Source organism: Eleutherodactylus coqui, chromosome 10 (assembly GCF_035609145.1).
Source record: "Eleutherodactylus coqui strain aEleCoq1 chromosome 10, aEleCoq1.hap1, whole genome shotgun sequence".
In the NCBI taxonomy this organism is placed as follows: domain Eukaryota; kingdom Metazoa; phylum Chordata; class Amphibia; order Anura; family Eleutherodactylidae; genus Eleutherodactylus; species Eleutherodactylus coqui.
In genome coordinates, this window is record NC_089846.1 from 67,945,154 (window position 1) to 68,089,332 (window position 144,179).

Consider the following 144,179-nt stretch of genomic DNA (forward strand, 5'->3'; position numbering starts at 1 on the left):
TGGGTTTCACCTGCCCTCTTGGTTGGCCATGGCCAATTTTTTGGATGTACATTAGTACTGTTGATACAGCAATTTGTGGGCCCTCGCCTACAGTGTAATCAAATCAATTTTTAGCCCACCTGCATTACAGCTGACGTTACATCCGCTGTGTTGGGCACTGCAATGGGATATTTTTATGTACCGCCGGTGGCTTCCTGGCACCCACCCATGCTGTGGGTCCACAGAGAATTATAAATGCATTTGTTTCCACTTCTAAAGAACCCCAGTCTGACTGGGGCATGCAGTGTCGGCCGAAGCCCACCTGCATTAAGCACAACATTACTACCTCAGCTGTGTTGGGCAATGCAATGGGGTATTTTTATGTACCACCGGTGGCTTCCTGGCACCCACCCATGCTGTGGGTCAACAGAGAATTATAAATGCATCTGTTTCCACTTCTAAAGAACCCCAGTCTGACTGGGGCATGCAGTGTGGGCCGAAGCCCACCTGCATTAAGCACAACATTACTACCTCAGCTGTGTTGGGCAATGCAATGGGATATTTTTATGTACCGCCGGTAGGTTCCAGGGACCCACCCATGCTGTCGGTCCACAGGGACTTGTAAATGCATCTGTTTCCACTTCTAAAGAACCCCAGTCAGACTGGGGCATGCAGTGTGGGCCGAAGCCCACCTGAATTAAGCACAACATTACTACCTCAGCTGTGTTGGGCAATGCAATGGGATATTTTTATGTACCGCCGGTGGCTTCCTGGCACCCACCCATGCTGTGGGTCCACAGGGACTTCACAATAGGGAGTTGTACCTGCCTGTGTCTATGAATTAAAAACCGCGGTCTGACTGGGGCATGCAGACACCTTGACAGAATGAATAGTGTGTGGCACATAGGTTCCCCATTGCTATGCCCACGTGTGCAGCTCCTGATGGCGGTGGCACAGGATTATATTTCTCATTGCTTCTGTACAGCATTGTGGGCTATCGCCCCGCCCCTTTTAAAGAGGTTCGCTGCCTAGCCGTGCCAACCCTCTGCAGTGTGTGCCTGCGGTTCCTCGTCATGGCAGACGCACTTATAAATAGACATGAGAGTGGTGTGGCATGAGGGCAGCTGAAGGCTGCGCAGGGACACTTTTGTGCGCGCTGTGGACACTGGATCGTGCGGGGGGGTTGGGCAGCATGTAACCCAGGAGAAGTGGCAGCGGAGTGTCATGCAGGCAGTGATTGTGCTTTGTTGGAGGTAGTGTGGTGCTTAGCTAAGGTATCCATTGCTAATTAGGGCTTTTCAGAAGTAAAAGTTGTTGGGAGGGGGGGGGGCACTCTTGCCGCTATTGTGGCTTAATAGTGGGACCTGGGAACTTGAGATGCAGCCCAACATGTAGCCCCTCGCCTGCCCTATCCGTTGCTGTGTCGTTCCCATCACTTTCTTGAATTGCCCAGATTGTGTGCGCTGTGGACACTGGATCGTGCGGGGGGGGGGGGGGGTTGGGCAGCATGTAACCCAGGAGAAGTGGCAGCGGAGTGTCATGCAGGCAGTGATTGTGCTTTGTTGGAGGTAGTGTGGTGCTTAGCTAAGGTATGCATTGCTAATGAGGGCTTTTCAGAAGTAAAAGTTGTTGGGAGGGGGGGGGGGGGCCCACTCTTGCCGCTATTGTGGCTTAATAGTGGGACCTGGGAACTTGAGATGTAGCCCAACATGTAGCCCCTCGCCTGCCCTATCCGTTGCTGTGTCGTTCCCATCACTTTCTTGAATTGCCCAGATTTTCACAAATGGAAACCTTAGCGAGCATCGGCGATATACAAAAATGCTCGAGTCGCCCATTGACTTCAATGGGGTTCGTTACTTGAAACGAACCCTCGAGCATCGCGATAATTTCGTCCCGAGTAACAAGCACCCGAGCATTTTGGTGCTCGCTCATCTCTAGAAAGCAGTATTATAAACATATTTTGCCATGCGTGGCCGGACAACCCCTTTAATGCTATATGCTTTAATTCAGTTTTATGCAAATTACTTAATACAAATGATAAGGTAATGACTAGAGATGAGCGAGCATACTCGTCCGAGCTTGATGCTCGTTCGAGTATTAGGGTACTCGAGATGCTCGTTACTCGAGACGAGCACCACTTCCATTTTCTTCCCAGAAAAGTTTGCGCCGTTTTCTGGCCAATAGAAACACAGGGAAGGCATTACAACTTCCTCCTGTGAAGTTCCAGCCCTATCCCACCCCCCTGCAGTGAGTGGCTGGGGAGATCAGGTGCCACCCGAGTATATAAACTGGGGCCGCCCGCGGCTCGCCACTGATGCACGCTGAGAGACATTAGGGAAAGTGCCGTCCTGCTGTAGCTGCTATAGGGAGAGTGTTAGGGTGTTATGTTCGTCTTCAAGAACCCCAAAGGTCCTTCTTAGGGCCACATCTGACTGTGTGCAGTACTGTTGAGGCTGCTTTTAGCAGTTTTGCACATTTTTTTTTGTATATCGGGCGTGCAGACCATAGCGTCCTCAGTCTTTAGTCATTTTACTGAGTATAGGGGCAGTACTGGTGAGGTAGGGACAGTGGTACAGGGAAAGAGATATACTGGCTATATAGGCAGTGGGCTTTTTCAAAAAAATTGGAAAAAAAATCTTTGGGCTGCCTGTGACCGTGTACAGTTTACTGCGTGTCTGCTGGGGGTAGTAGTAGCTCATTATTACCCAGCTAAGTGTTACAGCAGGCTTGCGCATAATTGTTTCCTGGCTCTGCTGTGTCCGTTACATGATCACCGTCATCCCGCCAGAGGGAAAGAGTATACATATATATACGCTGCATACGGTGTCTGTCTGGTTTTTCACCTCACCATTTTAAAAAATTGAAGCAAAATACAAATGGAACTAATACTGTGCTCCCCCTATACTGCTGCTAGTGATATGTTACTGTGGCCTGTCTAGACTGCTACTATTACTGAAATGGAACTAATACTGTGCTCCCCCTATACTGCTGCTTTGGAATTATTACTGGGGCCTGTCTTGACTGCTGCTATTACTGAAATGGGCAGTTGGGCAGCATGTTACCCAGGAGAAGTGGCAGTGGAGTGTCATGCAGGCAGTGATTGTGCTTTGTTGGAGGTAGTGTGGTGCTTAGCTAAGGTATGCCTTGCTAATGCGGGTTTTTCAGAAGTAAAAATTGTTGGGGGGGGGGGGGGCACTCTTGCCGCTATTGTGGCTTAATAGTGGGACCTGGGAACCTGAAATGCAGCACAGCATGTTGCCCATCGCCTGCCCTATCTGTTTCTATGACGTTTCCAGCACTTTCTTGGGTTTTGCAGATTTTCACCAATGAAAACCTTAGAGAGCATCGGCGATATACAAAAATGCTCGAGTCACCCATTGACTTCAATGGGGTTCGTTACTCGAAACGAACCCTCGAGCATCGCGGAAAGTTCGACTCGAGCAACGAGCACCCGAGCATTTTGGTGCTCGCTCATCTCTAGTAATGACAATGTTTAGAGAACAATGTGAATGTTTGCAGAAGTGATGGTCCTTTTCACTATAGTAGTTATGGATGCATCAATACAATGTAACTGAAGAGCAGACGTTGGAGTACCACATTTAGTCAGTCCAGACCCTGCGAGTAATGCCCCTTTTGTTAACTGCTGCAGCTTTCTCCCTGTACAACAGGCCTGTTGTGTGTCTACAGTGTGCCCACTTATTGCCTGTACTGGAGATGATCTCACAGTTTGACGCTTGAGATGGAAAGAATCCCTGTCCCAATGGTTCGGTCTCCAATTGTAACACATGGGCCTTGTCGCGGCAAAAATATATGGCCGTCTAGGGAAAGCGGAGTGTACCTTGTGAATGACGTCATATGACCCATGCTACGGCGATAGCCTGATGAGGGACAGCAGAGTGTGCCCTGTGACTGAAGTCTAGGTGACCCGTGCAGTAGGGCTGCCCACACCTAGAGTTCAGTACGTCATATGACGGAGGAATTAAATGACAGAGCCCACACAGTTATGGATTCATCAAAGAATTCCCAACAAATCGATGTCGGGCATCTTTATTTATAGTCCCCTTACAATGGGGTGTCGCAACATCATTGGACAATTAACTATGCAGTTTATTGGTTAGTTTCCAATCCAACATTTGTCATAGGTCAACTTAACCCTTCATTTGCATACCTTCCAGAATCTTCCAAGTCAGCAGTGAATAACCTCTTGATGGAGTGCTGAGGGGCCCAAGTAGCTCGAAGTTCTTATCTTATCTCACCACATGTGTTCCTTGTACTTTAGCTAAGCATGTGGTCGGCCATTTTGTGTAGTCCTTTTCATATGACTGTGGCGTAATATTAAATATTACTTATATACCCACATTTACATACATATAGGCACACATACATACATGTGCACCTTCATACACATACATATGCACATATATACATATACACACGTGTGTGTGTGTATATATATATATATATATATACATACACATCCACATATTTGAACATTATTCTTTTATTCCTAGTGTGAGGAGTCAACCCCTCCCTTAGTATCTTGTTATTCCTAGGGCCCCTTCAGCTAACAAGTGGAAGCTTCTTGATATTCTTATCTCATCTAGACATATGTCCCTAGTTTGTGAAGTAACTTCTCCTGGTATATTTCAATGGTGACTCTCATTGCGCATTTTAAAATCATATAATTATTATAATACCTTACAATCAAATAATTTCCATTACATCTCCTCCTCTTATATGATTTGAAACGGGGCAATGCAATCTTCCTGCCGTGGCTTCTTAACGTCCTCCTCTTCACAGTTAGTAAAATATATATATTCACAGAACACATTATATTCTATGTTGCTATTATCTTATGCTTTTGTCAAGGATGACCCCTGTGATAACAGGTGTCTCATTACCAGTTCCTGATCTCGTAGGTAGTTATAGTGCTTTAATCACTTTTTAACATACCAGAGAGCATTACCTGGACCTTGGTTACTTGCTCCTTAAGAGAACAGCGACGCACATGATTTATTCTTACATCATGTATATACTCACCCAATATGTTACTTGATATGTCAACTCCTAGAGTTTAAATTTCTAAGAAACACAACACTTTATTATCTTCCCGATCAGCCCTATTACTGCTACTCTTAATATTTCAATATATGTTAACTCAAAGACACATATACAATTTTATTATCATGACACAAATATGTATTCTTCGTTGTTTCCACTGTTTTGGGATCATTTCTGCTGTCCTACTATGTTATACCACGCAAATATCTCATTCTCCTTCCTGACCCCAAACTAAACTATCCTACAGGGGCAGGTTGCCTTACCTAACACTGGGAGAAGGGCATAAACGCCTTGGGCTCTCTTCAGGAGTCCACACCCTTTACCCATACAAGGTAACACCCCGTAGGGCATCCCCTCGCTGGAACCTATGGCAGCTATGCTATCCCTGGGTAGGAGAAGGAGCGAGCGTGTGTCTTCATGAGACAAGCAGAAGCGGAACACAATATTGTAAAGAGGTGTTTAGGAAACATATTTCAAAGTACAGTCCATCTTTGTTCAGCTGTCCATAACTCATGCAGAATGCAGTCTTTGTAAGCGAACAGTACTTGCTGCTTTGCTCTATGGCTCAATAGCTTCATAGATTAGGTCAACCAGTATGATAGACATCATGGAGATTTCTCCTTAGAGGTGATACTGGAGGGACAACAATTCCACAATGTTAGAAGAACACATATAAATATTAGACTTTTTAAAGTTTATATTTGTCTGTTTCCCAGTCTCAATCTGTGATTCATAATTTGTGTTTTTCATCAATCTGATAATATTTCTTCAAAAATGCTCATTATTGGTCATTAAGTTAGACTGAGCATATTTATACATCTCTCAACCTACATTCTATACTTTAACACTCTAATTAGGCTGAGCAGCTAAGCTGGCATTTTAAAATTCTTAACACATTTTATCACAATCCAAACATTAAACACTGAGGAGAATAAATGGATGGCATCCACTGGGCCTGTAGATTTACTTCCTGAGCCTCATTTGCTCTGGCCTGAGATCATATCAGTAAAGTTCAGTACTCCCACTGCAATACCTATTGCTCCCAGTAGGGTGTCATACCATTACCCCTTCCCCATTATTATTATGAGAATAAGTATTACATTTATTTTACATAGGATACAATGATATATGATTACTCTCCTGCCATGGTCACTCTCTGGCAGTGACCAGCGTGAACCCAGTTTGTTTTCCCTTCAGGCTTCACTGAAGTGGCTGTTATCATCAGAACATGTTTCCAATATCCTGGGTCCAGAACATGTGTTGTATACACGGAGTCAGGATCTGGAAGGGAAGCAAACACTAGTTTATGCATCAAATATAAATGTTTCTACAGGGCCTGGACATATCCAGAGAAAGTACCATACTGTATCTGCAACTGCTGCTGAAAGTACCGCCTTGTACTGGAAGATAATCCAAAGGGGATACAATGCAGAAGGAAGGGTGGTAGGGAGTGTGAAAAGCCGTTATTTCTATTGTCTCTGGAATCCCATAACCACAGAATTACCTCGTTCAACAATTTGGTTGCTACCTCTGTAGTGGCAAAACGATACCTGATTGGACAGGCCTTAACGTATACAGATAAGCTGTCAACACAGATATGGCATAATATACAAATTTGCAACCTTTAGAAGTGGGTAGAGCGGCCCAGGTGTGTGCCTCTGTGCTCTTTTCACTGCTCTCCCTATCCTATGTAAAGCACAGGTCATATGCTCCTGGGTATACCTGGCTGCGACCGTGCTGAATCCAGGAACAATCCAATGTTGAGACACAAGGTTTCACATCAGTCTTTGACTGGTGTGTTTCTCTGTGTGCACAATGGGCCATCATTGAGTAGAGGGCATGAGAGAGACATAAGCAGTGGTCTCTTCACACAGACCGGCGTCCGTCTGGCTTGCCCCTGCCTTCGTCCAGCAGCTCAGTTATTAAGCTCACTGGAGGGGCCGGGGTTACAGGTTTGGACGTTGACCTAACCCTCTTACCCTAGGTCTTACCACAGCTGCCTTGGCAGCAGCGCCCACACGTGCATTTCCTTTTGCTTCTATTCAGTCCTCCTCTATTATCCCTAGCTATGTAAGCAACATAAGAGCCTGCATATTAGGCCATAATCTGTGTATATGTCTGCCTTACCCTCTGCCGCTCTACATGCTTCTGTCAGGGCCTTCACTTCCGCCTCCTGTGCTGACAGATGAGGTGGAAATGGTTCTGCTTGTTACCTCATTCTGTGTGACTACTGCACACCGCTGTACCTGCCATGTTCCTGGTATCCTCAGCCATCTACAAAACAAGACTTAAAATCTGAGTTAGCCATCAGTTCATCATTTTACATATTCAAACCCCTCAGTTTCTTGTGACATGAGGGTAATGCGGTCAGGTGACAGGAGTGCATCCTATTACTCTAACTAAAAAAAACTAAAATATTCTCAGTCTTTCTCCCCCCCCTTCTAAATCCAGCGGAAGACCGAAGTGCGGTATAGCGCCCAATCCAGCCACATGGCTTCTGCCGGATTTAGAAGTACACCACAAAACAAAATATGGGGGTAGAAGAAACTGTACACATGTTTTAAAATAAATACCACAATACCGCCCTGATACATATACTGGGCATGTCCCTGACATAAAAATGTGTTAATCCTATATATTTATTTATCTCTCCGCCAATTAGGAATGCCATACAAACCCAAGAGTCTGACTGTAATATACCTGTGAGGACTGTATAGCACTTGAAATAAGCAGAACTAATACATATATTCTCAATATATATCATACACAGCCTGAGCTGTACATTTTCTATGTATGTTATAATTATTTAGTACTCATGTTCACAATATTCTCTAGCACAGGTGAAATACTAATTTACCAAGGGCAGTTACAAGCATCAGCTAAAACTAAGTGTCTATATTGTAATGCTGACATTGTGTTCTTACCAAAACCGTCACTTCCCAGCAGTGGCCACCTACTGGTTGTGAGAGAGGCAGAAAACAAAATATATATAAACCATGTACAAATACTATAGAGATATGCAGTTATTAAATGTAAAGGGAAATTCTATCAACAGCTCAGATAACGACAAGACATATAATACTGCATTCTGAACACATTATGTGAGGGGGCAGCGGTTGGTGGTCTCCGTATGCAGATGTCTCACCAGTACAGCAGGGTAACAAGTCAGTAATATTAACCTGTTATGCTGGACCCTAAGTTGTCTATACAGCGTCCCATACCTCCGCCCAATCTCTCTCAGCTGTGTTATAGTCTTTCTCTTTTCCTGGATGTCTAGTATCTGAGCATAAAGTTGCTTGCGAAGATTGTCATTGTCAAAGTTAACTTGTATAAACTCTGTACACTGTCCCAGTCCAGTAACTGTGTGCGTATGTGAAGATGTTCTGTCATCTGTCACTACTGTGTCTGTATAGTCTAAGTTATGGACACTAATATAAGTCAATCTATTGCAATCAGCGCATCTGACAGGAGTGCTTACTGTCTCGTGGATTATCTGCCTAGTGGGCGTTTGAACACATACTTCCCCTTCCCCCTCATTTCCCAGTGAGCCTTCCATGATCCACCTGGTTATTACTAAGCCTCAGGTGTATCCTGCAAAATCACGTACAAATGTCATCACATAGGTGGATGCTTCCCCCCCTTTGTCTATGCACAGCCGTCTGGGGCTGATACCACCCCAGTGCCGTCACGATGGGTCACTAGGCGAAAAAATCCACCTCCGTCTTGTACCCTATGGGGCTGATACCACCCCAAAGTGACCAAGATGGGTGATGATATAAAGCTTAATATAATGGCTCACTGCATGGTCCTACCCAGGTTGCGCATACCCAGGTCACGGTGGTAAATAAGCTGAATCTCACCTACCTCAGTACCAAAAGAAAACTTTTATCACTCAGAGAAACAACAACATTTTAGCCGGCCGGCATCTATACATTGGCATCCATGCCATACATGTATATACTTATGGGAAATAGGGGCAACTCAACTGCTACTGCTGTTAATACATCAGTGACTTAAGGGCAATACAGTACATTGAGTCATTTTCCAATTCACGTCTCTGACACAGTGAAATTGGATTACACATATACACTTATAAGGCTGGGGAATTGTCAGCTGCAGAAGACCTACAGGCACCTCACAGCAATCTATCAAACATGTGTTGTTAACAAAAATCATAAAAACTCCACTAGGAATGCAATTAATTAATTAATAATGTAATATATATATATATTCTCCCCAAGTTGCGGTGACAGCAATAAACTCTTATCTATACATATTCTGTCTCTAAGAAGTCAATTGGCAGTCTGACAATATTAGTGTAATCTGCTACAGACGGGTTGCGGTAAGTTAACTCATTGCAACTGACAAGAACGCGCTCATCAACAGTAAGTTATTTGAATAACAGCGTCTTTAAACTAATTTAACTGCACTGTATCGTAAGTTGTGTCACATATAACGGTCAAGTCAGTCTTGTCATCTTGGTCATTATATAGCGTGCACGTGACATGTACATATATATCTGCAGGCTGTTCCCTTCTGTATTGTCAGTCTATGTAATGCGTAAAAGGTCTTATTCCCTCAGTCAAAGGGAATCTCTGTACACGCACAAAACTTTGTCATCACATATAGAATAGTCATTAACACATTTAGACATACCATAAAAGTGTCAGTCTAAGACCTTGCAGCCAGCGACAGTCAATACAGGAAAAGTTACACAAATAAATCTGACAGACTCAGGAGGAGCACAGAGGAGGGAACAGATAAGCACATTTAAAGCAGCAACATTCACTAGTACACTAAACAGCGCATCACGTCACACACCAAACCACAGAACAGGGAGCAGAGCTCAGGAGACAGGCAGTAACACAATGGGTTACTTACCGCGGTCTCTCCGTGTCCTGGTCTCCACCTCCGGAACGTCCGTGGCTAGGGGTGCTGTTGTGAGGCCCGCTTCATTCTCCACCAAAAATGTCGCGGCAAAAATATATGGCCGTCTAGGGAAAGCGGAGTGTACCTTGTGAATGACGTCATATGACCCATGCTACGGCGATAGCCTGATGAGGGACAGCAGAGTGTGCCCTGTGACTGAAGTCTAGGTGACCCGTGCAGTAGGGCTGCCCACACCTAGAGTTCAGTACGTCATATGACGGAGGAATTAAATGACAGAGCCCACACAGTTATGGATTCATCAAAGAATTCCCAACAAATCGATGTCGGGCATCTTTATTTATAGTCCCCTTACAATGGGGTGTCGCAACATCATTGGACAATTAACTATGCAGTTTATTGGTTAGTTTCCAATCCAACATTTGTCATAGGTCAACTTAACCCTTCATTTGCATACCTTCCAGAATCTTCCAAGTCAGCAGTGAATAACCTCTTGATGGAGTGCTGAGGGGCCCAAGTAGCTCGAAGTTCTTATCTTATCTCACCACATGTGTTCCTTGTACTTTAGCTAAGCATGTGGTCGGCCATTTTGTGTAGTCCTTTTCATATGACTGTGGCGTAATATTAAATATTACTTATATACCCACATTTACATACATATAGGCACACATACATACATGTGCACCTTCATACACATACATATGCACATATATACATATACACACGTGTGTGTGTGTGTATATATATATATATATATATATATACATACACATCCACATATTTGAACATTATTCTTTTATTCCTAGTGTGAGGAGTCAACCCCTCCCTTAGTATCTTGTTATTCCTAGGGCCCCTTCAGCTAACAAGTGGAAGCTTCTTGATATTCTTATCTCATCTAGACATATGTCCCTAGTTTGTGAAGTAACTTCTCCTGGTATATTTCAATGGTGACTCTCATTGCGCATTTTAAAATCATATAATTATTATAATACCTTACAATCAAATAATTTCCATTACAGGCCTGTTGGAGCAGACCTAGAAACTGTTATCTTGTCTGCAGATCATTGCGCTGTCACTTACAGCATTCTCAACAGATTCCAGGGATCCTGTTGCCTCTTTTCACAGATGTTGTGCTCCTCTTACACTCAGGGATGTGTCCCACATCGTGCATCGGCTACTCTGCAGAGCCCTGCACCCTCAGTCTGACTCACCAGCAACCATTCCTACAGGCCTGTATACATGGCCACAGAATCTTCCAAACATGTGACCCCTGACAGCTAATCTATAAACACCACACTGGAGGCAATATCTGGGTGCAGTTTTTCCAAACGCCCACTAGAGGTCATTACAACCTCAGGTTTCCCATTTCCAAGGCAAGTAAGGGCTCCTTCCCACGGATGGATTTCCTATTTCTATTGAACCTAATAGCTCAATGCTCATGGTGCGGAATTCCGCACTGTAAAATCACCCGTCCTCACCCGCGGCATGCTCAATTTGCCGCGGGTGTATGCGCGGACGTCTTCCATTGCAGTCAATGGAAGCCCATCTGTCACGCGATCTTCCGCTGTAGCACAGCGGAAGATAGCGTGAAACTGCTTCCCCGCCTACCGCCGCCGCGTCATATGACACGGCCGGCCGTGTCATGTGACGCTGTGGGCGTGTCACATGACGCTGCGGCGCGTCACGCCTAAGCGTTATGCGGGACGTAGGACGCCGGATCCGCAGGTAAGTATTGGGGTCTCTGGGGGGCGCTGTAACGGGCTCCGCCGCAGAATTCCACAGCGAAGCCCGTCACGGCCGGGTGCAGCCGGCCTAAGGAAATAGACTATAATTCACAAACATGTAATCCTCATTACAAGACCATCAGTAAGTTACATAGTGAACTTTTGTGACAGAACCCCTGCATTAGACTTAGCGGATGTGTGAAGGGTTGGGTATTCTCTTCCGGTTGGGAAGGGTTAGGCTGATCTACTGAAATGTGCATGGTACGATTTCAATCCTGATTCATGTCTTATGTGCAAGTGAAAGATTAGGGTTATATGCAGGGTGTTCTAAAACCAGGAAACATTGTGGAATCAAAGGAGGACTGCAGACAATATATTGGGCACTGAAATGGCACAAGTGAGGAAAATTTGTAATTTTCACTTTGCATCATCCACTGTGCAATGAAGGGTTATACCAGGATCACAAGTCATCTCCCATCCACAGAATAACTTGCTGATCGTGGGGGTCTCAAGGCTGAAACCTCCGCCGATATTAAGAAAGGGGCCCCTTTGCCCCCCTCTGCCTGTCACTGCAGGGTTGCTTCTCCTCCTGCAGTGACATCACAATGAATGGAGCACTGACCAATCGTGCGGTCGGCAGCCAATTCATTTTAATGCGGCTGCATATGCCGCTTGGCTAGCTTTACAGTCCAGTTGAAAGTGAATGAAGCATCAGTGTGCTTGCGCGAGCAGTAGTCCATTCAGCTAACACCCGCACTCAGCAGCTCTGATTAGCTGCGCTGCTCAGCAGAGCTGTTAACTGTTTAAATGCTTCCATCAATTCAGACAGCGGCATTTAAATGCCCCAACCGATGTTCAGGGGTCCCACACTGCCCCCTGCTATAAGATCGCAGGTTGCCGTGCAGTTGCCATGGCAGCCGAGGGCCTTCTGAAAAGCCCCATGGCTGTCATTGCAAATTGCCTATCAAGCCATGACTGTGGCGTGGCTTGATAGACTGCCTGTCAGATCGCAGTATGATGTAATGCTGTAGCATTACATCATACTGCAGGAGCATCACAAAAGTTAAAGTAAGTTTTAAAAAGTTATACTTTATCTTGTTTTACTAGTAATAAAGTAAAAAAAAAGCCTTTTTAGTCATATTTATAATAAAATCTAAATAATAAAACAAACACATATTTGGCATCGCTGTGTCCGTAAAATTCCGATCTATCAAAGTAATGCATTATCCACCCTGCATGGTGAACGTTGTTGCCATAAAAAAAAAACACCAGAATGGTGCTTTTTTGGTCACCCTGTCTCCAATAAAAAATGTAATAAAAGCGATCAAAAAGTCATATGTATTCCAAAATGGTACCAACAGAAACTACTGGACATCCTGAGCAAAATGAGTTGTGGCTGTCAGAAGATGGCGACAGAAAAATTAAAAATCTTTAAAAAAAAATAAAACTAGTACAACAAAAAAGAAACTATATACATTTTCTATCATAGTAATTGTACTGACCCATAGAATACAGTTATCATGTCATTTTTGTTGTAGTGTATACACTATAGAAACAAGATGCACTCAAAGATGGCGGAATTGTTTTTCTTTTTCTTCAATTTCACTCCACTTAGAATTCTTAAAAAGTTTTTCAGCACATACGGTACATTAGTACTGTTGAAAAATACAACTCGCCATGCAAAGAACCCCTTATACATCTACATCGATGGATAAATAAGAGCTATGATTTTTTTTTAAAGGGGGGAAGAAAAACTGAAAATGAAGAAAACAAAAAAAAAGGAGCCACGTTCTTAAGGGGTTAAAATTAATGAAAACTGCGTTGGGGTTAAAGTACTTACTGGACCCCCTATATGAATACCTTAAGTGATGTCGTTTCTAAAAAAGTGGTACTTCTCAAGGTTTTCAACTACTTGTACCTCAGGACCTCTGCAAATGTGACATGGAGCCCGAAAGCGATTCTAGCAATATCTGGCCTCAAAGTCAAATGGCGCTCTTTCCCGTCATCTGCAAAATTATTTGAAGATAAAGTAGACATATGGTAAATATTATAATGAATAATTAATTACCAATTTGTGTGCTATGACTATGGGCCCCTGCACACGGGCGGAAATTCCACAGTGGGATTTCCCGCAGAATGTCCACCCGTGGAAGCTGCCATAGGATTGCGTTAGGAAAGCAATCCTACGCAGATGGCTGCGATTTGTCTGTGCGAAATTACGTGCTGAAAACAAATCGCGGCATGCTCTATTTCCGTGCTGGGCTCGCAGAGGCCTGCACAGAAATGACACTCGCCGGCCGCCGACTCTGGTCTGTGCATGCGCCAGCAACCGGCACATGAAGATGCGGAGCTGCGGGAGCAGGTGAGTGCTGCGCTGGTCCCTGCAGGCGCTCGGGTTGGGTCCTGCTGCGAGAATTCTTTAGCCGGATCTGACCTGGCCGTCTGCAGGCGGCCTATGTGTCTTGCTAGCAGAGAGATTTACATTATGAGAATGGCAGATTTGTCTAAGGTCGCCTGCACACGGGCGGAAATCCCGCGGCGGGATTTCCCGCGGGAATTCCGCCGCTCAAAGCCTGCATAGGAGTGCATTACAATACGCACTCCTATGCAGACGACCGCGGTTTGGCCGCGCGAAATCTCGCGCGGCAAACAAACTGCGGCATGTCCTATTTTTGTGCAGGGCTCGCAGAGCCTCGCACAGAAACGTCACTCACCCGGCCACCGGCTCCGGTCTGCGCATGCGCCGGCTGCCCAGCAGCCGGCACATGAAAGAGCCGGGGCCGCCAGGCGCGGGTGAGTACGCGCTCGTCTCTGCAGGCGCTCGGGTCGGGTCTCGTGGCGAGAATTCTCGCCGCCGGATCCGACCCGCTCGTCTACAGGCGGCCTAAATTATCTGTAAATGGCAGGATTTTATATACATAAACACAAGATGTATCAACGAAAATTCATCACCAAAACAAAGTACAATGGGCAAATTAATGAATCTGACTAAGGCCCTGGGCCATTTCTTTTGCTGTGGTTTAAGTTTAGAGCATCTTACCTTTTTTCTTTATTGAGGAATTGACGCGGTTAGGCTTCTTTCCCACGATAATTATCCCTGGCTGGCTGATATATGCAGTGATCTGATGCATTGAATTCCAATGCATCAGATCACATGGCCGTATTCCTGGGACATAAAAGCTCCCGGCCGGCCAATATAGCGCCAGGCGTTTTCATGTCAGGCCCAAAAGATAGTGGTGGAATTATTGTTTAGGCAGGAATATGTTGGCCACTGCATGGGGTCCTATGGGAGCCAATGACAGCGGCCGGAGGTGGGAGGGAGTTTAGCAGCGTGGCTGCTAAACTCCCTCCCTCCTGCTCTCCTCCCTGCTCGCTCTTTGCAATGGAAGAGGGCGGGACAGGGACAGAGCTAAGCGCCGCCTTGTCCCGCCTCCTCCCATTGCTGGCTGTGGACAAGGGGCAGAATGGGGGTAGAGCTAGCCCCAACAGCCAGCAATGGGAGGAGGCGGGGCAATGCTTAGCTCCGCCCCACCCCTCCCATTGCAAAGAACAAGCAGAAAGGAGAGCAGAGGTAAACCTGGGAGGGGGAGGGGGAGGGGGAGGGAGGGGAAAGGGGCGACGGCATGGTGACCTTGGCGTGAATGTGCCGAGGCCCATCTGTGTGAACTTCTATGAGCTTCTACGCCCCAGATGGCAGCGTATATTGACTGGCCGTGGAAACGCCGGCCGATATACGCTCATGGGAAAGAAGCCTCAGGCTCACAGTGTGTGTCTGCTTACCATCTACTCTGGTGCACGACTTTGATCAGCCATTTTTCCATCTTTCAAATATCTTTATTGATGGTTATACATTCCTGACTGATGCCGCTCCCCTGTAGTCCTGTTTGGCTGTGTACTAGAGGTTCAGGAGTTGTCTCCATACCAATACCATGTCCAACTAGTGGTATCTTTCTATATTCTGTATTAATTTGGTATTTCATCAGCCCTAATTTGGAATTTTACATAGTTTATTAAAAGTTATATTTTAGGGGTGCTTCAGTGATATTTGTCATAACCTAGACATCCCCTTCTGCTACTCTGTGAATTCTGATGATGAAAATTGAGATAGACACTTTTCTTAGATTTGAGAATTTAGGATTGAATAACCTCTTCTTGTCCTGCTGACTTTACACTCCAGCTTTGCTTCTCTGGCATTGACTATTTACTAACTTGTTCCTTGCTTGCTTATTTGTACTAACTTATTGCTGCTGTTTCCTTCTTGCTGAACTTCTTTCCCTCTTATCTCTCCCACCCACCAAACACATTGCTTTGCTTCACTCGTTTCTCATAAAGCCGAATGTCTGTTTTTTCTTGTTTTTTTTTTCTTGAGATTACGAAATTAGTGAAGAGTGAGAAACTCAAATTACAAATGAGAACCAGTGCAGACAAGTCAGATGTCAAATCTTTGGCTAAATACTTTTCTATTGGGTGTTTCTGTCCCGGCCAAGTGTTTCTGGCTCTGAGCATGAATATATAAATTCAAGATCTGCAGATTAGTTAAATCTCACTCCTGTGTGCTGAGTCTTCTGACAGGAAAGGAATTGCACACTGCAGCCTAAAGTAAGTGATTTGTAATTATCCATGGATGGTTTCTGCATTTTTTATATATGTAGTGCGCAGAAAACCGATCGCAGGTGCTATGTGTCTGTGTATGGCATCCACCTCACCAGACTGTGCACATCTGCAGCCCCATTACGTACTGTATCACCCCACTATCTGTAGTATGCAAGCTCATTGGAGCAGGACCCTCACCCCTACTGTTTCCATCAATCGATTACTACATGTAACCATGGTCTTGTTTTTATTTTCCCTGTCTTGTAAGCGATGTGGAATAAGTTGGCGCTATATAAATAAATATAATGTTAATTGTTAATTATTGCCACAATATTTACATTTTTTGAGTATTACCATTATTTATACTAGATTGACCTGATGTTTGCTACTCGAACATAAAATGCTTCAAAAGATGGTTGTTGTGAACTTCTAAATCTGCTTGGTTAAGTGATTTTTTTTTAGTGTCACTTTGTATTTGAAGCAGATATCTAATATACAAAAGCCTACAGGTCTCTATCAGTCTCACTCTGCCTGTCCTTCTCTCTATCTCTATCTGTCTCTCTCTCTCTTTGTCTCTATTTGTCTCCGTCTTTCATTGTCTTTCTCTCTGTTTCTCTTTGTCTCTCTTTGTCTGTCTCTCCCGGTCTTTCTCTCTGACTCTTTTTGCATCGCGCAGTATCTGTATCACGCAATCTCGTCCTCTTTCGCTATAGTATGTGTGTTTGGTAAGATTTTATAGAAAATGGGCAACAAATAAAATTGGTCCCCCTGTTTGCCAGTTTAAACAGTTGTCCCTTTAACTGGTTTTCTGTGACCCTCCAAAAAAATCTATGGCTGTGGAGAGGTGTAAAAGGCATACTTGCCTCCTTCAGTTGACCCCCATCCTTTTTATTGTGCTTATGCATTTGTTTCTTTTTGCAATATTGACATTTTTACCTGCTTTCTCCATTTTCTGGTAGAGGCAGCCATTTACATGACCCCTTAATGTATTTTCCTTCATTTATTCACATGCAGGATATGAATTTTCTCATGTTTCACACCAGTCTTTTTCCACTTTGTGTTGATTCAGTTTTTATTACTACAATCACAGAGGTGATATGCAGTCACCCACTCAACCCAGCCCAGAATGGGGAGGAGTGACTGCATATACTAAAAGCCTGCACATGTGAACGATACCAAAGATGTCAGCCTGCCAGGAACAAGTTGCTCCTCCACACATTATTGTCTGGCTGACTACATATCCTCAGGGCTTAAGGCCATTGCGCCTGCCCTACGGAGATTGTGCCGGTGGCGATTGTGCCTGCCTTATGGCGATCGTGCCTATGGCAACCGTGTCTGCTTTGCAGACCTTCAGGTATTTTTGGCTTTTTCAGTGAATGTTTGTTTTTTTCTTTTTCCTCACCTCTGTGATTTTATGTAATTTATCGTGAGTTAGCGTAGGTACTGGCGGAAGCGGTGTGACCTCGACGCGGTCCGTCAGCCTATGCGTTTTGGCCAAAATGCAGTACTAACACCCGCATTTTATCAGTATGCATTAGTACTTTTGTATGTAGTTTGCTAGTTGGTGGGGGAGCCCAAGATGTCAGCCAGTGTGGCCCACCTTAGAGATACAGGGCAACCCGCTGTCATATCAGCCAGGGTTGATATCCTGTATGGTGGGTCACCACCTATCTATGGCTGACATCTTTGGTATCGTTCACATGTGCAGGCTTTTAGTATATGCAGTCACTCCTCCCCATTCTGGGCTGGGTTGAGTGGGTGACTGCATATTAGCTTGCCAGGAACAAGTTGCTCCTCCACACATTATTGTCTGGCTGACTACATATCCTCAGGGCTTAAGGCCATTGCGCCTGCCCTACGGCGATTGTGCCGGTGGCGATTGTGCCTGCCTTATGGCGATCGTGCCTATGGCGACCGTGTCTGCTTTGCAGACCTTCAGGTATTTTTGGCTTTTTCAGTGAATGTTTGTTTTTTTCTTTTTCCTCACCTCTGTGATTTTATGTAATTTATCGTGAGTTAGCGTAGGTACTGGCGGAAGCGGTGTGACCTCGACGCGGTCCGTCAGCCTATGCGTTTTGGCCAAAATGCAGTACTAACACCCGCATTTTATCAGTATGCATTAGTACTTTTGTATGTAGTTTGCTAGTTGGTGGGGGAGCCCAAGATGTCAGCCAGTGTGGCCCACCTTAGAGATACAGGGCAACCCGCTGTCATATCAGCCAGGGTTGATATCCTGTATGGTGGGTCACCACCTATCTATGGCTGACATCTTTGGTATCGTTCACATGTGCAGGCTTTTAGTATATGCAGTCACTCTTCCCCATTCTGGGCTGGGTTGAGTGGGTGACTGCATATTAGCTTGCCAGGAACAAGTTGCTCCTCCACACATTATTGTCTGGCTGACTACATATCCTCAGGGCTTAAGGCCATTGCGCCTGCCCTACGGCGATTGTGCCGGTGGCGATTGTGCCTGCCTTATGGCGATCGTGCCTATGGCGACCGTGTCTGCTTTGCAGACCTTCAGGTATTTTTGGCTTTTTCAGTGAATGTTTGTTTTTTTCTTTTTCCTCACCTCTGTGATTTTATGTAATTTATCGTGAGTTAGCGTAGGTACTGGCGGAAGCGGTGTGACCTCGACGCGGTCCGTCAGCCTATGCGTTTTGGCCAAAATGCAGTACTAACACCCGCATTTTATCAGTATGCATTAGTACTTTTGTATGTAGTTTGCTAGTTGGTGGGGGAGCCCAAGATGTCAGCCAGTGTGGCCCACCTTAGAGATACAGGGCAACCCGCTGTCATATCAGCCAGGGTTGATATCCTGTATGGTGGGTCACCACCTATCTATGGCTGACATCTTTGGTATCGTTCACATGTGCAGGCTTTTAGTATATGCAGTCACTCCTCCCCATTCTGGGCTGGGTTGAGTGGGTGACTGCATATTAGCTTGCCAGGAACAAGTTGCTCCTCCACACATTATTGTCTGGCTGACTACATATCCTCAGGGCTTAAGGCCATTGCGCCTGCCCTACGGCGATTGTGCCGGTGGCGATTGTGCCTGCCTTATGGCGATCGTGCCTATGGCGACCGTGTCTGCTTTGCAGACCTTCAGGTATTTTTGGCTTTTTCAGTGAATGTTAGTTTTTATTACTACGGTTACTTTTTATGATGAATTACTAAACTTTTTGAAATATTTTATATTTGAAATTGTGGTCCCAAGCTTTCTTTTTTATGTTTTGTGTCTATACATGTGTTGTGCTGCATGCTTTTGTTTTTACCTCAAAGGGAACCTTTCAGCAAGTTAATTAGCTGCCTGAACTACAGTTTAGCTCTAGAGTCAAAAAGATGAGCCATGTCTGTCCCTGCCTGCAGCATGTTGACTGATAGCCTTTTCTCTATACACAAGCAAGGAAAAAAGAGCTTTTACTCTTGATGATGTAGGCAGAGAGAACCCGATGCGTCCTACCTCTTTGACTTGAGAAGTCCAGGAGCTCAGCTTCAAGTCGTGTCTAAATATGTTTTGTCATTGGTTCAGGCAGCTTGAAGCTGGTAAGTGGTTCACTTTAAGCTTGGGTTCACATTGTTAATTCTTTGCTTGTCGCAGCCAATGACCTTAGATTAAGTTTCGCAGTTATCTAAACTTCACACTCCTGTTTCCAAGACTCTTCTTCCCCTATGTACACCTCAGAGAATATGGCAATTTAATTCCATACACCTGCAGTTGGAGCTGTTAAAAATTCTGCCCTCTATCCAGTTTCTCTTCTATGTAATAATACACATGAGTGTGTAGAAATAACGGGTAGCCTTATTATATAAACATCTGCATGTAACTTCTTGATTGCAGGATGGATTTCTACACCCTAGCTACAGTCCTCTTGGTGATTCTCATAACCAGCATCTTGGCGAAGTATAGAATGATGTTGATGCAGAGGTCGGAGCTTCCTCCTGGACCAACTCCTCTTCCCATCATTGGCACTCTACACAAGATGAACTTAAGTGATATGGTGAAGTCCTTTCAGAATGTGAGTAAGGCTAGAAGCACATAGTAACGATTCTTAAAAAAAAAAAATTGTGGATAAGTGGAAAAAATTTAAGGCAGCACTTATGTAATGTCAGAACTGAAGTGACTCATTCATTAATGTACTATTTCAGCTCTTTCAGTCTTTCTGAAGAAGACAATCGCACAGTCAGACTGTTACGGCACTCTGCCCCCCGAGCGCCAGGTGGGGTGCCCTGATCTCCCCGCACCCCACTGTTCCTGCCTACTTGCCTTGGACCTGGCTAACCCCAGGCGGACAACTGGGCGGCGGTCCCTGCGCTGGCTAGGGACCTGGCGACTACCTAGATGGAACTACTAACAGGGGACAGAGTGCCGACAGAACAGGCAGGTGGAACAGACCAACAGAACTTACAAGCAGAGTAAGGCTGGAGATGGAGCTCACAGGCAAACTGACAGGACACTGACGAGCAACTAGAGCAGACTGAGACAGACCTGACTAGAGGCTAGCAGAACCAATAACTGGCAGTGAGCTCAGGTCACTGCCAGCCTTTTAACTTAAAGCCTCCGCCCAGGGGCGGAGAGTGGGAGGAGCCAACTCTCCCACTGTTGCATATGGAAGGTGGAGGAGAGCGGGCGGCACCCTACGGGCGGACACGCCCACGCTGCTGCACGCTGGCTGCTCCACGCCGCCGGGAGAGCCCCGACGTGAAGACTGCCGGGATGCTGGAGCCGACATCGGAGCGGCGTGCGCCGGCCGCGGGACCCAGCGCCGCCCTGCATGGTAACACAGTCCTTGCCTTAAAAATTACTCGAGGGCCGCCTTAAAAATTACTCGAGGACCACCTTAAAGGGGTTTTCTGTGACTTTTTCTGTCCTATCCTGAGGATAACTATTTGCTAGAACTGCTGTGCATTCGATCTAGCACAGTTCTGTATATTGAGCAGTGGCCCGAAATAATACTGCAAGCTTATTCTCATTTACTGAATAGTTGTATGTTCATAGCTATAAAAATGCATATATGACAAAATGCCATTATAGTTTACTCAATAGAAATTCCCAGGGAAAATAATTCTCTGTGGTTATCTATGGAACAATATCAAAGTATCCAATCAGATCATAACTTGTCATGTAGAATTAATTCTGTTTTCTCTCCTAGTTGTCAAAAACATATGGTGACATATTTACAGTGTATGAGGGGAGTCAACCAGTTATCGTGTTATGTAGTTATAAAGCCATCAAAGAGACTTTCATTGACAAATCAGATGAATTCAGTGGCCGAGGCGATTATCCTACGTTCATGGACTTTACCAAAGGAGAGGGTGAGTATTGAGCAGGTATAGCTTACTTTTATTTGATCCTAGTATATTAGTTACTTCTTCTTTCATCACACTTGAAGGATGGTTTGACACTTACCTCTTATTAGGGTTCAGGCAGAATCAAACAAATAGGGATAGCGATTGACATAAACCAATGATCTGCATTTAAAGGGGTTGTCCATTTTGAATAATTCATTTTCTTGAAAGGTTCCACTAGCAAGTTGATCACAGGATGTTTCACTGCTTGAGCGCTCAGCCAGCAGCTGCAATCTTTGGGAAAACCTGATACCAAGTGTTCAGTTCCCCTGCAGCACCACCACAGAGGAAATGAAGCATTTTGCAATTGTCTTTCAAATCAATGAGCTGTACAGATGTGATAGATCTTCCAAAGCAAAAGACAATTGATGAGACTTCTTCTCTCTTAGCTAAGCATTCCTTAATTGGGTATTTGATTTTTTTTTCTTTAATTGCCATAGGAAGGTTTTAAGCAGGTAAACTGGACCACAGTGAATAGGTTTATATATAAATCTAAGTTAATAAGCATAGATGCTAAATCTCACATCTTGATTGACAAAATAATCATTAGTGGATGCAGCAGTTCATTTCAGTGATCTTGACTATCCCTTGATCACTGTGGGTTCATGAGGTCTATACTCGTACGTGTTATAATAAAGGACTATTAGTGACTTTCATATAACTTATTATAGAAAGGATATCCTTGTATATTGACTTTTTTATTGCATCACAGATTTTGCATTCAGTAATGGTGAAAAATGGAAGGAACTGAGACGCTTTTCCATGCAAATGCTGGGTAATTTTGGAGTTGGAAAACGTAGCTTTGAGGAGAGGATTCGGGAAGAGGTCCGACATCTGACTGATCTGCTGAGAAAAGCAAACGGTAAAGTCTAATAATTAATATACCTTATATACTGGGTTCCTCTGACCTTAGATATTCCAGATTTCAAGATAAGACTTATATTTTCAAATTGTTTACTTAGTATAAAATTTACTAACATTTACGTACCAAGATGATTGCTGATGATTTTTATTCCATTGAAAAAATGGATGTTAAACACAGGACCAGCCTGATACTAAATTGTTCCCTATGTGGTGCCTTTTGTTGGCCTCTATTATATACTGTAGTGTTGTCCTAGATCTATACAAATAACCATAGTAAATGGTGACAGGTCTACTGTACACAGCATGGTGTCAAATAATAGTGCAATACTCTGAACAACCACTACATTAGCAACATCTACTCAATAACGGGTTGGTGCACCTTTTAAGGCAATTAAGGCTTTCAGAACTTGGGGAAAAGATTTCAAAAGGTGGTGAACATCTTGCTTACTCAACTTGACCCATGCCCATTGCAGAAGCTCCACCAATTGGTGAACGTCATGCACATAAGTGGGAGCAGATCTCCCAGCACTTTTCAGCATATCCCAAAATGTTCAATGGGGTTGCAGATCGGTGAGTTTACCGGCCAAGGCAGTGTGGAGAATTAATTGCAGTGTTCCACTAACCACACCATAGTGATATGAGCTTGATGACCCAAAACTTTGTCCTGCTGAAACATGACACTGGTAGCCATGACTGCCAAATATTGCCTTCTGCTGTGCAGAGGAGACGTCAGCATATTATCTGAGAGCAGATAGTCATGCAGCCATCATGTGGTACCACGTTACTGATCACAATATGTACCTAATGCAGTGATTATTCAGTGTACATGGACCTTGTGGCATGCTGCTGCTATGCGGCCCATGGGGCAGGGGACTTTGCCATCTTTTCAACCTAATGACTCATTAAGCCCCCCTACTCACAATACTGCCAGATTATATGCAGCATGGCTCCATGTAGTACATAACCCAACTCCTTCTCATCTTCTGCTCTCAGCGTGGCAGTACTGTGAGTTATCAGAGTTCTGCTGCCAGATGGAGATAGGGGATACACAGAGGGGGCATTTTTAATTTATGGAACATACAGAGTGTACACTTTGTAGGGCCATAAAAGTGACAGTTCCATGTTTTCCCAGAAAATAAGACCTGCTCTTTTTGGGGGGCCCCAAAAGAGGCACTAGGTCTTATTTTTAGGTATGACTCAATATACTTAACTAGCTGGCTTGGTCCAGGTCCCTGCCACTGCTCTCCTGAACTCTAGCATGCTTCCTGCAGTCCTCGGCTGCCTACAAAAGATCACTTCCTGGTTATGGAATTCATAAATCCCACCTCCACAACATGATGGCTGTGATTTGGTTCTTCGAGTGCTGCATTGATTGGTTCTTCAAGCGCCAATGCAGCGCTCGAAGAACCAATCACAGCCACTGCTTCCTCTGAGGCGGAAACCATGAAGTGATCTTGTATGAGCTACTGAGGACTTAGGGGACCGCACAGAACTCTGAAGAGCAGCGGGAGGGATGTGCATGAAGCCTGCTAGGTAATATATTCCTTTTTTAATGTATTTTAACTAAGGCTTGTTTCCAGGGCAGGGATTATATTCCAAGCCTCTCCGAAATTTCTGAAAAAGCAGGCTAGTGCTTATTCTCAGAATAGGTCTTATTTTTGGGGAAACACAGTATTAATTTGTATGGCCACAAAAAAGGCACTATTACTATGGGGGTATGGAACACTGAGGAGCATTCGGTATGGCAGAAGGAGGGTGAGTGTGTAGATATGATTCATGACAGGAAGAAGTCTTCCTTGTCTGGGCTCAGAAAGAGGGGAAAGGCAAAATGGATGACTCAAATCACAGGAGACATCACTTGTGATAACTGCACTCCAATAACTGATGTAATTGTCTAGGGCTGGTATCTGACTATATTACTTGGTAACTGCATTATTTAGAGAGATCCTGGAGCTGAGCTGCTGTATGAGAGCCTGCTGTGTTGTAAATGTTTTCTAGGTATGCTGTCTCCAATATACATAATAGGACACACACTGTATATTTTATATCTGAGATTTGCTATCGGGTCCAAAGATTTCCACTGCATGTTCCCCTCTGCAAATCTTACCTCCATGTTGTTGAATAAATAACAATTCTATATTTAGCCGCCACCACCGTACGATAAAGAAATCTATTCAGTGCCTAAGAAACTGTGCCACACAAGTAGATACTACCATACAGTGTTTAGTACCAATATATAATGAGTAGAGATGAGCGAACGTATTCGTCCGAGCTTGATACTCATTCGAGTATTAGCGTGTTCGAGATGCTCGTTACTCGTAACGAGTACCACGCGATGTTCGGGTTACTTTAACTTTCCTCTCTGAGAGGTTAGCGCGCTTTTCTGGCCAATTGAAAGACAGGGAAGGCATTACAACTTCCCCCTGCGACGTTCAAGCCCTATACCACCCCCCTGCAGTGAGTGGCTGGGGAGATCGGGTGTCACCCGAGTATAAAAATCGGCCCCTCCCGCGGCTCGCCTCAGATGCGTTGTGAGACAGCTGAGGGACAGTGGTATTGTGTTGGAGCTGCTGTAGGGAGAGTGTTAGGAGTTAGTGTAGGCTTCAAGAACCCCAATGGTCCTTCTTAGGGCCACATCTAACCATGTGCAGTACTGTGGAGGCTGCTTTTAGCAGTGTTGCACATTTTTTTTTTTGGTATATCGGCCGTGCAGAGCATTGCGCCCTGCAGTAATAGTCCAGGGACAGAAGTGTGGAGGCAGGGAGAGCGTTAGGAGTTATTGTAGGCTTCAAGAACCCCAACGGTCCTTCTTAGGGCCACATCTAACTGTGTGCAGTACTGTGGAGGCTGCTTTTAGCAGTGTTGCCCTTTTTCTTTTTTGGTATATCGGCCGTGCAGAGCATTGCGCCCTGCAGTAATACTCCAGGGAGAGAATTGTGTAGGCAGGGCCAGAAGACATATATTATAGATTGAATATACGCAGTGGTCCTTTTGAAAAAAATATTTGGAAAAAATCTATTTGGCCTGCCTGTCACTCTGCTCAGTGTTCTGGGTCCGTGTCTGCTGGGGGTAGTAGTTCTCCAAATAAATACGCAGCCAGCTAAGTGTTACAGCAGGCTTGCGCCAAATTATTTCCTGGCTCTGAAATCACCGGTCTGTTGCAGTTAATAACAATGCGACACTGCAGTTCCGTGACACACACATCAGGGACAGAATTGTGTAGGCAGGGACAGAAGACATATATTATAGATTGAATATACGCAGTGGTCCTTTTGAAAAAAATATTTGAAAAAAATCTATTTGGCCTGCCTGTCACTCTGCTCAGTGTTCTGGGTCCGTGTCTGCTGGGGGTAGTAGTTCTCCAAATAAATACGCAGCCAGCTAAGTGTTACAGCAGGCTTGTGCCAAATTATTCCCTGGGGTTCTGTAAACGAAGTCAGCCTCCAACCACAGGCCAATAAGCCTGTTTCTGTTTCTGCACTACTGCTAATACACCATGCTGAGGGATAGGGGTAGGCCTATAGGACGTGGACGTGGGCGAGGACGCGGAGGCCCAAGTCAGGGTGTGGGCACAGGCCAAGCCACTGCGGTGGCCAGGGATAGAGGCAGGGCCAGACCGAATAATCCACCAACTGGTTCCCAAAGCGCCCCCTCGCGCCATGCCACCCTGCAGAGGTCAAGGTGCTCTACGGTGTGGCAGTTTTTCACAGAGACGCCTGACGACCGACGAACAGTGGTGTGCAACCTTTGTCGCGCCAAGATCAGCTGGGGAGGCACCACCACCAGCATGCGCAGGCATATGATGGCCAAGCACCCCACAAGGTGGGACGGTGCCCGTTCACCGCCTCCGGTTTGCACCACTGCCTCTCCCCCTGTGCCCCAACCTGCCACTGAGATCCAACCCCCCTCTGAGGACACAGGCAGTACCGTCTCCTGGCCTGCACCCACACCCTCACCTCCGCTGTCCTCGGCCCCATCCAGCAATGTCTCTCAGCGTAGCGTCCAGACGTCGCTAGCGCCACAGTTGGAGCGCAAGCGCAAGTACGACGCCACGCACCCGCACGCTCAAGCGTTAAACGTGCACATGGCAAAATTGATCAGCCTAGAGATGCTGCCGTATAGGCTTGTGGAAACGGAGGCTTTCAAAAGCATGATGGCGACGGCGGCCCCGCGCTACTCGGTTCCCAGTCGCCACTACTTTTCCCGATGTGCCGTCCCAGCCCTGCACGACCACGTCTCCCGCAACATTGTACGCGCCCTCACCAACGCGGTTACTGCCAAGGTCCACTTAACAACAGACACGTGGACAAACACAGGCGGGCAGGGCCACTATATCTCCCTGACGGCACATTGGGTGAATTTAGTGGAGGCTGGGACAGAGTCAGAGCCTGGGACCGCTCACGTCCTACCCACCCCCCGAATTGCGTGCCCCAGCTCGGTGGTGGTATCTGCGGGGGTGTATGCTTCCTCCACTAAACCACCCTCCTCCTCCTCCTACGCAACCTCTGTCTCGCAATCAAGATGTGTCAGCAGCAGCAGCACGTCGCCAGCAGTCGGTGTCACGCGGCGTGGCAGCACAGCGGTGGGCAAGCGTCAGCAGGCCATGCTGAAACTACTCAGCTTAGGTGAGAAGAGCCACATGGCCCACGAACTGCTGCAGGGTCTGACAGAGCAGACCGACCGCTGGCTTGCGCCGCTGAGCCTCCAACCGGGCATGGTCGTGTGTGACAACGGCCGTAACCTGGTGGCGGCTCTGCAGCTCGGCAGCCTCACGCACGAGCCATGCCTGGCCCATGTCTTTAATTTGGTGGTTCAGCGCTTTCTGAAAAGCTACCCCCACTTGTCATACCTGCTCGGAAAGGTGCGCCAGCTCTGCGCACATTTCCGCAAATCCCCCACGCACGCTGCCACCCTGCGGACCCTGCAACATCGGTTTAATCTGCCAGTGCACCGACTGCTGTGCGACGTGCCCACACAGTGGAACTCTACGCTCCACATGTTGGCCAGGCTCTATGAGCAGCGTAGAGCTATAGTGGAATACCAACTCCTACTTGCGCGGCGCAGTGGGAGTCAGCCTCCTCAATTATTTACAGAAGAGTGGGCCTGGTTGGCAGCCATCTGCCAGGTCCTTGGAAAATTTGAGGAGTCTACCCAGATGGTGAGCGGGGATGCTGTAATCATTAGCGTCACCATTCCTCTGCTATGCCTCTTGAGAAGTTCCCTGCAAAGCATAAAGGCAGACGCTTTGGAATCAGAAACGGAGGCGGGGGAAGACAGTATGTCGCTGGATAGTCAGAGCAACCTCATGTCTATATCTCAGCGCGTTGAGGAGGAGGGGGAGGAGCATGAGGAGGAGGGGGAAGAGACAGCTTGGCCCACTGCTGGGGGGACAGATGCTGCTTGCCTGTCATCCTTTCAGCGTGTATGGCCAGAGGAGGAGGAGGGGGAGGAGCATGAGGAGGAGGGGGAAGAGACAGCTTGGCCCACTGCTGAGGGTACAGATGCAGCTTGCCTGTCATCCTTTCTGCGTGTATGGCCAGAGGAGGAGGAGGAGGAGGAGGATCCTGAAAGTGATCTTCCGAGTGAGGACAGCCATGTGTTGCGTACAGGTACCCTGGCACACATGGCTGACTTCATGTTAGGATGCCTTTCTCGTGACCCTCGCGTTACACGCATTCTGGCCACTACGGATTACTGGGTGTACACACTGCTCGATCCACGGTATAAGGAGAGCCTTTGCACTCTCATTCCCGAAGAGGAAAGGGGTTCGAGAATGATGCTATACCACAGGGCGCTGGTGGACAAACTGATGGTAAACTTCCCATCCGACAGCGCTAGTGGCCGAAGGCGCATTTCCGCGGCCCAGGTAGCAGGGGAGGCGCATAGATCAGGCAGCATGTACAGCGCAGGCAGGGGAACACTCTCTAAGGCCTTTGACAACTTTATGGCTCCCCAGCAAGACTGTGTCACCGGTCCCCAGTCAAGGCTGAGTTGGCGGGAGCACTGTAAAAGGATGGTGAGGGAGTACGTAGCCGATTGCAGCACCATCCTCGGTGACGCCTCTGCCCCCTACAACTACTGGGTGCTGAAGCTGGACACGTGGCCTGAACTCGCGCTGTATGCCCTGGAGGTGCTTGCTTGTCCTGCGGCTAGCGTCTTGTCAGAGAGTGTGTTTAGTGTGGCTGGGGGAATCATCACAGATAAGCGTACCCACCTGTCAACCGACAGTGCTGACAGGCTTACACTCATCAAGATGAACAAAGCCTGGATTTCCCCAGACTTCTGTTCTCCACCAGCGGACAGCAGCGATACCTAAACAATACGTAGGCTGCACCCGCGGATGGAAGCATCGTTCTCTATCACCATCCAAAACGGGGACCTTTTTGCTTCATCTATCTGTGTATAATATTCCTCCTCCTCCTCCTGCTCCTCCTCCTGAAACCTCACATAATCACGCCGAACGGGCAATTTTTCTTAGGCCCACAAGGCTCAGTCATATAATTTTTCTAAACAATTTTTATACATTTCAATGCTCATTAAAGCGTTGAAACTTTCACCTGAACCAATTTTTATTTTAACTGGGCTGCCTCCAGGCCTAGTTACAAATTAAGCCACATTAACCAAAGCGATTAATAGGTTTCACCTGCCCTCTTGGTTGGGCATGGGCAATTTTTCAGAGGTACATTAGTACTGTTAATACAGCAATTTTTGTGGGCCCTCGCCTACACTGTAATCAAATTAATTTTTAGCCCACCTGCATTAAAGCTGACATTACCTCAGCTGTGCTGGGCACTCCAATGGGATATATTTATGTACCGCCAGTGGGTTCCAGGGAGCCACCCATGCTGTCGGTCCACACGGAGTTGTAACTGCATGTGTCCGCTTCTAAAGAACCCCAGTCTGACTGGGGCATGCAGTGTGGGCCGAAGCCCACCTGCATTAAGCACGACATTACTACCTCAGCTGTGTTGGGCAATGCAATGGGATATATTTATGTACCGCCGGTGGCTTCCTGGCACCCACCCATGCTGTGGGTCCACAGGGAGTTGTAAATGCATCTGTTTCCACTTCTAAAGAACCCCAGTCTGACTGGGGCATGCAGTGTGGGCCGAAACCCACCTGCATTAAACATGACAATACTACCTCAGCTGTGATGGGCAATGCAATGGGATATTTTTATGTACCGCCGGTGGGTTCCAGGGAGCCACCCATGCTGTGGGTGCACACGGAATTCCCATTGCGGAGTTGTACCTGCCTGTGACTATTTATAAAAAAACGTGGTCTGACTGGGGCATGCAGACACCTTGACAGAATGAATAGTGTGTGGCACATAGGTTCCCCATTGCTATGCCCACGTGTGCAGCTCCAGATGGAGGTGGCACAGGATTGGATTTCTCATTGCTTCTGTACAGCATTGTGGACTATCGCCCCGCCCCTTTTAAAGAGGGTCGCTGCCTAGCCGTGCCAACCCTCTGCAGTGTGTGCCTGCGGTTTCTCTGGCAGACGCACTTATAAATAGACATGAGGGTGGCGTGGCATGAGGGCAGCTGAAGGCTGGGCAGGGACAGTTTGGTGTGCGCTGTGGACACTGGGTCGTGGGGGGGGGGGGGATTTGGCAGCATGTAACCCAGGAGAAGTGGCAGCGGAGTGTCATGCAGGCAGTGATTGTGCTTTGTTGGAGGTAGTGTGGTGCTTAGCTAAGGTATGCATTGCTAATGAGGGCTTTTCAGATGTAAAAGTTGTTGGGGGGGGCACTCTTGCTGCTATTGTGGCTTAATAGTGGGACCTGTGAACTTGAGATGCAGCCCAACATGTAGCCCCTCGCCTGCCCTATCCGTTGCTGTGTCGTTCCCATCACTTTCTTGAATTGCCCCGATTTTCACAAATGAAAACCTTAGCGAGCATCGGCGATATACAAAAATGCTCGGGTCGCCCATTGACTTCAATGGGGTTCGTTACTCGAAACGAACCCTCGAGCATCGCGGAAAATTCGTCTCGAGTAACGAGCACCCGAGCATTTTGGTGCTCGCTCATCTCTAATAATGAGCGAATAACACCTTCATTAAGTATGTAAAGATATGCCCTGTGTAATCCTACAGCACTGACTGATGTCTGCTTCTCCCTCTGTATGGAATATATGGGAATGTTCATCTGGTTGGTCATAAAACTGGTAAATCTATGGCAAGTTTTGGAAAGGATACTGTACAACTAATGAGATATTCTGCTTATTTTAATCACCAGAACCCTACAGCAGTCTAAATCCCATATAGCGGTCCCTCAACATGCAATATTAATTGGTTATGGGACGGCCATCGTACAGTATATTGAGAAGATTGGGTCTCATGTATCAAAACTGTAAGACTGTCCTCATTGCCCACAGCAACTAATCAGAGTACAACTTTCATCTTTCCACGGCAGTTTAAGAAATGAAGGCTGTGATAGGCAACCAGTGCAGTTGTACAGTTAATTTTCATAAAGGAGGCCCGGGGACTAATAAAACTGCACAGCCTTTTAAATCAGTGTGAACAGTTCCCAACAGTGCAGCAATTACAACAAAATGTGCAGATATTAGAGATGAGCGAGCACCAAAATGCTCGAGTGCTCTTTACTCGAGTCGAACTTCCCGCGATGCTCGAGGGTTCGTTTCGAGTAACGAACCCCATTAAAGTCAATGGGCGACTCAAGCATTTTTGTATATCACCGATGCTCGCTAAGGTTTGCATTTGTGAAAATCTGGGAAATTCAAGAAAGTGATGGGAACGACACAGAAACTGATAGGGCAGGCGAGGGGCTACATGTTGGGCTGCATCTCAAGTTCCCAGGTCCCACTATTAAGCCACAATAGCGGCAAGAGTGCCCCCCCCCCCCCCGCACTGTCAGCATAAAAATCGTTCTCTTCTGCCACAGCTGAGAACTGCCCCTGATTGGTCCCTGCGCTGAGCCAATCAGAGGCAGCACTAACCCATTCATGAATGGGTGTGAGTGAGAGCTGCCTCTGATTGGTGAGGCTGTGACCAATCAGAGGCAGCTCATTCAGCAGGCGGGGATTTTAAATCCCCACCTGCTGAATACTACAGAGAGCAGTTCAGAGAATTGCCGGCCAGACGCGGCTGAAGTCCGGCTGCAGCGGAAAGGTGAGTATACATTTTTTTTTTTATTTTTTCACATTTCTGGATGATTTTTAGGTAAGGGCTTATATTTTTAAGCCCTTCCCGAAAATTCATCCCGCGCTCGCCGGCAGCCCATTGCTTTCAATGGAGCCGGCTGTATTGCCGGCTCCATTGAATTCAATGGTCAGTGATCGTTTAATCGAGACGAGTACCGTGTGGTGCTCGTTTGAGTAACGAGCATCTCGAGCACCCTAATACTCGAACGAGCATCAAGCTCGGACGAGTATGCTCGCTCATCTCTAGTAGATATGCGTGCAATGGTGGGAAGTTTTTGCGGTGTTAACATCTCGCTATCTAATGCGTATTTGCGCATACTCTTGTGTGAGGCCGCCCTTGTACATGGGCTTTACAGGTTAATGACCCTGCTGATTGTCTGGATTAAGTAATCCATGACATCATAGTGAAGTATGTGACCTGCTGGAGTGCAGAGCGCTCATGCTCTAGCAGATGCAGTGATGAACAAATGGAGCGCCAACAGCCGGATCACACATCATGTGACCAGAGACCTAGCTACTCTGCACAAAATACACCTTGTTACTGTACACAACTAAGTTCCCTATTTCACAAGACTCAGCTTCTGTGATCCTTGAGCTATTGATTTACTTATTCTGATTTGTGGTTTTAGGATCGCCAATAGATCCCAATTACCCTATACTACGTTCTGTGTCCAATGTAATCTGCTCCGTGGTTATTGGCAACCGGTTTGAATATGAAGATGAAAATTTCCAAAACGTTGTGAAATGTATTCAAGACAACTTCCGACTCATGAGCACACGCTGGGGAGTAGTAAGTATAACCTTAGATTTCAAAGAAATATCTAAATAACTACATTTCAGATTTCTGTCATGCACTCGCCATAGATCTGTGCGTGGAGCCTATGGTTTGCCATACGAAGCCTCCATAAGAACACTTACTTGTTACTCTTCTTAATTAACTGTTCCCAGAACTATATTGCAGAGTAAGCTGTATTTACTTGCAGAAAACAGTAGAAGAAAATTAATGTATTTGGAATCAAAATTAACATATTAACATACCGTATATACTCGAGTATAAGCCAAGTTTTTCAGCACAAAAATTGTGCTGAAAAAGCCCCCCTTGGCTTATACTCGAGTGAGGTACAAAAAGAAAAAAAACCCTCAATACTCACCTATCAGTCGGCATCTTTGTCCCCCGTGCGATGCTTTCCCTGGCGGTGCGGCCAGCTGTTGCAGTCTTCTCCCTGGCTTGCTTTTAAAATCCCCGCCGTCAGCGCTATGATTGGATCGAGCGCCGGCCAATCACAGCCAGCGCTCGATAAACCAATCACAGCGATTCAGTGATGTCATTCTGAATCGCTATGATTGGTTTATCGAGCGCCGGCTGTGATTGGCCGGCGCTCGATTCATCACAGCGCTGACGGCAGGGATTTCAAAAGCAAGCCAGGGAGAAGACAGCGGGGAGAAGACTGCAGCAGCTGGCCGCACCGCCAGGGAGAGCTTCGCGCTGGGGACACAGATGCCGGCGAATAGGTGAGTATTGCTTCTTTTTTTTTTTTTTTTTTTTTAAACCTGTATACTCGAGTATAGCTAGGCTTATACTCGAGTCAATAAGTTTTACCAATTTTTGTGGTAAAACTTATTGACTCAGCTTATACTCGGGTAGGGTAATACTCAAGTATATATGGTAATCAGTTTTTGAGCTTATTTACACTCATTTCAGTATTTTGCTATTTTCTCCTTTTCTGTTTGTTTTCTCCATTGTGTTTCCCTACTGTTTTGCTCGCAAGTATGTTTTTTTCCCATTTACCAGTCAGAAGTCTTGGGCTGGGTTTGCCCTGCTTTTGCTCATGTATGAACTCTCCTAGCATCACTGATTGCTGGTAAACAGTATTTCCTGGCTGCTGGTTTGCAGAAGAAGCAATGCAGCAACACGGGGGAAAATTTACTAAGCCCGATATTTTCTGTACCAGGTTTGGGCCATATGTACCCACCTGATATTCTCGTGTGCATTTTATGCATTGCGAGACACACAACTCTTGCAAAAATAGACCCCATTGTTTGCAATGGGTCTATTAACATATACGATTTTTCAGAAAAGTCACAGCATGTACTATTCAAGTGGGGCCCGAGAATGTACCACATCACATAGAACTCAGATAGTGTGTTTTATGCAGTGCAAGTGGTGCCAGAAAATATCAGGCGTGACTCGCTATTGGCCATGTAAATACAACCTAAGTAAGATTTCCCTCAGCGTGTGGTGCACCGAATACATGGAGACACACGACTCTTCATGCATTCAGTGCATCCCCGTTACCTCCGTGTACCTTCACAGAAATGTACACCTGCTCCTAACCAAGCATACCTTTCTGGCATAATATACATCAGTCTGTGGCATAAATGTATGCATATATCGGTCAGTCAAGGGCGGCCATGCCCCTCCCGACAAGCCACACCTACTTCTCAGAAATGTGTCGGGGCCAGTCGCAGATGTAACATAGTAACATAGTTCGTAAGGCTGAATGAAGACAATGTCCATCTAGTTCAACCTGTTTATCCTCCTGTGTTGTTGATCCAGAGGAAGCAAAAAACCCCAAGAGCAGAAGCCAATTAGCCCTTTTGGGGAAAAAATTCCATCCCGACTCCCTAATGGCAATCAGACTATTCCCTGGATCAATCCCTAATAGTTCCTACCTACCTGTATACCCGGATTAACAATTAACCTAAGATTTGTAACCTATAATATCCTTCCTCTCCAGAAAGACATCAAGTCCCCTTTTAAACTCCTCTATTGATTTTGCCATCACCACTTCCTCAGGCAGAGAGTTCCACAGTCTAACTGCTCTTACAGTAAAGAACCCTTTTCTATGTTGGTGATGAAATCTGTTTTCCTCTAAACGTAGCGGATGTCCTCTTGTTACCGTCGTAGTCCTGGGTATAAACAGATCATGGGAGAGATCCTTGTATTGTCCCCTCATGTATTTATACATAGCTTTTTGTCGCCCCTTAGCCTTCTTTTTTCTAGAGTAAATAATCCCAATTTGGATAGCCTCTCTGGGTATTCCATGTATTAGTTTAGTCGCTCTTCTTTGAACCCCCTCCAGTACTGTAACATCTTTCCTGAGTACCGGTGACCAGAACTGTGCGCAGTTTTCCATGTGGGGCCTGACTAGTGCCTTATATAATGGAAAGATAATGTTCTCGTCCTTCGCCCCTATACCTCTTTTAATGCACCCCAAGATTTTATTTGCCTTTGCAGCAGCTGACTGGCATTGGTTACTCCAGTTTAGTCTACAATCCACTAGTACCCCCAGGTCTTTTTCCATTGCTTTTCCCTAGCAGTACCCCATTTAGTGTATATTGGTAACATCCATGTTTGCTACCCATGTGCATAACCTTACATTTATCAACATTGAACTTCATTTGCCATTTTTCTGCCCAAGCCCCCAGCTTATCTTGGTCCGTTTGTAGCCGTGCATTGTCCTCCGTTGCATTAATTATATTGCATAATTTTGTGTCATCTGCAAATATTGATATTTTGCTGTGCAGCCCCTCTATCAGGTCGTTGATAAATATATTGAACAGAATGGGGCCTAATACTGAACCCTGTGGCACCCCGCTAGTGACTGCGGCCCAATCATAGTACAAACCATTTATTACCTCCCTCTGCTTTCTATCATTGAGCCAATTCTTTACCCAATTACACATTTTTTCACCCAATCCGAGCTGTCTCATTTTGTATATTAGCCTATTATGTGGCACGGTGTCAAATGCTTTAGAGAAGTCCAGATATGCGAGATCAATAGACTCTCCCAGGTCCAGTCTAGAGCTTACTTCATCATAGAAACTGATCAGATTTGTCTGACATGAGCGACCCTTCATGAATCCATGCTGGTGAGGAGTTATTCCCTTGTTCTCCTTGAGGTACTCATCAATGGCGTCTCTCAGGATCCCCTCGAAAAATTTTCCCGTTACTGAAGTGAGACTTACTGGCCTGTAGTTACCAGGCTCACTTTTGGTCCCCTTTTTGTAAATTGAAACCACGTTGGCAATGCGCCAATCCAGTGGTACAACACCGGTCTTGATAGTGTCTAGAAATATTAGATATAGCGGCCTAGCTATCTCATCACTTAGTTCCGTTAGTATCCTTGGGTGTATTCCATCTGGGCCTGGCGATTTATCGATTTTAATCTTCTTTAATCGGTTCCTCACTTCCTATTGTGTTAGGTATGACATATTTTGTGAGGGGTTCATTTTATTCCCCTGCATCTCGTGTGGCATTACCTTTTCGTTTGTGAATACGCTTGAAAAGAAACTATTTAATAGATTTGCCTTCCCTCCATCATCCTCAATGATTTCCCCTGCATTATTTGTTAAAGGGCCAGTGTTCTCCCTGTAAATCCTTTTGCTGTTAATATAATTGAAAAATAGCTTCAGGTTGTTTTTGCTCTTTGGCGATCAGTCTTTCTGCCTCCTCCTTGGCAATTTTGATCCTATCTTTGCATATTTTGTTTTTTCCCTGTACGATTTTAGCGCTTCTTTGCTGCCTTCTTGCTTTAGTAGTTTGAACGCTTTTTTTTCGTTTATTGCCCCTCTTACTGTCTTGTCAAGCCACTTTGGTTTCCTTTTAGTTGAGATTCTTTTATTTTTAAAGGCAATGAACTGCTCACATGAGGAGATTTGGATCCTTTTAAACTTTTCCCATTTGTCCTCTGTACTGTTATTTTTGAGGATGTTGTCTCATTTAGGGTGCAGGCAGACGAGCGCATAAACGGCGCGTTTTTGCGACCAAACGTATATACGTGACCATCTGAGGCAATGGTTTCGAATGTATTCGTTCACATGGGCGATTTTACGGCGCGTAAAAACGGCAATTCGAAAAAAAACGGAACATATGCGACCGAAATACGCGCCAACGCATATTCGATCGCCGAAAAGACCGTTTGCAAAGTAGGAACAAACGAAAATACGCTTTCTAGCTCTGGTCGTGATCGGTGAAAAACGATCGTTCGGGCGATTATACGTTGCGCTCGTGCGAACGTAAATATGCCTACGCTCGTCTGCCCGCACCCTTAATGTTACTGATAGTAGTTCTAAGCTGATCAAATCTTGCTTTACCAAAGTTTAGTTTGTTTGTCGCTCCCTGATAAGGCTTCTTATTGAATGACAGCTGGAAGTTGATTATATTGTGATCACTGTTCCCCAAGTGCCCCTCAACCTGTACCCCGTTTATTCGGTCCGGTTTGTTAGTTAGTACTAGGTCCAGAATGGCCCTCCCTCTCATTGGTTCCCGCACAAGTTGGTTCAGGTAATTATCTTTAATTACTCTCAAGCACTTATCACCCCTGTGAGATTTGCAGGTTTCGTTCTCCCATGTTATATCTGGATAATTAAAGTCCCCCATGATAATTACTTCATTGTGGTTTGACACCTCTTCTATCTGCCTTAATAGTAAGTTTTCAGTTTCTTCTGCTACTTTTGGTGGTCTATAGAAAACCCCTATCAAGATTTTGTTATTTTTTTTCTCCCTTTATTTCTACCCACAGAGATTCCACCTGTTGTTCTCCTACTCCTATATTCTCCCGTAGTATCGGCTTTAAGTACGATTTAACGTGCAGACATACCCCTCCCCCTTTCTGGTTCCTTCGGTCTCTTCTAAAGAGATTGTACCCCTGTAAATTCGCCGCCCAATCGCACTTATCATCAAGCCATGTTTCCGTTATTCCGACTATATCATAGTTTTCATCGGCCATTCTCGCTTCAAGCTCACCCACTTTACCAATCAGACTTCTTGCATTCGTGGTCATGCAATTTATATTGTTTTTTTTGTTCTTTAAATTCGTTTTGTTGCTAGTCATACTAATGGCTGATCTAACAGTTCTAACTGTATTAACCCCATCCCTGCTCGACCCCCCCCCCCCCCCATTCCCCTTGCTTAGACCCGGGTCGCTAGCTACACTGGCTACCCCACTATTTCTCATTTTGCCCTCACCCCAGTCCCTAGTTTAAACACTCCTCCAGCCTTCTAGCCATCTTCTCCCCCAGCACAGCTGCACCCTCCCATTAAGATGCAGCCCATCTCTACAGTAGAGCCTGTAGCCGACAGCAAAGTCAGCCCAGTTCTCCAGGAACCCAAAGCCCTCCTCCTTACACCAACTTCGATGCCACTTGTTTACCTCCCTAAGATCCTGCTGCCTTTCTAGTGTGGCTTTTGGTGCAGGTAGTATTTCCGAGAAAACTACCCTGGAGGTCCTCGCCCTAAGCTTGGACCCTAGGTCCCTGAAATCATTTTTGAGGGCCCTCCATCGACCTCTAATTTGTTCATTAGTGCCAAAGTGCACCATGACCGCCTAATCCTCATCAGCCCCTCCCAGTAATCTGTTAATCCGATCCGCGATGTGTCGAACTCGAGCGCCAGGAAGACAACACACTGTTCGATGATCCCGGTCTTTATGGTAGATTGCCCTATCTGTCCCCCTTATAATTGAGTCCCCCACCACTAGGACCTGTCTAGCCTGCCCTGCGCTCCCCGTCTCACTGGAGCAGTCATCTCCCTGGAGTTCAGAGGGCATGTCGTGCTGCAGTGGTGCTGGCTCTGTAATGACATCCCCCTCATCTGCCAACTTTGCAAACTTGTTGGGTTGTGCCAGTTCAGGACCAGCCTCCCTTGTTCTTTTCCCTCTACCCTCCTTCTTCCTTTCACCCAGCTAGCTGCCTGCTCCCCCTGCTCTTCTGTACTACCATCCGCCCCCGCCTCTACCCCAGCGAGTGTCTGCTCAGTGAGCAGCAAACTCCTTTCCATGATGTCAATGGCTCTCAGTGTTGCCAGTTGCCCATTTAGATCCAGGATGCATGACTGTATTCTGGAGTACAGCTTTTTGCAAACGTCCCCCATAGTATTTAACCATTCCATGTGACCTACCTCAATGTTTGCTGGTGTGAGAATTGCCAACACCCAGAAACTTTTTTTTTTTTTTTTTTAGTGTTGGACAGCGCTCATGAATATTTATATTCAATCACAGAAAAAAATGTATGCAGATAATAAATTAAAGTCTCTCAGAGCTTAATATTCCCTGCCTTACACTGATTTCTAGGCTTAATGCAGGGCAGGAAGAGAAAGCTGTATGGAATGATGACCCTAATCTTTTGAGTACCCTAAACCATGAGGGACCCTAGCATTAACCTTTCTACTACCATAGACCTCCAGGGATGCTTATATTAACCCATTCATGACCATAACACCTTCAATACACTTCACTAACCTAGACCAATAAGGATGCTGGCATTAATCAATTCATAAATACAACATCTTCAATACACTAGACCACCAGGAATCGTAGAATCATAGAATAGTAGAGTTGGAAGGGACCTCCAGGGTCATCGGGTCCAACACCCCTGCTCCGTGCAGGATCACTAAATCATCCCAGACAGATATTTGTCCAGCCTTTGTTTGATCACTTCCATTGAATGAGAACTCGCCACCTCCCGTGGTAACCTGTTCCACTCATTGATCACCCTCACTGTCAGAAAGTTTCTTCTAATATCTAATCTGTGTCTCCTCCCTTTCAGTTTGATCCCATTGCTTCTAGTCTTTCCTTGTGCAAATGAGAATAGGGGTGATCCCTCTGCACTGTGACAACCCTTCAGATATTTGTAGACCGCTATTAAGTCTCCTCTCAGCCTTCTTTTTTGAAAGCTAAACATTCCCAGATTCTTTAACCGCTCTTCATAGGACATGATTTGAAGACCGCTCACCATCTTGGTAACTCTTCTCTGAACTTGCTCTAGTTTGTCTGTCTCTTTTAAAGTGGGGTGCCCAGAACTAGACACAGTATTCCAGATGAGGTCTGACTAAGGAAGAGTAGAGGGGGATAATTACCTCATGTGATCTAGACTCTATGCTTCTCTTAATACATCCCAGAATTGTTGGCCTTTTTGGCTGCTGCATCACATTGTTGACTCATGTTCAGTCTATGATCTATTAGTATTGTTAGCGCAATTTTCACTATTTGATATACTGTGGGTGCCATATTAGATAGGAATAATGTACAGGCCTGGAGATCTTTTTGAGAAGACCACACGTCTACTGGTCATGTGTCCCAAAAAGATGGTCTTTATTTAGGTGGGTTAAAGTTTATATAAGGTTTCAAATCAGGAAGTTAGGTAATTTAGGATACAGTTACATAATTTTGTGTGCTGATGGGTCATTCTCATAGGGAGGTATTTGTGAGGAAGCTGTGAGATCATTCACCCGGGAGCAGCTTCTCTTGAGCATGCTCTATTCATTCTTGACTTGTTGTCTAAAGAAAATACTTCCTGTGTTTTCTCTTCAGCCAGCCATTTCCTGTCCCTTTACACAAAGACATTCCTAGATATGTTTTTAACTGGTTAGAACCGGTTTGTCCAGTTCATGGACACAATAGCACAGCTCCTTCAATTCTTGTGGAGGTGGGGGGCAATGTTCCCTTCCCCCAGAGGAGTAGATTAGAGACACAATATAGCATCTTCACAGCTGATAAAAATACAGAAAATACAGACAAGATGGTGAACCTCTCAGCCATCTACCACAGTATACTCAAGTCTTTTTCACATGTGCTACTGCTTAGCTCAATTCCTTCCATTCTGTATGTGCTTTCTTCATTTTTCTTGCCCAGACATAAGACTTAACATTTCTCCTTGTTAAATACTATTCTGTTAGTCGCTACCGACTGTGCAAGCTTTTCTAGATCTTTTTGAATACTCTCTCTCTTCCCTAGTGTTAGCTATCCTTCCTACCTGTGTCATCTGCAAATTTGATCAGTTTTCCATTAATTCCCTACTCCAGATCATTTGAAAAAATCATTTGTAAAAATGTGGGATGCTGACATTAGTCTGTTCACTAACCGAAATCTCTAAGTTTACTACCTTTTCACTGCTTCATCCATATATATATCGCCCGGATAGAATGTTTAAACCACTAAGCCATCATAGACCACCATGGATATTATTAATTCCTAAAGTTGTCTTTTCAGATGAAAAAAATGATAAATGTTTTCTATAGATTAAAGGGCTTAAGCCAAAATATAAAACTACTTTCCTGGGGTAAACAGCTGATCTGCACAGGACACGCTCGCGGGACACTTAACAGCTGATTCTGCCTGTGAAAGCCGTGGCCATCCAGAAATTTCCCCTACAACAGCCGGAGTGTGAGAAATTTGGTACTGCAAGATAACCATTCCTATGATTGGTTGCCCTGTGATAAAAGGACAGCAGAAGGTCTGCTCTGACTATAGACTAGTACTGATTGGGGGATCCCTTTCCATGACCTTTAGATGTTCTAATAGGGCATAAAAACGGGGGATTTTGTCACAACCCCTTTAAATGCATGAGTATTTGGTTAACTGCAGGAGGAGGATTTAAGCTGATTTGGTCAGTTCATTTTTTTTTTTCTTTCTTAAGCTATACAACATATACCCAAATTTCATGAAGTACTTACCTGGACCTCACCGTAAAATCATGGAAAACTTTGCTTCCATGGCTGACTTTATCAGGAAGAAGTTGGTGAACAACATGAAGACTTTGGACAGTAATAACCCAAGAGATTTTATAGACTGTTTCCTCATCAAAATGGAGAAGGTATGAAAAACTATCAAATATCCGTCTCTTACATTATGAAGCAGGACTTTCTATCTTTGTATATACTACCGGTATATCCTCTTACCTGCATCTTTTCTTCAAGGAAGGGAAGAATGAAGCAACGTTCTTCAATCCTGATACTTTGGTGATGTGTTCTTTGGTTTTGTTCTTTGGTGGAACAGAATCAGTGAGTGCTACCCTGAGATATACATTGTTACTTCTCATGAAATACCCAAATGTAGCAGGTATGTAACTAAAGTCAGAAAGTTCTGCAACAGTGTTTTTAAAAGCTTTTTCAAGAGCCAGAAAAAATATGGCCACTTTCTTCTAAAACCAACGCCACGCCAGTCCACAGGTTGTATGTGACTTCGCTGCTCAGCTCCATTCACTTCAGGACACCTGACCTGCAATACCCCAGCCTGTGGACCAGTACTGTGATGTTTCTGGAAGAAAGCCAGCAGGTTTTTCTAACCCTGGACAACTAATTTTAAAATTAGGAACAGCAACAAGATGAAATCCTGGGTCAGACGTGAGTTATACCTTCCAATTCCTTATTGCTTAGTCCATAAACTCACACAGCAGTGATGTAAAAACAAGTAGTATAAATAAAAGACCGGCTTATGGAGAATGTTGGTCAAGGTGTTTCAAATGTAAACCGTTTATCACGACTATAAACACTAACCTGACACAGGAAGTTTAAAAGGCAAAAAACTCCCCCCGTATCATGTGTGCAGTTGGAAACAAATCTATACGAATAGAGCAGGAAAACAGAATCTCCGCCGCAGATATGAAGGCAGCCTCATATAGGCGCATCAAATCAAAAAACAATACTAAAAAACGAAGATGTAAATAAAAAAAAATATATCAATATAGTAGAGAAGGAGAAAACAAAAAAAAATCTACTCTCTCTATATAAAATTGAATGTATGTGTGTGTGTCTGTTTGTCCTTTATGCGTTACTACACCATTCATCCGATCACCATGAAACTTTGGGAAGTTGTTGAGTACACTTCTGGGAAGATTATAGGCATAGTACATTTATGCTATGATAAATGGTGCGCGTGCGAGCGTTGTCGATAGTTATGCCCCCCCCCACGTAGATCGTTTGATTTTCATCATTGCCACTAATTCTCTCACTTCCTGATGTCATAGAAACATGAAATTTGGCACAAGCATTGATTATGTCATAAATAGGAAAAGTTAATGGGTCCCAACTCAATTACTCAATTCTAAGCGCCAAAGAATTAGCGTCTAAATTTTACATACGGAATCTAATTCTCTCACTTCCTGATGTCATATATATATATATATATATATATATATATATATATAAAATGAATGTATGTCTGTCTGTCTGTCCTTTATGCATTACTACACCATTCATCCAATCGCCATGAAACTTTGGGAAGTTGTTGAGTACACTCCTGGAAAGATTACTGGCATAGTACATCTTTCCTAAGATAGGTGGCACGCGTGCGAGCATCGTCGACAGTTATGCCCCCCAGACAAAGATCGTTTGATTTCCATCTCAAGCACGAAAGCAAAAAGGCATTACAAGCAAGCGTGTTCAACTACAAAATTATGCATCCGCCGAACGTTTCGCAAGACAATTGCTGCATATTGAGAATGCTGAGGTAAAATGAAAGCTGTGCTGTGATTGGTTGCTATTTCTTATACTGCTGAGGTAGCATGAAAGCTGCACAGTGCGCTGTGATTGGTTGTTATCTATATAAAAACGAATGCATGTATGTATGTCTGTCTTTGCATGCAACGCGCGACCGGTAAGCTAGTCTATATATATAAAATTGAATGTATGCGTGTCTGTCTGTATGTATGTCTGTCTGTTTGTCCTTTATGTGCATCCGATCGCCATGAAACTTTGGGAAGTTGTTGAGTACATTCCTGGGAAGATTACTGGCATAGTACATCTATCCTATGATAAACGGCGTGCGTGCGAGCGTCGTCGACAGTTATGCCCCCCCCACGTAGATTGTTCGATTTCCATCATTGCCACTAATTCTCTCACTTCCCGATGTCGTAAAAACTTGAAATTTGGCACGAGCATTGATTATGTCATAAGTAGGAAAAGCTAATGGGTCCCAACTCCATTTTTCAATTCTAAGTGCAAAAGAATTAGCGTCCAAATTTTACGTACGGAATCTAATTCACTTCTCGATGTCATAAAAACTTGAAATTTGGCACGAGCATTGATTATGTCATAAGTAGGAAAAGCTAATGGGTCCCAACTTGATTATTCAATTCTAAGCACAAAAGAATTAGCGTCCTAATTTTACGTGCGGAATCTACTTCTCTTACTTCTCGATGTCATAAAAACTTGAAATTTGGCACGAGCATTGATTATGTCATAAGTAGGAAAAGCTAATGGGTCCCAACTTGATTATTCAATTCTAAGCACAAAAGAATTAGCGTCCAAATTTTACGCACGGAATCTAATTTTCTCACTTTCCAATGTCATAGAAACTTGAAATTTGGCACGAGCATCGATTATGTCAAAAATAGGAAAAGCTAATGGTTCCCAACTCAATTATTCAATTCGAAGCACAAAAGAATTAGTGTCCAAATTTTACGCACGGAATCTATTTCTCTCACTTCCCAGTGTCATAGAAACTTGAAATTTGGCACGAGCATTGATTATTTCATAAATAGGAAAAGCTAATGGCTCTCAACTCAATTATTCAATACTAAGCGCAAAAGAATTAGCGTCCAAATTTTACGTATGGAATCTAATTCTCTCACTTCCTGATGTCATCTATATATATATATATATATAAATGAATGTATGTATGTCTGTCCTTTATGCATTACTACACCATTCATCCAATCGCCATGAAACTTTGGGAAGTTGTTGAGTACACTCCTGGGAAGATTACTGGCATAGTACAACTATCCTATGATAGGTGGCGTGCGTGCGAGTATCATCGACAGTTATGCCCCCCAGACAAAGATCGTTTGATTTCCATTTCAAGCACGAAAGCAAAAGGCATTACGAGCAAGCGTGTTCAACTACAAAATGATGCATCCGCCGAACGTTTCACAAGACAATTGCTGGATATTGAGAATGCTGAGGTAAAATGAATGCTGCGCTGTGATTGGTTGCTATTTTTTATATTGCTGAGGCAGAATAAAAGTTGCGCTGTGATCGGTTGTTATTTCTCTTTCTGCTGCGCTGTGATTGGTTATTATATATTATACCAATGAGGTAACATGAAAGCTGCGCAGTCATTGGTTGTTATCTAGATATATATTAAAAACGAATGTATGTATGTAAAATAACATCAGGAAGTGAGAGAATTAGATTACGTACATAAAATTTGGACGATAATTCTTTTGCACTTAGAATTGAATAATCGAGTTGGGACCCATTAACTTTTCCTATTTATGACATAATATTTGCCCATGCCAAATTTCAAGTTTCTATGACATCAGGAAGTGAGAGATTTAGATTCTGTACGTAAAACTTGGACGCTAAATTGTTTGCGCTTAGAATTGAATAATCGAGTTGGGACCCATTAGCTTTTCCTATTTATGACATAGTAATCAATGCTCGTGCCAAATTTCAAGTGAGAGAATTAGATTACGTACGTAAAATTTGGATGATAATTCTTTTGCGCTAGAATTGAATAATCGAGTTGGGACTCATAAACCTTTCCTATTTATGACCTAATCAATGCTTGTGCCAAATTTCATGTTTCTATGACATCGGGAAGTGAGAGAATTAGATTATGTACGTAAAATTTGGATGCTAATTCTTTTGCGCTTAGAATTGAATAATTAAGTTGGGACCCATTAGCTTTTCCTATTCATGACCTAATCAAAGGCCATGCAAATTTCAAATTTCTATGACATCGGGAAGTGAGAGAATTATATTACGTACGTAAAATTTTGACGCTTAATTGTTTGCGCTTAGAATAGAATAATCGAGTTGGGACCCATTAGCTTTTCCTATTTATGACATAGTAATGCTCATGCCAAATTTCAAGTGACAGAATTAGATTCTGTACGTAAAATTTGGACGCTAATTCTTTTGCGGTAGAATTGAATAATCGAGTTGAGACCCATTAACTTTTCCTATTTATGACATAATCAATGATCGGGCCAAATTTCAAGTTTCTATGACATTGGGAAGTGAGAGAATTAGATGAACGCTAGTTCTCTTGCGCTAGAATTGACTATCGAGTTGGGACTCATTAGCTTTTCCTATTTTGGAGATAATCCATGCTTGTGCCAAATTTTATGTTTCTACGGCATCGGGAACGGAGAGAATTAGATTACTTGCCTAAAATTTGGACGCTAGTTCTTTTGCGCGAGAATTGAATAATCGAGTTTGGACCCCTTTACTTTTCCTATTTTGGAGATAATCTATGCTTGTGCCAAATTTCATGTTTCTACGACATCGGAAAGTTGGAGAATTAGTGGTGAGTCAGTGAGTGAGTGAGTCAGTGAGTCAGTCAGTCAGTAAGTCAGTCAGTCAGTGAGTGAGTCAGTGTGTGAGTGAGTCGGTGAGTGAGTGAGTCAGTAAGTGAGTCAGTGATTGAGTGAGTGAGTGAGTGTGTCAGTGAGTGTGTCAGTGAGTGTGTCAGTGAGTGTGTCAGTGAGTGTGTCAGTGAGTGAGTGAGTCAGTGAGTGTGTCAGTGAGTGTGTCAGTGAGTGTGTCAGTGAGTGTGTCAGTGAGTGTGTCAGTGAGTGAGTGAGTCAGTGAGTGAGTGAGTCAGTGAGTGAGTCAGTGAGTGCGTCAGTGAGTGAGTCAGTGAGTGAGTCAGTGAGTGAGTCAGTGAGTCAGTGAGTCAGTGAGTGAGTGAGTCAGTCAATGAGTGAGTGAATGAGTGAGTGAGTGAGTGAGTGAGTCAGTGAGTGAGTCAGTGAGTGAGTCAGTGAGTGAGTCAGTGAGTCAGTGAGTCAGTGAGTGAGTGAGTGAGTGAGTGAGTCAGTGAGTGAGTGAGTGAGTCAGTGAGTGAGTGAGTCAGTGAGTGAGTGAGTGAGTCAGTCAGTGAGTCAGTCCTTTCATCTATAGATATATAGAGGTTTAGTATATTGTACTAACTACATTTTGGATTTACTATGTGCAATCTTCTTAGATCTATCATCCACAGAGGATATGCTCTAGCTGCTAACCTAGCTGACACAGCATTTGCTTCCTCACGACATAGCATTTCTGCTGTATATCATCTCTTAGCCAATACTAACTCTCCAACTGGCGCTCGTTTTAAAGTATCTATGCAATGGCAAGATGTTTCATTCAATAAAGTGTCACCCACTGGTGTACTGCTAATGATTGCAGGGGTCACAATTGCTCTCCTTAGCAAATGTGTACACATGGGCACCCACCATATACGGTCTCCCTGCCATGGTCCATGGGACACCAAGGGAGGTAAGGGCTGTTACCCAGGGAGTTGAAAGTCAATTACAGGTTGCTGGGCCCCCAGGCACGTGGTTCTCCCTTCCACTGAGAGACTGCAGTTGTGAGTGTTATAAATTATACCAGCTTTGCATACAAATTATTATATAGAGTAGATATCCAGGTTATACCAACATGCTCCATATAATTATATACAGGGGATGTATGTCTTTGGTAATTATGTGTTCAGCTGGCATAACTTGTACATCCTGAGTATAGCGATATGTGCCATGCTGGTTTAACCTGCGTATATACTGTATATAGATATACTGTATACGTACAGCTGGTATGTTATACATCTCCTGTATATAGTGATATTGACCTGGTATATACCCTTGACCATGTTATACTAGGATACATATGAAATTATATACAGGAGATACCCAGTTTATAGCAGTATGGTCTATATCACTATAGTCAGGAGATGTATAAGGTATAGCAGCTGTACATGGCTAGTTATATACAGTAGATACATATACAAAGATATGCAAACACATTCCATTGACTACAATGGCATCTGACCACATTCTGCTTGGCTGCCTGGCTTTTGGATGGAGGAATCGTTGCACTTTTTTTTCCAGTATTTTGAGACGGATTTGTGACGGAACCTCCGAATGGAGGTTCCAATGCATATCTGAAACCAGCTTTACACCAGCATGGTAAATGTATAGATCTCGTATATATAGTGACTAATAATGACAGCTGTGCTACATGATACATCCATTATGATCCCCACACATTACACACACAGCTCTACTACATCCATCCTGATTCCCACACATTACACACACAGCTCTACTACATCTATCGCGATTCCCACACATTACACACACAGCTCTACTACATCCATCCCGATTCCCACACATTACACACACAGCTCTACTACATCTATCGCGATTCCCACACATTACACACACAGCTCTACTACATCTATCGCGATTCCCACACATTACACACACAGCTCTACTACATCCATCCCGATTCCCACACATTACACACACAGCTCTACTACATCCATCCCGATTCCCACACATTACACACACAGCTCTACTACATCTATCCCGATTCCCACACATTACACACACAGCTCTTCTACAGCCATCCCGATTCCCACACATTACACACACAGCTCTACTACAGCCATCCCGATTCCCACACATTACACACACAGCTCTACTACAGCCATCCACACATTACACACACAGCTCTACTACAGCCATCCTGATTCCCACACATTACACACACAGCTCTACTACAGCCATCCTGATTCCCACACATTACACACACAGCTCTGCTACAGCCATCCTGATTTACACACAGCTCTGGGACTTTCTAATCTTAAAAACGCAACGCAACTTGCGTTTTTGGTGCGTTGCGTTTATAACATTAGAAAGTCTCATTGACAATCGCGTTAACAAAAAATGCAGCGTTACAAAAAAAACGCAAGTGTGTGGGTGCCCTCAGTGCAAATCCTTTTACTGTTAATAGAAAAATATTCATTAGTATTCATTAATATTAATTTAGGGTTGTTTTTGCTTTATTTGGCTATCAGTTTTCCTGCCTCCTCCTTAGCAATTTTGATTTTTTCTTTACATATTTTGTTTTTTCCCCCTCTATGATTTTAGCGCTTCTTTGCTGCCTTCTTGTTTTAGTAGTTTAAACACTTTCTTTTTTCACTTATTGCCCCCCTTACAGTGTTGTCGAGCCCCATTAGTTTCCTTCTACTTGTAGTTCTTTTACTTTTAAAGGGTATGAACTGCTCACATGAGGTCATTAGGATGTTTTTAAACTTCTCCCATTTGTCGTCTGTACTGTTATTTTGAGGAAGCTGTCCCAATTAATGTTACCAATAGTAGTACTGAGCTGATTAAATTTTGCCTTACTAAAGTTTAGTTTTTGTCGCTCCCTGATAAAGTTTCTTATTGAATGAAAGCTGGAAATTAATTATATTGTGGTCACTGTTCCCCGAGTGTCCCTCACCTGCACCCCCACTGCAGGTGAGGGACTGCGTGGGCCTGGGTCCAAGGACAGACTTTCTGGTTCCACCACGGCCGTCATCCAGGTGGCGGGCGCTGTCTCTGGGTCTCCCGGCCGAGCAGTAGCTTCAGCTCTCCGCGAGGGGGCCTGGCCTCGGAGCGCTTGTAGAGTGACGTCAGACGGTCCGCAAAGGGGCGTGGCCTCGGCGGAGCGCATGAAGAGGGCCTGGCTTGGCACCAGATTCAAAAGTTTAAAGCTCCCTGCACCAGGAGAAGACAACTGGTGCTTTCTACACGCGGGCAATTGATCTGAAGTACAAGAGATGATCCCACAAGTGCAGGATGTCTGCCAGAGAGGACCCAGAGAATCTCCAAACTGTAAGTGGTCCTGTGGGCCAATCTACAGACACCTGCACTACACTTCCTTACTAACAGAGTTCTCCCAGGGAGGCTAGGAGGAGAAGTAAAAAGTGTCCAGTATGCTTAGCAAAACTTGACGACTCCTACGCTAAAACATTATGCGCTTCCTCTTCATCAAAAATTCTGCAGGAAGAAAAATCTTCGCTAATGTCCGAAATTCAGTCGGTCGTCCGGGAAGAAGTACAGTCCTCCCTCTTGGACTTCCAACCAGGGCCCTCAGGGGTTACAAGAAAGTCTGCTCCGGCCGTGTCAGAGTCCGACTCTGACATGGCGGAGGGTTTTGAATATGAAGATCTTAGGGAAGTGTCACAGGGGGAGAAAAAATGTCCTTTTTCCGCCACTAACCTGGATCAACTACTAAAAGCAGTTTGCAGAACCATGCAAGTGGAGGAAGAAGTGCAGCAACCCCGCACAGCGCAAGACGACATGTTTGCAGGATTGCTTCCACAACAGAAATCTTCATTTCCCGTAAACGCCACACCGAAACAATTGATCCTGAACGAGTGTGTTTGTGTAGGTCAAGCTCCGCTAATTTCTAAAGAATTCAAGGACCATCTTTTATTTGCGGAAGATGAGGTGGCTATTGATGAAATGTCAAAAGTTGATGCAGCTATCTCCATGTTGTGTAAGAAATCTGGGCTACCATTTGAGAATATGTCCCACTTAAAGGACTCTATGGATAACAAAGTGGATATGACCATGCGTAAGGCTTGGTCCTCGTCCAGTCTTATTATAAAATGTAACATGGCAGCCACTTCCGTGGCTCGCTCCATGGCGGTCTGGCTGGATCAGCTTGCGTCCTAAATCGACCAGAAAGCTTCCAGGGAAGAGATTGCGGTCGGCATCCCTCTGCTCCAGATAGCAACGGGATTTTTGGCGGATGCCTCTATGGAGACAGTCCGCTTCAGAGCCCGTATGGCAATCCTATCCAACACGGCCAGAAGGGCATTTTGAGTAAAAGAGTCGTCGGGAGACATAACCTCCAAAAACAAGTTTTGTACCCTACCCTTTCGGGGTGCACGCATCTTTGGACCGGGCCTGGATCAATTGCTGGAAAAAGCAGCAGACAAGAACCAGGGACTACCAGCCATCAGACCACCCAAAAGACCCTTCACTTCATGTCCCTCATCTACAACCTACTTTGGGAAAGGAAAGACCTGAAGGTGGTCTTATCCGAAGGGAGGAAGGGGTAAGACTCTTATCGTTGTCCCTCAGCCCCCCATCTTCATGCTCGGTGGGCTGTAGACTGGCTCATTTCTCTACTAGTTGGTGAAACATAACGACTAATGAATGGGTCCTACACCTAGTGGCGGAGGGGTACACGATTGAACTAGAATCTTGCCCCCCTGATAGATATATTTTAACCTCGGTCCAGTCTCCAGCCCTAGAGCAGGCTCTACTGAAAGATGTGCAGAACCTGCTGGATCTCGGCGCGGTTGTCCCAGTCCCCAAAAGGGAACGGGGGAAGGGGTTTTATTCCACCCTTTTTCTGGTTCCCAAACCAGATGGCTCCCACCGCACCATAATTAATCTCAAGGAATTTAATCCATTTATTTAATATAGAAAATTTTAAATGGGAACTATCAGAAACGCAACTCCCCTGATTGCTAGGGATAATGTAATGGCTGCAATTGACTTAAAGGATACTTATTGTTCCTGAGATTTGCGCTGAGAGTGGAAGGGGAAATCCGTCACTTCCAATTTATCTGCCTCCCCTTTGGAATCTCCTCTGCTCCACGGGTCTTTTCCAAAGTGGTAATTGAAATGACAGCCTTTTTGCGCAATCGCGGGATTCTTATCGTCCCCTATCTGGATGATTTCCTGCTGGTGGCGAATTCCCCAACTATTCTGAGATCACACTTGGGTTCCACACTTCAGCTTTTTAAGGACCTGGGTAGGATCATTAATCTGAAATCCAGCATGGAACTGGAAGCCAGGAAACATCCCTGGGAGTCCTTTTGGATTCCTGTCTCCAATGTTCGTCCCTTCCTCCTCTAAGGAAATGGCTCATTTTAGAGGAATGTTCCACTCTATAAAAATTCAAGAGTAACAATAAGAGAGGCGATGCGGATCCTGGGGCTAATGACTTCGTATATTGGTGTGGTTCCCTGGGCCCAGTTCCACAGCTGTTGTCTCCAGGCACCTATCCTTCAGAATTGGGACAAGTTACAGTCCTCACCAGACAATCTCTATTTCTGCTAAGGCCAGATCTTCACTCTGCTGGTGGTTTTCCTCGACAACCTGTTGCTGGCATCTGAATGGAACTTGGACCCCGCAATAATAACGGATGCCAGCGCCAAAGGGTGGGGGGCCATGGAACCCTCATGAGAGATCCGGTTTATCTAACTTTAGAGAACTTAATGCGGTGTGGAAATCCCTAAGTAGCCTGCAATCACTTTTAGGGATGAAACATGTGAGGATCTTTTCTGATAATATGACGACAGGGTCACTCATTCGCCACCAGGGTACCATCAGGAATCCTCTACTGCAGCAGCTGGCGGGAAGGATCCTCCAGTGGGCGGAACTCACAACCAAGTCACTGTCGGCCTTCCACATAAAAGGAACCGAAAATTCAGCCGCAGACTTTCTAAGCAGGAAGAAAGTGGACCCAGGAGAGTGGGAACTCCATCCCGAGGTGTTTAAGTCTACTCATGACAAAATGGGGGGTACCCGAAATAGACCTGCTTGCGTCAAGCACAAATACCAAGTGCCGTTTTTTCTTTTCCTGAGGCTTGGAGAAACAAGCCTTATGCACAGACGCCCTCTCACCCCTGGGTTTGGGACTTAGCTTACGCTTTTACCTCTTTACCATTGATCCCGCTCCTCCTAAGGAAATTACTGCGGTCAAGCCTGTCAGTAATTTTGGTAGCACTTTATTGGCCCAAAAGACCTTGGTTTCCGCTCCTAAGATCTCTGTCAGTGGGAAAGCCTTTCCACCTTCTGCCAAGACCGGACCTATTGCTGCAGGGCCCTCTCCTTTACCCGGAGGTTCACAAGTTCAGGCTTATGACCTGGATCTTGAACGGGTAAAATTCTTAGGAAAGGGTCTTTCTCCTAATGTAATTTCCACTATTAGTGAGCCTTAAGCCCTCGATGAAAAAGATTTATTCCAAAATCTGGAAAAAAAATCTCGGAGTGGATGGGCTAGGACATCTAGCAGTTAGACCAGCCAGACACCCGTAAAGTCCTAGATTTTCTCCAGGCGGGCCTGGATAAAGGGTTGAGTCCAAATACCCTCAAAGTCCAAGTGGCGGCTTTGGGGGCATTATTTGATCTCGCGCTTGCTGAGCACAGGTGGATTAGGAGATTTCCTAGAGGGGCGAGTAGGTTACGCCCATTTATAAGGCTTACGGCATCCCCTTGGGATCTGCCCATAGTCCTTCAGGCATTCTGCGATTCCCCCGTTCAAACCTATTAGAGACCTATCCATCGCCTTGCTGACGTATAAGGTAGCCCTCCTTGTGGCAGTCACGTCACCTAGACGCGTGGGGGAAATCCAGGCCCTTACACAGAGGGCCCCATATATGACTTCATCCAGACAAGATTGCATTTTCTTTGGATCCTTCCTTCCAGCCTAAAGTCTTGTCAGATTTCCCCAGAGGCCAACCAATAGTCATTCCAGCCTTTTGTCAAAATTTCAAAAACGAAAAGGAGCAGAGGCTCCATAATCTTGACGTCAAAAGAACCGTACTAGCGTACCTCGAGGCAACGGAAAGTTTCAGAAAGACTGATAAACTTTTCATTAAATTTCAGGGGCAGGCTAAAGGAAGGGCTGCTTCTAAAGATACGATCGCCCAGTGGCTCAGGAGAGCCATCCAGGAGGAGTACAAGGCCAAGGGCATCCCTCCTCCAGAAGAATCGAAGGCCCACTCTGCACGAGCAGGGGCATCTTCCTGGGCAGAAAGAGCACATGCCTCAATCGAGCAGATTTTTAACGCAGCCACGTGGACTTCTGTCCATACCTTTATTAAACACTACAGGCTGGACATTAAATGTAGTCAGAAGGCAACCTTTCGGGAGGAAGGTGCTACAAGCAGTAATCCCTCCCTAAAAAGCCCATAAATTATTTGGTATTTCTCCAAGCGTATGCTGTCATGATATCGGAGGGAAAACGGGAATTTTTTCTTACCGATTAATTTCCTTTCTTGAAGGCATCATGACAGCATACAGGCTTCCCCCCTTCCCCCCACCGACATGGTTATCCTTGTTTTGTCTAACACATGAGGTAATGTGTATGCTTATGATTTCTTTGTCTGAGGTGTGTGATACCAATAAAAACACACCTTCTGGTTAAGTATTCTGTCACTGTGGTTATTTGGAACGCACTGGTGTTTGGTGGAGGGGAAGTTCCTTTTATGCTCTGCCTTTTCCTGTCCCTTCAGGTCAGCAGGTGAGCAACCTCCAAGCGTATGCTGTCATGATGCCTTCAAGAAAGGGAATTATCGGTAAGAAAAAGTTTTCGTTTTTTTCCCAATTGTGTTATTTTAAAAACAGTATTTTTTTCAGACATCATCCCGACGTCCCCATTTACATATGGAGGTTGCCCTCTGACCTCAGTAGGGACAGTTAGAGCCCTTAAAGCACCTCTCCTTCCACCATCTCCTCAGTGTCTTCCTGTCCCTATGGTGGCCAGGTGGGGCAAGCTCCGGGGGTTACTTACAAAGGGCACACTGTGCTGAAATCCCCTGGAGGGAAGAGGCCGGGTCTGCACAGCGCTCAGAGCACCCTGCATTCCCGGCCTGCGCCACCATGGAGCCGTCACCTTGTAGTGCAGGTCTCCATGCCCAAGTCTGCTTCAAAGACCTGCCACTGCTGCTGCCTGTGTCTCTGGTAGTTCTTCTTGGCAGCAGTGAGCAGCGACGTTCCTCCCAGTGCCGAGAGGCGTGAAGAGCAATGACGTTACGCGCACGACGTGGGGGTGTACCTACTGGGAGAATCATGGAACAGGCGCCAAATTCAAATTTCTGCCTTTAATGAGGCTCTACTCCTGGAGGTTATACTGCAAACACTGAGTGCTCCAGCATGTCAGCAGCGCGACAGCTCAGCACGGGAAGGAGAGGCAAACCCTCTGCAAACCGTGAGTGGCTATATGCCAAAAGGAATATGCAAAATGTCACTGTGGTTGATTTGAATGCATATATTTTCCCTTTATTTCTCCACCTCTCCACCCCCTTCCCCATCCTTTGCGTGGGGAAGGTCTGAAAAGCAAAACGGGGCTAGAAAATGCGTTATCTGCAATAAGAAATTGGAAGATAACTAAAAAAAATCTCTATGCGAGAATGTACAGGGAAAATTCTAGTGGAAGAGCGGATATTAGAGGAAGGGAGGAACTACAAGCTTCTATGTGCAAGCAGGGGTGTGGCTCTTCTCATGTTTTTTTTAAAAAAAGCATTCCTTCCACATCCGCAGCCTGGTCCGTCAAGGCCAGCAAAGTCGCTGAGTTCCATCTCCGGGGAGTCCTTGGAACTCCTGTCAGAAGGCGAATTAGAGGACCCATTGCCACAAGCTGAGGCTGAGAAGAAATATTATTCAGTCGATATGGAACACCTCATTAAAGCGGTGAGGGAGACCATGCAGGTCAAAGAGGACTGTCCACTCAGAACCGTCCAGGACTGTCCAGGATGAGATGTTCGGGGCACTCCGGTCCAGGACGAAAACTGTCTTCCCAATAAATCAGACCCTGCAGCAAGTCATCTCGAATGAATGGCAGGAGCCAGAAAAGAGACTTTTAGTCTCAAAGAGATCAAAAATGGACTGGCATTTGCACCGGTCTGGCATTAGCAGATGCCCGCATCTATAGAGAAACCCCAAAGGTGGATATGCAGATAGCCAAAGTGGCTAAAAAAAACCCTGCTACCCTTTGAAGATGCATTATAACTTTCAGACCCCTTGGACAAGAAGGTTGACGGACTGATGAAGAAAGTGTGGGAAGCGACTTCCTTCACTATTGAAGCCAGTATCGCGGCGACGTCAGTAGCCAGGTCTATGGTCCTGTGGCTGTACCAGATGGAGACCTTGATAGAGGAAGGGCTCCCAGAGAGGAGTTGGTTAGCTACCTCCCCCTTCTAAAGATGGCTACTGGATTCCTAGCAGACGTATCGGTAGAATCAGTCAGATATGGTGTGAAAACTGCAGTCCTGAGCAGTACTGCAAGGGCAGACATGACTTTGAAGAACAAGCACTGCACAGTTCCTTTCCAGGGAGAGTACATGTTCAGTCCTGTCCAGGATAAAATCCTCAAAGCGGGGGACAAAAATAAAAACCTTCCGGATAGGATCCTTCCCAAGAAGGACGCGGCAGCCACCTCCAGAGACTAGAGGGAAAACACGGAGGTGGTCATACCCCAAAGGAGGTCGGAGTTAGGAAATTTAGTAAATTTCTGACCCAACGGTTGGGGTAGACCGTCACGATATCTGGGCCAGTGGCGGCGGGTAACGTCCAACCCCTGGGTACTACAATTAATCGAAATCGGATATTAAATAGAGTTTAACTCTCTACCCCTCCCAAGAGATTCTTCCTAACCTCCCAGTGGTCCCCGCAAGAACAGGAAAATTTGATAAAGGGCATTCAGGAACTAAAAGACTTAGGAGTCATTATGCAAGTTCTAGAACAGGAAAGGGGCGAGGGCGTTTATTCCCCCCTTTTTCTTAATCAAAAAACCAAATGGCTCTATAAGAACCGTATTTAATCGCAAGGCCCTAAACAAATTTATTTCCTGCAGAAAATTTAAAATGCAAACTGTCAGATCCATCATACCTCTACTAGATCTCGACAGCGTCATGTGTACCATAGACCTTAAAGACACGTACTACCATGTCTCAATAACTGCCGCCCATTACAAATATCTAAGATTTGCTCTGCAAATGGGCAATGTAATTTATCACTACCAATTTGTGGCTCTGCCGTTTAGGATCTCTACTGCCCCTAAAGTCTTTATGGAAGTAGTGATAGAAATGATAGCCTACTTTAGGAGAAATCAAATCCTTATCTTCCCTTATCTGGATGATTTCCTGCTAGTGTCAAGATCAGTAGAAACCATACGTACAGACTTTTCCGTAGTCTTGTCTATATTAGATGACTTGGGGTGGGTAGTAAACAGACAAAAGTCAGACCTCACCCCGGGTACACAGAAGATATATCTAGGAGTACTCCTAGATTCCTGCCCCCAGGAATCACAGCTCCCCCGTCCAAGAGTAAGAACCTTATCCAATCTGGTTCGTCCCTATGTCAAGCAACAACAGTATCCATTAGGGATGTAATGAAACATTTTTGGGCCTATTAACCACTTGTATACAAATAGTCCCATAGGCCCAAGCCATACCTGACAGCTGCAACGGTTTATCCTTGGGAGTTGGGACAAATGGCAAACTTCCCTAGATAAAAAGGTGAGACTGACCGCTCAAGCCATACAGTCCCTGCGCTGGTGGCCTTCCCAGAGTAGAATCATAGAATGGTAGAGTCGGAAGGGACCTCTAGGGTAATCAGGTCCAACCCCCTGCTCAGTGCAGGATTTACTAAATCATTCCAGACAGATATTTGTCCAGCCTTTGTTTGAACACTTTTATTGAAGGAGAACTCGCCACCTTCCGTGGTAGCTTGTTTCACTCATTGATCATCCTCACTGTCAGAAAGTTTCTTCTAATATCTAGTCTGTGTCTCCTCCCTTTCAGGTCGATTCAATTGCTTCTAGTCTTTCCTTGTGCAAATGAGAATAGGGCTGATCTCTTTGCAGCGTGACAACCCTTCAGATATTTGTAGGCAGCTATTAAAGGGGTTGTCCCGCGAAAGCAAGTGGGTCTATACACTTCTGTATGGCCATATTAATGCACTTTGTAATGTACATTGTGCATTAATTATTAGCCATACAGAAGTTATCAGAAGTTTTTCACTTACCTGCTCCGTTGCTAGCGTCCTCGTTTCCATGGAGCAGTCTAATTTTCAGCGTCTAATCGCCAAATTAGACGCGCTTGCGCAGTCCGGGTCTTCTTCTTTTCTCAATGGGGCTCCGTGTAGCTCCGTGTAGCTCCGCCCCGTCACGTGCCGATTCCAGCCAATCAGGAGGCTGGAATCGGCAATGGACCACACAGAAGCCCTGCGGTCCACCGAGGGAGAAGATCCCGGCGGCCATCTTCAGCAGGTAAGTAAGAAGTCACCGGAGCGTGGGGATTAAGGTAAGAGCTGTGCGATGTTCTTTTTTAACCCCTGCATCGGGGTTGTCTCGCGCCGAACGGGGGGGTTGAAAAAAAAAAACAAAACGTTTCGGCGCGGGACAACCCCTTTAAGTCTCCTCTCAGCCTTCTTTTTTGCAAGCTAAACATTCCCAGATCCTTTAACCGTTCTTCATAGGACATGATTTGCAGACCGCTCACCATCTTGGTAACTCTTCTCTGAACTTGCTCTAGTTTGTCTGTATTTTTTAAAGTGGGGTGCCCAGAAATGGACACAGTATTCCAGATGAGGTCTGACTAAGGAAGAGTAGAGGGGGATAATGACCTCACGTGATCTAGACTCTATGCTTCTCTTAATACATCCCAGAATTGTTTGCCTTTTTGGCTGCTGCATCACATTGTTGACTCATGTTCAGTCTATGATCTATTATTATACCCAAGTCTTTCACATGTGCTGCTGTTTAGCTCAGTTCCTCCCATTCTGTATGTGCTTTTTTCACTTTTCAATATGCCAGGACTTTTATTCTTTCAATCCAATGGACAATCCATACGGAGTAGACACCTCGTCTCAGAGCTGGGATGTAGATCTGTCGTATGCGTTTCCCACCTTCCCACTGATCCCTCATATCCTCAAAAATGTTCAGCTCAGCCGAGCAGCGGTAATCCTAGTCGCCCCTATGTGGGACAAGAGACCTTGTATTCCCTACTGAAGACCCTAGCAATCCAGGGCCCACTCCAGCAACCAGTCAAGGAAGATCTCCTATTCCAGGGTCCACTATCGTACTCGGCAGTTAAGAAACTGAAGTTAGCAACCTGGAAGCTGAAGGCATAGTACTTCGGGGAAAAGCGCTCTCACAAAGTTATTACTACTTTGGGTAAAAGCCGCAAACCCATAACCACATCTATTTACAATAAAGTGTGGAGGAAATTCTCGGAATACCGTAATCTATAACCCGAGTGAGCCCCCAAACATAGATATACCCATAATCCTGGATTTTCTGCAAGCAGGCCTAGGAAAGGGCCTAAGTCCAAGTACTCTTAGAGTACAGGTGGCAGCATTAGGATCCTGTTTGGATTTTCCCTTAGCAGAGCATCGCTGGGTCCGCAGGTTCCTTAAAGGGGCTGTCAGACTCCGGCCCTTTATCAGGGAAACCTTTCCTATGTGGGACCTAAACTTGGTCCTAAACAGTTTTGTAAGCCACCCTTTAAACCCCTCTCCCAACTTTCCATAATGTTGCTCACGCTTAAAGTCTCTTTTCTGGTCGCCATAACCTTGGTGCAGAGAGTGGGGGATTTACAGGCATTATGTTGTGTGGAGCCACATATGATGGTACAAGATGATAGAATAATCATTAAGCTAGATCCCACCTTCCTTCCAAAAGTCGTGTCTAAATTTCGCAGAGAACGGGCAATTACCCTACCCTCTTTCTGCCAGAAACCCCGTAACGACAAAGAGAATTCCATAGCCTAGGAGGGCTATATCTAGAGTCAGGAGGGCTGTATCTAGAGGCTACCCAATCCTTTTGGAAGTATAATAACCTTTGTCCAATTTCAGGGGCTGGGCAGAGGAAATACAGCGTCTAAAAGTACCATTGCAAGATGGATCAGGAGGGCCATCCAGGGGGCATACAAAGCCCAGGGTCTCGACTCTTCGGAAAATATCAAAGCCCACTCTACAAGATCCCTCTCCTCCTCGTGGGCAGAAAAAGCACAGGCCTGCGCTGAGCAAATCTGTAAAGCGGCTACCTGGTCCAGTCTGCGCACATATATTAAGCAGTATAGGGTTAATGTGCAGTTTGACAAAGACCTGGGATATGGACGGAAAGTCCTCCAGGCAATAGTCCCGCCCTAAAATTCTTATAACTTGGTATTACTCCATATGTAAATCGGGGCCGTCGGGATGACGACCCAGAAATGAGCGGATTACTTACCGGTAGTCCTTTTTCCGGGAGTCAGCACGACGGCCCATAGTTCCTTCCCCTATAGAATATTTATGTTCTTTTACTAATGTAAAATATGACAGAATAAAATAATTTTTGGTTCAGTATTAGAGATGAGCGAGCACCAAAATGCTCGGGTGCTCGTTACTCGGGACGAAATTTTCGCGATTCTCGAGGGTTCGTTTCGAGTAACGAACCCCATTGAAGTCAATGGGCGACTCGAGCATTTTTGTATATCGCCGATGCTCGTTAAGGTTTTCATTTGTGAAAATCTGGGCAATTCAAGAAAGTGATGGGAACGACACAGCAATGGATAGGGCAGACGAGAGGCTACATGTTGGGCTGCATCTCAAGTTCCCAGGTCCCACTATTAAGCCACAATAGCGGCAAGAGTGCCCCCCCCCCAACAACTTTTACTTCTGAAAAGCCCTCATTAGCAATGCATACCTTAGCTAAGCACCACACTACCTCCAACAAAGCACAATCACTGCCTGCATGACACTCCGCTGCCACTTCTCCTGGGTTACATGCTGCCCCTCCCCCCCCTCCCGCACGACGCAGTGTCCACAGCGCACACCAAAGTGTCCCTACGCAGCCTTCAGCTGCACTCATGCCACACGCTGGCCTCATAGCCACACCACCCTCATGTCTATTAATAAGTGCGTATGCCATGAGGAGGAACCGCAGGCACACACTGCAGAGGGTGGGCACGGCTAGGCAGCGACCCTCTTTAAAAGGGGCAGGGCGATAGCCCACAATGCTGTACAGAAGCAATGAGAAATATAATCCTGTGCCACCGCCATCAGGAGCTGCACACGTGGGCATAGCAATGGGGAACCTATGTGCCACACACTATTCATTCTGTCAAGGTGTCTGCATGCCCCAGTCAGACCGCGTTTTTTTATAAATAGTCACAGGCAGGTCCAACTCCGCAATGGGAATTCCGTGTGAACCCACAGCATGGGTGGCTCCCTGGAACCCACCGGCTGTACATAAAAATATCCCATTGCAGTGCCCATCACAGCTGAGGTAACGTCCGATTAAATGCAGGTGGGCTTCGGCCCACACTGCATGCCCCAACCTGACCGGGGTTTTTAATTCATAGACAGAGGCAGGTACAACTCCCTATTGTGAAGTCCCTGTGGACCGACAGCATGGGTGGGTGCCAGGAAGCCACCGGCGGTACATAAATATATCCCATTGCATTGCCCATCACAGCTGAGGTAATGTCATGTTTAATGCAGGTGGGCTTCGGCCCACACTGCATGCCCCAGTCAGACTGGGGTTCTTTAGAAGGGGACACATGCAGTTACAACTCCGTGTGGACCGACAGCATGGGTGGCTCCCTGGAACCCACCGGCTATACATAAATGTTTTTTTTTTTCAAATCAAATTTTATTAATTTTTCAATAAACACAAATGTATACAAACATAATTGTCTGATATCTCTAGAAAAACAGAGACAAATATCTCAGTGTTAACAATATCAGCTATTCAGCATATCGGGTAATATCATGCGGGATAAGGGACACATAGAGGGGATAGGAGCATTACGCCAATATCTACCCGCTCCACCACCCCTCCCCAGCTACGGTGGGCGTGATGGAGGGATGCATACTATTCCGATACCAGAGAAAACGAGCACCGGACCAAGCCGGGCTCTGACCCCCCCCCCCGCAATCATTAATCCACACACGCTCACCACAACCCGATAAAACAATAACAATGAGTTATACACAAAGGGGGGGAAGGAATGAGGGGGGAGGAAAGGAGGGGTGAGGGAAGGGCCTTAGGATGTGGTGAATCTCTATCCAGTGAATGGAAAATAGTCAAGAACAGGTGTACCTCGTCTCGTTAGTCCCACAACGCCAGGAGCCGAATCTCGCACCATGGTGCCCAGGTTACGATAAACTGGTCATATGTGTTGTTTGTCCAGCTGTGCAGTTCCTCCATAGAGTATAGGTTATCGACTCTCTCCCTCCATTGACCCATCGTAGGGGGGGTGTTTTGCAGCCAAAGACAGGGGATTAGTGATTTAGCTGCATCCAGAAGTAGGGCTATCAGTTTGTTCCTTTTAGGATGAAAATGTGTCTGTGGCCTCCATAGCAAGACTAGGTCTGGTGAGATTATCGTCTTTGGGGAAATCTTCCTGATAATTGTGTCTACTCCCCTCCAGAAGGGGGTCAAGAGCGGGCATGACCACCATATGTGTAAGTATGTCCCCTCCCCGGCCTTACATCTCCAGCAGGTTTTCTGGGTGGCGAGCTTGCGGTCAAATAGCCACTGGGGGGTCCGATACCACCTTACGAGCAATTTGTAATGTGCCTCTTGGGCTATGATGCAAGGGGACAGGCCGAATGACGTGTTTAAAATTGATCTAGACTCCTCTGCATTTATGTGTATACCCAGTTCCCTCTCCCAGGAGGAGAGGAAGGCTGGTTTGTAGGACTGTCCTGGGGAGACAAAGTTCCTCCTGAGGTAGGAGATGCTTTTTTGGGATGTTTTATTTCCCAGCCAGGCCCTCTCAAAGGGAGTATAGGGTCTAGTGGATTTGAATTTATTAAGGAAAACTCTGAGTGTGCCTGCTACCTGGGCCTTCTCTAAAAATGTGAAGTTCTCTTCAGGTCGCAACTTCTGGAGAATGCTGTTCGGATCGAGGTGAGCCATGGCCTGGAAGTTAGCGATGTGAAGGGGTCTGAGTTTCTCCCACACTGGCGCTATGTCCCCTCTCGACAAAGGATTCAGTATGTTCGGTACGGAGGACATCGGTAGCATTGGCGAAGGGGCCGGGGCCAGTATCTCTCTAAGCCTGTCCCAGACCTCGCAGGGGCCCCTAAGCAGCGGACTGTAGGTCCTGGACTGATAGCGTGCTCTCACTGGGAACCATAGGTCGTCATCTAGAGAATGTTTGTTGTAACCTTCTGCCAGGCTCACAAGAAGCTCATCCCCCTCCCTCTGAGCAAGGTCCCACCAGTAGCGAAGTTGGGATGCTTTGTAGTAGTCACTAAGGTTGGGGAGGTCAATGCCGCCCTCTTTACGGCCCCTTATCATAAGGCTATGTGCCAGTCTCGGTCTCCTCCACCTCCACACAAAGCCCGAGAAGGCCGAACGGAGCTCTTTGAAAAAGCTCGAGGGGAGGTGGATAGGGAGCATCCTGATCTTATACAAAATGATGGGGAGGATGTAGGTTTTGATGATATTTTTCCTCCCAAACCACGACACACACGGTATGTCGTAAGTTTTGAGGAGCTGTTTGACTCTATCGATAAGGGGGACAAAGTTCACTTTAAATAGATCTTCCGCTTTTTTAGTTAATTTGATACCCAAGTACTCTAAGTAAGAGGGTGCCCAGGCTAAGGGCGAGTTGGTTCTTATTTGCTCAAACTGCGCTGATGGGATAGAAATATTTAATGCCGTCGACTTTACTAAATTAATCTTGAAGTTTGATATTCCGCCGAATTCATCCAGGATTTCTAGCAATCTGGGCAAGCTTTTCTGGGGTTCGGTAACTATGAATGCCGCATCGTCCGCGAATGCCGCTACCGAAAGTTGTTGTTCCCCAATGTCTAGGCCCTTGACTCCCGTGTCCTGTCTTATTCTCAGTAAAAGAGGCTCCAATGATAAAATAAAGAGGGAGGGGGAGAGGGGACAACCCTGCCGAGTTCCATTTTTTATAAGGAAGGGAGGAGAGAGAATCTCATTTACTCTCAATCTTGCGTGAGGGCACGCATAAAGCGAAAATATCGCTCGGATGAATTGCACTGGAAAATTAAAACGATGCAACACCCTCTCCATATATAGCCAGTCCACTCTATCAAAAGCCTTTTCGGCGTCAGTACCTACTAAGGCGAGCGGGATCTTGTGATGTTGAGCGTATCTGGCCGCATGGAGAAGTCTGAGACAGTTATCTCTCCCCTCCCTTCCCTTGACGAAGCCTGCCTGCTCCTTGCCTATCAGAGAGGGTACCCAGGGAGCCAGTCTGTTTGCAAGCAGTTTCGCCCATAGCTTCATATCTTGGATGATCAAGGATATGGGGCGGTAGTTCCCACATAGTTCAGGATTTTTGTTGTCTTTCTGTATTAAGACAATGTGGGCTTCCATGGCTTGTCTCGGCAGGGACGCCCTACCCATCAGGTCATTGAACAGAGTCGATAGTCTCGGGCCAAGCACTTGAAGGAAGGTTTTATAATATTTGAGAGGGAAACCGTCGGGGCCCGGGCTTTTATTCGGGGGGCTGGACGCTATCAAATCTTCAACTTCGGATATTGTTACTTGGTCAGTCAGCGAGGAAGTCTTAGCCGAATCAAGTTTAGGCATTCGAATCTGGCCCAGAAACCCATCTATCAGGTCGGCCATGTCCCTCGGAGGGAGAGTATCGCTGTCTTTTCTTATATTGTATAAGTTCGAATAATATTTTCTGAATTCCTCCGCTATATCTACGGAAGAAGTCATTGCTACACCCTCCGGGGATCTGATGACCCGATCTGGGTCTTGGCACGGGATTTTTTGATCAATGCTGACATGAGTCTACTGCCCCTGTTACCCTGGGCATATATCTTGTGTCTGAAGTTCAATTGTTTCTTGTTGAATTTAGAGTTTAATAATAATTTCAGGTCAGCTCTGACCTCCGCTAGCTTACTCAGGTTTTGTTTTGTTTGGGACAGTTTCGCAGAGAGCTCCAGTTTAGCAATTTGAGAAAGTTTGTCGTCGATGGCTTTCTGTGTACGCTTTTTGACCCGGGAGCCCAGGTCAATCAGCAGACCTCGCATGTAGGCCTTATGGGCCTCCCATACCATCGGGGAGCTGGACTCCTCTACTGAGTTAAGGTGGAAGTACTCCTCGAGCTGCTTAGACAGATATTCCCTGTCCTCAATTTGGTCAAGAAGGGAGGTGTTCAGGGACCATCTCCATTCCTTAACGCATGAGTGTGGTGGGCGAATCGTCACATGCACGGGGGCATGATCCGAGATTGTCATAGTATCTATATCAGCTCTGGTCAGTGTCGCGAGGAGGGCGGAAGAGACCAGGACGTAGTCCAGCCTTTGGTATGTTGAGTGTACCGCGGATAGGTACGAAAAATCTCTCGTGGTGGGGTTTAGAGAGCGCCATGCGTCCACTAAGTCAAGTTCCCGAATCCGTCTACCTAGCTTCCTCAGTTTTCCCTGCGAGATCTGGGACCGGCCCGAGGACGAATCCAGCACAGGGTTAAAGGTAACATTAAAGTCCCCCGCCAAGATGACCTGTCCTACGCTGAAGTTTTTCAAATTTTCTAGCTGCTTTAACAACCAGGGTATCTGATCTGCATTGGGGGCGTATATGTTCGCAAGGGTCATCTTAGTGTTATTCAATGTGCCTCTCAGATAAAGGACTCTGCCCTCCTCGTTCCGGAATTGAGCCTCCTCCACAAAATTAACCGATTTGTGAAGAAATATGGAGACTCCCTTCGAGGCCGACGAGGGGTGAGTGCTGTGATATGCATTAGGGAAGCACTTCCCCGGAAGGGAGAAGGATTTGGTTCCCTTAAAGTGGGTCTCTTGGAGGAAGAGAATCTTTGTATCATACCTTTTCAGAAGTAACTCCAGGTCATGGCGTTTTTGCGGCGAGTTGAGGCCCCTGACGTTGAAGGAGGTGAGGCGCAAACCGCTCATAGTAGGGCTCCTGTTCTGAGAGAGAGAAGGACCAAAAATTACTGACAGTTAAAGAACACACTTACTCGCAACTGTTAGGCCAAAGGGACCCACGCGGGGCTCCTTTGCGAGAACACCACCTTAGACAAAGGAAGGGGGACAAGTCGGTTTGAGGGGGGGATAGGAAGGAGGGGGAGGCGAGAAAGGGGAATGGGGAAGGGTGTGCACTAGTCACACTTGTTAAAAATACAAGCTAGGCTCCCTATCCAGGGAGACTCGGCTTCAAGTATAACTAGTAGACAACGGACAGTGATAGAGCAGAGATGTGCTTAATATCTGAGGACAGAATTCCGAAGTCCCAGGGAGTCGCAGACTCTGACGGGAGTACGGAATAAAAGTTACTGCCTGGACAGTGCAAGCAGTCACCCAACGGCTTCTCTGAAAGAAGGGCGGGTGGGTTAACACCCGCTAAAAAAGTAGACAAGTAAATAAGTAAATATTATGCAACGGCATAAGCATCTATAGAATACATTCTAGTGCAAGCATGAATATATTGAAACATTAGCGAAAATAGCATTAGTGGCAATAATAGTACTAATACTAATACTATACGGACAAAACTCAAAGGTCACAGTCACCAATCTCAGGTCATGAGCCGGAGAGGGGGGTAGCAGGGGAATAAAGACCTTCAGCGTCCATCTGGAACAGTTCTTTACCCTCTGACCCGGCCGTATTAAAACATAGCTGCAGAGATCTGGAAAAAGAACGCAGTAAGAAACGTAGTAAAAACAACCGGTAACAGGTCGGTGAATGCAAGACCAACAACAGAGCGGAAGCAAGTCCCCTTCAGTAAGCAGACACTGTAGATGGAACTAGATCTGCCTCTGGGGTATGCTCCGCCTCCGGACAACCGTGGTAAATGGGTCGGATGATCTCGATCTTTAGGTTCACGGGTCCTGGCGTGGCTTCTTCTTCCTCCCCTTAGGGGATTTGGAGTTACTTGCTACTAACCAGTCCCCAGGGTCCTCAAGTGGTTGGAACTGGATCGGATCCGGGATTGACTGCCAGTTTGGGAGGGTAATAGGCTCGATATCCAGAAGCTCCCATAAATTATGCATTTCCTCCTGGGTACGGATGTTGACTCGTTTGCCCTGGATAGTGATGCTAATTCCAAACGGGAACAACCAAGCGTAGCGTAGCTCCCTGGATTTGAGGATCTCTAGTAGCGGGCGTAAAGCCCTACGTTTAGCAAGGGTAGACGGTGCCAGGTCCTGGAAAATCCGAATCAGCGAGTCCGAATATTTCAGATCTTCATGCATTCTGGCTGCCCTCAGCACTGCAGTCGTGTCTGGAAATGCAAGCAGTTTGCAAATTACGTCCCTGGGGGGTTCCGTAATGCCAGGTGGGGGTCTGAGAGCTCTGTGGATTCTCTCGATATTGATGTCGGATGCCCTTTCTTCACCCAGCAAAATGGCGAAGATTTCCTTGGCAACTTTCGCTAAACTTTCGCTCGCGTGAGATTCCGGGATTCCCTTTAGGCGCAAATTGTTGCGCCTATTTCTATTCTCCAGATCTTCTTGGAGTAGGAACACTCTGTTAAGGTGTAAGTGCTGATCTTTAACAGCTTGCTCCAGTTGCAGGGAGTGTGACACTATGGCAGCGGAGGAGGTCTCTAAGTCCTCCACTCTGTGGCCCAGCTGTTTCAGTTCGTTCTTTATCTCAGACAGGTCTGAGCTGATGGGACGCAGTGCTTGGGAGAGTAAGCTTTTCATAAACCCTCTGGAGACAGACTCACCCTCCTCTCCATCCGAGGGCAGCTCTTTTTCTTCCTCTAGGTTAGATGCAGGGATGAGCTCACGTGCCGGCGCCATCTTGGATGGGGGTCGCGGGGACCGGGCCTGCCGTTCTTTAAAGAAGCGCTGGACGTCTGCCTGCACTTTGGCCGGTCGAGGAGTTCCCTGCAGGTCTGTGTTTCTTTCCCTTGAAGTTTTGCCCATTTTTAAAGCTGCTTGCCGTTACTGTGAGGCTCCGTGGGTCACTGCTTGCAGGAGCGCGGCTCTCAGTCAGCCATCCCGCTCGGCGTCCAGGCTCCGCCTGGCTATACATAAATGTATACCATTGCAGTGCCCATCACAGCTGATGTAACGTCAGCTTTAATGCAGGTGGGCAAAAAAATTAATTGGATTACACTGTAGGCGAGGGCCCCAAAAAATTGGTGTACCAACAGTACTAATGTACGTCAGAAAAATTGCCCATGCCCAACCAAGAGGGCAGGTGAAACCCATTAATCGCTTTGGTTAATGTGGCTTAATTTGTAACTAGGCCTGGAGGCAGCCCAGTTAAAATACAAATTGGTTCAGGTGAAAGTTTCAACGCTTTAATGAGCATTGAAACGTATAAAAATTGTTTACAAAAATTATATGACTGAGCCTTGTGGGCCTAAGAAAAATTGCCCGTTCGGCGTGATAACGTCAGGTTTCAGGAGGAGGAGCAGGAGGAGGAGGATGAATATTATACACAGATTGATGAAGCTAAAAGGCCCACGTTTTTGATGGTGATAGAGAACAATGCTTCCATCCGCGGGTGCAGCCTACGTATTGTTTAGGTATCGCTGCTGTCCGCTGGTAGAGAAGAGAAGTCTGGGGAAATCCAGGCTTTGTTCATCTTGATGAGTGTTAGCCTGTTGGCACTGTCGGTTGACAGGTGGGTACGCTTATCCGTGATGATTCCCCCAGCCACACTAAACACACTCTCTGACAAGACGCTAGCCGCAGGACAAGCAAGCACCTCCAGGGCATACAGCGCGAGTTCAGGCCACGTGTCCAGCTTCAACACCCAGTAGTTGTAGGGGGCAGAGGCGTCACGGAGGACGGTTGTGCGATCGGCTACGTACTCCATCACCATCCTATTACAGTGCTCCCGCCGACTCAGCCTTGACTGGGGAGCGGTGACAGTCTTGCTGGGGAGCCAGAAAGCTGTCAAAGGCCTTAGAGAGTGTTCCCCTGCCTGTGCTGTACATGCTGCCTGATCTCCGCGCCTCCCCTGCTACCTGGCCCTCGGAACTGCGCCTTCGGCCACTAGCGCTGTCGGATGGGAATTTTACCATCAGTTTGTCCGCCAGGGTCCTGTGGTATAGCATCACTCTCGAACCCCTTTCCTCTGCGGGTATGAGAGTGGAAAGGTTCTCCTTATACTGTGGGTCGAGCAGTGTGTACACCCAGTAATCCGTAGTGGCCAGAATGCGTGTAACGCGAGGGTCACGAGAAAGGCATCCTTACATGAAGTCAGCCATGTGTGCCAGGGTACCTGTACGCAACACATGGCTGTCCTCACTAGGAAGATCACTTTCAGGATCCTCCTCCTCCTCCTCCTCAGGCCATACACGCTGAAAGGATGACAGGCAAGCAGCATGGGTACCCTCAGCAGTGGGCCAAGCTGTCTCTTCCCCCTCCTCCTCATCCTCCTACCCCTCCTCCTCCTCCTCAATGCGCTGAGATATAGACAGGAGGGTGCTCTGACTATCCAGCGACATAGTGTCTTCCCCCGCCTCTGTTTCCGAGCGCAAAGCGTCTGCCTTTATGCTTTGCAGGGAACTTCTGAAGAGGCATAGCAGAGGAATGGTGATGCTAATGATTGCAGCATCGCCGCTCACCATCTGGGTGGACTCCTCAAAGTTTCCAAGGACCTGGCAGATGTCTGCCAACCAGGCCCACTCTTCTGTAAAGAATTGGGGAGGCTGACTCCCACTGCGCCGCCCATGTTGGAGTTGGTATTCCACTATAGCTCTACGCTGCTCATAGAGCGTGGCCAACATGTGGAGCGTAGAGTTCCACCATGTGGGCACGTCGCACAGCAGTCGGTGCACTGGCAGATGAAACCGATGTTGCAGGGTGCGCAGGGTGGCAGCGTCTGTGTGGGACTTGCGGAAATGTGCGATGAGCCGGCGCACCTTTCCGAGCAGGTCTGACAAGCGTGGGTAGCTTTTCAGAAAGCGCTAAACCACCAAATTAAAGACTTGGGCCAGGCATGGCACGTGCGTGAGGCTGCCGAGCTGCAGAGCCGCCACCAGGTTATGGCCATTGTCACACACGACCATGCCCGGTTGGAGGCTCAGCGGCGCAAGCCAGCGGTCGGTCTGCTCTGTCAGACCCTGCAGCAGTTCATGGGCCGTGCGCCTCTTCTCTCCTAAGCTGAGTAGTTGCAGCACGGCCTGCTGACGCTTGCCCACCGCTGTGCTGCCACGACACGCGACACCGACTGCTGGCGACGTGCTGCTGCTGGCACATCTTGATTGCGAGACAGAGGTTGCGTAGGAGGAGGAGGAGGGTGGTTTAGTGGAGGAAGCATACACCGCCGCAGATACCACCACCGAGCTGGGGCCCGCAATTCTGGGGGTGGGTAGGACATGAGCGGTCCCAGGCTCTGACTCTGTCCCAGCCTCCACTAAATTCACCCAATGTGCTGTCAAGGAGATACAGTGGCCCTGCCCGCCTGTGCTTGTCCACGTGTCCGTTGTTAAGTGGACCTTGCCAGTAACCGCATTGGTGAGGGCACGTACAATGTTGCGGGAGACGTGGTCGTGCAGGGCTGAGACGGCACATCGGGAAAAGTAGTGGCGACTGGGAACTGAGTAGCGCGGGGCCGCCGCCGCCATCATACCTTTGAAAGCCGCCGTTTCCACAACCCTATACGGCAGCATCTCCAGGCTGATAAATTTGGCTATGTGCACGTTTAACGCTTGAGCGTGCGGGTGCGTGGCGGCGTACTTGCGCTTGCGCTCCAACACTTGCGCTAGCGACGGCTGGACGGTGCACTGAGAGACATTGGTGGATGGGGCTGGGCACAGCGGAGGTGAGGGTGTGGGTGCAGGCCAGGAGACGGTAGTGCCTGTGTCCTGAGAGGGGGGTTGGATCTCAGTGGCAGGTTGGGGCACAGGGGGAGAGGCAGCGGTGCAAACCGGAGGCGGTGAACGGCCTTCGTCCCACCTTGTGGGGTGCTTGGACATCATATGTCTGCGCATGCTGGTGGTGGTGAGGCTGGTGGTGGTGGCTCCCCGGCTGATCTTGGCGCGACAAAGGTTGCACACCACTGTTCGTCGGTCGTCTGCACTCTCAGTGAAAAACTGCCAGACCTTTGAGCACCTCGGCCTCTGCAGGGTGGCATGGCGCGAGGGGGCGCTTTGGGAAACAGTTGGTGGATTATTCGGTCTGGCCCTGCCTCTACCCCTGGCCACCGCACTGCCTCTTCCAACCTGCCCTGCTGCTGCACTTGCCTCCCCCTCTGAAGACCTGTCCTCAGTAGGCGTAGCAAACCTGGTGGGGTCAGTCACCTCTTCGTCCTGCTTCCTCCGAATCCTCTGTGCGCTCCTCCCTCTGACTTACTCCAATTACTACTACCTGAGTGATAGACAACTGTGTCTCATCGTCATCGTCCTCCTCACCCACTGAAAGCTCTTGAGACAGTTGCCGGAAGTCCCCAGCCTCATCCCCCGGACCCCGGGAACTTTCCAAAGGTTGGGCATCAGTCACAACAAACTCCTCCGGTGGAGAGGAACCATTGCTGGCCATTCTGGGCAGGGGCCCGGGAACAGTTCCTGGGAGTCTGCCTGCTCCTCAGAATGTGTCATTGTAATGGAGTGAGGAGGCTGGGAGGAAGGAGGAGCAGCAGCCAGAGGATTCAGAGTTGCAGCAGTGGACGGCGCAGAATTCTGGGTGGTCGATAGATTGCTGGATGCACTTTCTGCCATCCACGACAGGACCTGCTCACACTGCTCATTTTCTAATAAAGGTCTACCGCGTGGACCCATTAATTGTGAGATGAATTTGGGGACGCCAGAAACGTGCCTTTCTCCTAATCCCGCAGCAGTCGGCTGCGATACACCTGGATCAGGAGCTCGGCCTGTGCCCACACCCTGACTTGGGCCTCCGCGTCCTCGCCCGCGTCCACGTCCTCTAGGCCTACCCCTACCCCTCAGCATGCTGTATCACCAGTAGTGCAGAAACAGAACGCTGTAATTAAATGTGCCGCTTATTGGCCTATGGTTGGAGGCTGACTTCCCTTACGGAACGCACAGCAGATCCAGGAAACAATTTTGCGCAAGGCTGCTGTAACGCTTAGCTGCGTATTAATTAGGACTACTACCCCCAGCAGATAGATACTGTAGGCAGCGTATAATATTATGTATACTGTTTCCCTCTGGCGGGATAACGGCGCTGATGTAACAGAGACAGCAGATCCAGGAAACAATTTTGCGCAAGCCTGCTGTAACGCTTAGCTGCATATTAATTAGGACTACTACCCCCAGCAGACACGCAGTAAACTGAAGACGATCACAGGCAGCCCAAATATAGTATTTTTCCCCAATTTTTGGGAAAAAGCCCACTGCCTATATAGCCTGAATATCTCTTTCCCTGCCTCACCAGTACTGGCCCTATACTCTGTACAATGACTGCAGACTGCGGACGCAATGCTCTGCACGGCCGATATACAAAAAAAAAATTGTGCAACACTGCTAAAAGCAGCCTCAACAGTACTGCACACGGTCAGATGTGGCCCTAAGAAGGACCGTTGGGGTTCTTGAAGCCTAAAATCACTCCTAACACTCTCCCTATAGCAGCTCCAGCATCAGCAGCACTTTCCCTGAGCTATGTCAGAATGCATCTGTGGCGAGCCGTGCGAGGGGACGATTTATATACTCGGGTGACACCTGATCTCGCCAGCCACTCACTGCAGGGGGGTAGTATAGGGCTTGAACGTCGCAGGGGGAAGTTGTAATGCTTTCCCTGTCTTTTTATTGGCCAGAAAAGCGCGCTAACGTCTCAGAGATGAAAGTGAAAGTAACTCGAACATCGCGTGGTGCTCGCCTCTAGTAACAAGCATCTCGAACACGCTAATACTCGAACGAGTATCAAGCTCGGACGAGTACGTTCGCTCATCTCTATTCAGTATACATTGTCCACCTTGATAATTTGAAAGTCACTGAAGAGATGGTGGAAGGGGGAAGTGCTTTAAGGGCTCTTCCTGTCCCTACTGAGGTCAGAGGGCAACCTCCATATATAAATGGAGCCGTCGTGATGACTCCCTGTAAGTAATCGGTTCATTTTTGTACAGCACACATATGAATGAAGACTTTCACCCCAAAATGGATACCCCTGTTTGTCCTGTGTTCAGAAACATACCCATTATGACCCTAATTTACTTATAGGACACATGGCTCAGTCTATAATGGAGGGAACACCCATTGGATTTCAGAGCACAACTGAATAGATTCCAGGCCCCATTGCACACTGGTGCAGAAAAAAAAATGACTCACTTAAAATATGCGCCCCCTTTCCTTTTTGGCATTCCCTAAATGTCTGAAAATAGGGGTAATTTTGGAGGCCCAGTTGGGATGGGCACATGGGAGAATAAAATCTGGTATTCCTCTTCCTCCCATGCTTTTTTGGGGGGGTATTTCTTTTTTTTTTTTTTAAATTCAATTTTTATTAAAGTTTTACATCTAAAAACAATAATACTGTTAACTCTCCCCACACGGAGACACTCTATAATACCTTCATTACAAACATTTGTGGTTAGAATGTAGTAGGAGTATAAGCCAGAACCGTACATCGAATACCAAACGATCTATGGTATATCAGAGTCCTCTGGTTGAAATCCTTCTATAAGTATCTGTGGGGGTTAAACAATTAAAGACAACCTAAAATTATAAAGAAACGAGCCATTACAAGGTAAGGGGGGGGGGGGGGGAGGGAGGGGGGGGGGAGAAAGGGAAGGCGGGTAGGGGAAAGAGTAGTGGTTTAGGGTTCAAGGGTAGTGACCTCCTCAGTTTCTAATCGGGGATAGCGACAGGATTCACGCCTCAGATAACACCAGGGTCTATTTGTTTTAACCGAAAAGATAATTGGAATGTAGGGTATTTTCCATTCACCCACACAACTGCCTTCCTTACCAGTGCGCCAGTCAGTCGCTTTCTATTCTCCTTACTCGAATCGTATCCGCCTCCAAGGGGTCCAGACCTCAACGAAACTGTCATGAGAGTCTCTGTTCCAGCTAGATAATTCCTCCATATTGTAGATTTCGTCTACTTTTGTTCTCCACTGGGAGAGGGTTGGGGGCACTTTTTGCATCCAGTGAGCTGGAATCAGAGCCTTGGCGGCATCTATTAAAAAGGCTATCAACCTGTCCTTCCGTGGGTGGAAAATGGTTGAGGGTTTCCACATGAACAACATCTCTGCCTTCAGAGCAAAATTCGGTTTTATTTGTTGTAGTGCTTTTCCTATTTCCACCCAATAGGTGGAGAGAGATGGGCATTCCCACCAAATGTGTATAAAGGATCCTATGTTTCTGTCGCAGCGCCAGCATTTATTGTGTGGAGCGAGCCCATAAGAATAAAGCCACTGTGGTGTCTTATACCAGCGAACTAGAAGCTTATAGTGGCTTTCTTGTAGTAAAATACATTGGGATGTGCCAAATGCTGTTTGGAGAATTAATTTTGTATCAGTTGGGGAAAGAGAGATGTTAAGTTCTTTCTCCCAAGAATGTAAAAAGTTGGGTTTATAATCTGTTGGCTGAGTTATAATTTTTTTCCGGAGTAGAGTTATAGTTTTTTTGCTGAATTTGTCTCGACTAAGAAGTTTTTCGAAAGGGGTGTCCGGTCATGTGGAGCTATATTTTTTCTTAAACTTCTCGATCGAGTGGGTTATATGGGCCCTTTGCAGGAAGGAGATCGAAGTTTGGGGTAGGAGTTTCTCTATAATCTCCGAGGTTTTTCTATGTATTTGGGTTTGTAGGTCTTTTATTTTTAGTGGGGCTAAGTCCTTCCAGATATTCCTGGTCATTTCATCCATTGGTTTTCCTAGACATTTATTGATAAGGTTGAGAGGAGTTATTGGGGATGGTAAGGGGGCCAGGTTTGGTCTCAGTTTGTCCCACACTTCTAAGGGGCCCCTCAGTAAAGGATTGATTTTTTTGGATCTATAGATACCTCTATTGGGGAACCACAAGTCTTCCCTTAGTGTTTTCCCGTATGTATCTTCTGCTAGTGAACGTACTATAGTATCTCCAGAGGTAGACACTAGTTCCCTCCAGTAGCTAAGTTGTGAGGCCAAGTAAAAATCTTGAATACATGGCATGCCTATCCCTCCTTCTTCCTTTCTTCTAACCATAAGGCTGTAAGCTAAACGTGGCCTCTTCTGTCTCCAAACGTATCCAGAAAAGGCTGAGCGTAATATTTTGAAGAAGGCTGGTGGGAGCGCAACTGGAAGCATTCTAATTTTATATAAGATCGTAGGGAGTACATATGAGTTTAGCACATTTTTCCTGCCGAACCATGATATGTACGGCATGTCATACTTATTGAGAAGGTGTTTAACTTGCGCTAACAAGGGAATGAAATTATGTTTGTAGATATTTTCCACCTCTTTTGTTATAGTTATCCCTAAATATTCCACTGAGGAGTTGGACCATTTAAAGGGTGAGCCTGTGCTCAATATTTTAAATTTACTTGGGGGGAGAGTAATGTTTAAAATAGTGGATTTAGTAAAGTTGATTTTGAAGTTGGAGATCTTGCTATACTCTTCTAAAAAATTTAGTAGGTTTGGGATGCTCTTTTCTGGGTCGGAGATGACAAACATCACGTCATCTGCGAAGGCTGCTGCGTGCATTTCCTCGGAGCTTGTTTTTAGCCCTTTTATATTGGGGTTTAGTCTCACCCCCTGTAGAAGGGGTTCCATTGAGAGTACAAAGAGAGTTGGGGAAAGGGGGCAGCCCTGGCGAGTTCCGTTTCTAATATTAAATGGTGGTGATAATAGATTATTTATTTTTAGTCTGGCGTGTGGTTCTTGATATAATGAGAAAATCGCTGAGATAAATGTTGGAGGGAGATTGAAATGAGTTAGTGTTTTTTTAATGTAAGTCCAGTCCACCCTATCAAATGCCTTTTCGGCATCAGTGCTAATCAAAACTAAGGGGATTTTCTTAGTTTGTGCGTATTTTGTGGCGTGGAGGAGTCTATAACAATTGTTTTTGCCTTCCCTGCCTTTAACAAAACCTGTTTGTTCCTTATTTACAAGGGAGGGAATCAGATTCTCCAGCCTCTTTGCAAGCAATTTCGCCCAGAGTTTAGCGTCCACATTAATCAAAGATATCGGTCTGTAGCTGCTACAGAGTTCCGGATCTTTGTTTTCTTTATATATAAGCGTTATGTGCGCTTCTTGCGCTTGTTTCGTAAGTGTTTCTCCGGCCAATAGTGCATCAAAGAGACTTTTTAATTTTGGGATTAGTGTTTCTCTAAAGACTTTGTAATAAGTACTTGGGAGGCCATCCGGCCCCGGACTTTTCCCGGCGGGAGATTGCATCACGATCTCTTCTATTTCTTGTGTGGTTATAGGGGCTAAGAGGGAGTTGGATGCCTCTTCTTCTAATTTTGGAAGGTTTACAGAGTTCAAAAATTGGTCGATATGCTTCTCTCTCTCCATTTGGCTTTTAAAAGGGTTTTGTTTTTTAAGGTTATATAAATTTTCATAATAACGTTGAAAATTTTTAGCAATTTCTTGAGATGAGGATGTCGGATTACCTTTATGGTCTTTAATTGTGGCTATGGCATTCCTTGATTTTGTTTTCTTAATTAAAGCTGTGAGAAGCTTGCTTCCTCTATTACCATGTGCGTATGTCATGTGTTTAAGGTGAAGGTGTTTTTTATTGTGTCTAGCTTCCAGAAGATTTTTAAGTTCTCGTCTGAGTTCCAGTAAGTCTTTTTGTTTATCTGAAGCTTGTGAAAGCTTTGCAATTTGTTCCAGTTTTGCTATTTTAGATAGGATGATATCTATTTCAGTCTGTAGCTGTTTTTTGGTTCTGGAACCTAACGCTATAAAAAGGCCTCTTATATAGGCCTTGTGTGTTTCCCACACAACCGGGAATTTCAGATCGCCCGTGTCATTTAATCGGAAAAATTCAGACAACTGTTTGGTCAGTTGCTTTTTATTCTTCTCTGAGTCCAAGAGAGAGGTATTCAACTTCCAGCTCCATTCCCCAGGGCCCTCTCCCTCAAATTTGATGTCCGTATGGACAGGTGCATGATCAGACACTGTAATGGTATCCATCTGTGCTTTTTTTATTTTTGTTACCAGTTTCTGGGATACGAAGAGGTAATCAAGCCTATGATATGAGGAATGTATTTGGGAGAAGAAGGAATAATCTCTCTGAGACGGGTTGAGGGCTCGCCATGTGTCTACCAGACCCATGTCCGTCAGAGTTTTATTTAGTTTTTGGATTTGTTTTTGGGGGGTCCAGGAGCGACCAGTTGAGGAGTCTACTAAAGGGTTTAGAACTGTATTTAGATCTCCTCCTAGAATTATCAGTCCTTCTGCAAACTCCTTCAGTATATTTAGTTGGTCTATCAACCAATTGACTTGATTAGCGTTTGGCGCATATAAATTAGCTATTGTTAATTTAACATTATTTGAAGTGCCTTTAATGAATAATGTTCTGCCTAATTCGTCTGAATATTTAGCTTTAAGATGGAAAGGCAGGGATCTATGCAGGAGAATTGAGACCCCCTTGGAGGCGGAAGTCGGGTGGGAATTATGATAACTCTGACTAAACTGACGCCCCGGGAACTTGGGACAGCTATTTGCTTTATAATGTGTTTCTTGTAATAGAAGCACCTTAGATTGGTACTTTTTGACTAGTTGTGAAACACTATATCTTTTCTGTGGTGTATTAAGACCCCGGACATTAAAAGATGTGAATCTTACCGTTTCCATGTTTCCCGATCTGATGCTGTTCTTGGTTCCTTGTTAGAGTGGTTGTACGGGTAGGCGTGTGGGCAGTCTAGACTGGGCAACCTCTATGGTATTAAAATTTGATAGAAGTTGGTAGTCCCCCGCTTTCTTCTGTTCTTCTGAGTTTACGGTCTGCGTATCTGCGTAGATAGGTTTGTCAGAAGGTCAGGTTAGATAAATGGGGGGCGGGGTAGGTTTTGGTAAGGATAACAACAAGAGGTAAAGAAGAGGAGGTAGGGGGGGTAGGGGATACAAACAACACTAAAAAACAAACAAATGGTATGGACCACGTGAGTAAAAGGTGGTTAATGCACGCTGAGTCCAAAACACAGTCCTCTTTTCAGAGGGACGACTAGAATCTGTTGCTCGGAGAGGTCTAGCCGTCTGGTCGGGGCGGTTGGTAACGATGGAATAATAAGCTTAAGCTGGAGTTTAAGTAACTTTAAGGTAACGAAAAAGTCTAAAAGAAAATAAAACGAAGTTGCCTGGTCGGGAGGGCACGATCGGTCTCCATCTCTAGGTGGGTAGGTGGTCCAACGAGTGGACTTCTTGACATCCTGCTGGAACAAGGGAGAAAAGAACGGGTTTGGAGTGTCCAGATAAGGATTATATCCTTATTGAAAAGGAAATTGTGTTATGTCCTTTTATTTCAAGTATCTTCAGGGGTGTTGTCATCTCTGTTCTTCTTTTTTTGTTTTCCTCTGGGAGATTTGGTGTGGTTAACTGTACGCCATTGCTCTGGGGTGGGGAGAGGTGGGAGACTTGGGAATTCCGGTAGTGGGAGCCAGTTAGGTATCTCAATTGGATCCAAGTCTAGATGTTTCCAATTATTATGGAGGTCTTCTGGAGTGCGAATATTTAATCTCTTCCCCTTGTATGTAACGCCCAGTCCGAACGGGAACAACCATGCATAACGGATATTTTTAGCTTTGAGGGCTTCCAATAAGGGTTTGAGCATTCTACGCTTCGCCAGTGTCGAGGGCGAGAGGTCCTGGAACAGTTGGATCGATTCCCCCTCATATGTTAAATTCCTGGCGCTTCTAGCGGCGTTTAATATTGCTGCTGTGTCTGGGAAGGCCAGGAGTCTGCATAAGATATCTCTGGGGGGGTCATTAGCTGTGGGTTGTGGCCTTAGAGCTCTATGGATCCTCTCTATGGTTATGGAGGTCGCTCTGTCCCCCCCCCCAGTAGGTCTGTGAAGATTTCTCGGGCAATCTTTCCCAGGGTATCCTGCGCCCACGACTCCGGCAGGCCTTTTATGCGTATATTTTTGCGCCTGCTTCTGTTCTCCATGTCCTCTTGTGTAAGGAGCAGTCTATTAATATGCAGGTGCTGTTCCTTGACTATCGTGGCAAGCTCGTTTGAGTGTGTAGTTATGGAGGTGGCTGAGCTCTCTAGTTCCTCCACCCTCCTCCCCATGCTCCTCACCTCTTCCTTTATTTCTTGTAATTCAGCCATTACTGGCTTGATTGTTCTGAGTAGAAGGTCTTTCATAAAGCCTTTGGACAAAGGTTCGTCCTCTTCACCTTCTGATGAGCTTTCTCTCTCTCTTGCCGAAGCTGAAGCCAGCGCTGCAGCCGCCATCTTGCCCGCTCCGTGCGGGGAGCGGGAGCTCCGGTCTTTTAAAAACCGCTGCATGTCCGTCTGGCTGCGAGCAGGACGAGGTGTCCCCTGCTGTTCCCCTCCCTTCTCTCTTGTGATTTTCCCCATTTTTTCTTATTATTGCCGCTGTATGGAGCCGGGAGTCGTGCTTAGTGACGGAGCGCTGCTCTCATGCGTCCATCACAGTCCGCGGCCTGGCTCCGCCCCTTGGGGGGTATTTCTTAACCTCAATGGCAGGGCTGGGGTATAAAAAGTGGAGCTCTCACAAGTAGAGGGATTCTTTGAGGTGTGGGAAAGTTTCATTGATGTCCTACGGCAACGAGTGAAAAGGGCAATTGAGGAATCCTTCAAAACAACCATATGGTATATGGAGAGATCTATATCCGGAGATCTATGCTCCTTCTAACGTACACTAACGCTCTCCCTCATTCACAACAGCTCTGTCCTTCAGCTAGTCCAGCCTCCGTGTGAGGCGAGCATCAGGTGACCTGAGTTTTTAAGATCCCAGGTCACCTGATCCAGCCAGCCAATCACTGCTATAGACGTGCACAGGGTTGGCAGGTCATAGCAGAAGGTGCCAAAGCCTTCCCTGCATGTTCATTGGATAAATTAGCTGCTAAATATGTGGGGAGGAAGCAGCTCTCCCCGAATGAATGATGGGCGAGAGCTGCCTGTGATTGGCTGAGCACCTCAGCCAATCACATTCAACTCTTTCAGCAGATGGGGATTTTTAATCCCCACCTGCTGATAGATCAGCACCACAGTGCAGGGTACAGCAGGAGAAGATGCCGCTGAGCCCCGGCAGCTTAAGCAAGGTGAGTATCTATTTTTTTTTTTTTTTAAACCACTTTTACTCGATTTTCAGCGAAGAGCTTATATTTAAAGCCCTTCCTTGATATCAATTGCCGGCAGCAGAATCCTCTACCGAAGCTGACGTGTGACAGCTGTGTAGAGAATTGAAGAATTCAACTTCTGCATCTGCCACAGATGTGGCAGATGTAGCAGCAGGGAATTCTCTTAACTAGCAGGGATGAAGGAAACATCTGCCGCATGCAGCAGATGTGTTCTTTATCCCCGCGGGGGTCACAGTAGCGGTGGACAGGTAAGTATATTTTTTATTTATTTATTTTTTTTACACTAAAATTTTTCTTTTTCAGGGAAGGGCTTATATGTAAAACCCTTCCCTGAAAAAGAATGCATTGAAAACTATGAGCGCATTCCCTATGGTATACGCATGTCCTATCTTTGCAGGCACATGCCTGCAAAGCACGGACATGTGAACACACCATAGGGAATGCATTGTTGCAAATAGAAGTGTGTTTTTGTGCGTGAAGCCACCCTAAGGCTAATTTCACACAGGCAAGTGTGATATCAGGCCGTGAAACTCAGCCTGATATCATGCTCGCCAACGTGCGATGTTCCCGTGGATGTGAGGCATTTTTGTGTTAAAACCACCTTGCATCACGTCGGGGAGGTAGAGATACTCTGAGGAGAATTGCACAGTGCTTCCCATTGGTTTCAATGGGGGAAACCTTGCATCGCACTCGAGTACACCTCGTATGCTGTGCCGGCTCCATTAAAAGATAGGATGTGCGACAAAAGATGTGGGGAAAAAAAATCTCATGCGTATGACATTATTTAAATGTGTATATAAATATACATGCCTCTTCAGATCCATTTCAATATGCCTTGATGAAGGACTGAGAATAAAAGTCTGAAAGCCCCGCATTAGCATCATGTATTGTTGTTAGCCATTAAAAGGTATCTACAAGATGGTATCTACTTGGTTTCTCTTACTGGGAACAATCACATTTTACCATATTCAAATGAATGGGGTTCATATTTGTGCAACATTTGTGCGCCTCGCAATGCACAAATATTGCACGATTCTCTTGGCTTTGTGAAAGTGGCTTAACCCCTTGAGTGGCACGCCCGGAAAATTTCCGGGACGAGCTCCACTGCCCATAGTGATATACCCCAGAAGATTTCCGGGCTATGTATCACTATGGGAGCTGCAGAGCACAATGCCACAAGCTGTGACAGTGTGCTCTGCCTGCAGAGACCCACACAGAGCAGTGAAAGGGCTTTGAAAAAGCAGCAAAAAATATTGCCGATATGTCGGCAATCTCCTGGTTTGTTTACAGGTTGCCATAGAGACCATCGGCTTGTCAGAAGCAAGCCGATGGTCCCTGTGGCAGGGAGAGCTGGTTGTTAGCTGTCAGAGGACAGCTAGGTAGTAGCTCTTACAGCAGAGATCAGAGAAAACCTCCGATCTCTGCTGTGTTAACCCTTTACGTGCTGCAGTCTATGTGACTGCAGCATGTAAAGGGCTGTCACTACAGCATGTAAAGGGCTGTCACCATCGGACCCCCGGAATGTGATCAGGGGTCCTGATGGGTCCCTGTGGAAGTCCCCTAAAGGGACAAAAAAAAAAAAATAATAAAAAAAAATAATAAAAACACTTGTCTCCCTTTACTTTGTAAAAAAAAATCAAAAATACAATCACACATATGGTATCCATGTGTCGTAATGACCCAGAGAAGGAAGTTAATACATTATTTAACCCCTTAATGAGATGGCCCCTTTTTTTTTCTTTTTTCCCCATTTCTTTTTATCCTCCCCCCTGTTTAAAAAATCACAACTTGTCCCGCAAAAACAAGCCCTCACATGGCCATGTCAATGGAAAAAGGAAAAAGTTATGGCTCTTGAGAGGCAACTGCAAAATTAGTTGAAATTCAATGATTAGACCATTTTAAAAAACCTGCCCTGGTGGGCACGACAGGGTGGTAGGAAACCCGCCACTCAAGGGGTTAAGGGGCTACAAAGAAATTTTTATGTAGTCCAGGAAATTAATCATGTATGGAAAGTTTACGCAAAGGGTCTTGATCATGTATGCAAATTAGCTTTGCAGCACAATTTAGGTATGGGCACGGGTACAGATGGAGGGAATGGGACAGCTGAACATTTTTACCTGGGCACCAGAGCCTTTACTTACGCCCCTGCTCTGATGGCTTAGTTTGTAACATTATTTAACGTCTTACTGGCACTGTATAGGATCCATAGGTGTAGTAGCTGTGCAAATGAGTAGTCGGGGTAGCCAGGAGTTATCTGGAAATCTCAGTTACAGTACAAATAGAAGAGGCAGGTAACCTAGAAAGAGAGGAAGCCAGAAGTCAATATCAGGAGGTCTCACAGATATAGCAGAGAAACAGGCAACATGGAGCTGGATTAAACCGTGCTGTGAAGCAGATTAATTATGCGCTGGTGCAGTGGCAGTGCAAGGCATTTATAGGAAGTCAAATCAAGAGCTGGGCAGGATCTGGGAACTGTCCAAAGACCTGATGGTTTAATAAGAAGGGCTACTGCTTGGAGTACAGGAGGTTCCTGGTTTGAGTCCTGACACTTTATTTCTCAATCTTGCTGCAAGCCGACGGCAGGTGACACTTTATTGCAGGAATACAGCTTATTGTGAAAAAACTTGCTTTTTATTTTCTTTTTTGTGCTTGAATAATACAGAGAACGCGTTTCGGTTATGCAACCTTGTTCACCTCAGAGGTGAACAAGGTTTCATAACCGAAACGCGTTCTCTGTATTATTCAAGCACCACGTTCTCTGTATTATTCAAGCACCAAAAAGAAAATAAAAAGCAAGTTTTTTCACAATAAGCTGTATTCCTGCAATTGGATTGTTTTGCGTTTTATCAAAGCCAGAAGTAGCCGGATGGCAACAGCTTGTGAGTATACTTGCCTGCGGGACTGAGGTTTGCAGCACATGAAGATAAGGTGGGACTTTTTGTTTTGACACTTTATTGAATGCAACATCTTGCCATTGAATACATACAGTAATAGCGGTATCATTGGGAGAGTTAATACGGGCTGAGAGAAATGCTATATCGTTAGGAAAAAAGTGCTGTGTCAGGTTAGCACTGGAGCATATCTTCAGTGGATGATAGGTAGAGCTAAGAAGATTGCACGTAGTAAATCCAAAATGCAGTTAGTACAATATACTAAACCTATTTTCATAACTACGTATAGCAATCATTAAATCGATTACCTTACACTCAGAGATACACTCAGAGATATTGTCAAATGGTTACAATTTCTCTTGAGACTCACTTTGGGATCCATTCTGTCTCCTAGTAATTTACCACAATTAAGGCAAAGTGGATCCTGCATGAGAAATTTTTTTTTAACCCCTTAGGCTACGTGATATCGCTGTGAGAAAATCACAGCGGTTAACAGCACCCGAACCAATGTGCCTTGCCTGCAACAGATACCTGGCCGCATAGGTCAAGAGAACTGTTGTTCTATTTCTTATACATAAATTGTCGTCCTATGTAGCTACATGCTTCTACTACGGTATGTCAGATGCCCTGCGTGGCCTATTTTAATTATCTTTCAGCTGCATAATTTCCTTTGCTTGTATTATACTGTAATGCGGATTTTTTTCACCGTGAAATAAATAAGAGATTGTTTAAAAAAAGAAAATCGCAGCGATATCGCCTCGGTGGTCTGTGCAATATCGCTTCATTTTCTCACAGCAATATCGCAAACCCTCCTTTTTTATTGGATATTATTTCTTTTGCATCCCTGCATTCAAAGTCCCATAATGTATGTATCTTTCCATTGACAGAGGTCTGCTATGTGTTTTTTTTTTGTTTTTTTTTTTGCGTGATAAGCTGTAATTTTTATTAATAGCATATTGGGTACATACGATTTTGATTATTTTTATTGCATTTTGGCTCAATTTTTTTTATGCTAGATAAAATAGTGTGTTTAATTTATATTGTACCGTTTGTCATGGATATGATAAAACCAAATATGTGTTTGTTTTTTCAGATAAATATATTGGATTTTATTGTTGACTACCTCTTATCAATTTGGTTTAACCCCTTGAGTGGCAGGTTTCCTACGACCCTGTCGTACCCACCAGGGCAGGTTTTTTAAATGGTCTAATCATTAAATTTCAACTAATTTTGCAGTTGCGTTCCAAGAGCCATAACTTTTTCATTTTTCCATTGACCAGGCCATATGAGGGCTTGTTTTTTGCGGGCCAAGTTGTACTTTTTGTTGGCATCATTTTTGGGTATATATAATGTATTGCATAACTTTTGTAAAAACATTTGTAGGGAGATTGGGGGAAAAAAAAAGAAATTCTGCCATTTGTTTTTTGGATTTCATTTTTATGGCGTTAAACATGCAGAATAAATAATGTGATATCATTATTCTCTGAGTCACATGATTCCGGCGATAGCAAGTTTATACAGTTTTTGTATGTTTCAGGGAGGAAAAAAAGAAATAGGGAAAAAAAGAAAAAAAGGGGCCATGTCATTAAGGGGTTAAATAATGTACCAACTTCCTTCTCTGGGTCATTAAGATGCACAGATACCACATGTGTGATTTTATTTTACATTTTTTACAAAGTAAAGGGAGACAAGTGTTTTTATTTTTTTTATAATTTTTTTACTTTTTTTTTTTTGTCCCTTTAGGGGACTTCCACAGGGACCCATCAGGACCCCCTGATCACTTTCTGGGGGTCCGATGGTGACAGCCCTTTACATGCTGCAGTGACAGCCCTTTACATGCTGCAGTCATATAGACTGCAGCATGTAAAGGGTTAACACAGCAGAGATCGGAGGTTTTCTCTGATCTCTGCTGTAAGAGCTGGTTCCTGGCTGTCCTCTGACAGCTAAGCATCAGCTCTCCCTGTCACAGAGATCATCGGCTTGCTTTTTGGCAAGCCGATGGTCTCTATGGCAACCTATAAACAAAGCAGGAGACTTAGAAGCAGGAGATTGTCGGCATATCGGCAATATCTTCCTGCTTCTCAATGTCCTGATTTGTTCTCTGTGGGTCTGTGCAGGCAGAGCACAGTGCTACAGTTTGTGGCATTGTGCTCTGCAGCTCCCATAGTGATACATAGCCAGGAAAGCTTCCGGGCTATATCACTATCGACAGTGGAGCTCGTCCCGGAAAATTTCCGGGCGTGCCACTCAAGGGGTTAAACCATCGTACTGGCCTTATAATACATTACTGATTTTGTTTCTCTCTCCTTTAGTATAGTGATATATTTCCTTTTTTTTGTTCACGTCTTCATTTTTAAGTGTCACTTTTATTTTAAGTTATGTGCATGCATAAGGCTGCTTTCATATCTGCAGCAGGGATTCTGTTTTCTTGCTCTGTTCATATAATTTGTTTCCAACTGCACTCGTGCGAGGGAGAGTTTTGCTATTTAAATTTCCTTTGTCAATTTGGAGTTTATGGGCGTGATTAAGGATACCTACACACGGGTAAGAGTTATATTGGGCCAAGTAACCGCTCAATATCGCGCCTCCCATCACTTCAGTAAACTTGCGATCCTCCGGAGGATCGGCAAGTGTTTCCCATTATTTTCAATGTGAAATCTCACATCACACTCGCACATTGCATGCCATGCAAACTGTTTTACTGTCCCATTGAAAACAATGGGTGATGCGTTCCAAGGAACACGCAAATATACATGGGCGGAATGCTCTGTCATCATTCAAAAAAATGGGGTTCATATTAGTGTGATTTTTCTTGGCTGTGTGAAAGTGGCCTAAGGGCTTACGCTTGAAAAAAGTTGACAACACTTTTCATAAGCCGGTCTTTCATTTATACTGCTTGTTTTAACATAACTGCTGTATGCTTCTGTGATTTTATGGACTAAGCAATTAAGAATTGAAAGTTTAAACTCGCGGCTCACCCAGGACTTCATGTTGTTCCTTTTTCTCTAATGGAGTATATCATGTCCTGGACATTCCCTAGGTGAGCATGTAAATTACACTGTTTTTTAAATTTTGAGAATCTTGAGGAACAAAAAAACAAAACAAATTATGTATATTAGTGGGAAGTGGGGTTACATGCCTCCTGGATCGCCGACCTCTCTATCCGGAATGGGCAACACATGTAGAAACACTCAGGAGACTTGTCTATCTTAAAATCTGGTGTCTGCCAGTTTTATTTAAATATCACAGCAATGTATGTTCAACAATGTTCAGGGTTTACAACCCCCAGGGTTCCTATCACTAACTTCCACCCAGGGGGTCAAGAGGGCGTCCTTATCTGTCAATTGGATGACGGGCCCAAACTGGTCCATACTAGACATCAGGCTCTCAGTCCTGATGGCTGCTCCTACAGCTAGCACCCAGCTTTTTTCCCCTGAAGGTGGCAGGAACTGATCCTTTTATCACACTTCCTGCCACACTCACAGGTGTTGTCTCTCTATTTGCAGGTATCAGAATGCCCGTGTATCAACCTCTGCAGGCCATTCTGTATACTGCACTTCTACAAAAAAAATATTTATGTAAGTTTTTTCTTTTTTTCTTCAGAGAAGGTCTACAGTGAGATAGACAATGTAATCGGCCAACGTCCAGCACAATTTGAAGACAGATTCAATATGCCTTACACAGAAGCATTAATATATGAGGTCCAGAGATATGCTGATGTAGTACCACTGGCTCTTCCTCATGAATTGATTATGGATACTCAGATCCGCGATTATAAATTCAAGAAGGTAAAAATCAACTTCGACTAACAAAAAAATAATCAAAAATGTATGTGTACTCAGCAATGTTGTCTAACCACAGGGCACAGTTTTCACTCCGGTACTTACAGCGGCACACTATGACAATATACAGTTCAAGAACCCGGAGAATTTTGATCCGAACAACTTTTTGGCTGAAAATGGGAAACTTTTGAAGAAAGAGGCCCTGATGCCGTTTTCTGTAGGTGAGCAGGACATTGAACTAGATAGTAAATTGGGGGGATTATAAGGTTAAAGATGAGCTGGCAGCTCTCCTGACTTGTCTGCTTTAAGGAATACTCCGATGCCCCATAAAATATTTTTGGAGCATCTGATCTTACAACGCTGCTTTGTGTCATTCTGCTGTTATTCCTTTTAGAAATATATGAATTTATGGACAACTGGGAGATACCAAACTTCTATTCAGTAAGGAGTCTCCTACACAATCAGACACTGTCCAATCAGATGTGTAGATGTCGGAATTTGGAAGCCAGGAGGAGTCAAAACACCCTAAAGTTGTTATTTTAGCGTCAAACAAACTTTATTGCAGTCTCAAGGAAGCAGCATTATGTAAATGTACATAGTAATAAGAAAGTCTCTTAAAACATGTACATAAGTATCATGAGTACAGGGGTTTCAATGCATAATCAGAAAGAGTGTTTGTTGACATTTCGGGAAAAATAAAAATTACAATAAGGCCTCGGTCAGACAAGCGTGCTTCTTGTGCGCCTTAGGCGCACAAAAAAAGTGCGCTGCTTCCATGTGCTGAAAATGTGAATGTACAAGGTTTTTATATGCACATTGCATGAAACATTACCCTTCACTGGAGCTGCTGTGCTTGGAGAGGTGCAGCTGCTCCAGGAGGGGAGAGAAGCGCGCAGGGTTTTGGGATTTTCCCAAAGCAGGGAGAGTGTATTAAGCTATGTGTGTGTGTGTGTGTGTGTGTGTGTGTGTGTGTGTGTGTGTGTGGGGGGGGGGGGTTCCCCGGGTTCCCCATAGCACGGAGAGATGGAGTGGGTGAAGGGGTAATCCCCCATTGCTCCGCTCTCTGTCCCTTGCTATGGGAAAATCCTCAATAGGTCCGCTCACTCTCCCTGCTATGCGGAGATCCCCCCATAGCTCGGCTTAATCTCCCTGCTATGGGGAAATCCCGAGCGACATCCCCATAGGGAAGACTGAGTGGGCGTGGCTTAAAATAGTGGGCGTGGCTATATGGATTCTTAGAGAATCCCTATAGCAAACCATAGGGGGGCAGGGCTAGAGGGCGATCCATCTACCCACACCCCCTCCTCCCACACTTCCGGGGGAAACCCTGTAAACCTGCCCCCTCTCTTACTGCAATAGGGAAATCCCTTGTGGAGAGTGGTGTGGGGGAGTCACTTATTGTCCCCCCACTGCTGGCCAATTGCACATCAAGGAGGCAGGAGGAATACCCCGCTGTTTACAGTGGAACACTTAAAAGTACTTTTGGCCAGAAGCACCCTTTAAATGCCCTGCTGTAAGCTGAGGGGAAGCTATTACTTGCGTGTAGAAGTTGCCTGTCGGGCACTGAAGATACTTCATGGTCTATCTTTCTTCAGTGCGCTGCGTTTTGCTCATATAAATGAATCTATAGGAACCCATAGGTTCTTTTAGAAGCGCTCATTTTGCGCGCGCAAAAAGCATGCTCGTTAGAGATAAGCGAGCACCAAAATGCTCGTTGCTCAAATTTTCGTAATGCTTGAGAGCTCGTTTTGAGTAACGAACCCCATTGAAGTCAATGGGGGACTCAAGCATTTTTCAAGCTGACCGATGCTCCGCATGGGGGAGGTTGTGTGAAACACATGATAACATGAGAAAGTCATGGAAACACCACAAAAACGGATAGGGAATGGCAAGGGCAGCATGCATGGCTGCATGTGAGGCTTCCAAGTCGCACTATTACGCCAAATTGGGGGCAAGAGTCTGGCTGTCAGCCCCCTAAAAATTTACTTGGGGCAGACCATCATTACCAAGGCACACACGCTGGCACATCTTAGCTAAGCACCACAATAGCTGCAACCAAGGACAATCACGGCCTGCGGGTGACATCGCTGCCTCTTATCCTGGGTTACATGCTGGCATTGCTGTCCAATCATCCGCATGAGCCAGCGTCTACAGTGTACTCAAATTTTTCCCTGCGCAGCATTCAGCTGCCTTCATGCCAAACGCTGGCTTGATAGCCTCACCACCCTCATGTCTATAGCAAGTGTATAGGCGGACCACTGTAACATTTCTGTAGCAAGTGTATAGGCGAACCCCTCAAACCTTTCAGTAGCAAGTGTATAGGTGGACCCCTGAAACATTGGTGTACCAAGAGTATAGGCGGACCCCTGAAGCATTAATGTACCAAAAGTATAGGCGAACACCTGAAAAAATTTGTTTACTAAGGCCTTAGTCAGACGGGCGTTTTTAGCCGCGATTTGCGCATGCGCATGCGTCCGGCGATTTTTTTAAAACCATTGCTTTGCAATGGTATCGGACACATGAGCGCTTTTTATGCGCTCGTCCGATAAATTATAGAACAAAAAATCGCAGATCGCACCTATCTGCGATCTGCGATTCCTGTTCTCTTCTGTATATGCGCTCAATGGGGCCGGCGGCAGCAGCGCCGACCCCATTGAGAACATATAGAAGACAAATCATTCTTCTCTGCCACAGCTGTAACAGCTGTGGCAGAGAAGAACGATGTTTGCCCATTGAATTCAATGGAGCGGCAATACAGCCGCTCCATTGAAAGCAATGGGCTGCCGGCGTGCGCGGGGTGAATTGTCGGGAAGGGGTTAAATATATAAACCCTTCCCGGCAATTCATCCTAAAATGTGTTAAAATAAAAAAAAATTGTATACTCACCTTTCCGCTGCAGCCGGAGTCCAGCCGCGGCCGCTGTCAGTTCTCCTGAACTGCTTCTCGGCACTATTCAGCCGGCGGGGCTTTAAAATCCCCGCCTGCTGAATGATCTGCCTCTGATTGGTCAAAGCCCTGACCAATCAGAGGCTGAAAACACTCACACACCCATTCATGAATTCATGAATTCATGAATGGGTGAGTGACTGCTGCCTCTCAGCGCTGAGCCAATCAGGGGCAGGTCTGACTCACATCCATTCATGAATTCATGAATGGGTGTGAGTGAGGCATGCCTCTGATTGGCTCAGCGCTGAGCCAATCAGAGGGCAGGTCTGACTCACACCCCCTTCACACCCACTGCAGGACGGCCGCACGGAGCTCCGGCTGCAGGCAGAAGGTGAGTATACAAATTTTGTTTATTTTAACACATTTTAGGATGCATTGCAGGTAAGGGCTTATATATTTAAGCCCTTACCGACAATTCATCCCGGGCTCGCCCGCAGCGCATTGCTTTCAATGGAGACGGCTGTATTGCCGTCTCGATTGAATGCACTGCGCTGGACAGCTCCGGCCCGTTTCTAATGAAACGCGGCTAGGAGCAGATTTTCGGGCGATTTGCGGGCGACTTGCGCGCACCGGTCACGCGATTTGCGGATGCGCATCCGTCATGCGATCCGCAAATCGCACGAAAAAACGCCCGTCTGACTGAGCCCTAAGAGTATAGGCAAAGACCGGAAAAATTTGTTTGATAACAGTATAGGCGAGGGCCTGAAAAATTGGTGCACCAAGAGTACAAGTGTACCCCTGAAAAATTGCTGAACCCCGATGGCTGGTGAAATCCTTGAACATTATTTAAACCTACAGCTCGTTGTTGTAACTAAGCCTGGAGGCAGCCCTCAGAAAAAATTGGTTTAGGTTAAACTTTTAAAACTTTTAAAAATTGTAAAACTTTTAAACAGAGCCTTTTGGGCTGCAGAAATTGGCAGTTCAGTGTGATGACATGCTGTTTTCGGAGGAGGAGTAATATCTCCTCCTCCTCCTCCTCCTCCTCCTCCTCCTCCAAAAGGTGCTGAGATATAGAGGTGAGGGTGGTCTGGCTATCAAGCAACATACTGTCATTCCCCGTCCCCTCTTCTAACCGCAAAGCATCAGGCTTTATGCTTAGCAGCAAAGTTCTCAGCAGGCAAAGCAGCAGGATGGTAACGCTAATGATGGCCGCATCGCCACTTACCATTTGGGTAGACCCCTCAAAGTTTCCGAGGACCTGGCAGATTTCGGCCATCGATGCCCACTCCTCTGTAAAGAACTGTGGAGGCTGACTACCACTCCACCGCCCATGTTGCAGCTGGTATTCCACAATTGCTCTATGCTGCTCGTACAGCCTGGCCAACCTGTGCAGCGTAGAATTCCAGCGCGTGGGCACGTCGCACAACAGTCGGTGCTCTGGCAGCTGAAACCGACATTGCAGTGTCCTGAGGGTGGCAGCATCCGTGGTGGACTTGCAGAAATGTGCGCAGACGCGGAGCAGGTCAGACAAGTGGGGGTAGTTTTTCAGAAACCGCTGAACCACGAGATTGAAGATGTGGGTCAGGCATGGCACGTGTGTGAGGCTGCCAAGCTGCAGAGCCGCCACCAGGTTACACACAACCATGCCCGGTTGGAGGCTCAGTGGCGTAAGTCAGAGGTTGGTCTGCTCTGTCAGATCCTGTAACAGCTTGGGGGCCGTGTGCGTCTTGTCACCTAAGCTGATTAGTTTCAGCACGGTTTGCCAACGCTTGCCCTCCACTGTGTTGCCGCGTGCTGGCGACGTGCTCACACTTCGTAATTGAGAGGTGGAGGTGGCAGAGAAGGAGGGGGGGAGGTTGCTGGAGGTGGCATAATACGCCGCAGATACCAACACCAAGGTAGGACCCGCTATTCTGACTTGGTCCCAGCCTCCACCAAGTTCACCCAATGTGCCGCCATGGAGATATAGTGGCCCTGCCCATCAGTACTTGTCCACGTGTCCGTCATTAAGTGGACCTTCCCAGTAACTGCGCTATTGATGGCATGGGTAATGTTTCGAGAGACGTGCTGGTGTAGGGTGGCGACTAGGGACTGAGTAGCGTGGGACCACCGCCCATCATGTTTTTGAAAGCCTCCATTTCCACATGCCTGTATGGCAGCATCTCCAGGCTGATTAATTTGGTAATGTGCTTATTTAGAGCTTGTGCATGTGGGTGGGTGGCGGCGTGTTTGCGCTTTCCCTCCAATGCTTGTGTTAGCAACAGCTGAACACTGCGCTGGGAGACATTGCTAGAGGCCGTGGAGGACCGTGGAGCTGAGGGTGTGGGTGTGGGCCGGGAGTAGTTTGCCTGCGCATGCTGGTGGTGGTGAGGCTGGTAGTGGTGGCTCCCCGGCTGATCTTGGTGCGGCACAAGTTGTTTGTCGGTTGTCCGCACTCTCACTAAAAAACATCCACACCTTTGAACATCTAGCCCTCTGCACGGAGGCTTGCTACGAGGGGGTGCTTTGGGAAACAGTTGGGGGATTCTGTGTTCTGGTTCTGCCTTTACCCCTGACCACCCCACTGCCTTGTCCAACTTGTCCTGCTGCGGCACTTGCCTCCCCCTCTGAATCCATGTCTTCAGTAGGCTTAGCAAGCCAGGTGGGGTCAGTCACCTCATCGTCCAGCGGCTCTTCCTCCGAATCCTCTGTGCGCTCCTCCCTCAGACTTACTGCCCTTACTAGTACCTCACTGACAGACAACTGTGTCTCATCATCCTCATCCACAAAAAGCTCTTGAGACCATTGCTGGAAGCCCCCAGCCTCATCACCCGGACTCCGGGAACTTTCCAAAGATTGGGCATCGGTCACGACAAACTCCTCAGGTGAGAGAGGAACCTTTTTTTCCCACTCAAGGCAGGCACCCAACAACAGTTCCTGGGAGTCTGCCTGCTCATTTTCATGGAGTGACGAGGCTGGGAGGAAGAAGGAGCAGCCAGAGGATTCAGAGGTGCAGTCCCTAGGCCGGGAGTAGTGGACTGCTTAGAAGACTGGATGTTTGATACATTGCTGGACGCGTTATCTGCCATCCACGACAGGACCTGCTCGCACTGCTCTGCTTGTGTAAAAGGTCTACCACGCGGACCCACAAATTGTGATATGAAGCAGGGGAGCATATGGACTTGGCGCTCTCCTAATTCCTCAGCAGCCGGCTGTGATGCACCCTGCCCAGGACCTCGGCCTGTGCTCACACCCTTACTTGGATGCCCATGTCCACATTCTCGACCCTTACCCCTACTCCTCATCATGTCAAATTAAGGATAGAGCAGGGCCCAAATAAATTACCCTATCTTATAGTGCTGAGAACTGTGGCTAATTCACTGCACACAGAGACTTGTACATACCGGAGGATCCACGCTGTGAACGGAAGAAATTTAACTGCTGTCTTGCGCTGATACTGAGAGGTCATTTAGCGCTCACAGAGACTTGTATATAATAGGGAAGCTGCATGGAGTGGGAGAAAACTAGAAAGCCAGTGGATAGTGCTGGTAACTGCAGCTACCTCAACCCCCCCCCCCCCCCCCCCCTCAATGAAAGGGTATTGTGAGACGCTTTGCACAGGGGCAGAAAACTTTAAAGCCAGTGGATAGTGCTGATAACTGCGGCTACTTCACCCAACACAGAGAATGGTATCTATGAAATGGTCTGCAGTGGCCCAGGAAATATTAGAGTACTGTTTAGCGATGAGACCTCTGCGTAATGCACTGCACACACAGAACAGTATAGCTGAAATGCTCTACACAGGCCTAGATGCTTAAAAAAAAAGTTGGTGCACTACTGCTCCCAGCCAGCCACAACTGTAAAGCACACAATGAGGAGTAGCCCTAAGAAGGACCGTTGGGGATTTTGAAGAGAGGATCCTACTCTAACACTTTCCCTATATCAGCAGCAGCACCTTCCCTAACCTCTGCCAGCATGCGTCTGAGGCGAGCCGCGGGCGGGACCAGTTTAAGTACTCGGCGGTCACCTGATCCCGCCAGCCACTCACAGCTGTTGGCAGGCAGAGGGCTGGCACGTCACAGCAGAAAGTGGTAATGCCTTCCCCGCATGTTTATTGGCTAAAAAATGGTGATAAACATGCGGGGAAGGGAAATTAAATTTTCTCAAGTACCGCATGGTGTTCGTCTCAAGTAATGAGTTTCTCAAGTAGCCTAGTACTCGAACGAGTATCAAGCTCCGAGTGTTGTTGCTCATCCCTAATGCTCGTCTGACGGAGGCCTAAGAAAGATCCAAGACACTCCGGAGTTATTTCATGGGGAATCCAAATTCTTACAAAAAGAGAGCTAACGTCATATTTTAAACAGCTACAAATTAGTCTTCCACCAGTGGCAAGGACTGGGGTAGGAGAAAGGGTTAACCATTGAAAGTAAGAAGGATTTTGTAACTTTGAATGTGTTGCATTATCATGATGATTAAGCCCTTAGAGCAGTGGTGGTGAACCTATGGCACGCGTGCCAGAAGCAGCGCTCAGAGCCTTCCCAGCTGGCACTCGCCGCTGTCGGCCGCTCACCACATTAGTAAATACCAGCAGGGGTGCCGCAGCTCCCCTGCTTGTATGCACTCAGCAGCACTGCTAGAGGCGCTGATCCCGGTGCACACTGTGATGTCAGTGTGCAGCCGGGATCCTCCTCCTCTGACGTCTCCTACTTGGTTCCGCGAGAGCAGGGAAGGGAGGAGGTGTCCCGCAGCATGTCACAGTGTGCTCCTGGGATCAGTGACAGGAACAGCGCCAAGCAGAGGAGGTGGGGGGGAGGGGATTTGGGTCTCAGAGGGGGGCGCTATTACTACAGGGGCCACTGTGGGATGTCGCTATTACTACTGTGGGCCACTATGAGAGGTCACTATTACTACTGGGGATGATGTGAAGTGTCACTATTACTACTGGGGACCACTGTGGGGTGTCACTATTATCACTGGGGCTGCTGTGGGATGTCACTATTACTACTGGGGGCTGCTGTGGGATGTCACTATTACTACTGGGCTGATGTGGGATGTCACTATTACTACTGGGGCCACTGTGGGATGTCACTATTACCACTGAGACCACTGTGTGGTGTCACTATTACTTTGGGGGGGGGGCACTGTGGGATGTCACTATTACGACTGGGGCCACGGTGCAGTGTCACTTACTGTTGGGGCCGCTGTGCGGTGTCACTATAACCACTAAAGCCGCTTTGGGGGGGGGGGGGGGGTCACTGTTAGCGCTGGGATTGCTCTGGGGTTGTCACTCTTACTGCTGGGGCCGCTCTGGGGGGGGGGGGGGTCAATATCACTGCTGGGTATGTTTACATGAGGTGGAAATGCTGCAGAATGTCCTCAGCGGAAATTTCCGTGGCAAATTCCACAGCATTTCCGCATTCAAAAGAAGTCAAAATCTGCACCCGGTCTATTTTGAAACAGCCTTGTCCTTTTAAGAATGACGGAGGTAAAAATCATAAGTCGTGATAAGCCCCGCCCCCTGACATGTTGGCACTTTACAATAAATAAGTGGGTTTTAAGTTGCAGTTTGGGCACTCGGTCTCTAAAATGCTCGCCATTACTGCCTTAGAGCATCCTTACAGGCCTGGACAAACAAAGTTGGCCACACTGCTTTGACTACCTGATGCACACAATGCACTACTGTACATCATTGCTATAAGACACACTTGCTGCTTTGATTGGTTGGTATTGCCCATGTGCGCAGTGCTGGCTTGTAAGAGTAGCATGTAGTGTCTTAGGCCTCCTGTCCACGGGGAAAATCAGGCCCGCTATGGATTCTCCGTGGAGAATCCATAGTGGGTCCCTCCTGCCCCGCAGACATGAGGGCTGAAAATAAGAATAAACTCACCTGCTGCGGGCCGTGCGTGTCTTCCCTTCTTCATGGCCGTATCTTCTTTCTTCGGCCTGGCGGATGTGCTCAGCACGCCGGCTGCATGCCGCGCACATGCGCCGGGTGCATCCGCCGGGCCAAAGAAAGAAGTTTTCGGCCACAAAGGAAGGAAGACCTGCATCGCCCGGAGCAGGTAAGTTTAATTCAGGCGCGGGTCTCCTGCAGATCCGGACGGCTTCCATAGTCTTCAATATAAGCCTGCGGGAGCCGTCCCCGCGGGAGACTCGCACCTAGATGGAGCGTGTCCAGATTTTTTCCTGCACGCGGGACCCGCGCCTGCAGGGGAAAATGACATCCGCAGGTATTTAACTACGTGCGGGTGTCTAATGCATCCCTATGGGGCGCAGATCCGCGTGCAGGAAAAACGCTGCGGATTTAAAATCTTAATTTGCCCGTGGACATGAGGCCTTAGGCCGCCTACACACGAGCGTGTCAAATGCCACATGCGGGAGCCTGCAGTGAAATCCGCCCCTGTGTCCGGCATCCACTCGTACCTGTATTTTTATTTTTTTTCATTTGTACTCCGGACGGCTGTGGTGAGCCGCCATCTGACGTGCGCAGTACAGATTAAAAAAAAAAAGTTTTTCAAGTGCCATCACTAGCTGCGATTATTCCTCCGCTCGTGGAAACCGCAATTGGTTGGAAGAATCGGTTTCTCATAGCATGCTATGGACAGTATTTGCTGTGGATCCACAGTGCGGACGCCGACCACGGATTCCGCAATACAAATCTGTTTGTGTGCAGGCAGTGGACAAAGTAGAAAAGATCCCTGCGCTGTTTATATGCAGGCCGTCTTAGACTATCAATACATACTATTACACAGTGCGCATCAGGTAGTCAGAGAAGGGGTGCAGCCATCTTTGTTTGTCCAGGAGCGGAGGGTTATTTTAATTCCTTCACTTTGGAGCCATTTTTCATTGTTTTTCACCACCAGTAACATTAGAAAATACAACTTGTCCCGCAAAAAAGTGAACAAAGATAGTCTGTATGTTAATACAGGCCATTTTTGTGCATTTTTTGCTGGCCAAGTTGTATTTTCCAATGTTACTATTTCATGTACTATAGATTGTAAAAAGTGGAAAAAAATGGGCCAAAAAGTGCAATAGTCGTATGATTTTTTTGTTTAGTTTTTATGGCATTGATGGTGCAGTAATTATGATTACTTAACTTTATTCTTCAGATCAATACAATTATGGAGATTTTATAGTTTTTTTTTATATATATTTTACTACCTTTAAAAAAAAACAAAAAACTTTTTTCTATTGTTTCTTGTTACCATATTCTGAGACTCATAACCTGTAGTTTATACCGCTATACAGAAACTCAGCTCCCGCCCCCTCTCTGCCTCCTCTCCACCCCTCTGCACTATTTGCAATAGGGAGAGGCAGAACAGGGGCGGGGCTAATTCCCGCCACTTAGCCCCGCCCCGTTCCGCCTCCTCTCATTGCAAATAGTGCAGAGGGGCGGAGAGGAGGCAGAGAGGGGGCGGGAGCTCAGTTCCTGCTCCTGGGCTCTTCCAGCCTCCCCCCCTGCACACGAGGACAACGTATATCGGCTCAGCATGAAAACCGAGCCGTTATACGTTCGTGTGAATGCACCCTTAGGGCCGCAGGTGGCAAGAGCATACATCTAATCACACCACAACTCTAATCAGTTGCATACCTGCCTGAGATGTAACTGTATGCCGAGCTTTGCAGTAAAATGACATCTCCTTTTAGTTGCTTGTTTGTGTTTTCTTTTTAACAATGAGTGTAAATTACCTCCATAGATTGAGATCTGATGTGTTGGGTTGGAAGCTACTGGGTAGGGGTATCTGTGGAATACACAAAGTGAACAGACTGATATAAACCACAGGAAGAAGCATGAGGTCGTTCTGACTCCTCTAACATATGGGCAATGACAGCTGAAACTACAAGAAACACACTACAAAACAATATTCATTACAACTTATGAAGCTTGTAATTAATCTCCATTTTTATAAGAAAGCAATGTGAGCTCTCCTGCTGTAGCGTAACAAGAAATTTCTGTACAAACTGTCATTTTATGTATGCTGCAAGACTTCTATATTGCAGTATACTATTCTTTTGATTGTTACTTATTAACCTTTGTCACAGAGGAGGTGATGGAGGAGTCCACCCCAATAACAACTTCAATGCTATATCTTAGTAAAATGTCATTACTTTAATAGATTAGTGTACCCCTTTAACCCCTTAGTAACCCCACTTTTCAGAATTTTTCTTCCCATCTACTTGGCCATAAAGGGACTTTTTTGGCGGTGAGGAGCTGTGGTTTTTACTGATATCATTTTTTGGAGTACATATAACGGATTGCATGCCTTTTTTTATTTTTATTTGAAGGAGAGTGACAAAAAAAGCACAAATTCTGACCTTTCTTGCATTCTTTTTACAGCGTTAATCATGCAGCGTAAATGATATGTGAAACGTGTAAAAAAGACTTAAAGGGGTTGTCCCGCGAAAGCAAGTGGGGTTATACACTTCTGTATGGCCATATTAATGCACTTTGTAATATACATCGTGCATTAATTATGAGCCATACAGAAGTTATTCACTTACCTGTTCCATTGCTAGCGTCCCCGTCTCCATGGTGCCGTCTAATTTCAGCGTCTAATTGCCAGATTAGACGCGCTTGCGCAGTCCGGTCTTCTCCCTTCCGAATGGGGCCGCTCGTGCCGGAGAGCTGCTCCTTGTAGCTCTGCCCCGTCACGTGTGCCGATTCCAGCCAATCAGGAGGCTGGAATAGGCAATGGAGCGCACAGAGCCCACGGTGAACCATGGGAGAAGACCCGCGGTGCATCGTGGGTGAAGATCCCGGCGGCCATCTTACTAAGGTATGTAAGAAGTCGCGGGAGCACAGGGATTCGGGTAAGTACTGGACATTTTTTTTTTTTTACCCCTGCATCGGGTTTGTCTCGCGCCGAACGGGGGGGCTATTGAAAAAAAACCAAAACGTTTCGCCGCGGGACAACCCCTTTAACAAAAGAGGGGAAAGTGTTGTACAATGTTTTTGTTTTATTTTTAAATTTTGTTTGCATCACTGTAGAGGACTTGAACCGATAATGCTATGAACGCTTTGATAATACACTCCAGTACGTCTATACTGCAATGCCTTACACCTTATCATAGTGATCATAGGCTATGGTAGACCCAGATACAATAAACTGGTCTGTTTGCTGTGGCAACACATTGGCCCTCCATAATGACATGGTGGAGGGCCGATAATGACATAGAGCGCCTTCCCTCTGTGAACCTTTTACATGCTGCAATAATTATTGGTCATAGCTAGAGATGAGCGAGCACCAAAATGCTCGGGTGCTCGTTACTCGAGACGAACTTTTCGCGATGCTCGAGGGTTCGTTTCGAGTAACGAACCCCATTGAAGTCAATGGGCGACCCGAGCATTTTTGTATATCGCCAATGCTCGCCGATGCAAACTACAATCACTGCCTGCATGACACTCCGCTGCCACTTCTCCTGGGTTACATGCTGACCAACCACCCCCCCCACGACCGAGTGTCCACAGCGCACACCAAACTGTCCCTGCCCAGCCTTCAGCTGCCCTCATGCCACGCCACCCTCATGTCTATTTATAAGTGTGCCTGCCAGAGGAAAAGCAGGCACACACTGCAGAGGGTTGGCACGGCTAGGCAGTGACCCTCTTTAAAAGGGGTGGGGCGATAGCCCACAATGCTGTACAGAAGCTATGAGAAATCCAATCCTGTGCCACCTCCATCTGGAGCTGCACACGTGGGCATAGCAATGGGGAACCTATGTGCCACACACTATTCATTCTGTCAAGGTGTCTGCATGCCCCAGTCAGACTGCGTTTTTTTATAAATAGTCACAGGCAGGTACAACTGGGAATCCCCAACTCCGCAATGGGAATTCCGTGTGCACCCACAGCATGGGTAGCTCCCTGGAACCCACCGGCGGTACATAAAAATATCCCATTGCATTGCCCATCACAGGTGAGGTAATAATGTCATGTTTAATGCAGGTGGGCTTTGGCCCACACTGCATGCCCCAGTCAGACTGGGGTTCTTTAGAAGTGGACACAGATGCATTTACAACTCCCTGTGGACCCACAGCATGGGTGGGTGCCAGGAAGCCACCGGCGGTACATAAATATATCCCATTACATTGCCCATCACAGCTGAGGTAATAATGTCATGTTTAATGCAGGTGGGCTTCGGCCAATGTACAATGTACATAAATACATCCCATTGCAGTGCCCAACACAGCTGATGTAACGTCAGCTGTAATGGAGGTGGGCTAAAAATTAAAGGGGTTGTCCCGCGCCGAAACGGGTTTTTTTTTTTTCAACCCCCCCCCCCGTTCGGCGCGAGACAACCCCGATGCAGGGAAGTAAAGAAAGTTTACCGGAGCGCTTACCTTAATCCCCGCGCTCCGGTGACTTCAATACTTACCGCTGAAGATGGCCGCCGGGATCCTCTGTCTTCGTGGACCGCAGCTCTTCTGTGCGGTCCACTGCCGATTCCAGCCTCCTGATTGGCTGGAATCGGCACGTGACGGGGCGGAGCTACACGGAGCCGCTCTCTGGCACGAGCGGCTCCATAGAAGACTGCTGAAGACCCGGACTGCGCAAGCGCGGCTAATTTGGCCATCGGAGGCCAAAAATTAGTCGGCACCATGGAGACTAGGACGCTAGCAACGGAGCAGGTAAGTAAAAAACTTTTTATAACTTCTGTATGGCTCATAATTAATGCACAATGTATATTACAAAGTGCATTATTATGGCCATACAGAAGTGTATAGACCCACTTGCTGCCTCGGGACAACCCCTTTAATTTGATTACACTGTAGGCGAGGGCCCCCAAAAATTGGTGTATCAACAGTACTAATGTACCTCTGAAAAATTGCCCATGCCCAACCAAGAGGGCAGGTGAAACCCATTAATCGCTTTGGTTAATGTGGCTTAATTGGTAACTAGGCCAGGAGGCAGCCCAGTTAAAATAAAAATTGGTTGAGGTGAAAGTTTCAACGCTTTAATGAGCATTGAAACGTATAAAAATTGTTTAGAAAAATTATATGACTGAGCCTTGTGGGCCTAAGAAAAATTGCCCGTTCTGCATGATTATGTGAGGTTTCAGGAGGAGGAGGAGTAGGAGGAATATTATACACAGATTGTTGAAGCGAAAAGGTCCCCGTTTTTGATGGGGATACAGAAGGATGCTTCAATCCGCGGGTGCAGCCTACGTATTGCTTAGATGTCGCTGCTGTCCGCTGGTGGAGAAGAGAAGTCTGGGGAAATCCAGGCTTTGTTCATCTTGATGAGTGTTAGCCTGTCGGCACTGTCGGTTGACAGGCGGGTACGCTTATCTGTGATGATTCCCCCAGCCGCACTAAACACCCTCTCTGACAAGACGCTAGCCGCAGGACAAGCAAGCACCTCCAGGGCATACAGCGCAAGTTCAGGCCACGTGTCCAGGTTCGACACCCAGTAGTTGTAGGGGGCAGAGGCGTCACGGAGGACGGTCGTGCGATCGGCTACGTACTCCCTCACCATCCTTTTACAGTGCTCCCGCCGACTCAGCCGTGACTGGGGAGCGGTGACACAGTCTTGCTGGGGAGCCATAAAGCAGTCAAGGGCCTTAAAGAGTGTTGCCCTGCCTGTGCTGTACATGCTGCCTGATCTCCGCGCCTCCCCTGCTACCTGGCCCTCGGAACTGCGCCTTCGGCCACTAGCGCTGTCGGATGGGAATTTTATCATCAGTTTGTCCGCCAGGGTCCTGTGGTATAGCAACACTCTCGAACCCCTTTCCTCTTCGGGTATGAGAGTGGAAAGGTTCTCCTTATACCGTGGGTCGAGCAGTGTGTACACCCAGTAATCCGTAGTGGCCAGAATGCGTTTAACGCGAGGGTCACGAGAAAGGCATCCTAACATGAAGTCAGCCATGCGTGCCAGGGTACATGTACGCAACACATGACTGTCCTCACTAGGAAGATCACTTTCAGGATCCTCCTCCTCCTCCTCCTCCTCAGGCCATACACGCTGAAAGGATGACAGGCCAGCAGCATGTGTACCCTCACCAGTGGGCCAAGCTGTCTCTTCCCCCTCCTCCTCATCTTCCTCCTCCTCCTCCTCACCGCGCTGAGATATAGACAGGAGGGTGCTCTGACTATCCAGCGACAAACTGTCTTCCCCCGGCTCTGTTTCTGAGCGCAAAGCGTCTGCCTTTATGCTTTGCAGGGAACTTTTCAAGATGCATAGCAGAGGAATGGTGACGCTAATGATTGCAGCATCGCCGCTCACCACCTGGGTAGACTCCTCAAACTTTCCAAGGACCTGGCAGATGTCTGCCAACCAGGCCCACTCTTCTGAAAATAATTGAGGAGGCTGACTCCCACTGCGCCGCCCATGTTGGAGTTGGTATTCCACTATAGCTCTACGCTGCTCATAGAGCCTGGCCAACATGTGGAGCGTAGAGTTCCACCGTGTGGGCACGTCGCACAGCAGTCGGTGCACTGGCAGATGAAACCGATGTTGCAGGGTCCGCAGGGTGGCAGCGTCCGTGCTGGAGTTGCGGAAATGTGCGCTGACCCGGCGCACCTTTCCGAGCAGGTATGACAAGTGTAGGTAGCTTTTCAGAAAGCGCTGAACCACCAAATTAAAGACGTGGGCCAGGCATGGCACGTGCGTGAGGCTGCCGAGCTGCAGAGCCGCCACCAGGTTACGGCCGTTGTCACACACGAACTGCAGCAGTTCATGGGCCGTGCGCCTCTTCTCTCCTAAGCTGAGTAGTTTCAGCACGGCCTGCTGACGCTTGCCCACCGCTGTGCTGCCACGCCGCGCGACACCGACTGCTGGCGACGTGCTGCTGCTGCTGACACATCTTGATTGCGAGACAGAGGTTGCGTTGGAGGAGGAGGAGGAGGGTGGTTTAGTGGAGGAAGCATACACCGCCGCAGATACCACCACCGAGCTGGGGCACGCAATTCTGGGGGTGGGTAGGACGTGACTCTGTCCCAGCCTCCACTAAATTCACCCAATGTGCCGTCAGGGAGATATAGTGGCCCTGCCCACCTGTGCTTGTCCACGTGTCCATTGTTAAGTGGACCTTGGCAGTAACCGCGTTGGTGATGGCGCGTACAATGTTGCGGGAGACGTGGTCGTGCAGGGTTGGGACAGCACATCGGGAAAAGTAGTGGCGACTGGGAACTGAGTAGCGCGGGGCCGCCGCCGCCATCATACCTTTGAAAGCCGCCGTTTCCACAACCCTATACGGCAGCATCTCCAGGCTGATAAATTTGGCTACGTGCACGTTTAACGCTTGAGCATGCGGGTGCGTGGCGGCGTACTTGCGCTTGCGCTCAAACACTTGAGCTAGCGACGGCTGGACGGTGCGCTGAGAGACATTGGTGGATGGGGCCGAGGACAGCGGAGTTGAGGGTGTGGGTTCAGGCCAGGAGACGGTAGTGCCTGTGTCCTCAGAGCGGGGTTGGATCTCAGTGGCAGGTTGGGGCACAGGGGGAGAGGCAGCGGTGCAAACCGGAGGCGGTGAGCGGCCTTCGTCCCACCTTGTGGGGTGCTTGGCCATCATATGTCTGCGCATGCTGGTGGTGGTGAGGCTGTTGGTGGTGGCTCCCCGGCTGATCTTGACGCGACAAAGGTTGCACACCACTGTTCGTCGGTCGTCTGCACTCTCAGTGAAAAACTGCCACACCTTTGAGCACCTCGGCCTCTGCAGGGTGGCATGGCGCGAGGGGGCGCTTTGGGAAACAGTTGGTGGATTATTCGGTCTGGCCCTGCCTCTACCCCTGGACACCGCACTGCCTCTTGCAACCTGCCCTGCTGCTGCCCTTGCCTCCCCCTCTGAAGACCTGTCCTCAGTAGGCGTAGCAAACCAGGTGGGGTCAGTCACCTCATTGTCCTGCTGCTCTTCCTCAGAATCCTCGGTGCTCTCCTCCCTCGGACTGAATGCCCTTACTACTACCTCACTGATAGACAACTGTGTCTCATCGTCATCGGCCTCCTCACCCACTGAAAGGTCTTGAGACAGTTTCCGGAAGTCCCCAGCCTCATCCCCCGGACCCCAGGAACTTTGCAATGGTTGGGCATCAGTCACAATAAACTCCTCTGGTGGGAGAGGAACCACTGCTGCCCAATCTTAGCAGGGGCTCGAGAACAGTTCCTGGGAGTCTGCCCGCTCCTCAGAATGTCTCATTTTTATGGAGTGAGGAGGCTGGGAGGAAGGAGGAGCAGCAGCCAGAGGATTCTGAGTTGCAGCAGTGGACGGCGCAGAACTCTGGGTGGACGATAGGTTGCTGGAAGCCCACACCCGGACTAGGTCCTCCGCTTCCTCGGCCGCGCCCACGTCCTCTAGGCCTACCCCTACCCCTCAGCATGCTGTATTACCAGTAATGCAGAAACACAACGCTGTAATTAAATGTGCCGCTTATTGGCCTGTGGTTGGAGGCTGAGTTCGCTTACGGAATGCCAGGAAATAATTTGGCGCAAGCCTGCTGTAACACTTAGCTGGCTGCGTATGATTTTGTAGAACTACTACACCCAGCACACACAGACCCAGAACACTGAGCACAGTGACAGGCAGGCCAAATAATTTTTTTTCCAATATTTTTTAGAAAAGGCCCACTGCGTATATTCAATCAATAATATATGTCTTCTGTCCCTGGAGTGTGTCACAGAACTGCAGAGTGTTGCACTGTTATTATCTGCAACAGAGCGGTGATTTCAGAGCCCAGACAGAGCCAGGAAATAATTTGGCGCAAGCCTGCTGTAACACTTAGCTGGCTACGTATGATTTTGTAGAACTACTACACCCAGCACACACGGACCCAGAACACTGAGCACAGTGACAGGCAGGCCAAATAGATTTTTTGCCCAATATTTTTTAGAAAAGGCCCACTGCGTATATTCAATCAATAATATATGTCTTCTGTCCCTGCCTCCACACTTCTGTCCCTGGAGTATTACTGCACGGCCGATATACCAAAAAAAAAAATGTGCAACACTGCAAAAAGCAGCCTCCACAGTACTGCACACGGTTAGATGTGGCCCTAAGAAGGACCGTTGGGGTTCTTGAAGCCTAGAATAACTCCTAACGCTCTCCCTGCCTCCACACTTCTGTCCCTGGAGTATTACTGCAGGGCGCAATGCTCTGCACGGCCGATATACCAAAAAAAAAATGTGCAACACTGCAAAAAGCAGCCTCCACACTACTGCACACGGTTAGATGTGGCCCTAAGAAGGACCGTTGGGGTTCTTGAAGCCTACACTAACTCCTAACACTCTCCCTACAGCAGCTCCAACACGATAGCACTGTCCCTCAGCTATGTCACAACGCATCTGAGGCGAGCCGCGGGAGGGGCCGATTTTTATACTCGGGTGACACCTGATCTCGCCAGCCACTCACTGCAGGGGGGTGGTATAGGGCTTGACCGTCGCAGGGGGAAGTTGTAATGCCTTCCCTGTCTTTCAATTGGACAGAAAAGCGCGCTAACGTCTCAGAGATGAAAGTGAAAGTAACCCGAACATCGCGTGGTGCTCGTTACGAGTAACGAGCATCTCGAACACGCTAATACTCGAACGAGTATCAAGCTCGGACGAGTACGTTTGCTCATCTCTAGTCATAGCCTTTGTGTTTAACCTCATCTCTAATTGAATCCCTGGGTGATCAGCTTCTATTTCTGTGGGTATATGTGTATAACCCCCAAGTGTAATATTACATGGCACCTAGTAAAATGAATGTGTATATAATGTAATGCAGAATATACAGAATAATCTATCCTAGATGTTCTTTTACCTATTCACTGTCATGTTTTTTCAGGAAAGAGAATATGCCCCGGCAAGGGCATGGCAAGTATGGAGCTCTTCATCTATATTACCATACTACTGCAGAACTTCACAATCAAGTCACCGGTGCCCCCTGAGAAGATCTCAGTTGCTCCAGTGGGAGTTGGGCTTGGACACGTTCCTCCAAGCTTTGAGATATGTCTTCTACCCCGTACATGTTCTCCAGAATAACTTATAATAACATGCATGAAACTAAGATATTGTGAGATTAGGAAAACGTTTATGGGTGCAGAAAGTGTGTAGGGAAGATTTGAAATCTTTCAATTATTACTCTTATTATATGATATAAAAGCTTTATGACCTTAGAAAGAGGGGTCCACTTTGTTCCGGAGACAACGCCACTCTTGCACATGGACTGTCTTCAGTGTAAAAGCGCAGCAATGTTCAAGTAAATAGGATTGGCACATTGAATATCAGACGCATAGACACTGCCCATGGACAAGAACATTGCGGTTTCTGAAAAAAAGTGAAAACAAGACTGATATGTTTAGTGTTATTTAACCCCTTTAAGACTTCAATAGTATTTGAACCCTTTTTGGTTTGAGATTGTGAAGGGAACATTCAAAATGTACTATAGTATTAGAAGGAATTCTCAAATAAATGTATTGGCCCAATACATGCTTTCCTGGCCTCCTCCATAATGTCATACATGTATGTCTTATGTTGGTGTGCTGTGCAAAAGTATCTTGTCATTCTGTTATGTGTATTGCACAGTTGCAGCAAATGAGAGGTTAATATCTGCAAAGTGAATTGACTGTCTGTAAATGTAACAATTCTATCCTGTCACGTGGTATGAGTGAGGATATAAATGTGAGTGCTTGAGAGTGGGAAAAGGTTGTTCAATCTGGGCTTCCATCTAAGGAGCAAAGCACAGAGGCACATGGGGGCACCTTCAGCCCTCATGTGTTGAAGATAGAAGAGGAGGAGAGGTTTCCCGAGTGCAAGGATCAGCATGAATAGTGAGTGAGTCCACCTCAGAGAGAGAGAGAGAGAGAGAGAGAGAGCGTGAGCCAGTCCCAATTCTATTTTTCTATTCAAGGCCCAGTGCAGAGATACTTTGTATTTTCTCAATTGTTCACACTCAAGCATCCTGAAGTCTGCGACCACTGGGTGGAGGTACGTGATTACAGTTGTCACACACACAGGCGTTCTGAAGTCTGGGATCGCTGTGTGGAGGTACTGATCTTCAAGTCTGCCTGAATATACTTCTAATTTTACTTGCGCTTGGAATACTGATTGTTTTTACCTTGCATAATTTGAGTTACCCAGTAAAGGTATTTCCAGGCCCTGACTGTACCCAGGGACCTGAGGTACTACACTGTCTGGGGCTCATTCCCCGCCGACGTTCATGCCGGTGGGTGGCGAAATGGTGGCCTCACCCGAGACAACCCCTTCACCTGTCCTAATGTTTATTGGGCATCCCCATTCCAGGGGTGTCCGAAAGAGGCCCACTGCGGCCCTCCAGGAGGTAGTGTGGTAAATGCCCCCGTGACAAGCCAACATCTTGCTCCTCTGTGCATGCCATGTGTCCCCAGGGTCACACTGCGGGATGCTGCATAAATGGAGTGCTGAAAAGCAGGGGTGGGGGGAGAAATAGGATAATGCTAGTGGTACTACTGTAAGGAGCGCAGGCAAATGAGGGGCCAAAACTCTTGCTGTTGCTTAAACCCCTTTTAATAGTATTTTGTCCATGTTTGGTGTAAAAATGGTCCGGGATATACTATATTAGATCAAATCCTAAAATACATTACATGGTATTGGGGCACAGATGGTGGCACTGCTGTCGGGGACCCAGGCAAAATAAAGGTCCAGAGCTCGTCTCTGGGCTGTCACCCACCCACTAACTACCAGATGCTGCAAGGAAGTTATTGTTACCATGGGGCGGTTGCTGGTCCTCCTGGGGTGGTGGTGTGCTGGGTCCCGCGGTCGGGGCTTGTCCCCCCGGCTTGTGGTGCCTGGCCGGCGTGGTGCTAGTGGCGCGGTGCGCGCCTGTGGCAGCCCTGGCGGTGCCGTGCGCGCATGCATCTGTGAGTGCAGCTGCCGTGCACGAGCTCCCTTTTTATGTTCTATTGGGAGTTGGCTGTCTCCCTCTTTCTGCCTCTGGGTGGAGGCTTTTGTTTAAAAGTCTGGCAATGACTGCAATCACTGCCAGATATTGGTTTCCCTCAGTGTGCTAGCTAGTCTGCATCTGTAGGTCTCCTGCCTGTCAGCTTGTCTTTTACCTTGTTACCATCTGCCAGGTTTTTCCATCTGCCTCGGTACTATTAGTATTGTTTCGTGTTAGTAGTTATCATCTGCACTTTGTCGGTGTTCTGCCCTTTCCATCAGGTATGCCAGCCCCCCTTCTCGGTCCCTGGTGAGAATAGGGACCGCCGCCCAGTTGTCCACCTGTGGTTAGCCAGGAGTGGAGGCAAGCAGGCAGGGATAGGGGTTGCGGTTGAGATCAGGGAAACACGGGCTGGCGTATCAAGGGTAGTATACAGTAACATAATAACTGGCCCTTAAAAATTGCCCAGCAGGTTTTGTTTTGCTCTCCAATGGAGGCCATGAGTACCCTCGCAAGTCAGTTGCAGGATTTGGTGGTTGTAATCCAAGACCTGTCCGGGTGTATGGTGGCCCAGGAGCAGCAGGAGTTAGTGCATGCTTCTGCCCCCCTTCTATTCCTGAACCCAACTCTCCTCTTCCTGAGATGTTTTCAGGGGAGAGGAACATGTTTTTTGTTTTTTAGCAGGCATGTAGATTATTTTTTCGAATGCGGCCCCACTCATCCGGCTCAGAATCCCAGAAGGTGGATGTCCTTACTTCGGGGTTCCCCCCAGACATGGTCCTACTCCTTACCCAAGAGTTTGGTTTGCCTGCAGTCAGTGGATTTGTTTTTTCAGGAATTTGGAGGTATTTTTGATTAGCCGGTCCGTGCAGGTTTGGCGGTCTCTCATCTCATGTCTCTACGTCAGGGGCAGCAGTGGGTAGGGGACTATTGCTCTAAATTTAGACAGTATGCAGGTGAAACCTCTTGGAACGATAGCGCCCTTATAGACGTGTTTTTGTTGGGTCTTTCTGATGCTTTCAAAGATTGACCCATTGGGGTTTGTCCGGTCATAGTCACTTAGTTACTATACCTATGTGTTCAGCAGATGCCTATTTATTCCTGAGTGTTTGTCTGATTTTCATGATGTATTTTCCAAGAAACTGCCTCCCGATAGGGAGTGGGACTGTGGTATTGATTTGATCCCTGACAGTCCCATCCCTAGGGGAGCCATTTTCAATTTGTCGGGGCATGAGCACGAAGCCCTTAAAGGGGTTGTCTCGCGCCGAAACAGGTGTTTTTTTTTTTTGCATTGGCGCAGGACAAACCCAAGGGATGTGTTAAAATAAAAAAAATATATATTACTTACCCGAATCCCCGCTCTGCGACTTCTTCCTACTTCTTCCTTCTCCAAGATGGCCGCCGGGATCTTCACCTACGATGCACCGCGGGTCTTCTGCCATGGTGCACTGTGGGCTCTGTGCGGTCCATTGCCGATTCCAGCCTCCTGATTGGCTGGAATCGGCACACGTGACGGAGCGGAGCTACGCGATGACGCGTAGAAGGGGGCGGAGCCAGAACGCCGCTCGTGCCTGGACCGTCCAGAAGGAGAAGACCCTTCTGCGCAAGCGCGTCTAAAAAAGCAAGAAGACCCCGAAATTAGACGGAGCCATGGAGACGGGGACGCCAGCAACGGAGCAGGTAAGTGAATAACTTCTGTATGGCTCATATTTAATGCACGATGTATATTACAAAGTGCATTAATTTGGCCATACAGAAGTGCTGAACCCGACTTGCTTTCGCGAGACAACCCCTTTAAGTCCTATATCTCAGAGTCTCTGGCCAAACACATCAGGCCGTTCAGGTCCCCTGCCAGGGCAGGTCTCTTTGTAGAAAAGGATGGGACATTGAGGGCCTTGTGTGAATTATCGGGCTTTGAATAAAATTACAGTGAAGAACCATTGCTCCATGCCCCTGATTCGTGACTTATTGAATCAGGTGGTAGGGGCCCACTGTTTTTCCAAATTGTACTTAAGGGGGGCTTACAAGTTGGAGAAATGCAATTTTGGTACTAAACAAGTGTCTTTCCTTGGTTATGTGATTTCACCCACGGAGATTCAAATGGAGTCTGATAAAGTGGCAGCAATCTCCCAATGGGTCAGACCAGATATCCTGAAAGCTCTCCAGCGGTTTTTAGGTTTTGCAAAATTTTACAGTGAATTCATTAGGAATTATTCGGTTATTGCGCAACCCCTGACTGATCTTACCAAGAAGGGGGCCGACTTGGTAAGATGGTCGCCAGAGGCTCTAGAGGATTTTAGTCATCTCAAAACGGTGTTTACTGCTGCCCCGGTGCTAGTACAGCCTGACGCGCGGCGACTGTTCTTCATTGACGTCGATGCGTCTGAGGTGGTGGCAGGGGCTGTATTGTCTCAGGAAATCAGCGGGAGATCTGGGTATAGCCCATGTGCGTTGTTCTCACGGAAGTTCAGTTCGGCGGAACGTAATTACGACGTGGGTAATCGTGAGTTATTGGCAATTAAGTGGGTTCTAGAAGAGTGGCGTCACCATCTTGAGGGGGCAAGGCATCCCATTACCTTATAAACTGATCATAAAAACTTGGTATATCTCGCCAATGCTAAGAGACTCACAGCTCGTCCAGCCAGGTGGGCGTTGTTTTTTGCCAGGTTTAACTTTGTCGTTACATATATTCCAGAGAAGAACATGAAGGTGGATGCCCTCTCACGGAGTTTAGATTCGCTGCAAAGACAGTGGCTCCCGAGAATATCTTGTCACCTGGGGTGGTGGTGGCAGCTGTAGAATCTGATCAGCAGGACGCTTCCTTGGGGGTGCCGGAGGGTAGATTGTTTGTGCCAGAGACCTTGCGTCTCAGAGTCATTGAAGAGTCTCACTCATCTGTTCTCGCAGGTCATCCGGGGTTCAGGGGACTCTGGATCTTTGTTCTAGACACTACTGGTGGCCAGGCATGTCTTGGAAGATCTGCGAATTTGTTAAGGGATGCTCTGTCTGTGCACGCAGTAAAAGTCGGCGTTGTCGTCCGGAGGGGCCTCTGAGACCATTACCGGTGCCTTCTCGTCCGTGGCCGCATTTATCGATCTACCTGAGTCTCAGAAGTTCACCACTATCCTGGTTGTTGTGGAATGCTTCTCAAAAATGGCACACTTCGTGGCGCTAAAGAAGCTACCTACTGCGATAGAATTTTCCAAGATTTTTGTAAAAGAAATCATTCATCTACAGTACATGGGGTTCCCGAGAACATTGTATCTGATCGCGGGGTTCAGTTTGTTGTGCAATTCTGGCGAGCCTTCTGTAGAAACCTGGGAACGTCGCATTCCTTCTCGTCAGCATTCCACTGTTATGGCACTCTGCCTCCCGAGCGCCAGGTGGGGTGCCCTGAACTTCCCGCACACCACTGTCCCTGCCTACTTGCCTCGGCCCTGGCTAACCCCAGGCTGGCAACTGGGCGGCGGTCCCTGTACTGGCTAGGGACCTGGCGACTACCACGATGGAACTAACTAATGGGGGACAGAGTGCCGACAGAAGAGGCAGGTGTAATAGACCAACAAAACTACTAGGTAAATCAAGGCTGGAGGTGGAGCTCACAGGCAAACGAAAGGATACTGACAAGCAACTAGGGCAGACTGAAACAGACCTGACTAGAGGCTAGCAGAACCAATAACTGGCAGTGAGCTCAGGTCACTGCCAGCCGTTTAACTTCAAGCCTCCGCCCGGGGGTGGAGAGTAGGAGGAGTCGACTCTCCCACTGTGCATAAGGAAGGTGGGGGAGAGCGGGACAAAAGGTTTCAATAAAGACTTATGGAACACCCTGTGTACCCTCCATGTAGTTGGCAAATCCAGTTCGTAGGCGAGCGGGTTTACCACCCATGTGATGACAAACGGACCCACGTAACGTGGTGCTAGCTTCAAGGATGGGACCCTCAATTTGAGATTTCTAGAAGACAGGTATACCTTCTGTCCCACCCTGTACGGTTCAGATACAGACAGACTCTTCCCACTACGCAACTGCATACGAGTCCCCGTTGCTTCCAAGTTTTTCTGTACCTCTTCCCATACTCCCCGAAGCATATCTGTGGCGACATCCGCTGCCGGACAGACCGAAGAAGTAGGTATTGCTGTAAAAAAACGAGGATGCTGACCGTATACACAAAAGAATGGAGATACCCCAGTGGAAGAACAAGGGCGGTTGTTTAGTGCAAACTCTGCCAATGGCAGGAACTCTGCCCACTGATGAGCCTTTTCGCTAGCAAATAACCGTAAATATTGCACTAAATCTTGGTTCTTCCGCTCAGTCTGACCATTAGTTTGTGGGTGGAATGCTGACGAGAAGGAAAGCGACGTTCCCAGGTTTCTACAGAAGGCACGCCAAAACTGCGACACAAACTGAACCCCGCGATCAGATACAATATTTTGGGGAACCCCATGTAGACGAATTATTTCTGTTACAAAAATCTTGGCAAATTCTTTTGCCGAAGGTAGCTTCTTTAACGCCACAAAATGTGCCATCTTTGAGAACCGGTCGACCACCACTAAGATAGTAGTGCACAGCTGGGATTCTTGTAGATCAGTGATAAAGTCTACCGATAACTGCGACCATGGACTGGAAGGAACCGGTAGCGGTCTCAGGGGACCCTCCGGAGGACGCCATCGACTCTTGTTGCGGGCACAGACCGAGCATCCCCTAACAAAGTTGCGGATCTCCTGAGCCATGCCTGGCCACCAGAAGTGTCTGGAACAAAGATCCAGGGTCCCCTGAAACCCTGGATGCCCTGCGAGAACCGACGAGTGAGATTCGTCCATGACTCGAAGACGTAAGGTCTCTGGCACAAACCATCTGCCCTCCGGCACCCCCGAAGGAGCGTCCTGCTGGGCATTCTGTAGTTGGGGAACGAAGTTAGACTCTACAGCTGCCACCACCACGCCAGGTGCCAAGATATTCTTGGGAATCATAGTCTCACTTTCTGGCACCCCGAAACTCCATGATAGAGCGTCCGCCTTCACGTTCTTCTCCCCTGGGATATATGTCACGACGAAATTAAACCGGGCGAAGAACAACGCCCACCTGGCTTGACGAGCTGTGAGTCTTTTAGCATTGGCGAGATATACCAGATTCTTATGATCAGTATACACGGTAATTGGGTGTCTAGCACCCTCAAGATGGTGTCGCCGCTCTTCCAAAGCCCATTTGATAGCCAGTAATTCACAGTTACCTACGTCGTAGTTGCGTTCTGCTGAATTAAACTTCCGCGAGAAGAACGCGCATGGGCTATACCCAGATCTCCCACTGACCTCCTGCGACAATACTGCTCCTGTCCCCACCTCAGACGCATCTACCTCAATGAAAAAAGGTAGTCGTGCGTCCGGCTGTATTAGCACCGGGGCAGTCGTAAATGCCCTCTTTAGCTGACTAAAGGCCTCAAGGGCTGCCGGCGACCATTTTACCAAGTCGGCCCCCTTCTTAGTCAGGTCGGTCAGGGGTTGAGCAATAACAGAGTAGTTTCTAATGAATTTGCGGTAAAAATTTGCAAAACCTAAAAACTGCTGGAGAGCCTTAAGGTTGTCTGGTCTGACCCAATGGGAGATTGCAGCTACTTTATCAGACTCCATCTGAATCTCCGTGGATGAAATCACATAACCAAGGAAAGATACTTTTTTAGAACCAAAAGTATATTTCTCTGACTTGACAAAAAGTTGGTACTCGCGCAAACGGGTCAGAACCAACCTCAGGTGCTGCACATGTGTATCCCAGTAAGGAGAATACACCAGAATGTCGTCAAGATAGATGACCATAAATACCCCCAGGAAGTCGTGAAAGACAGCGTTCATAAACCCCTGAAACACCGCGGGAGCGTTACAGAGTCCGAAAGTGATTATGACAGGATGATCCCCAATGAGTCAATTCCCGGGTGGACCAATCAAATTGGGGGTTGTGCCGTGCCAACCAGGGCATACCAAGCACCACATCCACCGACATTTTTTCCATAACCAGGAAAGACAGTTCTTCCGAGTGGAGAACCCCCACCGTGAACTGTAATCCTGGGGTCCTCCATCGTACCAGGCCTGTAGAGAGAGGGGCAGCATCGATACTGGTAAAATGAATTGGCGTCTCCAGCGCCACAAATTCTGCCATCAAAGGTTTAACGAAACTCATGCTTATCAGGTTAGTGGCTGCTCCGGAATCAATAAACGCCTTCCCGGGTCGGGAAAAATTCCGGAATCTAACCTGACAAGGTACCAACAGTTTAGGAAGTACCTGAAGTCCTAGGCGATCCTCCCTGCAATCGCCTATGACTTGGAGCTCTTCCGCCGGTTCGGACTGTGAGCGCTGAAGCCTCAGGGGGCAGGTGATCACCCAATGTCCAGCTTTCCCGCAGTAGAAGCAGAGATGATGCACCAAACGAATCCGGCGTCGCTCTTTGGGGTCCAGCGGGTCCACCTCCATTGGCTCAGGAACAGCGACAGGTACGGAAGAAGAGGGAACAGGACAAATCACCTCCATGACCCTACGGGCCTGTCTATCCTGCTTCCTAGACCTGAGCCTCCTATCTGCCTTCACCGCTAGCTCCATGGCCTCCCTTAAGGACCCGGGAAGGGGATGGGAAATCAACAGGTCTTTTACCGCATCCGAGAGGCCCTGCAAAAAGACGTCCTTCAGAGCGCTATCGTTCCATGCAGTATCCCCTGCATAGCGTCTGAAGTTGGAGCAATAATCCTCCACACAGAACGACCCCTGGTGCAACGCCAGCAACCGCGAAACCGCCAACCCCGCTCGGTCCGGCTCATCGAAGATACCCCCGAGTTCCTGAAAAAACGAGTCCACGGACTGCAGGCAGGAGGAACCCTCGGGGATGGAAAAGGCCCATGTCTGGGCAGAGCCCCACAGCAGGGACATTATCAGCCCGACCCTCTAAGCCTCCGACCTGGAAGAACGGGGACGCATCCGAAAAAACAGGCGACACGCTTGTTGGAAAACAAAAAACTTGTTCCTCTCCCCAGAAAATACCTCGGGAAGAGGGCACTTGGGTTCTGGGCTGGTTGAGGCGTCCCGCCCCTGCGACACTTACCGCTGCTCCTGGGCCGCCATGCGGGCGGATAAATCCTGGATCACAGGCCCCAGGGCCTGCAGCTGGTTCGTGAGGGAACTGATCGCCTCCATGACAAAACAGTTATAAGGGCCAGTTATTATGTTACGGCACTCTGCCCCCCGAGCGCCAGGTGGGGTGCCCTGAACTTCCCGCACCCCACTGTCCCTGCCTACTTGCCTCGGCCCTGGCTAACCCCAGGCGGGCAACTGGGCGGCGGTCCCTGTACTGGCTAGGGACCTGGCGACTACCACGATGGAACTAACTAACGGGGGACAGAGTGCCGACAGAAGAGGCAGGTGTAACAGACCAGCAAAACTACTAGGTAAATCAAGGCTGGAGGTGGAGCTCACAGGCAAACGAAAGGATACTGACAAGCAACTAGGGTAGACTGAAACAGACCTGACTAGGACTGGGGGGACTTATCACTAATTTTGCTCCCCAATAAACAAAGAATACGAAAAAACATCTGCTGGCTTATTGTGGGTAGGCCACAGCCTTTATTTAACCATGTAAACCTTTTTAAACCATTAATAACTTTCTCTTTTCCTTCCATGCCAAATTAAATGTCCAATTTTAAACTGAAAATGAGTCTGTATACTGAGGCATAAGAAGGCCCATAACGGCCTGAAAAAGCCCTTCCATTCCTTGCTGGCATGGAAGTCCTAAATTCCGCCACGAAGGATGCAGCATATGTCTATGCTGCACTCCGCCCCCCACATGCCAGCAATAACGCCGACTCCACCCCATCCTGCAATCTAGAAAGAAAAATATCTAGCCCTATCTCGCTAAGATGAACCCCGTCCCCCCCGCATCATCCCGCGCTCTCTTCTCTCCAACTCCCAGTGACGGATAGCTATTCCGCCCAAGGCTTGCACATGCTTAGATATTCTAAAATTAACCGTTCTCCGCACTCGTTCAATCGCCTCATTATCTCTCGCTTCTCTCCAAATTCTTCTGGCCACTATGTCTGACCAAACAATTATCATTCGTTTGAAAAACTGTTTAAAACGATAAATGTCCTCTTTCATCAAGGAAATGAGCTCCGCTACTTTAATCCTTCCGAGGTCATTTCCTCCTGCGTGAATGACTAGTATTACTTTATCGTTTTCCCAGCTGCTGATTCTTAGTACCTCCTGAAGCAGCCTGGGCCATTGTAAACCTCTAATCCCTTGCCAATGTACCTGAACATTGAGGCCTAAATTGCCTCCGATAGGCCTACTTCTGGCTCTCTTCTCAGCCCAGTATATATATGAGTGGCCTATCACCCATACCGACCAATCCGAAACTGTAAATAAATAAAGAAACAAACACCGAAAGAAAAAAGCATCACAACAAAAAGTATAACTATATTATAACTCTAAGGTCCGGTCGCACATAAGACCGGTACGCATCCGATTTCCAACGACCCACTTTTTTAATGCCCTCAATACCCATGCCGCACGAAAAAGCGGACGTTGCGGCCCCGATCCTAAACGAGTGTGATCCGAATTCTTTTGGGTTAAGGCCTAATTTACTTAGGCTACCCCGCATGACTGCCATGAATTGATATTTGGTTAACGGGAGTCCCAACACATGTCTCAAAAACGGGCCCGTTCCGCAGTGTTGTCCCAGAAAACCCGTTATCAAAATTACCGGGCACCATTTTGTTCCCAATTTTGCCTATCCTAATCCATTCTCCGGTCCCGTAAATATCTGTTTTTGATCTCCGAACGCAAATCTTAATGCAGTCTCCGTCAACTACCACGTCTTCGTACATCAGTCCACCAGGTCTAACTTTACTTGCTGACACTAATTCCCCAATTCGCAAAGCTGTAAAAAAGGCAATTGCAAAGGCCACGCGGAACAGCTCCGCTTCGGAGCCCTCCTCGCAGACTTCTCCCAGCACTTCTAATATGACATTTAGTAACTCAAACGTAATTGGTCTCCTTCCGTCCTTCGTCACTTTATCCTTCTTCCACCCTTTTATAATTTGCCCAAAAACGAATTCTTTAGTCACATCCCTGGAACCGTGTAAACGCAGCAAAAAGGCAACCGCCGTCAACTGTTTTTTGGCAGCGTCCGCAGATGCCCCTTTTTTACGCATTGCCGATAATACATCTAAAGTTACCGCCTTCGCTCTTTCGTCCGTCGGAAAATTTCCGAGACCGAAATCCTCGTTCTGCTGCCGCTATCCACTCTTTCCATATGTTGTTATAACGTCTCCATGTGGTACTTGAAACTGACATCTTTACAAGAGCTAATAGCTCTCTTCTATCATTTCCCACAAGAAAGCAGGGCAACATACCCCCTCGACCTCCGCCGTTGGGTGCAGCTCCCTGAATCTCGACATCTGAAAGCGAGAAAGAGCATCAGCAGTAGCATTTAAATAACCTGGTACATATCGTGCTTTAAACCTAACGTTGTGCTGTAAACACCGTAAAACCAAATGGCGTAATGCCGCCAGCACCAACGTTGATGATGACGATTGCTTGTTCACCGCCTGTACCACCGTCTGGTTATCTGACCAGAAACAGATATTATTATTGGCCAACTTGTGGCCCCATATCTCCATTGCCACCATTAGCGGGAACATTTCCAAAAGCGCAGCATTCTTTAGCCATTGCTTCTGCTTCCAAGAACTTGGCCAAGCAGCACAACACCACCGGTCACCAAATAAAACTCCAAAACCATGTGATCCAGCTGCATCCGACACCAAACCGATCTCATTTTGCCTTTCATCCTCCGGGCATATAACTTGCCCATTGAAAGAACTCAGAAAAACTTTCCATACGTGCAAGTCCAACTCCAACTCGTTACTCTAACAAAATGATGGGGTTCTCTTGCACCTCTTGTCGCCAGTGACAACCGCCGAGCAAACGGTCGTCCCATCGGAATGACCTTGCACGCAAAATTAAGTAAACCTAACAGAACTTGTAGCTGATGCAGTGTAACCTTTCGTGAACTGCCAACCAAATCCACCGCTTGCCGCAAGCGCGCCACCTTATCATCGGGCAAGCGGAAAATCATTTCCACCGTGTCAATTTCGATACCTAGAAAACTTAGCCTTGACACTGGTCCTACTGTTTTCTCTACCGATAGTGGCACACCTGCCTTACGCATCAAAGAGCGAAAAGACGAAAGTAGAAAATCACAAACGGTCGAATTTGCTTCTCCAACAAACAGAAAATCGTCTAGATAGTGCAAAACCGATGAGCTGCCCGTCTCCACCTTTAACATCCACTCCAAAAAGGAGCTGAAAACCTCAAAATAATAACAAGAGATCGAGCAGCCCATTGGCAGGCACATATCCACAAAAAACTGATCTTCAACTCTGCACCCTAGCAAATGTAAGCACTGCGGGTGCACCGGCAAGAGTCGGAAAGCCGACTCTATATCGGCTTTCGCTAGCCATGCGCCTCTGCCAGCCCGTCTAACCAACGCAACTGCACCGTCAAATGATGCATATGACACCGCCGCTTGTTCTTTTTATATCCCGTCGTTAACTGATTTCCCCGACGGGTAGGATAAATGATGGATAAGTCTAAACTTGCCAGTTTCCTTCTTTGGTACTAAACCCAAAGGGGAAACCCGCAAGTTGCCGAAAGGCGGCTCCAGAAATGGCCCCGCCATTCGTCCCAACTCTACCTCCTTTAACAACTTTTCAAACACTAATTCCTTATTGTCGCGAGCGGATTTTAAATTTTGGCAAAAAGACGCTGAGGAAACGTTAGAATACGGGATGAAGAAACCTTCAGCAAAGCCCGCCCTAAGCAGGCTTGCTTCCAGTCTCCGGGGGTACCGGTCGAGCCACGGCTCCAGGTACCAAACGCTCACCGGCGTTCGTCCCTGTGCCGGGAACTCCCGCCGCTCGTTGGCGTCGGAAACAGCGCAAGGCTGCATGCGAACCGCTGCAAATTGAGCATTCGTGTCTAAATTTGCACGATGCATAGAAACGGCAGTGGCCTTCATTGAAGGCCCAGCATGATCCAGTTGGCTTTGGGGCCACAGGAGTCTGCTGTCCGCTGGCACCTGTGGCCGCTCCATGAAAGCTAGGTTTCGTTGGTTTCTGGGCAAGTATCAGCTGGATCCACACGTCCGTCGCCTTTGTTGCCCAGCTGATGTGCTCAGAGCCCGAGATCCTACAACGAAAATCTTCGTCGTATCGCCACCAAGCCGACCCCCCGTGCAACTTATATGCACTGTGGATCGTGTTGATGTACACGAGCAGCTCGGGCCCTTTCTGAGGATACTGTCGGCACACTACGTGCGCCAGAATCAAAAAGGCCTGCAGCCAGTTGCCAAAGGTTTTAGCAACCTTAGGTTTTTTCTCGCTTCCACGTTCCGCGAAACGTTCCTTGTCGACTGACACATGTTCCGCCGACAACAATGACCAAATATCTACATAACAACCACTTGCTATCTTAGTCACCACTTCGTCCTCCAGCCCGGCATCCAACGGGGCTACTCCGCAAAAGAGCGAGTCTGCTAATTTTAAGCCTTCGCTCCCTCCTGCCCCCGTAGGCAGACACCTCCGTCCTTGTAAAGGACCACCAACCTCGGGCGAGGCCGACCTCCCCGGTTGCTTATAGGACACTGGTAGTCCTTTATCCATCTCATAACTTTCAACCAAAGCTCTCAGAGCTGACATAAATTCATCCTTCCGGCCTGCGCCGGGCACATTATCCCAAGCTCTATTTACATTTACCGACTCACCCGCCTCGTTGACCTCCGGCATAGCCAAGGGAAGATTGGGGGCGGGCAGTGTTGATTGGCTGTAGGGTCGATGGGCCGCGTGTCGTTCCATGCGATCTCCGTGGGTAACACCCCGGTGCCTCGGACTCCTTGGTTTTGCAGCCCCGAAGGCCGAAACTCCATCTCCAGGTCTGCTCAACATCGCTCCTTCACCACTATCTGCGGAAAAAGCCGGTGAGCGTAAAAAATGGTGTTCAGAAAATTGAGTGGCCGCCCTTTGGCCACCATGTCTGACCCTGTGCGACACCGCTTCTGACCGACTGAACTCCGCCACCGCCTGCGTGACTCTGCTCCTCCTCCTCCTTGCTCCTGCTACCGGAGATGACGAACTGCTAAGCTCCTCCAACTCACTAGCCGACTGACTCCACTCTGCTGCCGCTTGCTGCCTGCTTCGCTCCTGCCTTCTGCCACTGGCATTGCGCTCGCGCTGACTAGTGGCATGCGCTATGGGCCGATATACGGCGGCCGCCTCATGTCTACTGCCGGCGGCCTGCATGTAAATCTCATGGCCAGAAAAAGGGGTTCCGTGGTGCCTTGGGCCTCCTCGCGCTATGGCGCGAAAATTCGCCGCCTCATACTGGCTACTGAAACCCCCCCTCCCTTTCCCTGCATAGGTGACGCTGAAAATTCGGCCCCCCCCTATTTTCCCGCTGTGCGCTGCTCGTCTCCCCCCTCCCTCGCCTGCTTTCCCCCCGCTGCTGCTAGAGCGCGATGAGGCAGACGCACTTACCAGCATCTCCCTCCTAACCGTCGCCGCCGCTCCGCGGCCGGAACTACATTCATCGCGCATATCCCTACGTGCACCTGCCGCCCCACGTGGGGAGCGCTCCGAGACCGAAATCCTCGTTCTGCTGGCAGCCGCGGGGATACCTCCACCCGCGCCGGACTTACCCGATCCGGACCTCGCCGCCACTCCACAGGTTTGTGCTTCTCTCCCCTCTACCTCGCGGTCGCTGACCCGGATACGTCCTGTTGGCTCCGCTTCCTCCCTGTCGCGCTGCGACCGCGCGGCGCCGCTCCTCCTCGCTCCTTCTGTTCTGGGGCTCCTTGTTGGAACTGCTCGCTTCACCACCGGGCTGGGGCTCAAACGGGCAGGTGGGTTCCTCCTTCGGACGGGTCTTCCCCTGGGCTCCTCGCTGCTGGGCAAAACGGACTGACTGCTGGCTGCTCCGGCTTCCACCGCAGGCGGTCTAGACAGATCTTCGGCCATCTTCACGAGCCAGCTAGTGCCCTGGCTGGCCACCACATCCTTGATCCGCTCCATCAGGTCTTCCATGCTGCAGCTCTTCTGGGTCCACGTCTTCACGCTTCTTTATCCTGGTCCTGACTGAAATCCTTCACTTCCTTCCTCCTCACTCTCTGTTAACCCCTCCCCTTCCTCTGGTCGCTTCCTCTCTTTCTAACTCCTCCCCCCCCCAGTCCTCAGCATCTTCCTTATACGTTTGCTGCTATCTAAGACTAGCAGAACCAATAACTGGCAGTGAGCTCAGGTCACTGCCAGCCTTTTAACTTCAAGCCTCCGCCCGGGGGTGGAGAGTAGGAGGAGCCGACTCTCCCACTGTGCATAAGGAAGGTGGGGGAGAGCGGGCGGCACCCTACGGGCGGACACGGCCACGCCGCCGCACGCTGGCTGCCCCACACCGCCGGGAGAGCCCCGACTGCAGAGCTCCGGGGCGCCGGAGCAGACATCGGAGCGGTGCGCGCCAGCCGCAGGACCCAGTGCCGCCCTACATGGTAACATCCACCCTCAAACTAATGGTCAGATTGAGCGGAAGAACCAGGATTTAGTGCAATATTTATGGTTGTTTGCTAGCGAAAAGGCTCATCAGTGCGCAGAATTCCTGCCGCTGGCAGAGTTTGCGCTAAACAAACGTACTTGTTCTTCCACTGGGGTATCTCCATTTCCTTGCGTATATGGTCAGCATCCTCGCTTCCTTACAGTGATTTCTACTCCGTCTGCCTGTCCTGCAGGTGCCGCAGATGCACTGCAGGGACTATGTGACTTGTCGTCCACCCCGCCACCCTACTAAAAAGTGGGCAGGGCTAATTTCCACCACAAACTGGTGTAAATTATGCCAGAAATGTGTGCCTAGTTGGGACCATGCATAGATTTCTGTGAAGGCGCATGGAGCTGTCGAGGATGTGCTGAATGAATACAGGAAGAGGCTTGTTCAGCTGTCCTAAGGCGAGTTCATGGATGACAGAATCCTCCCGTTCAGCAAAAGGACTTGCTGCTCCTCCTCATGTATTCAGCGCATCGTTAGCTGTGGATAATCTTACTAAGCCCACTACAGGAAGAAGTGCCGAGCTTAGTAAATTTCTCTCATATGAATACACATCAATATAAAAACCTCAGTCTAGGTGAATTCATAGCAACATAGAAATTGGAGTTAACCCCTTCATCATTCTTGATCATGGAGGGGTCATTGATTCTTCTGTGTTCAGGTCAGATTCTCCATTATTGGTATTCCCACATTCCAAAAATCTTACCTTGATTTTTCTGGCGACATAGATACATGAGAGCTAGTTTTTTTGCGGAATGGCCTGTAGTTTTTGTTAGCATTTTGGAGTACATATGACTTTTTGATGAATTTTTATTCAATTTTTCTGTGAGAAGGGGTGACTAAAAATAAATGCATTTTTGGAATTACTTTTTTTAATCTAACTGCATTTGCCATAAAGCATGGACTTGTGCGGATAAAGCGATGCCAATTTTTCCTTTTTTTATGTAATGACTAGGAAGCATAGGGTTTGTTAAGTTTTTAACACCTAACTAGAGATGAGCGAGCGTACTCGTCCGAGCTTGATACTCGTTCGAGTATTAGGGTACTCGAGATGCTCGTTACTCGAGACGAGCACCACGCGGTGTTCGAGTCACCTTCATTTTCTTTCCAGAAAATTTTGCGCCGTTTTCTGGCCAATAGTAACACAGGGAAGGCCTTACAACTTCCTCCTGTGAAGTTCCAGCCCTATCCCACCCCCCTGCAGTGAGTGGCTGGGGAGATCAGGTGCCATCCGAGTATATAAACTGGGGCCGCCCACGCTCAGAGACATTAGGGAAAGTGCTATCTTGCTGTAGCTGCTATAGGGAGAGTGTTAGGCTGTTATATTCGTCTTCAAGAACCCCAACGATCCTTCTTAGGGCCACATCTGACCGTGTGCAGTACTGTAAAGGCTGCTTTCAGCAGTTTTGCAATTTTTTTTTTTTTCTATATCGGGCGTACAGACCATAGCGTCCTCAGTCTGCAGTCATTTTACTGAGTATAGGGGCAGTACTGGTGAGGCAGGGACAGTGATGCAGGGAAAGAGGTATACTGGCTATATAGGCAGTGGGCTTTTTCAAAAAAATTGGAAAAAAAAATCTTTGGCCTGCCTGTGACCGTGTTCAGTTTACTGCGTGTCTGCTGGGGGTAGTAGTCGCTCACTTATTACCCAGCTAGGTGTTACTGCAGCCTTGCGCATAATTTTGTTCTGGCTGCACTGTGCTTTCAATAACCACAGTCATCCTCCAACAGGGAAATCCATATGCAGGCTATATCACAGGCAGTGGGCTTTTTCCACAAAATTGGGAAAAAATACTATATTTTGGCTGCCTGTGACCGTTTTCAGTTTACTGCGTGTCTGCTGGGAGTAGTAGTCGCTAATTAATACCCAGCTAAGCGTTACAGCTGGCTTGCGCATAACTGTTTCCTGGCTCTGCTGTGTCCGTTACATGATCGCCGTCATCCCACCGGAGGGAAAGAGTATGCAATATATACGCTGCATACGGTGTCTGTCTGGTTTTTCACCTCACCATTTTAAAAGATTGAAGCAAAATACTTAAGACCTACCACTGGCCTTTGGCCACTTGACTGGTTCTGCACTGTGAATTCCAGTAGCTCAGTCATACGCACCTAGGTCTCACTACAGGCTTGCGCATAATTGTTTCCTGGCTCTGCTGTGTCCGTTACATGATCGCCGTCATCCCGCCAGAGGGAAAGAGTATACAATATATAAGCTGCATACGGTGTCTGTCTGGTTTTTCACCACACCATTTTCAAAAATTGAAGCAAAATACTTAAGGCCTACCACTGGCCTTTGGCCACTTGACTGGTTCTGCGCTGTGAATTCCAGTAGCTCAGTCATACGCACCTAGGTCTCACTACAGGCTTGCGCATAATTGTTTCCTGGCTCTGCTGTGCGTTCCGTAAGCGAAGTCAGCCTCCAACCACAAGCCAATAAGCGGCACATTTAATTACAGCGTTCTGTTTCTGCTCTACTCGTAACACACCATGCTGACGAGTAGGCCTAGAGGACGTGGGCGAGGATGCGGAGGCCCAAGTCAGGGTGTGGGCACAGGCCGAGCTCCTGGTCCAGGTGTATCGCAGCCGACTGCTGCGGGATTAGGAGAGAGGCAAGTTTCTGGGGTCCCCAGATTCATCTCACAATTAATGGGTCCACGCGGTAGACCTTTATTAGAAACTGAGCAGTGTGAGCAGGTCCTGTCGTGGATGGCAGAAAGTGCATCCAGCAATCTATCGACCACCCAGTCTTCTACGCCGTCCACTGCTGCAACTCTGAATCCTCTGGCTGCTGCTCCTCCTTCCTCCCAGCCTCCTCACTCCATGAAAATGACACATTCTGATGAGCAGGCAGCCTCCCAGGAACTGTTCTCGGGCCCCTGCCCAGATTGGGCAACAATGGTTCCTCTTCCACCGGAGGAGTTTGTCGTGACCGATGCCCAACCTTTGGAAAGTTCCCGGGGTCCGGGGGATGAGGCTGGGGACTTCCGGCAACTGTCTCAAGAGCTTTCAGTGGGTGAGGAGGATTCAGAGGAAAAGCAGGTGGACGATGAGGTGACTGACCCCACCTGGTTTGCGAAGCCTACTGAGGACAGGTCTTCAGAGGGGGAGGCAAGTGCAGCAGCAGGGCAGGTTGGAAGAGACAGTGCGGTGGCCAGGGGTAGAGGCAGGGCCAGACCGAATAATCCACCAACTGTTTCCCAAAGCGCCCCCTCGCGCCATGCCACCCTGCAGAGGCCGAGGTGCTCAAAGGTGTGGCAGTTTTTCACTGAGAGTGCAGATGACCGACGAACTGTGGTGTGCAAGGTTTGTCGCGTCAAGATCAGCCGGGGAGCCACCACCACCAGCCTCACCACCACCAACATGCGCAGACATATGATGGCCAAGCACCCCACAAGGTGGGACGAAGGCCGTTCACCGCCTCCGGTTGGCTCCACTGCCTCTCCCCCTGTGCCCCAACCTGCCACTGAGATCCAACTCCCCTCTCAGGACACAGGCACGACTGTCTCCCGGCCTGCACCCACACCCTTACCTCCGCTGTCCTCGGCCCCATCCACCAATGTCTCTCAGCGCAGCATCCAGCAGTCGCTAGCGCAAGTGTTGGAGCGCAAGCGCAAGTACGCCGCCACGCACCCGCACGCTCAAGCGTTAAACGTGCACATAGCCAAATTGATCAGCCTGGAGATGCTGCCGTATAAGGGTTGTGGAAACGGAGGTTTTCAAAGGTATGATGGCGGCGGCGGCCCCGCCCTACTCAGTTCCCAGTCGCCAGTACATTTCCCGATGTGCCGTCCCAGCCCTGCACGACCACGTCTCCCGCAACATTGTACGCGCCCTCACCAACGCGGTTACTGCCAAGGTCCACTTAACAACAGACATGTGGACAAGCACAGGCGGGCAGGGCCACTATATCTCCCTGACGGCACATTGGGTGAATTTAGTGGAGGCTGGGACAGAGTCAGAGCCTGGGACCGCTCACGTCCTACCCACCCCCAGAATTGCGGGCCCCAGCTCGGTGGTGGTATCTGCGGCGGTGTATGCTTCCTCCACTAAACCACCCTCCTCCACCTACGCAACCTCTGTCTCGCAATCAAGATGTGTCAGCAGCAGCACGTCGCCAGCAGTCGGTGTTGCGCGACGTGGCAGCACAGCGGTGTGCAAGCGTCAGCAGGCCGAAACTACTCAGCTTAGGAGAGAAGAGGCACACGGCGCACAAACTGCTGCAGGGTCTGACAGAGCAGACCGACCGCTGGCTTTCGCCGCTGAGCCTCCAACCGGGCATGGTCGTGTGTGACAACGGCCGTAACCTGGTGGCGGCTCGGCAGCCTCACGCACGTGCCATGCCTGGCCCACGTCTTTAATTTGGTGGTTCAGCGCTTTCTGAAAAGCTACACACGCTTGTCAGACCTGCTCGGAAAGGTGCGCCGGGTCAGCGCACATTTCCGCAAGTCCAACACGGACGCTGCCACCCTGCGGACCCTGCAACATCGGTTTAATCTGCCAGTGCACCGACTGCTGTGTGACGTGCCCACACGGTGGAACTCTACGCTCCACATGTTGGCCAGGCTCTATGAGCAGCCTAGAGCTATAGTGGAATGCCAACTCCAACATGGGCGGCGTAGTGGGAGTCAGCCTCCTCAATTCTTTACAGAAGAGTGGGCCTGGTTGGCAGACATCTACCAGGTCCTTGGAAACTTTGAGGAGTCTACCCAGATGGTGAGCGGCGATGCTGCAATCATTAGCGTCACCATTCCTCTGCTATGCCTCTTGAGAAGTTCCCTGCAAAGCATAAAGGCAGACGCTTTGCGCTCGGAAACGGAGGCGGGGGAAGACAGTATGTCGCTGGATAGTCAGAGCACCGTCATGTCTATATCTTAGCGCGTTTTGGAGGAGGAGGAGGGGGAGGAGCATGAGGAGGAGGCCCAAGAGACAGCTTGGCCCACTGCTGAGGGTACCCATGCTGCGTGTATGGCCGGAGGAGGAGGAGGATCCTGAAAGTGATCTTCCTAGTGCGGACAGCCATGTGTTGCGTACAGGTACCCTGGCACACATAGCTGACTTCATGTTAGGATGCCTTTCTCGTGACCCTCGCGTTAGACGCATTCTGGCTACTACGGATTACTGGGTGTACACACTGCTCGACCCACGGTATAAGGAGAACCTTTCCACTCTCATACCCGAAGAGGAAAGGGGTTCGAGAGTGATGCTATACCACAGGACCCTGGTGGACAAACTGATGGTAAAACTCCCATCCGACAGCGCTAGTGGCAGAAGGCGCAGTTCCAAGGGCCAGGTAGCAGGGGAGGCGCGGAGATCAGGCAGCATGTACAGCTCAGGGAGGGGAACACTCTCCAAAGCCTTTGCCAGCTTTATGGCTCCCCAGCAAGACTGTCTCCAACCTTCCTAGTCCAGGCTGAGACGGAGGGAGCACTGTAAGAAGATGGTGATGGAGTACGCAGCCGATCGCACGACCGTCCTCCGTGACGCCTCTGCTCCGTACAACTATTGGGTGTCAAAGCTGGACACGTGGCCCGAACTCGCGCTGTATGCCCTGCAGAGGTGTTGGCATGCCCTGCGGCTAGCGTCTTGTCAGAGAGGGTGTTTAGTGCAGCTGGGGGAATCATCACGGACAAGCGTACCCGCCTGTCAACTGACAGCGCCGACAGGCTTATACTCATAAAGATGAACAAAGCCTGGATTTCCCCAGACTTCTCTTCTCCACCAGCGGACAGCAGCAGTACCTAAACAATACGTAGGCTGCACCCACGGATGGAAGCATCGTTCTCTATCACCATAAAAAACGGGGACCTTTTAGCTTCATCAATCTGTGTATTATATTCATCCTCCTCCTCCTGCTCCTCCTCCTGAAACCTCACGTAATCACGTCGAACGGGCAATTTTTCTTAGGCCCACAAGGCTCAGTCATATAACTTTTGTAAATAATGTTTGTATGTTTCAATTCTCAATTCAATAAAGCGTTGAAACTAGCACCTGAACCAATTTTTATTTTAACTGGGCTGCCTCCAGGCCTAGTTACAAAGTAAGCCACAGTAACCAAAGCGATTAATTGGTTTCACCTGCCCTCTTGGTTGGGCATGGGCAATTTTTCTGAGGTACATTAGTACTGTTGGTACACCAATTTTTTTGGGCCCTCGCCTACGTTGTAATCCTAGTAATTTTTATGGGCTTTGCCTGCACTCATGGTACAGCAAGGTATGTGGGGTTGGCCTACACTTTTGCTACATAAATGCAACTGGGGCCTTGTCTATACTGCAACTACTGAAATGTGAGACTGTTATCTCCCTAAACTGCTGCAACGGGAATGTTACTGTGGCCTGTCTTGACTGCTTCTACTACTGAAATGGAACTAATACTGTGCTCCCCCTATACTGCTGCTTCGGAATTGTTACTGGGGCCTGTCCAGACTGCTACTACTACTCAAATGGAACTAATACTGTGCTCCCCCTATACTGCTGTTAGTAATATGTTACTGGGGCCTGTCTAGACTGAAACTACTACTGAAATGGAACTAATACTGTGCTCCCCCTATACTGCTGCTTCGGAATTGTTACTGTGGCCTTTCTAGACTGCTACTACTACTGAAATGGAACTAATACTGTGCTCCCCCTATACTGCTGCTTCGGAATTGTTACTGTGGCCTGTCTTGACTGCTACTACTACTCAAATGGAACTAATACTGTGCTCCCCCTATACTGCTGCTTCGGAATTGTTACTGTGGCCTGTCTTGACTGCTACTACTACTGAAATGGAACTAATACTGTGCTCCCCCTATACTGCTGCTTCGGAATTGTTACTGGGGCCTGTCTAGATTGCTACTACTACTGAAATGGAACTAATACTGTGCTCCCCCTATACTGCTGCTAGTGATATGTTACTGGGGCCTGTCCAGACTGCTACTACTACTGAAATGGAACTAATACTGTGCTCCCCCTATACTGCTGCTAGTGATATGTTACTGGGGCCTGTCCCTAATGCTACCGCTGAAATGTTACTAATTCTGGGCTCTGCCTCTACCGCTGCTAATGCTATGTCACTGGGGTGTGGAAACGAGGCTTCCCAAAGACATGATGGCGGCGAGGCCATTTCCCACCAACGCGGTTACTGTTAAGGGGCATATAACCACGGACACGTGGAGAGGACACGTAGTGCCTCAAAAACATCCCCCTCCTCCTCCAGCAATGAAAACATTCTTGGCAAATACCTTTGCATTGGTCCGTCTGGTGGCAGTCCAAGAATTTCACCTTTACCGACACAACAAGAGAGCCCCCCCACCATCCCCCCGCCACGGCCCACTTAATCCTGGCCACATTCCGAAAACCAACTAAATAAAACCGCGCTACTAGGTCCGCAGTCGCGACCACATTCCCACCAACGCGGTTACTGTTAAGGTACATATTAACAGTCTGACTGGGGCATGCACTGTGGGCCGAAGCCCACCTGTATTGTATCTGACGTTAGCTCTGCTGAGCAGGGCACTGCAATGGGATACATTTATGTACCGCCGATGGGTTCCAGGGAGCCACCCATGCTTTGGGTCCACACGGACTTCACATTAGGGATTTGTACCTGCCTGTGTCTATGTATTAAAAACCCCGGTCAGACTGGGGCATGCAGTGTGGGCCGAAGCCCACCTTTATATAATCTGACGTTACCTCAGCTGTGCTGGGCAATGTAATGGGATTTATTTATGTAACGCCGGTGGCTTCCTGGGACCCACCCATGCTGTCGGTCCACACGGAGTTGTACCTGCCTGTGTCTACTTAAAAAGAACCCCAGTCTGACTGGGGAATGCAGTGTGGGCCGAAGCCCACCTGTATTTAATCTGACATTAGCTCTACTATCTGGGTCACTGCATTGGGACAAACTACAGGAGCAATACAGCGCTAATGAGACGTGCACAGCTACGCTAGCATTGGAGTCCGCTGTAGGCACGCGATTGCTAAGGGGTTTGTGCAGAGGCCTATGTCCTGGGTGCAGTGAAAGTCCGCTTCCAGCCTAGGATTGCTGAATCTGTGGGCCGAGGCCTATGCCGTTGGTGCAAGTCTGCCATGTTTGGCCGCTCAGATCAATTTTTTGTTCATGTCTTGGGTTTCCTAGGACCCACCTATGCTGTTGCTGCAAACTTAGTTCCCATTGCGGTGTTTGACCTGTCTGGCACAAAAGCACTGACTGACTTGGGTAGGGAGCAGAGCGCTGACGACTTTCCCCTTGCAGTGTGGATTGAGCTATGCGACACCTTGACAGAATGAATACTGTGTGGCACTTGATTTCCCCATTGCTATGCCCATGTTTGCAGCTCCTGATGGAGGTGGCACAGGATTGGAGTTCTCATTGCTTCTGTACAGCATTGTGGGCTATTGCCCCGCCCCTTTTAAAGAGGGTCGCTGCCTAGCCCTGCCAACCCTCTGTAGTGTGTGCCTCCGGTTCCTCCTCATGGCAGACACACTTATAAATAGACATGAGGGTGGTGTGGCTATGAGGCCAGCGTGTGGCATGAGGGCAGCTGAAGGCTGCGCAGGGACACTTTGGTGTGCGCTGTGGACACTGGGTCATGCGGGGCGGTTGGGCAGCATGTAACCCAGGAGAAGTGGCAGCGGAGTGTCATGCAGGCAGTGATTGTGCTTTGTTGGAGGTAGTGTGGTGCTTAGCTAAGGTATGCCTTGCTAATGAGGGTTTTTCTTGCCGCTATTGTGGCTTAATAGTGGGACCTGGGAACTTGAGATGCAGCCCAACATGTAGCCCCTCACCTGCCCTATCCGTTTCTGTGTCATTCCCATCACTTTCTTGAATTTCCCAGATTTTCACAAATGAAAACCTTAGCGAGCATCGGCGATATACAAAAATGCTCAAGTCGCCCATTGACTTCCATGGGGTTCGTTACTGGAAAAGAAACCTCGAGCATCGCTGGAAGTTCGACTCGAGTAACGAGCACCCGAGCATTTTGGTGCTCGCTCAACTCCACACCAAACCCATTATTTTCAATGGGGCCTGAAAACACATCGCTTGACGTGTGAGGTGCACGCTGTGTGAGGTTTCCCATTGAAAACAATGGGAAACACTTTCCAACCAAGGAGGATTGATATGATGGGAGTATACTGAAGTGATGGGAGGCGTTCTTGAAACAAAAATTCCTTGCATCCACAGTTACCTCACACGTTGGTGAGCGTGATATCAGGCTGAGTTTCACAGCCGATATCGCGCTTGCCTGTGTAAAATTGGCCTCAATGATGCCTAGTATTGTCTGTGAGGTTTTCTCATTGCTGACAGTACAGGTTACTCAGAGTATTCCACAGAAGAGCAAAGGGTAGTCTGGTACGCACAAATTGGGTCATCGGCTCACAGATGTAGTGTGGTTCAATCTGTGTGGCCATGTGAATAGCCAAAACACACAGATTTGGGCCACAACTAACTTGCGAAAAACCACTGCATCCATTAAAAGTCTGTGTGGTGCGCTCTGTCCTGCCGCCGCATCATCAGCGCTATTTTCTTTAATGATATCATCCATTGCCTGATGATCACAGATTTAGTGTACCAGCTGTATGGTGAAATTGATTCTTTCTTCGAAAAGCAGGAACATTTTAAAGGGTCTATAGCCAGCAGACTTTACACCAGCAGACTTTTTCCTGTGGGACCACTTAAAGGGTTCACCAATAACCCCTTAATGACCAAGCCAAACTTTGGATATCTGACATGTGTCACTTAAACATAGAATAAATCCGTTAAGGTTTTGCATATCCAAGTGATTCTGACGTTGAAGTACAATATGTGGCGAAAAAACATTTAGTTGTAAAAATAGACCTATGGAATTTATATTAAAAGTGCCAAAATTGTGAAAATTGTGAAAAAATTGTCATTTTTATCACATTTTTAATTGCAATATCTCAAATATGTGCAAACCATTTAAAAGATATTCAAATTTAACTTAGCAATAGAGTTGAGCGAACATACTCGAGTAGAGCTCTCAAATTTTACGAAAAGCTCGACTCGAATAACGCGGGTCCGAGCATTTGGATGCTCACTCATCTCTACTTAGCAACAATTGGAGGAACACTTTGTATTTCTACACCAAGCCAAGATTGCAAAGGCTCATAGGTGTCAGAATGATATATGCCTACAAATGACCCTATTTTAAAAACTACATCCCTTTTATGTATTCACTTAGGGGTGTCATGAGTATTTTGACCCCACAGTTTTTTTCTGGAGTTAATGCCATTTAGAGGAGAAAAAATAAAATTTTAAAGACATAATTTTTTTCTATAGTGCACATAAAAATGAGAATTTACACCCCAAAGTGGATACCCCTGTTTGTCCTGTTTTCAGAAACATAGCTGTTGTGGCCCTAATATGTCTGTATGCACAATGTGGCCCAAACTGAAAGGAGCAACACGTGGCTTTCAGAACAGACATTTTGCTTGAAGGCGAGTTAGGTCCCATTGCACACCTGTAGAGCCCTTGAGCAACCAAAATGGAGAACCCCCACAAATGACCCCATTTTGAAAACTAGACCCCTTAACAATTTCATCTAGGGGTGTACTGCGTATTTTGAACCCAGAGTTTTTGAATGAATCTAAGCAAAGCAGAAGGAAATTATAACAATAGAAAAATTCAGACCCCAGACGAGACTTCTAAATTAAATTCGATCTGAACCCTAAATTAATTCACACCTACACACAGAGTCCCTAAAGTAAATCACACCAGGTATGATATTACTCTGTCGCTCTGTTACTCATTAAGTAACAGAGCGACAGGCCATTCAGCTAGAATTATGAAAATGTCATTGTTGACTCTGAAAATCTGTCTATGCAAATACAAGTATTACAATGGTCAGGATATTGCAGGAAGCAGGTCTGATGTAACCATAGGGCAAATGATGCATCTGCTCGGGCCTCCTGACAGAGGCATCACCTTCAACTGTATTCATGCCTTCACGGTATTGGGTAGGTGAATCCTAGACATTATTGTGGGAGAACGACTGCCAGTCACAGACACTAAAAATAATCTCCTAGAATGACTGTAAAATACGTTTTATATTATAGAAATATAGTAAGTAAATTATACAGATTTGTCAACATCTGTGTAGAATGGGCCTTAAAAACATAATACTATATAACTTTGGAATTTTCTTTGTAATTACTTAAAATGCTTTATATTAACCAGTCTGTACTGTACAGTGTTGTGTAGCTTCCAATTAAGCCAATGTAGATACTGTATATAAACAGCAGATTCTATAGTTCTTCTTGCAACAACAAGTTTAGAGACCATGGGTTATTCATTATCAATCTTGTTCTAGTCATACTTTAACATAATTATTTTTTAGCTCGGGAGGACAGCCATGGGGAGTGCATGTACGTCAACCGATGCTAACCTCTACTTCCGCTGGGTGAGAAGAAAAATATGTCTTCTTTGAGTCATCAGAACAATGGACAGACCGTATACTACTATGGTTACGTTAAATTGATGTCATTCTTATTCTGTGGATGGGCTCTGGGGATTCATTTATTGAGTTTGTTGATCAATTAAGGGCCACAATGTCAGATTGACCAACTGTTTTGCCAACTGGAAAACAACAAATTCGGATACGGCTTTAAAGACGGACAAGTGGGTTGATGCAACCCAATTTATTAATACAAATAAATGCTAAAAATAAAACAAAGTTACATAAAAATAGGTTATATTGCGTAATTGTCTACAATGATTCTCTACAGGTAAAATACATACAGTAAGTGAAAAGACATAAACACACTTTACAATAGAATAGAGAGACATACTTACAACGTACAAACTGCATCCGTTAATGAGTAGGAGCCTTCCTCAAACACTTTTGCCTGGAGTTCATCTTTTCACTGGAGAAGCAACAGTGAAAAGCAGACAGGTTTCATGGAGAGATTGACTACTAATTTAGACGCCATCATTATCGTTTAAAAGATGTCTTTTGAGCGATAAACGTTAAGCGATCACCTTGCACTCCCAGCAGGGGATGCAGAAGACAAGCGGGGCCACTTGTCTTCTGAATCAAGCTGTTGAGCGCTCCGAGCGGAGGATGCAGAAGACAAGCGGGTGTACCCACTTGTCTTCTGCATCCAGCTGTTCTCTGCTCGGAGCACCCGGCTGTTATACAGCTCAGCGCTCCATGTGGGGTATGGAGAATAGAGCTGGAGCGCTCTGTTCTTCATACCCAGCCTGTCATCAGGGAGTGGGATACAGCTGAAACAATAGTATCAGCTGTGAATCCCTAATAAGGCTCATCGTTGTCTTTCAGCATGCTTAACTGACATCTGCATAATGTCAGTGCAGTTAGACATAACGATTATCGCTCAACAGACGGTTTTTGAGCGAATTTTGAGTGATAATCGTTGTCTAAATGGGCCTTTACAAGTACAAGATGCTTCTGATCTGCATTACAATTTGTCTCCTATTTTATATACTACTAGCTTACCCGTCGCACGTTGCTGCGAAGACAGACAGACATACATTAATTCGTTTTTATATATCTAGATAACAACCAATCACAGCGCAGCTTTCATGTTACCTCAGTGGTATAATATATAACAACCAATCGCAGCGCAGTTTACATGTTACCTCAGCTTTATAATATATAACACCCAATCACAGCGCAGCTTTCATGTTACCTCAGCAGTATAAAAGATAACCAATCACAGCGCAGCTTTCATGTTATCTAAGTAGTAAGAGAAATAACAACCAATCACAGCGCAACTTTTATTCTGCCTCAGCAATATAAAAAATAGCAACCAATCACAGCACAGCTTTCATTTTACCTCAGCATTCTCAATATGCAGCAATCGTCTTGCGAAATGTTCAGCGGATGCATCATTTTGTAGTTGAACACGCTTGCTCGTAATACCTTTTGCTTTTGTGCTTGAGATGGAAATCAAATGATCTTTGTCTGGGGGGCATAACTGTCGTTGATGCTCGCACGCGCGCCACCTATTGTAAAATAGATGTACTATGCCAGTAATCTTCCCAGGAGTGTACTCAACAACTTCCCAAAGCTTCATGGTGATTGGAAGAATGGTGTAGTAATGCATAAAGGACAGACAGACATGCATTCATTTTTATATATATAGATGACATCAGGAAGTGAGAGAATTAGATTCCGTACATAAAATTTGGACGCTAATTCTTTGCGCTTAGAATTGAATAATCGAGTTGGGACCTATTAACTTTTCCTATTTATGACATAATCAATGCTCGTGCCAAATTTCAAGTTTCTATGACATTGGCAAGGGAGAGAATTAGATTCCGTACGTAAAATTTGGACGCTAATTCTTTAGCGCTTAGAATTGAATAATCGAGTTGCGACCTTTTAACTCTTCCTATTCATGACATAATCAATGCTCGTGCCAAATTACACCGGGAAGTGAGAGAATTAGATTCTGTACGTAAAATTTGGACGCTAATTCTTTTGCGCTTAGAATTGAATAATCGAGTTGGGACCCATTAACTTTTCCTATATATGATATAATCAATGCTCGTGCCAAATTTCAAGTTTCTATGACATTGGGAAGGGAGAGAATTAGATTCCGTACGTAAAATGTGGACGCTAATTCTTTAGCGCTTAGAATTGAATAATCGAGTTGGGATCTTTTAACCCTTCCTATTTATGTCATAATCAATGTTCGTGCCAAATTACATCGGGAAGTGAGAGAATTAGATTCTGTACGTAAAATTTGGACGCTAATTCTTTTGCGCTTAGAATTGAATAATCGAGTTGGTACCCATTAGCTTTTTCTATTTATGACATAATCAATGCTTGTGCCAAATTTCAAGTTTCTATGACATTGGGAAGTGAGATAATTAGATTCCGTACGTAAAAGTTGGACGCTAACTCTTTGGTGCTTAAAATTGAATAATCGAGTTGGGACCCATTAACATTTCCTATTTATGACGTAATCAATGCTCGTGCCAAATTTCAAGTTTCTATGACATTGGGAGGGGAGAGAATCAGATTCCGTACATAAAATTTGGACGCTAATTCTGTAGCGCTTAGAATTGAATAATCGAGTTGGGACCCATAAACTTTTCCTATTTATAATATAACCAATGCTCGCGCCAAATTACATCGGGAAGTGAGAGAATTAGATTCCGTACGTAAAAGTTGGACGCTAATTCTTTGGCGCTTAGAATTGAATAATCGAGTTGGGACCCATTAACTTTTCCTATTTATGACATAATCAATGCTCGTGCCAAATTTCAAGTTTTAATGACATCGGGAAGTGAGAGAATTAGATTCCGTACATAAAATTTGGACGCTAATTCTTTTGCGCTTGGAATTGAATAATCGAGTTGGGACCCATTAGCTTTTCCTATTTATGACATAATCAATGCTCGTGTCAAATTTCAAGTTTTAATGACATCGGGAAGTGAGAGAACTAGATTCCGTACATAAAATTTGGACGCTAATTCTTTTGCGCTTGGAATTGAATAATCGAGTTGGGACCCATTAACTTTTCCTATTTATGACATAATCAATGCTCGTGCCAAATTTTAAGTTTTAATGACATCGGGAAGTGAGAGAATTAGATTCCGTACATAAAATTTGGACGCTAATTCTTTGGTGCTTAAAATTGAATAATCGAGTTGGGACCCATTAACATTTCCTATTTACGACATAATCAATGCTCGTGCCAAATTTCAAGTTTCTATGACATTGGGAAGGGAGAGAATTAGATTCCGTACGTAAAATTTGGACGCTAATTCTTTAGCGCTTAGAATTGAATAATCGAGTTGGGACCTTTTAACTCTTCCTATTTATGACATAATCAATGCTCGTGCCAAATTACATCGGGAAGTGAGAGAATTAGATTCTGTACGTAAAATTTGAACGCTAATTCTTTTGCAATTAGAATTGAATAATCGAGTTGGTACCCATTAGCTTTTTCTATTTATGACATAATCAATGCTTGTGCCAAATTTCAAGTTTCTATGACATTGGGAAGTGAGAGAATTAGATTCCATACGTAAAAGTTGGACGCTAATTCTTTTGCGCTTAAAATTGAATAATCGAGTTGGGACCCATAAACTTTTCCGATTTATGTTATAATCAATGCTCGTGACAAATTACATCAGGAAGTGAGAGAATTAGATTCTGTACGTAAAATTTGGACGCTAATTCTTTTGCACTTAGAATTAAATAATCGAGTTGGGACCCATTAGCTTTTCCTATTTATGACATAATCAATGCTCGTGCCAAATTTCAAGTTTCTATGACATTGGCAAGGGAGAGAATTAGATTCCGTACGTAAAATTTGGACGCTAATTCTTTAGCGCTTAGAATTGAATAATCAAGTTGCGACCTTTTAACTCTTCCTATTCATGACATAATCAATGCTCCTGCCAAATTACATCGGGAAGTGAGAGAATTAGATTCTGTACGTAAAATTTGGATGCTAATTCTTTTGCGCTTAGAATTGAATAATCGAGTTGGGACCCACTAGCTTTTCCTATTTATGACATAATCAATGCTCGTGCCAAATTTCAAGTTTCTATGACATTGGAAAGTGAGAGAATTAGATTCCGTACGTAAAATTTGGACGCTAATTCTTTTGCGCTTAGAATTGAATAATCGCATTGGGACCCATTAAAATTTCCTATTTATGACATAATCAATGCTCGTGCCAAATTTTAAGTTTCTATTACATTGAAAAGTGAGAGAATTAGATTCCGTACGTAAAATTTGGACGCTAATTCTTTTGCGCTTAGAATTGAATAATCAGGTTGTGACCCACTAACATTTCGTATTCATGACATAATCAATGCTCGTGCCAAACTTTAAGTTTCTTTTACATCGGGAAGTGAGAGAATTAGATTCCGTACATAAAATTTGGACGTTAATTCTTTAGCGCTTATAATTGAATAATCGAGTTGGGACCCACTAGCTTTTCCTATTTATGACATAATCAATGCTCGTGCCAAATTTCATGATTCTACGACATCGGGAAGTCAGGGAATTAGATTCCGTATGTAAAATTTGGACGCTAATTCTTTTGCGCTTAGAATTGAATAATCGAGTTGGGACCCATTAGCCTTTCCTATTTCTGACATAATCAATGCCCGTGCCAAATTTCATGTTTCTACGACATCGGGAAGTGAGGGAATTAGATTCCGTATGTAAAATTTGGAGGCTAATTCTTTGGCTTTTAGAATTGAATAATAGAGTTGGGACCCATTAACTATTCCTATTTATGATTATCAATGCCCGTGCCAAATTTCAAGTTTCTATGACATTGGAAAGTGAGAGAATTAGATTCCGTACATAAAATTTGGACGCTAATTCTTTTGCGCTTAGAATTGAATAACCGCATTGCGACCCATTAGCTTTTCCTATTTATGACATAATCAATGCTCGTGCCAAATGTCATGTTTCTACGACATCGGGAAGTGAGAGAATTAGTGGCAATGATGGAAATCGAACAATCTTCGTGGGGGGGGGGGGGCTTAACTGTCGACGACACTCGCATGCGCGCCATTTATCATAGTATAGTTGTACTATGCCTGTAATCTTCCCAGAAGTGTACTCAACAACTTCCCAAAGTTTCCTGGTGATCGGATGAATGGTGTAGTAGCGCATAAAGGACAAACAGACAGACACACAGACAGACATACATTCAATTTTATATATATAGACTAGCAACCAATCACAGCACAGCTTTCATGTTACCTCAGCATTCTCAATATCCAGCAATTGTCTTGTGAAACGTTCGGCGAATGCATCATTTTGTAGTTGAACATGCTTGCTCGTAATGCCTTTTGCTTTCGTGCTTGAGATGGAAATCAAACGATCTTTGTCTGGGGGGCATAACTGTCGACGATGCTCGCACGTTCGCCACCTATTGTAGAATAGTTGTACTATGCCAGTAATCTTCCCAGGAGTGTACTCAACAACTTCCCAAAGTTTCGTGGCGATTTGGATGAATGGCATAGTAATGCATAAAGGACAGACAGACAGACATTCATTTATATATATATATATATATATATATATATATATATATATATAGATGACATCAGGAAGTGAGAGAATTAGACCCGTACGTAAAATTTGGATGCTAATTCTTTTGCGCTTAGAATTGAATAATCGAGTTGGGACCCATTAACTTTTCCTATTTATGACATAATCAATGCCCGTGCCGAATTACATCGGGAAGTGAGAGAATTAGATTCCGTACTACGTAACGTTTGGACGCTAATGCTTTGGAGCTTAGAATTGAATAATCGAGTTGGGACCCATTAGCTTTTCCTATTTATGACATAATCAATGCTCGTGCCAAATTTATGTTTCTATGACATCGGGAAGTGAGAAAATTAGATTCCGTAAGTAAAATTTGGACGCTAATTCTTTTGCACTTAGAACTGAATAATCGAGTTGGGACCCATTAGCTTTTCCTATTTATGACATAATCAATGCTCGTGACAAATTTCACGCTTTTATTACATTGGGAAGTGAGAGAATTAGATTCCGTACGTAAAATTTGGTTGCTAATTCTTTTGCGCTTAGAATTAACTATTCAAGTTGGGACCCATTAACTGTTCCTTTTTATGACATAATCAATGCTCGTGCCAAATTTCATGTTTCTATGACATCGGGAAGTGAGAAAATTAGATTCCGTAAGTAAAATTTGGACGCTAAGTTTTTTTGCACTTAGAATGGAATAATCGAGTTGGGACCTTTTAACTTTTCCTATGTATGACATAATCAATGCTCGTGCCAAACTTCAAGTTTCTATGACATTGGGAAGTGATGGAATCAGATTCCGTACGTAAAATTTGGACGCTAATTCTTTTGCGCTTAGAATTGAATAATCGAGTTGGGACCTCTTAACTTTTCCTATTTATGACATAATCAATGCTCATGCCAAATTACATCGGGAAGTGAGAGAATTAGGTTCCGTATGTAAAATTTGGACGCTAATTCTTTTGTGCTTAGAAATGAATAATCGAATTGGGGCCTATTAACTTTTCCTATTTATGACATAATCAATGCTCGTGCCAAATTTCAAGTTTCTATGACATTGGAAAGAGAGAATTAGATTCCGTACGTAAAATCTGGACGCTAATTCTTTTGCGCTTAGAATTGAATAATCAAGGGAGCCCAGGCTAGGAACAGACAAAGACCTGTGGCTATACAAAAAGGGCATAAACAAAGGCCCATATTGTTTACAACTTCCACAGTGTCCTGACCAACACCATACCCCTCCCCCCCCCCCCCCCCCCCACAGAGCAGGGATACCTCTCCTGAAGATTACACAGAAACAAAAGGGACCCCTCCCCCACCCTTGAGTGCCCTCTGGAAATCTTCCTCAAGCAAGGAGAAGAACTTAACTAACTGCAAGATTATAACTAGAGATGAGCGAGCACCAAAATGCTCGAGTGCTCGTTACTCGAGTCGAACTTTAAGTGATGCTCGAGAGTTCGTTTCGAGTAACGAACCCCATGGAAGTCAATGGGTGACTCGAGCATTTTTGTATATGACTGGTGCTCCGCTAAGGTTTTCATTTGTGAAAATCTTAGCAAATCACCAAAGTCATGTAAAAAACACAGAAATGGATAGGGCAGGCGAGGAGCAACATGCAGGGCTGCATTTCGAGCTCCGAGGTCTCATTATTAAGCCACAACAGTGGCAAGAGTGAGACCCCCCCTCCCCCCCACTGTCAGCATAACGATCGTTCTCTGTAACAGCTGTGGCAGAGAAGAACGATGTTAGCCCATTGAAAAAGAAAGATTTTAGTGTAAAAAAGAATAAAAATGCAGGCATTCTCTTCAATGGAGCCGCTGCTGCTGCCGGCGACTCCATTGAAGACAATGGTCCGCTGGCACACCTGAATTCTTTTTCAGGGAAGGGCCTTACATATAAGCCATTCCCTGGAAATGAATTAAAAGTGATTTAAAAAACAAAAAAAAATAGATACTCACCTCCCTTCAGCTGCCAGGGCACAGTCGCGTCTTCTCCTGCTGTCCCCTGCACTGTGGTGCTGAACTGCTGTCATTCAGCTGAGAGCTGCGCTGAGCCAATCAGAGGCAGCATTCACTCACCCATTCATGAATTCACATGGGTGTGAGTGAGATCTGCCTCTGATTGGTCAGGCTGTGACCAATCAGAGGCAGCTCATTCAGCAGGCGGGGATTTTAAATCCCCGGCTGCTGAATACTACAGAGAGCAGTTCAGGAGAACTGCCAGCTGGCCGCAGCTGAACTCCCTCTGCCGGGAGCAGGTGAGTATATATATATATATTTTTTATTTTTACACATTTCTGGATGAATTGCAGGGAAGGGCTCGTCTCGAGTAACGAGCATCTCGAGCACCCTAATACTTGAACAAGCATCAAGCTCGGACGAGTGTGCTCGCTCATCTTTAATTATAACGAACTTGCGCAGCACAGGCCTGGCCTGAATTTTTTACTAGAGCCCCCTTAGGGGAGCTTTATCTACCACTACGCACTATACCCATCTTTCCCCCCACCATCTCCTTCTGATTGCTGAGCTGAATGGCCGCCTGAGCCCGGAGCTCTGACTGTGAGGCGTCCATTGGAACCCTAATCAGCAGCTAACAGCGGCGGATATGAGAAGGATCGCTAAGGAGAAGACCAGTGAGCAGCTGAGCACCCCACCCTCACACAAGAACCAAACGGGAATGCAGCGGTACCTGAAAGACCGCGGCTCCCGCTCACCTCACCCTGCATCCAAGATGGCGCTGGCCCCCGAGGCTGCTACAATCCACAGTAAGGAGGGGGAAGGGGAGTCCTCCTCGGACGAGGAGGACAGAGAAAACATCTCCAAGGGGTTTATGAAGCTACTCCTGACTAGTGCCCCTGATTAGAGATGAGCGAACGTACTCGTCCGAGCTTGATACTCATTCGAGTATTAGCGTGTTCGAGATGCTCATTACTCGTAACGAGTACCACGCGATGTTCGGGTTACTTTCAGTTTCCTCTCTGAGACTTTAGCGCGCTTTTCTGGCCAATTGAAAGACAGGGAAGGCATTACAACATCCCCCTGTGATGTTCCAGCCCTATACCACCCCCCAGCTGTGAGTGGCTGGGGAGATCAGATGTCACCCGAGTATAAAAGTCGGCCCCTCCTGCGGCTCGCCTCAGATGCCTTGTGAGATAGCTGAGGGACAGTGCTGCTGGTGCCGGAGCTGCTGTAGGAAGAGTGTTAGGAGTTAGTGTAGGCTTCAAGAACCCCAACGGTCCTTCTTAGGGCCACATCTAACAGTGTGCAGTACTGTGGAGGCTGCTGTTAGCAGTGTTGCACTTTTTTTTTTTTTTCCAAATCGGCCGTGCAGAGCATTGCGCCCTGCAGTAATACTACAGGGACAGAATTGTGTAGGCAGGGCCAGAAGACATATTTTATTGATTGAATATAGTCAGTGGGCCTTTCCTTTAAAAAAAAGGGCAAAAATTCTATTTGGCCTGCAGGCTTGCGCCAATTTATTTCCTGCCTGGGAAATCACCTCTCTGCTGTAGTTAATAACTCTGCAACACTGCAGTTCTGTGACAGATTTGCAGGGCCACAACACATTTATTATTGATTGAATATACGCAGTGGGCCTTTCCTTTAAAAAAAAGGGAAAAAATTATATTTGGCCTGCCTCTGACAGTCCTCAGCGTTCTGGGTACGTGTGTGCTGGGTGGAGAACTTAAACAAAATCATACGCAGCCAGCTACGTTTAACAGCAGGCTTGCGCCAATTTATTTCCTGCCTGGGAAATCACCGCTCTGCTGCAGTTAATAACTCTGCAACACTGCAGTTCTGTGACAGATTTGCAGGGCCACAACACATTTATTATTGATTGAATATACGCAGTGGGCCTTTCCTTTAAAAAAAAGGGAAAAAATTCTATTTCGCTTGCCTCTGACAGTCCTCAGCGTTCTGGGTACGTGTGTGCTGGGTGGAGAACTTAAACAAAATCATACACAGCCAGCTAAGTTTAACAGCAGGCTTGCGCCAATTTATTTCCTGCCTGGGAAATCAAATCACTGGTAATACAGCATGCTGAGGGGTAGGGGTAGGCCTAGAGGACGTGGACGCGGCCGAGGACGCGGAGGGCCAAGTGAGGGTGTGGGCACAGGCCGAACTCCTGATCCAGGTGTATCGCAGCCGACTGCTGCGCGATTAGGAGAGAGGCACGTTTCTGGCGTCCCCACATTCATCGCACAATTAATGGGTCCACGCGGGAGACCTTTATTAGAAAATGAGCAGTGTGAGCAGGTCCTGTCGTGGATGGCAGAAAGTGCTTCGAGCAACCTATCGTCCACCCACAGTTCTGCTCTGTCCACTGCTGCAAATCCGAATCCTCTGTCTGCTGCTCCTCCTTCCTCCCAGCCTCCTCACTCCACTACAATGACACATGCTCAGGAGCGGGAAGACTCCCAGGAACTGTTCTCGGGCCCCTGCTCAGATTGGGCAGCAGTGGTTCCTCTCCCACCAGAGGAGTTTATCGTCACTGATTCCCAACCATTGGAAAGTTCCCGGGGTCCGGGGGATGAGGCTGGGGACTTCCGGCAACTGTCTCAAGACCTTTCAGTGGATGAGGAGGACGATGACGATGAGACACAGTTGTCTATCGGTGAGGTAGTAGTAAGGGCAGTAAGTCCGAGGGAGGAGCGCACAGAGGATTCTGAGGAAGAGCAGCAGGACGATGAGGTGACCGACCCCACCTGGTTTGCAACGCCTACTCAGGACAGGTCTTCAGAGGGGGAGGCAAGGGCAGCAGCAGGGCAGGTTGCAAGAGGCAGTGCAGTGGCCAGGGGTGGAGGCAGGGCCAGACCGAATAATCCACCAACTGTTTCCCAAAGCGCACCCTCGCGCCATGCCACCCTGCAGAGGCCAAGGTGCTCTAAGGTCTGGCAGTTTTTCACAGAGACGCCTGACGACCGACGAACAGTGGTGTGCAACCTTTGTCGCGCCAAGATCAGCCGGGGAGCCACCACCAACAGCCTCACCACCACCAGCATGCGCAGACATATGATGGCCAAGCACCCCACAAGGTGGGACGAAGGCCGTTCACCACCTCCGGTTTGCACCGCTGCCTCTCCCCCTGTACCCCAACCTGCCACTGAGATCCAACCCCGCTCTGAGGACACAGGCACTACCGTCTCCTGGCCTACACCCACACCCTCACCTCCGCTGTCCTCGGCCCAATCCACCAATGTCTCGCACCGCACCGTCCAGCCGTCGCTAGCGCAAGTGTTTGAGCGCAAGCGCAAGTACGCCGCCACGCACCCGCACGCTCAAGCGTTAACCGTCCACATAGCCAAATTTATCAGCCTTGAGATGCTGCCGTATACGGTTGTGGAAACAGAGTCCTTCAAAAGTATGATGGCGGCGGCGGCCCCGCGCTACTCAGTTCCCAGTCGCCACTACTTTTCCCGATGTGCCGTCCCAGCCCTGCACGACCACGTCTCCCGCAACATTGTACGCGCCCTCACCAACGCGGTTACTGCCAAGGTCCACTGAACAACGGACACGTGGACAAGCACAGGCGGGTAGGGCCACTACATCTCCCTGACGGCACATTGGGTGAATTTAGTGGAGGCTGGGACAGAGTCAGAGCCTGGGACCGCTCACGTCCTACCCACCCCCAGAATTGCGGGCCCCAGCTCGGTGCTGGTATCTGCGGCGGTGTATGCTTCCTCCACTAAAGCACCCTCCTCCTCCTCCAACGCCACCTCTGTCTCGCAATCAAGATGTGTCAGCAGCAGCAGCACGTCGCCAGCAGTCGGTGTCGCGCGTCGTGGCAGCACAGCGGTGGGCAAGCGTCAGCAGGCCGTGCTGAAACTACTCAGCTTAGGAGATAAGAGGCACACGGCCCACGAACTGCTGCAGGGTCTGACAGAGCAGACCGACCGCTGGCTTGCGCCGCTGAGCCTCCAACCGGGCATGGTTGTGTGTGACAACGGCCGTAACCTGGTGGCGGCTCTGCAGCTCGGCAGCCTCACGCACGTGCCATGCCTGGCCCACGTCTTTAATTTGGTGGTTCAGCGCTTTCTGAAAAGCTACCCACACTTGTCAGACCTGCTCGTAAAGGTGCGCCGGCTCTGCGAACATTTCCGCAAGTCCCACACGGACGCTGCCACCCTGCGGACCCTGCAACATCGGTTTAATCTGCCAGTGCACCGACTGCTGTGCGACGTGCCCACGCGGTGGAACTCTACGCTCCACATGTTGGCCAGGCTCTATGAGCAGCGTAGAGCTATAGTGGAATACCAACTCCAACTTGCGCGGCGCAGTGGGAGTCAGCCTCCTCAATTATTTTCAGAAGAGTGGGCCTGGTTGGCAGACATCTGCCAGGTCCTTGGAAACTTTGAGCAGTCTACCCAGGTGGTGAGCGGCGATGCTGCAATCATTAGCGTCACCATTCCTCTGCTATGCATCTTGAGAAGTTCCCTGCAAAGCATAAAGGCAGATGCTTTGCGCTCGGAAACGGAGGCGGGGGAAGACAGTATGTCGCTGGATAGTCAGAGCACCCTCCTGTCTATATCTCAGCGCGTTCAGGAGGAGGAGGAGGAGCATGAGGAGGATGAGGAGGAGGGGGAAGAGACAGCTTGGCCCACTGCTGACGGTACCCATGCTGCTTGCCTGTCATCCTTTCAGCGTGTATGGCCTGAGGACGAGGAGGAGGAGGAGGAGGAGGAGGAGGAGGAGGATCCTGAAAGTGATCTTCCTAGTGAAGACAGCCATGTGTTGCGTACAGGTACCCTGGCACACATGGCTGACTTCATGTTAGGATGCCTTTCTCGTGACCCTCGCGTTACACGCATTCTGGCCACTACGGATTACTGGGTGTACACACTGCTCGACCCACGGTATAAGGAGAACCTTTCCACTCTCATTCCCGAAGAGGAAAGGGGTTCGAGAGTGTTGCTATACCACAGGACCCTGGCGGACAAGCTGATGGTAAAATTCCCATTCGACAGCGCTAGTGGCAGAAGGCGCAGTTCCGAGGGCCAGGTAGCAGGGGAGGTGCGGAGATTGAGCAGCATGTACAGCACAGGCAGTGCAACAGTCTTTAAGGCCCTGGACAGCTTTATGGCTCCCCAGCAAGACTGTGTCACCGCTCCCCAGTCAAGGCTGAGTTGGCGTGTGCACTGTAAAAGGATGGTGAGGGAGTACGTAGCCGATTGCATGACCGTCCTCCGTGACGCCTCTGCCACCTAC

At 47.0% G+C, this 144,179-nt stretch overlaps 1 protein-coding gene and 1 long non-coding RNA gene across 4 annotated transcripts; one reads left to right on the top strand and one right to left on the bottom strand.

The window, feature by feature from the left end:
* Positions 1 to 3,980: 3,980 nt before the first annotated feature.
* LOC136580579 (uncharacterized) lies at positions 3,981 to 10,938 on the bottom strand. Its single transcript, XR_010786970.1, has 2 exons — positions 9,697 to 10,938; positions 3,981 to 6,321 (listed from the first exon to the last, which is right to left on the bottom strand). It is a non-coding gene; the product is annotated as an uncharacterized lncRNA (long non-coding RNA).
* A 5,173-nt stretch (positions 10,939 to 16,111) lies between these two features.
* Positions 16,112 to 104,935, top strand: LOC136580580 (cytochrome P450 2F2-like). 3 transcript variants are annotated; one of them, XM_066581236.1, is made up of 10 exons: positions 16,112 to 16,250; positions 20,086 to 20,263; positions 21,398 to 21,560; positions 22,306 to 22,455; positions 32,253 to 32,413; positions 41,041 to 41,217; positions 41,321 to 41,462; positions 85,495 to 85,679; positions 85,753 to 85,890; positions 104,294 to 104,935. In XM_066581236.1, the coding sequence occupies exons 2-10, from the start codon at positions 20,087 to 20,089 to the stop codon at positions 104,495 to 104,497; spliced, it is 1,497 nt and encodes a 498-aa protein (XP_066437333.1). In that variant the 5' UTR covers positions 16,112 to 16,250; position 20,086; the 3' UTR covers positions 104,498 to 104,935. The 3 variants fall into 3 exon arrangements, with proteins under 3 accessions (XP_066437333.1, XP_066437332.1, XP_066437331.1); XM_066581235.1 differs by lacking the exon at positions 16,112 to 16,250 and adding an exon at positions 19,307 to 19,353 and having other exon boundaries at positions 85,753 to 85,894; XM_066581234.1 differs by lacking the exon at positions 16,112 to 16,250 and adding an exon at positions 19,307 to 19,353.
* The last annotated feature ends 39,244 nt before the right edge of the window (positions 104,936 to 144,179 follow it).

Excerpts from the sequence above, each read along its gene's own strand:
- LOC136580580 (XM_066581234.1), top strand. The coding sequence starts at position 19,307 with ATGGCGATCGTGCCTATGGCGACCGTGTCTGCTTTGCAGACCTTCAG. Across the intron at positions 21,561-22,305 it reads GGACTTTACCAAAGGAGAGG|ATTTTGCATTCAGTAATGGT; the intron begins GTGAGTATTGAG and ends ATTGCATCACAG. Across the intron at positions 85,680-85,752 it reads GCGATTATAAATTCAAGAAG|GGCACAGTTTTCACTCCGGT; the intron begins GTAAAAATCAAC and ends GTCTAACCACAG.